The following is a 144,179-nucleotide window of genomic DNA, read 5'->3' on the forward strand; positions in this document are numbered from 1 at the left end:
AGAGAAATTTTTAAGGACTGCATACCCAGAATGGTTTTCCCAAGCAACCAAATCTCGAGGACGAGATTCATCCTAAGTGGGGGAGGTTTGTGACAGCCTGGATTTTGCCTTCTCTCTTTTTACCGGACTTGCCTTCTCTCTCTTTCTGGACTTGGTTTTCATCGTGGTTTTTGCCCTGATTTGATTTGGATTTTTGGATCAATTCAAATGGACTTGTCACTTGGGCATATCCTTCGCTTTCACCCAAGTGACCTATCTACCTTATTCCTCCCACAAATTCCCAAAATAATAAAATGAATATTTTTTCCTAAAAGGAAAATATTCATTTTTCTCTCTTAAGCTCATTTCAGAAGTTTGTGCTCCAAAGCAACCTCAATTTTTCTTGCTCAGAAAAATCTGAGATAATTCCTAAATATTCTTAGGATCATGGCACATCCTCCCATGCAAAAATATTGCATCACTTTTTGTAATATTTTTGCTGTAGAAAATCTTTTCACTTCTGGACCAAAAATGCACTTTGTACAGGAAGTGCATTTTTCCTTGAGCTTTTGGCCTTGAGATTTCTTGAGATTAAACACCTTCCTAAGAAACCCTAAACCCCATGAGATTAGCCCTAATGGCCTTCTAGAAGGTGGACAAACATGGCGACCAAGTTTCTGACCAGAAACTTGCCAGCTTGGTAGAGTCGCGTCTGGTCGGCCTGTGTATGATCCATCACCTCTCCTAGACGTAGCATTGCACGGTCGAGCTCGTAGACAAGGTTTGGCCGCTCCTGGCCATCGTTTTGGCCATGCCAGCTTGGTGACCGCGTGAGGACACGGCGCCTGGCAGCGTCTCGACGCGCTTTGGCTGGCGCTTTGCGTTCTTTTTCGCGTGTGTGCATGCAAGCGCTCGCCTCCGACTGCCGCAACGTGCCACAACCCTCGACCCATCACCCATGACCCCTCCCTGGCGCTCGCCGATGCCGGAGCCACCGCAGCAAGCCCGGTCAAGTCGCGGCCAAAACGGCACAGTCCGCGTTGTGCTTGTCCCCATCTCAAACCGCCTCATGTGCTCGTCCGCGAGCGTGGGCAAGCGCCGACGTTGACGATGCACCCTGTCCCCTCGCGTTGGAGCCTCTCATCGATGTTCGCCGCGTGTCCAGAGCGCTCCGGCGGCGACACGTCCCCCCCCCCTCTGCTCCGGCTATATAAAGCCACCCCACCTCCCTTGCTAGCCACGCACCACTCCACACCACCTCCACGAACACGTAGACGAGCAGAAGCCCGGTCGGGCAGGCCTCTGGCCGTCGCCCCGACCCGAGGACTCCGGCGATCCCCGCAGTCCAGCTGCCGCTCTCGAGGGCCTCTCAAGCTCAAGCAGTTGCTTGGGCAGGGCCTTGGTGGTCTGCTGGAGGTGCCTGGACCCTGCCAAGCCCTCGGAGCTGCCTCTAGCCACCGTCTTCGACCTCTCCGGCGAACCCCGTCCGCCATCGAAGCTTGTGAGCTCGACTGCGACCAGCTCTGTCCACCTTTCGCCAAGCCACGAGTACGGGCACGTGCGCCGCGAGCCCCGCTTCCGATCTATCCCTCTAGCCTAGCCCCAAACCCCCTCGTCGCCGGCACGAGCTCCGGCGAAGCACCGCCTCCCCTCTTATCTCGATCCCCTTCCCTCTCTCCTGACTGGTGGGGCCCAGTGTCAGCCTCACCACTCGCGCCCGAAGCGGTACGAGTGGAGGCGCACTCCCACTTTACGCCTTCGACGTCACCCCCCCCCCCCCCCCAGGATTTTTTATTTATTCAAATTTAATTCAGAAATTTTACTAAACTTTCACAAGCCACCATTTCTAAACCATAAGTCCAAATGAATAGATTCTTTTTGCATTGTCTTTGTTACAGAAAGCTCTAGCAGCACACCAAAAGGTGGATTTTTCCTTGCTGTCTAGAATTTCTGGTGATTTTCAGAATGTGTTTTGACATTTATTTTTGTGGTTTTAAAATATTTTCAGAAGGAGGATCTTGCCTTGAAGCTAACCAGGAGGAGTGTGACCCTCCTCTGCACTAAGGCAAGCCACAGCATCATTTGGATGGTGTTATTTCAATATCTATGATTTTCTACTTGAATATGAGTCTTTATTTGCATTTAAAATTTGATAAATTAATATGGTTAATTGCTAGTTGTTTTATGATGCTTGATATGCTTGTTTTAGCTTCTGGTTGAGTTCATAGAATTGTTTGGCTAAGTAGAGTAAGATTTTGCACTAGATATTTTGTTATGGAAAGTTATGGTAGCTATTTTTGCTAGTAATAGTTTTCAACTAAATGATGAACTAATAAAAATGTTGTTCGTAGATAAAAATGAGTTATAACCAGAGAAGTTTCTGATCTTAATATTGCAAGATAGTTATGTTGCTTGTTTTGATCCATGCTTAAGAGTTGCTTGCTCTGTGTGACGAGTAGTTGCATGATTTCCGGTATGATGCCATGTTAGTAATAAAAAGTTTTTCTGAAAGTCATTACTTGATTAAGTTCAACCTAAATATGATGTTGATCACATCATGGTGCCACTGAATCGGGTTTTTAATTCAGTGCGACCACATTTACCTAATGGGAAGGTCTTGATTCGGTCCTTTGTTGTGGCTCTCACCGATGCCTCCCGCGAGGGAAGGATATGGGCGTGCATACCCTGGCCCGGTAGGCAGACATAACCTTGTGTGCTCGTTTCGTTTTTATGGTACCTTGTCCCTGTTTGGGACCGTTTTGCCACGACGGTGGCCGTTGGTGTCTTTGGTAGACACGGGGCCACCCAAGACCTAGCCCTGAGAGGGAGATGGTCGGAGTGGCCGGGGAGAGTGCATGGCAAAGGGAGGGTTTCGTCGGAATACTTTGGTCCACCCGAATGGGAGTACGAGGCCAGGTATTCCGTACTGTGGGTAAAGTGTGCTACCTCTGCAGAGTGTATTTAATCTATCGATAGCCGTGCCCTCGATTATGGGCAAGACTCGGGAGTAAGTCACACCATGGATCAACTTTTATAATTAATCTTGCAAACTAGTAATTGTTGGGATGCATTGTTTCGTGGTGAACCTTGAACACTCAAGGTGTTCATGAGTGATTAGTTTCAGGTGTGACCCCGATGTGATCACCGTTTGGTTACGAGGTAACCGTCTGGTAAGCGAGTCCGTGTGACTCAGTGCGTTGTTTGGTTGCTTTGCATAGCTTTGCATTTGTAGTAATTTCTTGCATTAATTTAACTTGATTAATTAGCATGCTTTTTTTTGAATATATACTGTGAGGCAAAGCCCCACAGCCCTTTATTAAAGAAAGCACAACTGTACAAACAAATTACAGACTATATAAGGAAAAAAGAAAAGAGCCAAATGACGGAAAGGATGGCGACTCCCACCTCCCCACCGCCACCCTAACCCTAGCCACCCCACATCGCCGGCGATCCCCACATCTCTCCGTGGGTTTTGCCATCTGATCGGGTCATCTTTCCCGGCGTCTCTTCCTCTCGCCTCTGGTTGTCATCTTCCTCATGGCGGTTCACGCTGCGCTCTCCTTGGGATTGGATTTCTCCCCGGGGATGAAGTTGGCGTCTGAGATCCAACGCACCTTCAACAGATCGGTGCATCCATCTGAAGACACGGGCCATTTCATTATGGTCGTCTCTTTTGCACGACACACCTTCCGGCTAGATGAGGAAACTGTGGGGTTCGCTCTTGAAGCGGCCATCGGAGGATATTGCTCCCACCTCAAGGTATCTTTTCTTCACCATGGTGTCTACTCTTTCAACGTTTCTTGCAAGGAGGTGGGTTTTTTCATTCTGCACCAGCGGAGTTTTGTCTGCGATCAGTTCAAGTGTTTTTTCCACCTCTGGTGTCATGGAGGCCCGGATTGGCAGAAGGAATTCCGTCTTTGGCAATCTGAATGCCAAGAGGAATGGGTTTTAGTAAGCCCCTCTAAGAGGAGAGCTCGTATTGGTTTAGAGGCCATGAAATTTCCGCCGGCCAAGTCTTCTCTCCGTGCTCGCGCGGCCAGATCTCTTCCTCAGAAGCATGCTACGTTTGCTACGTTCATGCAGTACCCAGCGCGTAAGGGCTATAGCTATGGCCCGTCTACCGATGAGGTGGCCACGGTCCGAGCAGCGGGCTACCATGTCTCGTCTCATGAGGATGCGGATGATCTTTCCCCGGCGACCACCCCACCGCCGGCAAGGCTAGCGATTCAGTTTGGAACAATCCCGCCTTCCCCGGAGGGTTTATCTCCTGCCCGTTTAAACCCTGGAACTTCGGATGGCCGTTTAGTTTTCACATTGGAAGGTTTGGATTCTACCGTACCCGCTCAACCGCTTCTACCAGGCCATAATCCTCAGTTGGGCTCCAGGTGCAGCCCATATGTTTGTTAGATGACGAGAGTGGCAGCCCATCACCTATGGCCTCTAGGGCTTCGTCTCCTGAGGATATTATCCGAGACCTGCAAAGTTTTGATGTTATGATTGAAGAGATGGCTGCGAGCTATTGGGACTGTCAGAATTGCTTGGCTATGCGCCACACATCAGAGACATGCACGAATCCGGTCCGGTGCCGTAATTGTTTTCGTTCGGGACACGTTAAAAAAATTGCACCGGTAAGCCGCCTGACTTATCCATCTGGGTGCCTAAAGTCCCATCGCCGGGTTTTGGGAAGCGGGACCGAACAGAGGATTCTCCCCCTGCCTCTCCAGTTTCCCGAGACCAAACGCCTCCGGAGAAAACCCCATCTGCTTCTCCACCGCCACCATCGCCGCCGGACCGCCCACACGAGCACGCCCACGCTTCCCCCAGCTCTGGTCCGGCTCCTGCTCTGCAGCCCTCAATGGTGGTGTATGAGATTGACCCGCATCGCTTTATCCCTGTGGGCTTTGATATTGAAGATGGCGGAGCAGATTGTCTACCTCGCACCTTCTACACGCCGGCCGTCCCGCCGCCCCGAGCGCATGAGCAATACATGGTGGCCATTGTGGAGCCGATCCCGCCTCCAGAGCTAGTTGGGGTCCGTCGCCAGCAGGTTCTTGATTTTCTAGTTCAAGTGATGCATGTTCCAGTTCTTTCTGCTCAGACTTGGTATCAGGGAGTTGGTCTGTTTGAGATGGAAGATCCTGTTGTCCGAGGCTCTTTCACTTTGCATCCTCCGTTCCCCTTAGGGATTGATGATGATGGCAACGAGTTTTTGGTCCGTTTTATTCCGCATAATCAGGGTGAAGGTTTTCGTGCTATTCATGGTCAGCGGACGGGGTGGTTGATGTGCATCGGCATCCCTTTAGACTACCGGAATACGCAGTGCATTGCAGATATGGTTGGCTCTTTTGGGCAGTTTCATTACTGGAATAGTACTGACCGGCGCAAGGTTCGAGCTTTGGTCCGCGCCTCGTTCCCCGACAATGCGCTAGTTCCTCGTTCGGTCACCTTTCGGGAATTTGCCAATTGGGGCGACGTCATGGTTTCTTGGTCAGCTGGTTGCTATATCCTGTCAAGGGAATTCGCTGGTGCCATGATCCCAGCGGATGAGGACCCAATGCCTCTAAATGGGAACCCCCACCCGTTGCCTGGAGTTCAAGTGCCGCAGCCATTTGGGGCAATGCCCCCATACCCTGCTTTGGGATGGAACGCTGTTCCTCCGGGCCCTCCACAAGGGCAGAATGAGGGGGCGGGCTGGGCTGACAATGTGCCGCAAGGAGCAGGATGGGGCCCGTGGGAGGAGCAGGTTCAGCCTGACCATCAGCAGTAGCATCAAGAGGTCCAACCTGTCCAAGACCAGGATTCTATGATTCTGAACCCATCTGCGGATTCTTCTGACGATGAGGATATGGCTGAGGTCTAGCAGCCTCTACAAGCCCCACCACTTGTGCAGCTGGAGCCGATTCATCTTGGCTTGGTCCGGGTTTTTTATGGACCAGTTTTGCCGCCGGCCATGATCTGGGAGCGATCTTTCAAGACTTTGTTACCTGAATTCTTCATCAAGGATATACCAGCCTACCTCCCTAGTTCTTCTGCGCTGTTGCTACAAATCAAATTTGGGTCTGCAGATCTGCAAGCGAAGTATCAGCTTTTCTCTGCTCCGCCTGATGTCTCCGTCCCTGGACCCAGCTCCTCGGTGGTCATTGAGGAGTTGGCATCTGACGATCACTCGTGTTCCACTTACCAGGTTTCTCAAGAGGACTTTCAGTTTTCTTCGGTTACACCTTCTCCGCTGGGTAAGCGACCACGTCAGTCTGCACGCTCACGGTGCTCCATCACGCTTGTGGATCCAGCTCCCAACTTCTCCATTCGACGCATGACGCGCAGTGCTGCCAAGAGGACAGGCATGAAGCCCGTCTCTGCAATTTCTCCGAGGTCTGCCCCCCAGCGTCGCCCGAAGGCCAAGAAGCTTCGACTTGACGATGAGCCCAGCGTGCTCCCTCTCCCACCTCCGACGCCTATTTCGACGCTGCAGGCCATTGGAGTGGCTTTGGGCATCGATCCAGCCGAGTTATCAGTGGAGAAGCTTATGGCTTCTCCTAATCCTGCTGCAGAAGGTGATGGTCCACATGATGCTTGATGGCCCACGAAGATTCCTGGCGAGTTGGGCGCTTTTGCTTTTGCGCTCTTTTTTTGTTTTCAGTATCTGTCTGCAACAATTGGTTACTGTTATTGCAACATGTGGTCCGTTTATGTCCATGCTGTTAAGCAGCTGGATCTGCAACTATATCCCTGCGTTGTTTTTTATGGATAATTGCTATTTTCGCAACTGGAATGTGCTCTGTTGGAATGTGCGAGGGCTCAATTCTGAGGCTCGACAGCGTGATCTCCGTGCCAAGATTGAGGAGAGCAGATGTTCTGTTATTTGTCTGCAAGAAACTAAATGTGAGAGCTTCGATATCCGTACGCTTAGATCCTTTTGCCCTAGGCGGTTTGATCAATTTGTGTTCTCCCCTTCTGTTGGAGCCTCTGGTGGGATCCTCGTTGTTTGGAATTCCTCGATCTTTCATGGCCAGCTTGTGGATATTCAGAGGTTTGGTGTTGTCGTCTCTTTCCAGTCGTTACAGAATTCTGAAAAATGGACCCTAACCACTGTCTATGGGCCATGTGAGGGCCAGCCTAGGGATGATTTTGTTAGTTGGCTTTATCACTTACCAATTCCACCGGATGAAAATTGGCTCTTGTTGGGGGATTTCAATTTCATCAGATCTTTGGACAACCGAAACCTTCCGGGTGGTGATACCAATGATATCTTTCTATTCAACGAAATAATTGGTCACCTGGGACTTTTGGAGCTGCCCTTGAAGGGACGGAGCTTTACCTGGTCTAATATGCAGCAGAACCCCCTGTTTGAGCAACTCGACTGGTTCTTCACTACTGCTGATTGGATCTCACACTACCCAAACACCGTGGTTACCACACTAGCCAGAACTTCCTCTGACCACGTGCCTTGTGTGGTGTCCATTGACACTACCATTCCTGCGGCCAAGATTTTTCGGTTTGAAAATTTCTGGTTGGATATGCCGGGGTTCATGGATTGTGTCTCCAAGTCCTGGAATGCACCTGTTTTCTCTGATCTCTCTGCTTCAGCGGTTATCACAAGGAAATTTAAGCGACTGCGGTACGATTTGAAAATTTGGAGCAAAAAATTATCGTACATCAAAAAGCTTACTGTTGATTGTTCAAAGGTGATTCTGCACTTTGATTAGCTGGAGGAAGTGCGACCTTTAACACGGCCGGAATTCAACTTCCGGAAATGCGTGAAGTTACACTATGAACACCTGTTAAAACTTCACTACATATATTGGAAGCAGCGGTGCACTATTAGGTACATCAAGGTTGGTGAGGAGAATTCAAAAAAAATTCATGCCATGGCCTCTGAGCGTATGAGGAGAAACTCAATCTCCAGCCTCAAAACCAGCTCCATGCTTGATCCAGTGACTGATCATGCTCAGATGGCGGGAATCCCGTGGGCCTCTTTCAAATCTAGGATGGGCCGGGCCCAAGGGATCTCTATGGGCTTTGATTTGAATTATTTAATTCAACCCATCCCGGGGCTGGAGGAGTTATCCTTGCCTTTTTCTGATAAAGAAATACACAAAGTTTTGAAGGATTTACCGGCGGATCGAGCACCTGGCCCAGATGGCTTTAATGGGATGTTTGTCAAGCGCTGTTGGCCTATCATTGAGGGGGATTTCTTGAGGATGATTCGGGCTTTTTATGAGGGGAAACTCTCGTTGGAAAATATCAACTCCTCCCTCATTACGCTCATTCCCAAAATCATGTCACCAGAAGGGCCGGATGATTTCCGGCCAATTTCCCTCACCAACACATGTCTTAAATTCCTCACAAAATTACTGGCCAACAGATTGCAGCGGGTGATCCTCAAGTGCATCCACAAAAATCAATACGGGTTCCTCAAGGGCCGGTCGATTCAGGATTGTCTGGCCTGGAGCTTTGAGTATATTCATCAATGTAAGCAATCCAAGCGCCCAATTGTAATCCTTAAGTTGGACTTTGCTAAGGCCTTTGACACAGTTGAGCATGAGGTTATTCTTCAGATGTTGCAGCATAAAGGTTTTGATGCCAAATGGGTTCTTTGGGTTAAACAGCTGTTGTCTACAGGCTCGTCGTCTGTGCTGTTAAATGGCATTCCTGGAAAGCAATTCTTGTGTAAGTGTGGCGTCAGGCAGGGTGATCCACTCTCTCCTCTGTTGTTCGTCATCGCAGCCGACCTGTTGCAATCTGTGGTTAATCAAATGCTCGCGTCTGGCACACTTTCTTTGCCTCTTCAGACACATGACAGGGATTTTCCCATCATTCAATATGCGGATGATACGATCCTATTTCTTGCAGCTAAGGATGATGAGCTTGTGGCCCTCAAGAATATGCTGCTTACATTTCAACAATCCACTGGTTTAAAGGTCAACTTTGCTAAATCCTCAATGATCCCACTGAATATGCCTAATGAGGAGGCTGACAGACTTGCTGCTATTCTTGGTTGTAAAATTGGCCAACTTCCATTTACTTATCTTGGATTGCCATTGGGAACTACAAGGCCTAGGATCATTGACCTCATGCCCTTAGTTGACAGTCTTGAAAGGAGGTTAACTGCAAGCTCTTCTATGCTGAATCAAGGCTCTCGTTTGCAGCTTCTCACCTCTGTCTTGACCTCTCTGCCAATATACTTTTTGTGTACCCTCAATATCCCAGCGGGGATCATTAAGCAACTGGACAGGATCTTCAGGCAATGTCTTTGGAGGGGTAATAATGATGTTCCAAAACAGTCCCTGGCTGCTTGGGAGCTCGTTTGTAGGCCAAGAGATAAGGGTGGTTTAGGCATTATTAATCTGAACATTCAGAACCAAGGGCTGCTTCTCAAGCATCTGCATAAATTCTATAACAAGGTTGATGTTCCTTGGGTGACCCTCATATGGAATAGTTACTATGATCACGGGGTCCCACGGGCAACAGCTACTGTTGGATCTTTCTGGTGGAGAGATATTCTGAAGCTGCATGAGGCTTACACTGCTATTGCTTCAGTCCACATCAACATGGGTGATTCTGCCCTTTTCTGGACTAATTCCTGGCACATTGGGGGCTCTGCTAGACCCCTCTATTGGAGATTGCCAAGGTTGTTTTCTTTTGTCATTAATGACAGGATCTCTGTGAGGGAATTTCTCCAATCCCAGGATCTCTTCTCCATGTTTTATCTGCCTCTTTCTCAGGAAGCTGCTGCTGAGTTGCACACATTGGAAAATTGGATCATGCAGTTAGACAGAGACCCCACCATCCCTGATGTTTGGATATGGCCTGGTCAATCAGGAGGGTATACGGCAAAAAGTTTTTACAGGATCATGCACTCCCACTTGCCTACAATACAACCCTGCAAATGGCTTTGGCAAAGTAAATGCACCATGAAGATCAAGGTGTTTGGCTGGCTTTTGTTCTTTGATAGACTTAACACCAAGGATATGCTGGTTAGGAGACACTGGCGTTCGAATCAGGATGATAATCTTTGCCTCATCTGCAGTGAGTTGGCGTATGAGAATAGGATACATCTATTTTTTCGCTGCACTTTCAGCTGTAGAATCTGGAACTATTTGGGTATTGATTGGTCTGGAGGTTCAGATATCCTGCAATGTCTCCTGCATGCCAGGTCTAACTTTACACACCCTTTCTTCATTGAAGTCATACTCACAGTAGCCTAGAATATTTGGATCCGGCGAAATGGCAGAATTTTCAGAGCTGAGAGAGCTACTTTCAGTGCTTGGAAGTGTAATTTCATCCATGACATTTCCTTGCTTGCTCACAGGGTGAAGGATTGTAACAGGCCGAAACTTTTGGCTTGGATTGATTCTTTGTTGTAAAGTAAGTACAGTTAGTTAGCTAATAGGTAGACTCTTTCCCCTTTTGTTTTCCTTTCTTGTATATTTTGTTATACTTGTACAGTGGATCTTTTTTTTTAATAAAGGGCTGTGGGGCTTTGCCTCACAGTAAATATTCAAAAAAAAGAGTCTACCTATGGCTAAACATCCCTACCTGCTTTACAACAAAGAATCAACCCAAGCCAAGAGTTTTGGCTTAATACAATCCTTCACCCTATGAGCAAGCAAAGAAATATCATGGATGAATTTACACTTCCAAGCACTGAAAGTAGCTCTCTCAGCTCTGAAGGTTCTGCCATTTCTTAAAATCCAAATATTCCAGGTTGCAGTTAGCATAACTTCAAAGAAGAAAGGGTGCCTGAAGCTGGACCTAGCATGCATGATACATTGCAGAATATCTGAGCCTCCAGACCAATCAATGCCCAAGTAATTCCAGATTCTACAGCTGAAGGTGCAGTTAAAAAACAGATGGATTCTAACCTCATACACCAGCTCACTGCAAATGAGATAGAGATTGTCATCCTGGCTTGAGCGCCAGTGTCTCCTAACCAGCATATCCTTTGTGTTTAGTCTGTCAAAGAATAACAGCCACCCGAACACCTTGATCTTCATAGTGCACCTACTCTGCCACAGCCATTTGCAAGGTTGTATTGTAGGTAGGTGTGAGTGCATGATCGTGTAGAAACTTTTGGCAGTGTATCCTCCTGATTTACTAGGCCATATCCAAACATCAGGTATAGTGGGGTCTCTGTCTAACTGCATGATCCAACCTTCCAGCATGTGTAATTCAGCAGCAGCCTCATGAGAAAGAGGCAAGTGAAACATAGAGAAGAGATCCTGGGATTGAAGAAATTCCTGCACTGAGATCTTATCATTATTGACAAATGAAAACAACCTAGGCAATCTCCAACATAGGGGTCTAGCAGAGCCCCCAATGCACCAAGAATCTGTCCAGAACAGAGCAGAATCACCCATGTTGATATGAACTGAGGCAATAGCAGAATAAGCCTCATGCAGCTTCAGAACATCCCTCCACCAGAAAGATCTAGCTGTAGCTGTTGCCTGTGGAACCCCATGATCATAGTAGATGTTCCATATCAGGGTCACCCATGGAACATCAACCTTGTTATAGAATTTGTGAAGATGCTTGATAAGGAGTCCTTTATTCTGGATGTTCAGATTAATAACTCCTAAACCCCCTTTATCTTTTGGCCTGCAAACCAGCTCCCATGCAGCCAGAGACTGTTTTGGAGCATCACTATTACCCCTCCAAAGACATTGCCTGAAGATTCTGTCTAGCTGCTTAATGATCCCTGGTGGAATATTGAGGCTGCACAGAAAGTATATTGGCAGAGAGGTCAGGACAGAGGTAAGAAGCTGCAAACGAGAGCCTTGATTTAGCATGGAAGAGCTTGCAGTTAACCTCCTCTCAAGACTGTCAACTAGGGACATTAGGTCAATGATCCTTGGCCTTGTAGTTCCCAAAGGTAATCCAAGATAAGTAAATGGGAGCTGCCCAATTCTACAACCAAGAATAGTAGCAAGCCTAGCAGCCTCCTCATCAGACATATTCAATGGAATCATTGAAGATTTAGCAAAGTTGACCTTTAAACTTGTGGATTGTTGGAAGGTAAGCAGCATGTTCTTTAGGGCAACAAGCTCAACATCCTTAGCTGCAAGAAATAGAATCGTGTCATCCGCATATTGAATGATGGGAAACTCTCTGTCATGGGTTTGAATAGGCAAAGAGAGCGTGCCATGCTCCAGCATTTGGTTGACCACAGACTACAACAGATCGGCTGCGATGACAAACAACAGAGGTGATAGTGGATCACCCTGTCTGACCCCACACATGCACTTAAATTGTTTTCCAGGAATGCCATTTAACAGCACAGACGAAGAGCCTATGGACAACAATTGTTTAACCCAAAAAATCCATTTGGCATCAAACCCTTTATGCTGCAACATCTGAAGAATAACCTCATGCTCAACAGTGTCAAAGGCCTTAGCAAAATCCAACTTAAGAATTATGATTGGACGCTGGACTGCTTACATTGATGAATATACTCAAAACTCCAGGCCAGACAATCCTGAATTGACCTACCCTTAAGGAACCCATACTGATTTTTGTGGATACACCTAAGGATCACCTTCTGCAACTGGTTGGCCAACAACTTTGTTAGAAATTTAAGACAAGTGTTGGTGAGAGATATTGGCCGGAAATCATCGGGCCCTTCTGGTGAAAGGATCTTGGGTATAAGCGTAATGAGGGAGCCATTAATGTTTTCCAACGAAAGCTTCCCCTCATAAAAATCCCGAATCATCCTCAAGAAGTCCTTCTCAATTATAGGCCAACAGCGCTTGACAAACATCCCATTAAAACCATCCGGACCAGGTGCCCGATCCACCGGCAATTCCTTTAAAACTTTGTTAATTTCCTCATCAGAAAACGGCAAGGATAGCTCCTCCAGACCCGGGATGGGCTGAATTAATTGGTTCAAATCGAAGCCCATATTGATCCCTTGGGCCTGGCCCATCCTTGATTTGAACGAAGCCCAAAGAATTCCCGCCATCTGAGCGTGATCAGTCACAGGATCAAGCATGGAATTGGTCTTCAGACTGGAGATTGAATTCCTCCTCATACGCTCCGAGGCCATAGCATGAAAAAAATTTGAATTCTCCTCGCCAACCTTTATATACCGAATAGTGCACCTCTGTTTCCAATAAATATAGTGAATTTTCAACAGATGTTCATAGTGGAACTTCACAATTTCTGGAAATTGAATTCCGGCCTTGTTAATGGTCGCACTTCCTCCAGTTGATCAAAGTGTAGAATCACCTTTGAACAATCAACAGTAAGTTTTTTGATGTATGATAACTTTTTGCTCCAAATTTTCAAATCATACCGCAGCCGCTTAAATTTCCTTGTGATAACCGCAGAAGCAGAGAGATCAGAGAAAACTGGTGCATTCCAAGACTTGGTGACACAATCCATGAACCCTGGCATATCAAACCAAAAAATTTCAAACCGAAAAGTCTTGGGCGCAGGAATGGTAGTGTCAATGGACACCACACAAGGCATGTGATCCGAGGCAGTTCTGGCGAGTGGATTAACCACAGTGTTCGGATAATGTGAAATCCAATCAGCAGAAGTAAAGAACCAATCAAGTTGCTCGAGTAGGGGGTTTTGCTGCATATTAGACCAGGTGAAGCTATGGCCTTTCAAGGGCAGCTCCAAGAGACCAAGGTGACCAATTATTTCATTGAAGAGGAAAATATCATTAATATCACCACCCGGGAGGTTTCTGTTATCCAATGACCTGATGAAATTAAAGTCCCCCAACAATAGCCAATTTTCATCAGGAGGGATGTCTAGATGATATAGCCAACTAACGAAATCGTCCCTAGGCTGACCCTCACATGGCCCATATACAGAGGCTAAGGTCCATTTTTCGGAGTTCTGCAACGATTGGAAGGAGACCACAACACCAAATCTCTGTATATCAACAAGCTGGCCGTGAAAGATCGATGAATTCCAAATGACTAAAATCCCACCAGAGGCTCCAACAGAAGGCGAGAACGCGAATTGATCAAACCTCCTAGGGAAAAAGGATCTAATCATTTGAATATCAAAGTTCTCGCATTTAGTTTCCTGCAGACAAAGAACAGAACATCTGCTCTCCTCAATCTTCGCATGTAGGTCATGCTGCCTAGCCTCAGAATTCAGCCCACGCACGTTCCAACAGAGCACATTCCAATTTCGAAAATAACAATTATACATAAAAACAACGCTGGGAAGTAGTTGCAGGTCCAGCTGCATAACAGCGTGGACAAGATCATATCATAAGTGCCAATAGCAGTAACCAAGGATTTCAGACAGGCACACAAACAGAAAGTGCTAACATAAAACGGACACAAAAACAAAAGTGCCCAACTCTCCATCAAGCTTCTTGGGCCGTCAATCATCATGTGGACCATTGTTTTCTTCAGCAGGACGTGGAGAAGCCATAAGCTTCTTGACCGATAACTCAGACGGATCAATGCCCAGAGCCACTCCAATTGCCTGCATTGTTGGAATAGGCGTCGGGGTGGGAGAGGAAGCTGGCTGTGCTCATCGTCAAGACGAAGCTTCTTTGCCTTCGGGCGACGCAGGGGGGCAGACCTCGGAGGGATTGCAGAAACTGGCTTCATGCCCGTCCTTTTGGCAGAACTGCGCGTCATCCTTCTGGTGGAGAAGTCCAGAACTGGCTCCACAAGCGTGAGAGAACGCCTGGAGCGTGCAGACTGACGTGGTCGCTTGCCCAACGAAGTTGGAGAGACCGAAGTAAACTGAAAATCCTCCTGAGAAACCTGTGGCGGAGAATGTGGAACCTGGGAATTGGAGCACGAGAGATCATCAGATGTCAACTCTTCAATGACCACCGAAGAGCTGCTTCCAGGATCAGGGACACATTGTGTGGCAGTCAAGAGCAGAAATTTCTGTTGCAGATCAGCAGACTCAAATTTAACTTGCATCAACGTCTCAGAAAACCTAGGCAGACAAGCTGGTATATCCCTGATGAAAAATTCAGGCAATAAAGATTTGAAAGATCTCTCCCAGATCATTGCCGGCGGAAGAACTGGCCCATAAAAGACCCTGACCATTCCAAGGTGAATCGGATCCAACTACACTATCGGTGGCGCTTGCAGAGGCTGCTGGACGTCAACCATATCCTCATCATCAGAAGAGTCCACAGATGGGTTCAAAACCATAGAATTTTGGTCCTGGGCTGGTTGAACCTCTTCATGCTGCTGGTGATCAGGCTGAACCTGTTCCTCCCAAGGGCCCCATCCCGCTTCATGTTGCACGTTATCAGCCCATCCTGCCACATCATTATGTCCTTGATTAGGGCCCGGTGGAACTGCATTCCATCCAAGAGCAGGGTATGGAGGCATTGCCCAAAACGGTTGCGGCACCTCAACTCCAGGCAACGGGTGGGGATTCCCATTAAGAGGCATAGGATCTTCATCCGCTGGGATCATGGCACCAGCAAATTCCCCAGATAATATATAACAACCAACTGACCATGACACCATGACATCACCCCAATTGGCAAATTCCCAAAAGGTCGCTGAGCGAGGGACAAGCACATTATCAGGGAACGAGGCACGGACCAAAGATCTAACCTTACGCCTGTCAGTGCTATTCCAGTAGTGAAACTGTCCGAAGGAGCCAACCATATCAGCAATGCACTGAGTGTTTCTATAATCTAAAGGGATGCCGATGAACATCAACCACCCCGTCCGCTGGCCATGAATAGCACGAAAACCTTCACCCTGATTATGAGGGATAAAGCGGACAAAAAACTCATTGCCTTCATCATCGACCCCTAAAGGAAACGGCGGATGTAGAGTAAAAGAGCCCCGGACAACTGGATCTTCCATCTCGAACAAACCAACTCCTTGAAACCAAGTTTGAGCAGAAATAACCAGAACATGCATCACTTGAACTAGAAAATCAAGAACCTGCTGACGACGGACACCAACCAGCTCTGGGGGCGAGATCGGCTCCACAATGGCCACCATGTACTGCTCATGCGCTCGGGGTGGTGGAACGGCCGGCGTGTAGAAGGTGCGGGGCAGACGATCTGCTCTGCCATCTTCAATGTCGAAACCCACTGGGATGAAGCGATGCGGGTCAATCTCGTACACCGCCATTGGGGGCTGCGGAGCAGGAGCCGGACCGGAGCTGGAGGAAGCTTGGGTGTGTGAGGCAGGGCGGATAGGCGGCGATGGTGGCGGTGGAGAAGCAGAGGATGGGGTTTTCTCCGGAGTCGTTTGGTCTCGGAAAACTAGTGATAGTGCCTGTCATCGTGCTTATGTTTGTTGTGAGCTTGCAAGTACATTCAATGTACTGACGTGGCATGTCATGCCAGATTTCAGGCAAGTTGATTCGCATCGGAGCGCATCTCGTGTCTAGGCCGTGTCCACGTCGGTGTCCCTGTGCCATGGAGTTCCGCTACGTCGTTCTTCCGCTGCCGCGTAGTTTCGTGTGATCGAGGCCCCAACCATGTTCATTAAATAATGTACATATTGTCCAACAGCACCGTGTGTGCCGCTTGGCCTCGAATCTCGATGTAATATCAGACCTTTGTACCACGCTAGTATCAATAAAGCGGTTATTTCTGTACCATGTTGTGTGTATTGCCAGAAGACTCGATCTCTGGGCTGGCAATGCAGGGTAAACCGGTTGCTCTGAGCCGGGGTGCCACACACCCTGGGCGTGCCCCCTGCCTTGTGGGCCACCTGGAAACCCCCCGATGCCCATCTTCTGGTATAAGGTGTCTTTAGCCCTGGAAAAAATCAGAAGGAAGCTTTCGGGACGAAGCGCCGCCATCTCGAGGCGGAACCTGGGCAGAACCAATCTAGGGCTCCGGCGGAGCTGTTCTGCCGGGGAAACATCCCTCCAGGAAGGGAAATTGTCACCATCTTCATAACCATCGCTCCTCTCATCGGGAGGGGGTCAATCTCCATCAACATCTTCACCAGCACCATCTCCTCTCAAACCCTAGTTCATCTCTTGTATCCGATCTTTGTCTCAAAACCTCAGATTGATACCTGTGGGTCGCTAGTAGTGTTGATTACTCCTTGTAGTTGATGCTAGTTGGTTTATTCGGTGGAAGATTATATGTTTAGATCCTTTATGCATATTAATACCCCTCTGATTATGAACATGAATATGATTTGTGCGTAGTTACGTTTGTTCCTGAGGACATGGGAGAAGTCTTGTTATAAGTAGTCATGTGAATTTGGTATTCGTTCGATATTTTGATGAGATGTATGTTGTCTTTCCTCTAGTGGTGTTATGTGAACGTCGACTACATGACACTTCACCATTATTTGGGCCTAGGGGAAGGCATTGGTTAGTAATAAGTAGATGATGGGTTGCTAGAGTGACAAAAGCTTAAACCCTAGTTTATGCGTTGCTTCATAAGGGGCAGATTTGGATCCACATGTTTCATGCTATGGTTAGGTTTGCCTTAATTCTTCTTTCGTAGTTGCGGATGCTTGCAAGAGGGGTTAATCATAAGTGGGATGCTTGTCCAAGGAAGGGTAGTACCCAAGCACCGGTCCACCCACATATCAAATTATCAAAGTAACGAACGCGAATCATATGAGCATGATGAAAACTAGCTTGACGATAATTCCCATGTGTCCTCGGGAGCGCTTTCCTTTATATAAGAGTTTGTCCAGGCTTGTCCTTTGCTACAAAAAGGATTGGGCTACCTTGATGCACCTTGTTTACTTTTGTTACTTGTTCCCATTACGAATTACCTTATCATAAAACTATCTGTTACCCATAATTTCAGTGCTTGCAGAGAATACCTTACTGAAAATCGCTTGTCATTTCTGTCTGCTCCTTGTTGGGTTCGACACTCTTACTTATCGAAAGGACTATGATAGATCCCTATACTTGTGGGTCATCAAGACCCTTTTCTGGCGCCGTTGCCGCGGAGTGAAGCGCCTTTGGTAGGTGGAGTTTGGTAAGGAAAAAATTATATAGTGTGATGAAATTTACTGTCACTTGTTACTATGGAAAATAATCCTTTAAGGGGCTTGCTCGGGGTATCTTCACCCCGACCAGTAGAGCAAAGAGTTTCCCCTCAACCTACTGAACCTACTGAAAATGGTTATTTTGAAATTCCTTAGATGGAACATTACATCTCGATATGCACCTAATCTATGTGGATGAAGTTTGTGGATTATTTAAGCTTGGAGGTATGCCCAAGGATGTTATCAAGAAGAAGGTCTTCCCTTTATCTTTGAATGGAAAGGCATTGACATGGTTTAGGCTATGTGATGATATTGGATCATGGAACTACAACCGATTGAAATTGGAATTTCATCAGAAGTTTTATCCTATGCATCTGGTTCATCGTGATCGTAATTATATATATAATTTTTGGCCTCGCGAAGGAGAAAGTATCGCTCAAGCTTGGGGGAGGCTTAAGTAGTTATATTCATGCCCCAATCATGAGCTCTCAAGAGAAACTATTATTCAAAAAAATTATGCTCGGCTTTCTCTCAATAATCGCTCCATGCTCGATACTTCTTGTACTGGTTCCTTTATGATGAAGACTATTGAATTCAGATGGGATTTATTGGAAAGAATTAAATGCAACTCTGAAGATTGGGAACTCGACGAAGGTAAGGAGTCAGGTATAACACATAAGTTTGATTGTGTTAAATCTTTTATGGATACCGATGCTTTTCATGAATTTAGCACTAAATATGGACTTGACTCTGAGATAGTAGCTTCTTTCTGTGAATCATTTGCTACTAATGTTGATCTCCCTAAGGAGAAGTGGTTTACATATCATCCTCCCATTGAAGTAAAAGTAGTTAAACCTTTTAAAGTTGAAGAAAAGACTATCACTTATAATGTTGATCCTATTGTTCCTACCGCTTATATTGAGAAACCACCTTTCCCTCTTAGAATAAAGGATCATGCTAAAGCTTCAACTGTGGTTCGTAAGAGTAATGCTAGAACACCTACACCCCCTTAGCAAATTAAAGTTGAACCTAGTATTGCTATGGTTAAGGACCTCTTGGTTGATAATATTGATGGGCATGTTATTTACTTCTGCAATGAAGTTGCTAGAATTGCTAAACCCGATACTAAGGGTAAACATAGACCTGTTGTCGGCATGCCTGTTGTTTCTGTTAAAATAGGAGATCATTGTTATCATGGCTTATGTGATATGGGTGCTAGTGAGAGTGCAATACCTCATTCCTTATACAAAGAAATTATGCATGATATTGCACCTGCTGAGATAGAAGATATTGATGTTACAATTAAGCTTGCCAATAGAGATACTATTTCACCAGTTGGGATTGTTAGAGATGTTGAAGTCTTGTGTGGGAAAGTTAAATATCCTACTGATTTTCTTGTTCTTGGTTCCCCACAAGATGACTTTTGTCCCATTATATTTGATAGACCCTTCTTGAATACTATTAATGCTAGGATAGACTGCGAAAAGGATATTGTTACTGTTGGTTTAGGGGATATGTCTCAAGATTTTAATTTTGCTAAATTTCGTAGAGAACCCCATGATAAAGAATTGCCTAGTAAAGATGAAATTATTGGTCTTTCTTCTATTGTCATGCCTCCTAATGATCCTTTAGAACAATATTTGCTAGACCATGAAAATGATATGTTTATGAATGAAAGAAGGGAAATAGATTAAGTATTCTTTAAACAGGGAGCTATTTTGAAACACAACTTGCCTATGGAAATTCTAGGGGATCCTCCTCCACCCAAGGGTGGTCCCATGTTTGAGCTTAAACCATTACCTGATACTCTTAAATATGCTTATCTTGATGAGAAAAAGATATATCTTGTTATTATTAGTGCTAACCTTTCAGAGCAGGAAGAAGAGAAATTATTGAAAACTCTGAAGAAGCACCGTGCTGCTATTGGATATACTCTTGATGATCTTAAGGGCATTAGTCCCACTCTATGCCAGCACAAAATAAAATTGGAGAAAGACGCTAAACCGGTTGTTGATCACCAACGACGGTTAAATCCTAAGATGAAAGAAGTGGTAAGAAATGAAATACTAAAGCTTCTGGAGGCAGGTATAATTTATCCCATTGCTGATAGTCAGTGGGTAAGTCCTGTCCATTGTGTCCCTAAGAAGGGAGGTATATATTACTGTTGTTCCTAATGATAAAGATGAATTGATCCCACAAAGAATTGTTACAGGTTATAGAATGGTAATTGATTTTTGCAAATTAAATAAAGCTACTAGAAAAGATCATTACCCCTTACCTTTTATTGATCAAATGCTAGAAATATTATCCAAACATACACATTTTTGCTTTCTAGATGGTTATTCTGGTTTCTCTCAAATACCTGTGTCAAAAGAGGATCAGGATAAGACCACTTTTACTTGCCCTTTCGGTACCTTTGCTTATAGACATATGCCTTTTGGTTTATGTAATGCACCTGCTACCTTTCAAAGATGTATGACTGCTATATTCTCTGACTTTTGTGAAAAGATTGTTGAGGTTTTCATGGATGATTTCTCCGTGTATGGAACTTCCTTTGATGATTGCTTAAGCAACCTTGATCGAGTCTTGCAGAGATGTGAAGAAACTAATCTTGTCTTGAATTGGGAGAAGTGCCACTTTATGGTTAATGAGGGTATTTTCTTGGGGCATAAAATTTCTGAAAGAGGTATTGAAGTTGATAAAGCCAAAGTTGATGCTATTGAAAAGATGACGTGTCCTAAGGACATCAAAGGTATAAGAAGTTTCCTTGGTCATGCCGGTTTTTATAGGAGGTTCATTAAAGACTTCTCTAAAATTTCTAGGCCTCTGACTAATCTCTTACAAAAAGATGTCCCTTTTGTCTTTGATGATGATTGTGTAGAAGCATTTGAAATACTTAAGAAAGCCTTGATTTCTGCACCTATTGTTCAGCCACCTGATTGGAATTTACCCTTTGAAATTATGTGTGATGCTAGTGATTATGTTGTAGGTGCTGTTCTAGGACAAAGAGTTGATAAGAAATTAAATGTTATCCAATATGCTAGTAAAACTCTAGACAGTGCCCAGAGAAATTATGCTACTACTGAAAAGGAATTTTTAGCAGTTGTATTTGCTTGTGATAAGTTCAGACCTTATATTGTTGATTCTAAAGTAACTGTTCACACTGATCATGCTGCTATTAAATATCTTATGGAAAAGAAAGATGCTAAACCTAGACTTATTAGATGGGTTCTCTTTCTACAAGAATTTGATTTGCATATTATTGATAGAAAGGGAGCTGAGAACCCCGTTGCAGGCAACTTGTCTAGGTTAGAGAATGTTCTTGATGACCCACTACCTATTGATGATAGCTTTCCTGATGAACAATTAGCTATCATAAATGCTTCTCGTACTGCTCCATGGTATGCTGATTACACTAATTACATTATTGCTAAATTTATACCACCTAGTTTCACATACCAGCAAAAGAAAAAGTTTTTCTATGATTTAAGACATTACTTCTGGGATGACCCACACCTTTATAAAGGAGTAGATGGTGTTATTAGATGTTGTGTACCTGAGCATGAACAGGAACATATCCTACGCAAGTGTCACTCTGAGGCTTATGGAGGTGTCGGGGGGATGAACCCCAGGCAGGCAACGGAACCTGGATCCTTTTCATAAACAACGGGGCCAGCACTGCCCCTCAATCCGGCTCGCACTCGGCCGGGTTGCTCGACCCGGCCAAACTCTCCAACCCGGCCAGACTTCCCCAACAAGCCAGCTCCACCCTTGGCGTGCTCTCCAAACCCGGTCGAGGGTCAGCGGCCGTCCCATCCCGGCCGTACGATGGGACGAGTCTCCACCAACTGATGACCGAAGCCACAGTGCCCTGCACATGCCTCTGGTCAGCCAGGCGTGGCAACAGTGCCCCCACCTACTCGCTGACCAGGACCGGTGTGGCAATAGTGCAATCATCGTCACCCATGACACCAGCAAGCGGTGACCTGACGGAGCGTCCCTGTAGCCGAATCGACTCGGCCATGCCCTGACGATCGACAAGACGGTGCACGGTGCCCCTAGGCGCATGGGGCCCGCGCCCGAGGAACCCGGCGAGACCTGGCACCCGGCGGGTCCCAGCACCGGGTTCCCGGACACTGACAGCCCGGCCCTACGGCCTTGTAACATTACCCTTGTACCCCTGGGGGTTGACCTATAAAAACCCCCGGGAGCCCTCATGCATACGGGCAAGAATGCACTCACCCATCCACCCACTCACACATCTAGCAAGCAACACCCGAGGAGAGGGAGCTGCCTAAGCCTCGGCCAGCCTCCCTTCTTCTTCCATACAGCTCCAGGAGCAACTCTGTACTCATACGTATCAACTACACTCGGCAGGACTAGGGGTGTTATCTCTCCAGAGAGCCCCGAACCTGGGTATGTCTGGCGCCTCGCGCTCGCTCATGCCGACCTCTCCTCTGGAGCCCACCAGTGCCCTCGAGCCTCCTCCTATCTTTAGCCATCCCATGGCATCTGCCGTGCGCCCACCACGACAGTTGGCGCCCACCATGGGGTAGCTCGAGGTCCTGGCCGGGAGCATGCTCCAGACGGGGCTCCTCTCCGACTCCGACGAGCCCGTCACACTGGCGGACGACGTCATCGACGCACTCGTCGCCTCCTTCGCCACGCTGCGCATCTCCGATGCGCCTACGGCCGACGAGTACCCCAGCGAGGTACTTAGCTTTTCTGACTCCCCGCTCTCCATCAACGACGGCGCTCCCGCCGGAGCGATGGAACTCTGCGTGGAGGTTTTCGTCACCGACACCGGCGCCTCCTCCACGTCGAGCATGGCAAGGAAGGCCGCCGAAGCTAAGGCCGCAGCGACAGGGCCGCCTCGCCCAACCCGCTGTGCACCATGATGCAGAGCCTCCGCGTTCCCATCGGCACCGACATCGATGCCTTCAACATCGCTGAAGCCCGGACTCGTCTCAACGAGGATCGCCAGCGCCTGCTGGACGTCACCGAGACGCTTGCTGCCACGCAGCACCGTCTCGACTCCGCTCAGCTGGAGCGCAATGCCGCCTACGGCTTCACACTGGACGCGCCCGAGCCAAGCCGGGTCACCGATGTGCGGGCCCGGGGCGGCGCGATCGGGCGCGCCTTCGGCGCTCTCCCTCCCGTCTACGAGACTCCCGCGAAGAACATGTGCGCTGCCCAGGCGGCCGCGGTCGGCCTGGACCAGCTCGCGGGCAAGGAACTGCAGGACCGCCTCAAGAGGGTGAACGACCTCCTCGCTGCGGCCAACGCGCAGCAGGACCGCCTCAACCAGCTCGCCAGACTGGCCGGATCCGGCTCCGTCCGCGTCGCTGGGCCCAGCAACAACCAGCACATGACGTCTTCACCACCCGGCGAGGCGCACTCCGGTCGCACTCGGACCCAGCACAACCTCGCCTCGATGGGTGCCGGCGGCTTGGGCGACGAGCCGGCCTCGGAGGCCCGGCGCTGCCTCGACCCCCTGATCCAACCCGGCCGACGTCCGACTACGGTCGACCCGGCCCCCCGTGGCGCGGTCGCCGACCGTCTGGGCCCGTGCGCCATCGACGACACCGACGCTCGTCACCGCCTCGACCGACTCACCCTCTCCCAGGAGCTGGAGGAGACCGGCACGGTCGGGCCGGCATGTTTCGCACCACGCATCCGAGGTGAGCCATTCACTAAAGGGTTCACGCTCCCCCGCGACACCCCCAAGTACAACGGCACCGTGAAGCCAGAGGAGTGGCTCACCGACTACACCACCGCCATCGGCATCGCCCGCGGTAACCACCACCTCGCCGTGCGCTACGCGCCCCTCATGCTCCAGGGGTCTGCCCGCACCTGGTTGAATAGTCTGCCGGCTAGCAGCATCAACACGTGGGTCGACTTTGAGTAGACCTTTGCACGCAACTTCACCGGCACCTACAAATGACCCGGCCGCCCAGTCAGCTCGCCATGTGCGTGCAGGGGCCGGCGGAAACCGGCAGTGAGTACCTCGCGCGCTGGACCGAGCTCCGGAACAGCTGCGAAGGCGTCCACGAAGTCCAAGCGATCCAGTACTTCGTCAACGGGTGCCGAGACGGCACCCTCCTCAAGCATAAGCTCTTGCGCTCCAAGCCGGCCACCATGGCCGCGCTCATGGTGACGGCGTATAAGTACACCAACGCCGACTCCGCCATGAAGATCCAGGTGGCACTAGATGAAGCCGGCAAAGCAAAACTGGTTCCCTCTCCGAAGCCGGCCGGTGAAGGAGGCCGGCAGCAGCACAACCAGCAGAACAACAAGCGCAAGGCCGATCAACCGGCCCAGCGCTACGACAACCGACTCGTCTCGACCGCCGAGCAGGCGCCCGCGGCCGACCCGGCCGCCAAACGCCGGTAGACCGGCAAGACGACGTGGCAGCCCGCCATGAGCTTCGAGGAGATGCTCGACGCTCCCTGCAAGCACCACAGCGGCGCAAGGCCGACCACGCACACGCTCCGACAGTGCGCCATCACCAAGCGCATCGCGAGGGGCGACATCCCGCCGCCTCCGGCCCCGGCTCCGGGAGCAGGGTAGCCGCCTCCGCCTCCACCACCGCCACCGGCTGGCGGCGCGGTGCGCGACGACGCCTACCCGGCCCAGAACGGGACCTACATTGTCTTCACCAGCCTCGGCGACGACAAGCGCAGCAAACGCCTCCTTCGGCAGGAGGTGAACATCGTCATCCCGGCCAAGACGGAATACATGCATTGGTCGGAATGCCCGGTCACCTGGACCCGGGAGGACCACCCGGCTGTCATGCCGAACCCGGGTGGTTACGCTCTCGTCCTCGACCCCACCATCATCATGCCCTGGCGCACGTGCAAGTTCTCCCGGGTTCTCGTCGACGGCGACAGCAGCATCAACATCCTCTACCGCGACACCCTAACCAAGCTCGGCCTCGAGGCCAAAGACCTGGAGCCAACCCGGAAGATCTTCCACGGCATCGTTCCCGGCCTCTCCTGCTCTTTGATCGGCCTGATCCGGCTCGACGTCCTGTTCGGCGACAGCAGCCACTTCTGATGCGAGCCGATCTGGTTCGAGGTGGTGGACCTATCCAGCGCGTACCACGCACTGCTGGGCCGGCCCGCGCTCGCCAAGTTCATGGCGGTCCCCCACTACGCCTACTTGAAGATGAAGCTGCCGGGTCCAAAGGGCCTAATCACCATCACCAGTAACTACCGCAAATCCTTGGAGTGCGCCCGAGACGGCGCCAAACTAGCCGAGTCACTGGTCATAGCCGAGGAGCGGCGCCAACTCGACCGGATCATCGCCTCGGCCCAAGAGGCGTCGGCCTCACAGATCCTGGCTGAGGAGCCGGCCGATGAGGCCGCGTTCAAGCCCTCCAAGGAGACCAAGAAGGTGAAGCTGAACCCCGAAGACCCCAGCTGCAGCAAGTACGTTATCGTGGGCACCCGCCTCGACAGCAAATAGGGAGGCGAGCTCGTCAACTTCCTCCGTGAGAATCGGGATATCTTAGCATGGACCCCAAAGGACATGTCGGGTATCCCGAGGAAGTACGCCGAGCACAAACTCCACATCCGCAAGGACGCCAAGCCTGTCCGTCAACCCCTACGACGTTTTTCCGAAGAGAAGAGAAGGACCATCGGTGAAGAGGTCGCCAAGCTTTCGGCGTCTGGCTTCATCATGGAAGTGTTTCACCCCGAGTGGCTGGCCAACCCAGTCCTCGTCCTGAAGTAGAACAAGACCTGGCGCATGTGTATCGACTACACCAGCCTGAACAAGGCCTACCCCAAAGACCCGTTCGCCCTCCCGCGAATCGACCAAGTCATCGACTCCACTGCCAGGTGCGAGCTCCTGTCCTTCCTGGATGCTTACTCCGGCTATCATCAGATGAAGCTGGACCCGGCCGACGCCCTGAAGACGTCCTTCATCACGCCCTTTGGGGCGTATTGCTACATCAGCATGTCGTTCGGCTTGAAGAACGCCGGCGCCACTTTCCAGCGCTGCATGCAGAAATGCTTGCTGCCGCAACTTGGCCGCAACATCCACGTCTACGTGGACGACATCGTGGTGAAGACCAAGCAGCACCTCACGCTCCTAGACGATTTGAAGGAGACCTTTTCCAAACTGCGCGAGTACAAGGTCAAGCTCAACCCGGAAAAAATGCGTTTTTGACGTCCTGGCCAGAAAGCTACTCGGCTTCCTCGTCTCGGAGCGCGACATTGAGGCAAACCCGGAGAAGATCAAGGCCATCGAGCGCATGCGCAAGCCGGCTCGGCTGTGCGACGTCCAGAAATTCACCGGCTGCTTGGCCTCGGTCAACCGGTTTCTTAGTCGGCTGGGCGAGTGGGCCCTGCCCCTACATCAGCTGATGAAGAAGACGGCGCCGTTTGAGTGGAACGACCAGGCGGACGAAGCTTTCCGGGATCCCAAGCGCATGCTCTCCACCGCACCAGTCCTGACCGCACCGACCGAGAAGGAGCCGCTGTTGCTCTATATCGCCGCAACCTCGCGGTCGGTAAGAGCAGTGATGGTGGTCGAGCGACCAGAGAAGGACAAGGTCCAAGCCGTCCAATGTCCCGTCTACTACCTGAGCGAGGTGCTCTCCGCCTCGAAGCAAAACTACCAGCACTACCAGAAGATGTGTTACGGCATGTACTTCACCACAAAGAAGCTGAAGCAGTACTTCCAAGAGCATGTCGTCACCGTGGTCAGCACGGCCCCTCTCAGCGAAATCATCGGGTGTTGGGATGCCTCTGGCCGGGTCGCCAAGTGGGCGCTCGAGCTAGCCGGCCACACCATCCTCTACGAGCCTCGCACCACGATCAAGTCCCAGGCTTTGGCCGACTTCCTCGTCGACTGGACCGAGACCCAGTACCTGTCGCCGCCACCGGACTCGACGCACTGGCGCATGCACTTCGACGGCTCGAAGATGCGACTCGGCCTAGGGGTCGGCATCGTGCTGTCCTCCCCCAAGGGAACCCGACTCAAGTACGCACTGCAGATCCACTTTGCCGCCTCCAACAACGTCGCCGAGTATGAAGCCCTTGTGCACGGCCTCCGACTTGCCAAGGAACTCGGCATCCGGCGCATCCTGTGCTACGGCGACTCGGACCTGGTGGTGCAGCAATGCTCCGGCGAGTGGGACGCCCACGACTCCAACATGGCAAGCTACCGCTTCATCGTCCAAAAGCTATCCGGATTCTTCGCGGGCTGCGAGTTCCTCCACGTCCCGCGCGCAGAGAATGAGGCGGCCGACACGCTCGCCAAGATTGCCTTGTCCCGGCAGTCCATTCCGTCCGGCGTCTCCCTCGAGCATCGGCACAAGCCGTCCGTCAAGCCGTCTCCGGACTCCGAGTCCATCCACGTCCCAGCCGACCTGGCCGCGCCTCAACCCGGCCCGGGGACTGCTCCAGCTGACCCGTCCGTGCATCAACCCGGTCCGGGGACTGCTATAGCCGACCCGGCCACACCTCAACCCGGCCCAGGGGCTGCTGAACCAGGCTCGGGGGCTGCCGCCCCGGAACCCGCCGTGGTGGCCGTCTTCGCCGTGGTCACGGCACCATCCTGGGCCTTGCCCATCTCGGAGTTCCTGGAGAACGGGGTCCTCCCCATGGACGAGACCGAAGCTCGGCAAGTGCAGCGCCGAGCGTCCGCCTACATCATCATCAACAACAAGCTCGTCAAGCGCAGCTCCACAGGCGTTTTTCAGTGCTGCGTCGAGCGGGACAGGGGCATCGAGATCCTCCTCGACATACACCAGGGCGAGTGCGGGCACCACGCTGCCTCGCGTTCCCTGGTGGCCAAAGCTTTCCGCAACGGTTTCTACTAGCCCACGGCCCTCGAAGATGCGGAGTCACTCGTCCTCAAGTGTGAGGGATACCAGCGCTTCAGCAAGCGCAGCCACCAGCCGTCGCCTGGCCCTTCGCAGTCTGGGGACTCGACATGGTGGGGCCCTTCAAGACCGCTCGAGGCGGCATGACGCATCTGCTGGTGGCGGTGGACAAGTTCACCAAGTGGATCGAAGCAAGGCCGATCAAGAAGCTGGACGGGCCGACGGGCGTTCAATTCGTCAAGGACATTGCGGTACGCTACAGCATGCTGAATAGCATCATCACAGACAATGGCACCAACTTCGCCAAGGGCGCGCTCGCGCAGTACTGCTCCGTCTCCGGCATCCGCCTCGACCTGGCTTCCGTCGCACATTCGCAGTCCAACGGCCAGGTCGAGCGGGCTAACGGCCTCATCCTATCTGGCATCAAACCGCGACTCGTCAAGCCCCTCATCCGTTCACCCGGTAGTTGGCTTGATGAGTTGCCGGCCGTCCTCTGGAGTCTCCGCACCACGCCAAACAGGTCGACCGGGTTCACCCCTTTCTTCCTCGTCTATGGAGCAGAAGCCGTCATCCCGACCGACGTCGAGTTCGACTCACCGCGCGTCATGATGTACACGGAAGCCGAAGCAAAGGAAGCCCGCGAAGATGGCGTCGACCTACTCGAAGAAGCACGTCTCCTAGCGCTCAGTCGCTCAGCCATCTACCAGCAAGGCCTGAGGCATTACCACAACAAGAAGATCAAGCCCCTCGCTTTCCGAGAGGGAGACCTCATCCTCCGGCTCGTCCAAGAGCAGACTGACCAGCACAAACTGTCCTTCCCTTGGGAGGGCCCCTTCATCGTCAGCAAGGCCTTGTGCGACCGCAACGCGTACTACCTCATCGATGCCCGCAAGACAAACAAGCGCAAGAGGGACATCGCCGACGAAGAAACAACCCGGCCATGGAATGCAGAGCTCCTCCGCCCGTTTTACAGTTAGCCGTGTGCACGTATGTATCGGTGCCTTTTGTAATCATCTGAAAACTATTGGATCCCCGAGCGTCCCCTTTTGCGACCAAGATATTGTGTCTCCTACATTTGTGCATTACTTTACTCTTAAACCAACCCGGCCACCGGGTCGACTCGCTCGACCCGGGGGCTCGGGGGCTGGCCGGCTTGGCCACCCGCCGTTCCCCTTAGTGGCTCCTGACGCGTTGGATCGCCACGGCCTCTCACTTCGCCCTAAGCCGCAGAACCGGTTTTCGGCTGTTGGCTGGCAAGCACATGAGTTCGGTTCCCTTGAAAACGTGGACCGATCGGTCTCTAGCAATAAACAAAACCGAGGCTTCGTTGCCCTCATCGATCGGTTCGGTACTCGGTTTTGCACCAACAGACCAAAAAGCTGGCGGGTTGGGCTAGCCGGATGGGATAGCTGCTATACTTGTTTGTCTCGGCTGGGCTAAGAGATATGGTTTGTGTGAGCTATATAACAACACGTGTTATGCTCAAAGAAAAAAAAGGATAACAGGTTGTGAGCGAGACAGCACGCAACAACAAACAGCACCTAGGTTCTAAAAAAAGAAAGCAGGCGGGCATCCAGTACACGTGGCGAGAAGCATGGAGGGAACCTCGGGACAGCCGGCCAGCCTATGGCACTGTTTGCCACTCAATCACATTGACGTGCCATCAATTCATTTGATTTTTTTGCAGGGGTAATTGATGTTCGTTGGCTGGTAGCACAAAGCGTACAAATGGGAACTAATTTATGGAGACACGCGACACAGTTGGTGGCGGGCCTCGGTGCTTCGGTCAATTCGGTTGACCGACTGTGCAGAACGAAATCACCAAACAAAGTTCGGTTTCTCAGAATTGCTAACCGAGCATGGTACCGGACAATTCGGTTTCGGTCACTTCGGCTTCGGTTCGGGTTAAATCGGTTCGGTCGTTCAGTTTTCGGTTTATATGCCCACCCCTAATTACACCCAGTTAACCCCCAGTGGGTGGGTGGACCTGCTACCTAACAGAAATTTTTACTAAGTTAAAAATCAGGCGTTTCCGTCGCCGGATCGCGCCGCTCCCGGGTCCGCTGAGGTGTCGGTGTCCTCCTCCCCGACGTCCGCGTCGCGGTAGACGTCCGTCTCCTCGAAGCTGCCCTCCGGGTCGGCCAGAAGCAAGCCGCAGTCCTCAGCAAGCACGACTCCGCCGTCTTCCACCCGCTCCGGCCAGAACTCGTCGTGGAAGGCGAACCGATGATGTAGCTGCCCGAGCAGCAATCCGGCCGACCTCCACCTGCAGCTGGCTCTCCGAGCCGGCTCGCTGGCCCATCAACGCGTCCAGCGACAAGTCCGGATGACAAGACATCACGAACCTGAGCGCCATCTCGGCGCCAGCACGAGCGGCGGAAACCCGCCAGTCATGAAGCCGATCTAGCCCCGCCTCCAACCAGCGCGCCAGCCGCGTGAAGTTGTTTGGCGCGACGGAACCCGGCCTGAGGGCTGTCGTCATCGCCGCACCGGCCTCAAGACTCGCAGACGGGCCTCGGCGGCGGTCACGATCTCCGGGAAGGTCCAGGCCACCCGCGGGTCAGTCCCGGAGCCGACGATCCCTTGCGGGTCGCGCTGAAAGCGGACCGCCTCCTTCGCCAGTTGACGGGTCTCCGGGAAGGTCCCTGTCGAAAAGAAAAGCAAGTCAGAAGAAAGTCACTAAGGAAGAAAAGCCGGAGTCTCGATCCGGCAACAACAAAACCAAAGGAAAGCACTTACTGGAGAAAGACTCTTCCAGGTGCTGCGCTACGAGCAACGTACCGCGCCGCTCCCGGGCGATGGTGCGGTCACGCTCCTGGAGCGTCGTCTCCAGAACAGCGACCTTGGCAAGGGACGCCTTCAGCTCGGCGTCCTTGTCCTCGGCCGCCTTCACGGCCTCCTCGCGGCGCCGGGTCTCCTCCGCCGTGGCCACCAGCACCTTCAGGTGCTCCACCTCGGCCTGGAGCTGCCCCTTGTCATCGGCCAGCTTGCCGTGTTGCTGGTCTGCCTCGGCAAGGGCCTGCTACGCATCCACGACCTTGGCGGCCTCCGCCTTGAGGCGCTCCACCTCGGCCTCGAGGCGGCCCTTGTCGCCCGCTAGCTGCTCCTGCAGCCGGCTGGCTTTGTCGAGCGCCTGTCGGGTTCCCGTCGCCTCCGTCCTCGCCTTCTCCACCTCGGCTCCAAGCCAGCTGACGTCTGCAACAAGCCGGTCGTAGTGAAAACCGGCCCGAATCAGCCGGGTCCTCCAAGACAGCACCTCGGCTGCAGAAGAGAAACTCAGCAACAGAGTACTATTTTAAGATTCGACCCAACTGCTACGCAGTTGGCCCGAATCTCGGGGCTACACCCAGTGGGTGCGCTAGCGCACCCCCACTAGAAAAGAGCATGAAAGAAAAGTACCTGCCGCGGCGCGGAGCTCCTCCTCCTTGGAGACGAGCCTTTCCTTGAGACGCCGGTGTGTCTCGGGGAGCCGGTTGAAGACGCCGACCCGGTAGGAGTCCAGTTGCTGCAGAAAGCAACGATCAACGCAAGCCAGCAAGATAAGATTCGACCCAACTGCTACGCAGTTGGCCCAAATCTCGGGGGCTACACCCAGTGGGTGCGCTAGCGCGCCCCCACGAAGGAGAAGCAACGAAAAGAGAAAAGCAAAATGCAATGGAAAACTTACAAAGATGGCGCGCTCCAGCTCCTGCGTCGCCTCGACCTCTGCCTAGGCGAAGGCCTGGATCCGGTCCGTCCGCCCTCACAGGCGCCGAGTCACGGCGGCCATCGCCGCCTCCTCCTGGGTCGGAGGTCCGAAGGGGACCTCGCTGGTCCCGCTCCGCGACGACTGCGGCCCGGCAACCCGGTGTCCTCCGGGCCTGAGCACCAGGGCGTGCTCCCCGCCGGCCGCCTCCCCTGAGGCCGGCGCCTTCTCCAGCGCCCTCTCCGGCACCGACGCCGGCTCGGTGGGCGGAGTGGCTTGAGGCTCCACCACCGACGGCGCCTAGCTCGCGGACGTCCGGGACACCCCCTCCGACGCCGTCCGCGCCGCCTCCCCCAAGACGGCATCACCGCCGCCTCCATCGACCCCCGCCCGCTCGACCACGTCGGTCCGCGGCGGGGTGCCGTCCCCAACGACCACGACCTCCCAGTCAAGGTCTATCACGTCCGCACGGCCACCTTGGCCATGCTGCCCCTCCGATGACGGCACGAAGACCGTCGCCGCCACCACCGCCCCCGCCGGCATCTCCGGCCACGCCGGCTCTTCATCGGCTCGCGCCCACATCGCCGCGGTGCTAACCAAGGCCTGGATCGACGCCGCCTCCAACTCCGCCTCGGCCCAGTTTTGGTCCGCCAGGCCAGGCCCTCGGCGTCGGCCGGGTCCAGACCAAGGTCCGGATCCACCCGTGCCTCCTCCTCGTCCCGGTCGACGGTGCCAGACCGGCTCCTCCGGAACGCGGCGCCCTCAGCAGACGCAGCATCCGCTGCTGCCAGCGCTAGCGAGATCGGCGACCTGAAACCCAAGACAAAAGTAAGTACGCAAAGCCAAGCAGAGCCGCTCGGCCGTTCGGCTCGAACAAAAAGGGGAACTCACCCCGGCACCACCGGAACGATGGGCCTCGCCGCCCTCTCCTGCGGAGCGCCGCGCCTCCTCTTGACGGGCGGCTTCGCAACTCCGGCCGGGTCCGCCGCGCGCTTCGTGGTCAGGGCCCACGGCGCAACGCTGTCCTTCCCGTGCGGCCTCCTCGCCGCCGACGCCCCCCAGGACGACCCGGCTCTGGCCGCGCTGCCGCCTCCTCCACCCGGCGCTGCTACACCAACGGCTCACGTCAGCACCCCCAATGCCGTCCCGCCACCGGCAGCTCAAGAAGTAAAAACAAGACTCACACGCTCGGCGCCCTGCACCCGCATCAGCGGCCGCCGCCTCCCCTCCTCCATGGGCCTTGGGCTCCTCCAAGGCAACGCGCACCACCTGCGCCCACGCCCAGTCGTAAGGATGCCGGATGGCATTCAGAAGCACCTCTCGTGTCGTGTCAGGGCGAACCAGAACATAAGCAACAGCGAAATACGGAGACCAGGGACTCACCAACGGTGCCGGGTTCGTATGGCTATACGGGGCCTTCCCGAACTCCCAGTCAACCTGCAGATTGGCCTTGGAGATGTCGTTGAACCGGCGCGCGACCTGGTCCGCCGCCAGTCGCGTGTTCGCCATGCGGTTGGGGTCCTGGAGGCCGGTCATCTAACCGATGAGGTGGCTGCGCTGCTGCAGCGGCAACACTCGCCGGACGATGAAGGCGGTTATGAGGTCGGTGCCGGTGAGCTTGTCCCGCTCCTTCATCACCGACACCTGCTCACACAGGTTGAGCACCTCTTGCGACGGGTCCTTGGGGTAGTACCCCCAGTTCAGTTTCGCCCACGGCGGCAAGTTGATGAACGGCGGCAGGTTGATGCGGTCCGCGCCGAGGTTGCGGACGTAGAAGAAAGAATTCTGCCATTTCTTGGCAGAGTCCTCCAGCGGCATCCTCGGGCAGTCGGTGCCCGACCGCTTGATGATGACGGCGGCCCCGCACTCGGACATCTCCCCGGCCTTCGGCCCCTGCTGCTTCAAGGGGAAGAAGCGCACCCAGAGGTCGATCGAGGGCTCGACCCCCAGGTACCCCTCGCAGAGGGTGACGAAGCCCGACAGCTGCACGATGGCGCCGGCGCCGAGATGATGGGGCTGGAGCCCGAAGAACTCCAGGAAGTCGCGGAAGAAGCCGCTCGCAGGAAGCCCGAACCCGTGCTTGAAGTCCGGCAAGAAGACCACGCGCTCCGAGCCCTCGGGCTGCGGCTCCCGCTCGCCCTGCGGAAGGCGCGCCTCGACCTCCGCCGCCCCCGGCAGGCGCCTGGTGTCGTAGAGGTAGGCGATGTCGTCGAGGGTGACGATCGAACCCATCCACGATCCTGACGGTAGCGCCATCAACACAAGCACGGAAGAGAGAAGGAAGAAGATGGCAAGAGGGCTTTGTTCAAGGCAGCGGGCGTCGCAGCTAGCGGCGGTCAGAAGAAGCAGAGGAAGGATGAAGAGGCAGGGGAGCGCGAGCACGAATGATCTCCGCCGCTCCCTCCGCCCCCAATTTATAGGCCACGATTTGAAACGTGGGGAAGTGGGATCGTTTGCGCTCGCCCCTCCCACTTTCCCGCAATAAGTGCGCATGTACGCACACAGTAACTGCCTAGAGAATGGCAACCGACCCGCGGACGCCGCAATAAATCCACGCGCGTGGGCCGAGGGCATGCGGCGTCGGGCCCCAGGGCATCGCCCCGTCCTGTCACGTGCGTGGCCTGTCAGGCCCCTCCGGCTGCCAGGCGCCATGTGGCGGCCGCGCGAGGCCCAAAAGATTGCCCAAGATTCGTCGAACTCCTCGGTTTCCCGCCACGAGCGGGATGCCGCGATCTGGCTTCCGGAAGCCGGCACACAGTGGGTGTTGCCGGACCCGGCGGTCACCAAATTTGCCTCCGCAAGGGGGAAACTGCGAAGGCCCTCCCATCTGAAGACGGCGGACCTTCACAGCTTCGGGGACTACTGTCGGGGGAATGAACCCCAGGCAGGCAACGCAACCCGGATCCTTTTCAAAAACAACAGGGCCAGCACTGCCCCTCAATCCGGCTTGCACTCGGTGTGACACCCAAAAGTTTTATTTGGCTTTTTCAAACTTTTATTTGATTCGAGGGAGGTTATTTAAATTTTTCTTCTAAAGAACTCTGCCTCTCAAAAATTTCCTTTTGTGACAAGAATTTTGTTTGGTTTCATCCAAGACTTGGTCTTTGGTCTTGGAGGTTTTTCATCTCATGTTGGCTCAAATGTTTTTCATTTGGAAGAATTTTTTTTGAAAAACTTTTAAAATAGCCTATGGCATTTGGAGTGATCTTTTCCCCTTTCAAAAATCCACTCTTGCCATGACATGAGTGGAAACCACCTCCCAAAAGCCATTCCTCATCTTTGTGTCAAGCTATACTTCAAATCCAGCGAGTTGAACCACCAAAAAGGGATTTATTGACTGTTTCAATCGGACTGTGATTCTCACTCATCATCACGGCAAGACAATAAAAGTTACAGCTCAAGAGCGACCACGGTCACGGCAACCAAAGCTGAACAAAGTGGACATTTCAGAACTGAGAAAAGTTCCAGTGGTGTGTGAATTTCCCGACGTATTTCCAGAAGAACTACCAGGCATGCCACCAGACAGAGAGATAGAGTTCAGCATTGAACTAGCACCTGGCACCACCCCCATCTACAAGAAACCTTATAGAATGGCACCCTCAGAGTTGGTAGAATTGAAGAAGCAAATAAAAGAATTACTGGACAAAGGATTTATTCGAGCCAGCTCCTCACCATGGGGTTCGCCAGTATTATTCGCCAAGAAAAAGGATGGGACACTGAGATTGTGTATAGACTATCGAGCTCTCAATATGGTCACCATCAAAAACAAATATCCGATGCCACGGATAAATGATTTGTTTGACCAGCTCGCACAAGCCAAGGTGTTCTCAAAAATTGATTTGAGATCGGGGTATCATCAATTAAAAGTACGGACAGAAGATATCCCTAAGACAGCATTCACCTCCAGATACGGATTATATGAGTTCACAGTAATGCCGTTTGGACTGACGAATGCCCCCGCATATTTCGTCCACCTCATGAACAAAGTGTTTATGAAATTTATGGACAAATTTGTTGTGGTATTCATTGATGATATTCTGGTATACTCAAGGACACCAGAAGAACATGCCGAACATCTCAGAATTGTTTTGGGAGAATTAAGGAAACATCAATTGTACGCCAAATTTAGCAAGTGTGAATTTTGGCTAAGACAAGTTGGTTTTCTAGGCCATATATTGACCCAAGAAGGCGTGGCCGTAGACCCAGAAAAGGTCAAAGCCATACTTGACTGGAAACCACCAGCCGACGTAACAGATGTACGGAGTTTCCTAGGAATGGTTGGATATTACCGAAGATTTATTGAAGGATTCTCCACTGTGGCAAAACCAATGACACAGTTGCTCAAGAAAGACAAGAAATTTGTATGGACGGAAGCATGCGAGAAAAGCTTCCAAGAGCTCAAGAAGAAACTAACAACAGCACCGGTTTTGATTGTGCCAGACATACACAAGAGTTTTGAAGTGTTTTGTGACGCATCTCGGAAGGGCCTCGGGTGCGTATTGATGCAGGACGGCAAAGTTGTCGCGTATGCTTCCAGGCAACTACGGAAGCATGAGGAAAATTATCCAACTCATGACTTAGAGCTAGCAGCAGTCATCCATGCACTCAAAGAGTGGAGGCACTTTCTGTTGGGAAATCGTTGTGAAATATATACGGACCATAAGAGCCTTAAATATATTTTCACGCAACCAGAGCTAAATTTACGACAACGACGCTGGTTGGAATTGGTCAAGGACTATGATGTCGGCATTCACTACCATCCAGGGAAAGCAAATGTACTGGCAGATGCTCTTAGTCGGAACCCCAGCCCGGGCAGCGACAGTCCACAGAACATGAGGCCTGAGTTTCAGCAGGAGTTCGCTAGACTCAACATGGTGTTAGTCTCTGAGGGCAACGTATCAAATCTGGAGATACATCCCACCCTAATGGAACAAATTAAGAAGGCTCAGCATGGACATCCCAGCATCGAAGGTATAAAGAAGAAAATGAGCCTTGGCAAGGCTTCAGAGTTCATCATAGACAATGAAGGAATATTATGGTACGGGGACAGACTTTGCGTACCAAACATTGAGGAACTCAAGCAACAAATCCTAACCAAAAGCCACACCGCCCCATATTCGATACACCCTGGAGGAACCAAAATGTACAAAGACATTCAGGAAAGATTTTGGTGGCACGGTATGAAAAGGGATATAGCCGCATTCATTGCTTGTTGCGATTCATGTCAGCGCATAAAAGCCGAGCATCAAAAGCCAGCAGGGCTACTACAGCCAAACAGGATACCTAAGTGGAAATGGGATGAAATTGGAATGGACTTCATCGTCGGACTACCTCGATCACAACGCGGAAATGATGCCATATGGGTCATCACAGATAGGCTAACCAAGGTAGCACATTTCATTCCCGTGAAGATGACCTACTCCACTCAAAGGCTAGCCAAGCTTTATCTCTCCCGTATAGTTTGTCTGCATGGAGTCCCAAAGACTATAATATCCGACCGAGGCACTCAATTTGTCTCTAAATTTTGGGATCACTTACAACAAGCTCTGGGCACGCAACTAGCATTCAGTACAGCGTACCACCCTCAGACTGATGGAAAAACGGAACGCGTGAACCAAATCCTAGAGGACATGCTGAGAGCCTGTGTGATCACCTATGGATCCAGTTGGGAAGAGAGTTTGCCGTATGCTGAGTTTGCTTACAACAACAGTTACCAGACCAGCCTACAAATGGCACCTTTTGAAGCATTGTACGGGCGGAGATGTCGTACCCCACTAAATTGGTCAGAAACAGGTGACAGTTGTATCTTCGGCCCAGACATGCTCAAGGAAGCCGAGGAGAAAGTTAAACAGATCAGGGACAGACTCAAGACAGCTCAGAGCCGACAGAAGAGCTATTACGATCGAAAACATCGTGAGGTCAGCTTTGAACCCGGTGATTACGTATACCTACGAGTGTCTCCTATGCGAGGCCTGCAACGGTTCAAAATTAAGGGGAAGCTAGCCCCGAGATTTATTGGACCCTTCTGTATAGTTGCACGAAGAGGCACAGTAGCCTACCAGCTAGACCTACCCAAAGAGCTGTCAGACGTCCACGACGTGTTCCACGTCTCACAGTTGAGGAAATATGTGAGCAACCCAGAGAAGCATGTATCTCATGAGAGCATTGATGTGCAACCAGACCTCACCTACAGAGAGCGGCCAGTAAAGATATTGGAAGAGTCTGAAAGGAGAACCCGCCAGAAAACAACAAAATTCTTCAAGGTTCAGTGGAGCAATCACACCGAGGATGAAGCAACATGGGAGAGAGAGGATTTTCTTCAGGTAGAGTACCCACATCTATTTGAGGATCAGCTGAAATCTCGGGGACGAGATTTTTCCTAAGGGGGTAGGTGTTGTGACACCCAAAAGTTTTATTTGGCTTTTTCGAACTTTTATTTGATTCAAGGGAGGTTATTTAAATTTTTCTTCTAAAGAACTCTCCCTCTCAAAAATTTCCTTTTGTGACAAGAATTTTGTTTGGTTTCATCCAAGACTTGGTCTTTGGTCTTGGAGGTTTTTCATCTCATGTTGGCTCAAATGTTTTTCATTTGGAAGAATTTTTTTTGAAAATCTTTTAAAATAGCCTATGGCATTTGGAGTGATCTTTTCCCCTTTCAAAAATCCACTCTTGCCATGACATGAGTGGAAACCACCTCCCAAAAGCCATTCCTCATCTTTGTGTCAAGCTATACTTCAAATCCAGCAAGTTGAACCTCCCCATAATTTCTCTTCCATTTATTTCTTATCAAAAATAATTTCTTCCCTCTACTTTGGCTCTTGGAGATTTACAAAGGAACTACCTTTTCTCCTTTGAGTTTTGCCTCCAAACCTTTTTCCCTGGCTAGTCCTTAGATCCCTTAACCAAGATCCATGATGATCCACTGGTCTCCAGTTCAAAGATTTCAAATTGTGCTTGCTGCAAGTTTGGACCATATTTGCCAAATTTGATGAGATTCAATTGTTTTCTCCTCCTAAAAATCTGAGAAAATTCAGGCAGCCTCTGGATGCATTGAGAGGTCACCTCACCAAGTCCCAGCTCCAGAAAAAAATTTCTTCATGCCAAATCATTTCGTCGAACACCTGAAGGGCACTGTTACTGTCAATGTTCAGAAGTTTAGTAAACAGTTTCAGTGAGCACTGTCGTTTTCTTCAGAACCTGTTCTCGATCTCGCCAGTGGCTGCGGTGGCGCCGTGCGCCCTGTGCTTCCTTCTTATCCCTGCGCCGCATGATCGCCTGGAGGTTTGCGGGCGTCCGCGACGAGCAGGAGGAGGTGCGCCACCCCGTGAGCGACGGCAGCAGCGGCCTTTGCGGCTGCCAGAGAGAGGCGCAGCGTGGACGGCACCGTCCAGCGCCGCCCAAGCCACCAGAGGCCACCGCGTGGCCATCCACTCACCCGTGCTCGCTGCAGTCAGTCGTCGTGAACTGGTAGGCGCGGAGCGCGCTCTCTGCCGCCGACGTGCCCGTACGGCCATCCCGTCGAGGATCAGCGCATTACGCCTAGCCCAACCGAGGTTTAGCGGGGGAACGGCACCAGTGATCCTCCCTGATGGTGCCTAGCCTCCTAAATCCCCTGCCCAACCTCTGCCTCGCCGTAATCGCTCGCCGGAGCTACCCCGTTCACGGCCACCCCCTCGGATCGCCTATAAAAGGGGGGCCCCAAGCTCGAACTCGAACCCACACCACCTCTGCACACCACCAATACCACGCCAAGCCACTGGGAGAGCCCCGAGGGAGCCTTCTTCCCCAACTCCAGCCGCCTCGACCCGCCACGGGATCCAGCTCGATTCACCCCCGTGCGTGCACCCCTACCCCTCAGCTCTTGCCAGTAACCTCCTAGTACACCCACTCTTCTGACCCGCGCGTCAATTTGGAGTTTGCAGCATCCACCGGAGTACTCCACCATCGCCCGAACCACCGTCCGCCGGAGAAAGTGTCGCCGTCGACGTGGTGCTCTCCGACGGCCAAGTCCACCACCCACTGACGCGGAAGAACACCCTGAACCTATTGGTACCCTCCGATCTCTCTGCCTCGCCATGGTTCAACACCGGCGACCACTGCAGCCTTCGGGCGCCGGCGAGCGTCGTTGGAGTTTAAACCTGACGGGTGGGAACCCCCCCCCCCCCCCCCCCCCGTCAGCCTCTCTTCTTTTCCCCCTTCGAACCATTTTCTGGTAGCGCCTTCGGGCAAAATGCGTTTTCTCTTTGGGCTGGCGCATTTCCTACCGAACCGTTTTCTGGTTTCTCAAACAAGTCCCTGGTTCTTTTCTGTTTCATCACAGATCAGTCCTTGGACCAAAACCCTTATATCTTTTTAATGAAAGATGATTTTTGATTGATTCTTTTTCTGTCAGTCTTGTATTTTTGTCTAGTTTTTTATAGTATTTATTTGGAAAAAATTTGGAACAATTTTTATGTACGCGACGATTTTCACGTTAGTGTACGGTTTCGTTATACCGTAGGTTCCGGAGGAGGTGACGGAGCCGCGAACTTCACCGAGCTAGACTCCGACTTCTCCGAACCAGGCAAGCATGTTTGAACCTTTGATATGATAGGTGTTTTGCATGTTTGCTTGAATGGTTTATGCATGGCATGTGAGCATCGGTGAGTATTACGTTGCATGCAAGGCAACTAATCCTGTGTCTCGAAGTGACTGTGATCTTCGATGAGAGATGACCTGATCATGTGGTGACATGAAAGGTAGTAAGATGGTATTGTTGTAGCATGCCAGTCTTACGTCATCCGATAAACTCCGACGTTAACGTGGACTGAGCCACGTTACCGTTCTTCCCTTTTCGTGCTGCCACATGTTTTCTGCAAAGAATACGGTTTAGTAAGTTGTTAACCTCTTTCCTTGTACACACCAAATAGAGGGGCCGGGATGAGGGTTCCATGGCCCTGGATTAAAGCCAGTCATCCGGTCAGGGGGCATGGGTGTTTCCGGTTGGGACCGAGAGGGGGGCACCCCTTAGAGCACGCGTATATAATTTTGATCCCATGCTACGCGAGGTTGTAGCCTCCCCGTCTCAAAGTTTTTCTTGAACGTTGCCGAGGGTGATTCCTGGCATCGGAATGTTGAATGGGTGTGTACTGGTTAGATGTGTTTCTCCTAAAACACCGTAAACGGAACTAGTCCCTTGTGACTACTGAAATCCGTTGGCTGTGGTTAAATAGTACAAACTCTGCAGAGTCAAATCCTTCCGAGTCATCGTGTCCATGGTCAAGGACCATGGCCAGTATATCCATATCTATGTCAGTCCTCGTGGTAAATCCCCGGTGAATAAGCTTGAGTGGTAAACCCGGTTGAATCGTTATTCATGTGGATGGACTAACCTTTTATTTATCTCGTACCTGAATATTCCCTTGCGATGATTTAAATTCATGAGCTACTGAAATATTAAGTTATGAAATATAAGCCCTTTGTGTGATGTCGCTCAGACGTCCAACTGTGGCACTCTTGTCATTTATTTTCAATATAAGCCCTTTATGTGATGTCGCTTAGACGTCCGACTGTGGCACTCTTGTCATTTACTTTCAATATAAGCCCTTTATGTGACATCGCTCAGACGTCCGACTGTGGCACGCCCGTTACTTACTTTTGATATAAGCCCTTTACGTGATGTCGCTCAGACGTCCGACTGTGGCATACACTGTTATTTACTTTCCATTATAAGCCCTTTATGAGGTGTCGCCTTGACGCCTGACTGCGGCATTGTTATTTCATTTGTATCCTTTCGAGGAGTCATTCAGACACTCGATTGGCCTTCAGTACTACACTGGGATTTCGGGAGGACTACCGCCTGACTTCCCTTTTATTTTCCCCATGCATTGCTATCTCATTCTCTGAGTGCGCTTTGTTAATCTGTTCATATGCATCATGTTTACATTTGTTATATCTTATGTCCGAACTGTCTTGCGAGTACTTTCATAGTACTCACCTGGCTTGTTGATTTGGCCAGATGTTGATGAAGGCGATCTCATGGATGAAGAGTTTGATAGTGAGTCCGACGCCTAGAGGAAACCCAGTCAGTCCCGTGCGATCCTGGATATTGGTCACTTGTATTATATACGCTTCCGCCAACCACAATAAGTATCCTCGAGCCTCACTCCGACGCTCGAAGAGCTGTTAGATTCAGGAGTCATGTCACCCACTTCACTATGACATATCCACCACCGCTTTTATTGTGAGTCAGTAGTTATGCCACCCTATCCGCCTTTATGTGTAATATTGGCGCATTTGTAATAAATTGTTGAGCAATCTCCGCTCAACCTTGTATTATATTTAGTACTCCTGGTTTTTCTTCTGTGATCAAGAAATTGTCTACCAGTGAGGAGAATTCTTCTCTACTGGTCCGTAAAAGGGATCGGTTTCTTAATAAATATTTTTATTGGAAAACCGGTCGTGACACTCGGCCGGGTCGCTCGACCCGGCCAAGTCCCTCGACCCGGCCAAACTCTCCAACCCGGCCAGACTTCCCTAACAAGCCAGCTCCACCCTTGGCGTGCTCTCCAAACCCGGCCGAGGGTCAGCGGCCGTCCCATCCCGGCCGTACGATGGGACGAGTCTCCACCAACTGATGACCGAAGCCACAGTGCCCTACCCATGCCTCTGGTCAGCCAGGCGTGGCAACAGTGCCCCCCACATACTCGCTGACCAGGGCCGGCGTGGCAACAGTGCAATCATCGTCACCCATGACGCCAAGAAGCGGTGACCTGACGGAGCACCCCTGTAGCCGACTCGACTCGGCCACTCCCTGACGATCGACAAGACGGCGCACGGTGCCCCTAGGCGCATGGGGCCCGCGCCCGAGGAACCCGGCGAGACCTGGCACCCGGCGGGTCCCAGCACCGGGTTCCCGGACACTGACAGCCCGGCCCTACAGCCTTGTAACATTACCCTTGTACCCCTGGGGGGTTGACCTATAAAAACCCCCGGGAGCCCTCATGCATACGGGCAAGAATGCACTCACCCATCCACCCACTCACACATCTAGCAAGCAACACCCGAGGAGAGGGAGTTGCCTAAGCCTCGGCCAGCCTCCCTTCTTCCTCCATACAGCTCCAGGAGCAACTCTGTACTCATACGTATCAACTACACTCGGCAGGACTAGGGGTGTTATCTCTCCGGAGAGCCCCGAACCTGGGTATGTCTGGCGCCTCGCGCTCGCTCATGCCGACCTCGCCTCTGGAGCCCATCAGTGCCCTCGAGCCTCCTCCTATCTTTTGCCATCCCATGGCATCTGCCGTGTGCCCACCACGACAGGAGGACACCACGCTGGAGATAGAACTGTACATAAGGTATTGTAATCCAGTTTTTATTGGCCTACTCTCTTCAAAGATGCTCGTAAGTTTGTCTTGTCCTGCGATGAATGTCAAAGAATTGGTAATATTAGTAGACGTCAAGAAATGCCTATGAACTATTCACTTGTTATTGAACCAGTTGATGTTTGGGGCTTTGATTATATGAGACCGTTTCCTTCCTCTAATGGGTATACACATATTTTAGTTGCTGCTGATTACGTTACTAAGTGGGTAGAAGCTATTCCAACTAGTAGTGCTGATCATAACACCTCTATTAAGATGCTTAAAGAAGTTATTTTTCCGAGGTTTGGAGTCCCTAGATACTTAATGACTGATGGTGGTTCACATTTTATTGATGGTGCTTTTCGCAAAATGCTTGCTAAGTATGATGTTAATCATAGAATTGCATCTCCATACCACCCACAGTCTAGTGGTCAAGTAGAACTGAGTAATAGAGAGATTAAATTAATTTTGCAAAAGACTGTTAATAGATCTAGAAAGAATTGGTCCAAGAAACTTGATGATGCATTATGGGCCTATAGAACTGCATATAAAAATCCTATGGGTATGTCTCCGTGTAAAATGGTTTATGGAAAAGCATGTCACTTACCTCTCGAACTAGAACATCAGGTATATTGGGCCATTAAAGAGCTCAATTATGATTTCAAACTTGCCGGTGAGAAGAGACTATTTGACATTAGCTCACTTGATGAGTGGAGAACCCAGGCATATGAGAATGCCAAACTGTTTAAAGAAAAAGTTAAAAGATGGCATGGAAAAAGGATACAAAAGCGTGAGTTTAATGTAGGTGATTATGTTTTGTTATACAACTCTCGTTTAAGATATTTTGCAGGAAAACTTCTCTCCAAATGGGAAGGTCCTTATGTTATCGAGGAGGTCTACCGTTCCGGTGCCATAAAAATCAACAACTTCGAAGGTACAAATCCAAAGGTGGTGAACGGTCAAAGAATCAAACATTATATCTCAGGTAATCCCATAAATGTTGAAACTAATGTTGTTGAAAAACCGTAACCCCGGAGGAGTACATAAGGGACACTTTCCAGAACGTTTCAGACTCCAAAAAGGAATAGGTATGTGGTATGGTAAGTAAACCAACTCCAAAACAGTTCTAATAGCAATTTTTCTCCGTTTTGGAATATTTAAGAAAATAGGAAAATAAGAAGTAGTCCGGGAAGGACACGAGGCATCCACGAGGGTGGAGGGCGCGCCCTACCCCCCTGGGCGCCCCCCTGCCTCGTGGACACCTCGTGTGCCCTCCGGACTCCGTTTTCTTACACGATACATCTTTTGGTCGGTAAAAAATTCATTATATAATCTCCCGAAGGTTTTGACCACCATATCACGCAAATATCTCCTGTTTTTGTTCCTAGCTGTTTTCTGCCAGAGTTTTCAAGGTCAGGCATCATGTCGTCCCCCTCCTCCAACAACGCGGGCGACGATGCTTGTCTAATGAAGATAGAGATGAAGCGGGAAGAAATCCGGGAAACCAAGGAAGGTTACAAGATCAAGGAGGTCGCGAGGGAGCAAGTTCCGACAGTAGAAGAAGAAGGCTTCTCTCAACCTTACTATAATCATCTCACCCCAAATGAGATTGAAGCTTTCAAGATGATTGAGTTAGCTCGCATACGAAATAAGTATCTCACACATGAAAATCTTTTGTTGCAAGAGCATATCACCGCACTCAAGGGCATTATCCGCAAGTTGGAGGATCTCCTACGCTCGATGTGCGACACTCCATCATCACCACCCCTGAAGAAAGAGACATAATCACATGGGTATGGGCACTACCCTTGGCAACTGCCAAGCTTGGGGGAGGTGCCCCGGTATCGTATCACCATCACACTTCTATCTTTACCATTTTTCTTAGTTCGATCCTTTTGGTAATATCTTGATCTAGTAGAATAAAGTTTTAGTATGATCTAGTTTTGAGTTTTGCTTTATGATTCCTCTATGTAATCGAGTCCGTGAGAATAAAGATTAGTTTTGAGTCGAGGGCTTTGCTATCTTGCTATGATCTTGAGGGAATAAAAGAAAGAATAAAAAGAAATAAAAAGATCATATTGACCTTATGGAGAGTAATGACCTCACATACAAAGAGTATGATGAATAAAGGTTGTTGAGAGTTGACAAACATAGTTTTGGTCATCGTTGCAATTAATAGGAAGTAATAAAGAAAGAGAGGTTCTCACATATAAATATACTATCTTGGACATCTTCTATGATTGTGAGCACTCATTAAAATATGACATGCTAAAAAGTTGATGTTGGACAAGGAAGACAACGTAATGGGTTATGTTTTCTCATATCCGAAATAAATTATATTGTCATGGATCATCCAACATGTTGAGCTTGCCTTTCCCCCTCATGCTAGCCAAATTCTTTGCACCAAGTAGAGATACTACTTGTGCTTCCAAATATCCTTAAACCCAGTTTTGCCATGAGAGTCCACCATATTTACCTATGGATTGAGTAAGATCCTTCAAGTAAGTTGTCATTGTTGCAAGCAATAAAAATTGCTCCCTAAATATGTATGATCTATTATGGCGGAGAAAATAAGCTTTATACGAGCTTGTGATATGGAAGAAATAAAAGCGACGGACTGCATAATAAAGGTCCCTATCACAAGTGGCAATATAAAGTGATGTTCTTTTACATTAAGATTTTGTGCATCCAACCATCAAAGCACATGACAACCTCTGCTTCCCTCTGCGAAGGGCCTATCTTTTATTTTTGTCGTATACCTTACAAGAGTCATGGTGATCTTCACCTTTCCTTTTTACACTTTATCCTTTGGCAAGCACTATGTGTTGGAATATATATCCAATTGGATGTGAGTTTTCATAAAGCATTATTGTTGACGTTACCCTTGAGGTAAAAGGTTGGGAGGCAAAATTATAAGCCCCTATCTTTCTCTGTGTCCGATTAAAACTTCATACCCATAAGTATTGCGTGAGTGTTAGCAATTGTGAAAGACTAAATGATAGTTGAGTATGTGGACTTGCAGAAAAGCTCTTATATTGACTCTTTCCTATGTTATGATAAATTGCAATTGCTTCAATGACTGAGATTATAGTTTGTTAGTTTTCAATGAAGTTTCTGATTCATACTTTACACTGTGAATAGATTGTTACTTCAGCATAAGAAATCATATGACAATATATATATGTTGTTGTTTGAAGAATGATCATGATGCCCTCATGTCCGTATTTTATTTTATCGACACCTCTATCTCTAAACATGTGGACATATTTTTCGATATCGGCTTCCGCTTGAGGACAAGCGAGGTCTAAGCTTGGGGGAGTTGATACGTCCATTTTGCATCATGCTTTTATATCGATATTTATTGCATTATGGGCTGTTATTACACATTATGTCACAATACTTATGCCTTTTCTCTCTTATTTTACAAGGTTTACATGAAGAGGGAGAATGCCGGCGGCTGGAATTCTGGGCTGGAAAAGGAGCAAATATTAGAGACCTATTCTGCACAACTCCAAAAGTCCTGAAACTCCACGAAAGTCAGTTTTGGAATATATTAAAAATATTGGGCGAAGGAAGCACCAGAGGGGGGCCACACCCTGTCCACGAGGGTGGAGGGCGCGCCCTACCCCCCTGGGCGCGCCCCCCTGCCTCGTGGGCCACCTGGAAGCCCCCCGATGCCCATCTTCTGGTATAAGGTGTCTTTCGCCCTCGAAAAAATCAGAAGGAAGCTTTCGGGACGAAGCGCCGCCGTTTCGAGGCGGAACCTGGGCAGAACCAATCTAGGGCTCCAGCGGAGCTGTTCTGCCGGGGAAACATCCCTCCGGGAGGGGGAAAACGTCACCATCGATCCTCTCATCGGGAGGGGGTCAATCTCCATCAACATCTTCACCAGCATCATCTCCTCTCAAAGCCTAGTTCATCTCTTGTATCCAATCTTTGTCTCAAAACCTCAGATTGGTACTTGTGGGTTGCTAGTAGTGTTGATTACTCCTTGTAGTTGATGCTAGTTGGTTTATTCGGTGGAAGATTATATGTTCAGATCCTTTATGCATATTAATACCCTCTGATTATGAACATGAATATGATTTGTGAGTAGTTACGTTTGTTCCTGAGGACATGGGAGAAGTCTTGTTATAAGTAGTCATGTGAATTTGGTATTCGTTCGATATTTTGATGAGATGTATGTTGTCTTTCCTCTAGTGGTGTTATGTGAACGTCGACTACATGACACTTCACCATTATTTGGGCCTAGGGGAAGGCATTGTGAAGTAATAAGTAGATGATGGGTTGCTAGAGTGACAGAAGCTTAAACCCTAGTTTATGCGTTGCTTCGTAAGGGGCTGATTTGGATCCACATGTTTCATGCTATGGTTAGGTTTACCTTAATTCTTCTTTCGTAGTTGCGGATGCTTGCGAGAGGGGTTAATCTTAAGTGGGATGCTTGTCAAAGGAAGGGCAGTACCCAAGCACTAGTCCACCCACATATAAAATTATCAAAGTAACGAACGCGAATCATATGAGCATGATGAAAACTAGCTTGACGATAATTCCCATGTGTCCTCGGGAGCGCTTTCCTTTATATAAGAGTTTGTCTAGGCTTGTCCTTTGCTACAAAAAGGATTGGGCTACCTTGCTGCACCTTGTTTACTTTTGTTACTTGTTACCCGTTACGAATTACCTTATCATAAAACTATCTGTTACCGATAATTTCAGTGCTTGCAGAGAATACCTTACTGAAAACCGCTTGTCATTTCCTTCTGCTCCTCGTTGGGTTCGACATCTTACTTATCAAAAGGACTACGATAGATCCCCTATACTTGTGGGTCATCAGCCACCTTTATGCAAAACAAGTTGCATGTTTGTCGGTGGAACCGGTCTCATGAACGTGGTCATGTAAGGTTGGTCTGGGACGCTTCATACAACAATACCGCCGAAACAAAATAAGACATTGGTGGTAAGCAGTATGACGATAACCACCCACAACCCTTTGTGTTCTACTCGTGCATATCATCTACGCATAGACTTGGCTCGGATGCCACTGTTGGAAAACGTAGCATGCAATTTCAAAAAAATTCCTACATCCACGCAAGATCTATCTAGGAGATGCATAGCAACAAGAGGGGGAGAGTGTGTCCATGTACCCTCGTAGACCGAAAGCAGAAGCGTTTCACAACGCGGTTGATGTAGTCAAACTTCTTCTCGTTTCGACCGATCAAGCACCGAACGTACGACACCTCCGAGTTCTGCACACGTTCAGCTTGATGACGTCCCTCGAACTCTTTATCCAGTAAAGTGTCGAGGGAGAGTTCCTTCAACACGACGGCGTGGTGACGGTGATGGTGAAGTGATCCGCGTAGGGCTTCGCCTAAGCACTACGAAGATATGACCGGAGGCGTAAACTGTGGAGGGGAGGGGGGCGCACACGGCTAACAATTGTTGGTGTGTGTTCTAGCGGTGCCCCCCTCATATATATAGGTTGGAGGGGAGGAGAGGCAGCCAAGGGGGCGCCCCAAGTAGGAGGAATCCTACTTGGGCACCTCCCAATTCGGCCTCCCCCCTTTCCTATTCCTATTCGGAATAGGAAGGGAAGAGGTGGAAGGGGGAATCCCATTCCCTTTTTCCTTTCCTCCTTCCCCTTTCCTTCTCCAATTTGGCCAGCCCATATGGGGGGCCGCACCAGCCCCTTTGTGGCTGGTGTGTTTCCCCTCTTGGCCCATAAGGCCCATATCTTTTGCCGGGGGTGCCCGGAACCCCTTCCGGTGACCCAATAAGTACTCGGTGCTTCCCGGAACACTTCCGGTGTCTGAATAACATCGTCCTATATATCAATCTTTACCTCTCGACCATTTCGAGACTCCTCTTCATGTCTGTGATCTCATCTGGGACTCCGAACAACATTCGGTCACCAAATCACATAACTCATATAATAACAAATCATCATCGAACGTTAAGCGTGCGGACCCTATGGGTTCGAGAACTATGTAGACATGACCGAGACACCTCTCCGGTCAATAACCAATAATGGAACCTGGATGCTCATATTGGCTCCCACATATTCTACGAAGATCTTTATCGGTCAAATCGTAATGACAACATATGTTATTCCATTTGTCATCAGTATGTTACTTGCCCGAGATTCGATCATCGGTATCTTCATACCTAGTTCAATCTTGTTACCGGCAAGTCTCTTTACTCGTTCCGTAATGCATCATCCCGCAACAAACTCATTAGTCACATTGCTTGCAAGGCTTATTATGATGTGCATTACCGAGAGGGCCCAGAGATACCTCTCCGATACTCGGAGTGACAAATCCTAATCTCGATCTATGCCAACCCAACAAACACCTTTGGAGATACCTGTAGAGCATCTTTATAATCACCCAGTTACGTTGTGACGTTTGATAGCACACAAGGTATTCCTCCGGTATCCGGGAGTTGCATAATCTCATAGTCAAAGGAATATGTATAAGTCATGAAGAAAGCAATAGCAATAAAACTTAACGAACATTATGCTAAGCTAACGGATGGGTCTTGTCCATCACATCATTCTCCTAATGATGTGATCCCGTTCATCAAATGATAACACATGTCTATGGTTAGGAAACTTAACCATCTTTGATTAACGAGCTATTCTAGTAGAGGCTTACTAGGGACACGCTGTTTTGTCTATGTATCCACACATGTATCAAGTTTCCAGTTAATACAATTCTAGCATGAATAATAAATGTTTATCATGATATAAGGAAATATAAAATAACAACTTTATTATTGCCTCCAGGGCATATTTCCTTCACTAGTATGAACTCGTATGAATTAGTACGAAGTAGTATGAACTGCCATGCTTATATACCTCTATTCCCCATTCCCCTCTTCGCCGTGGATCGAATCTACCGCTGGATCGAACGCGAAGAAGTAGTGCATGACGAACAAAAAAGTGCTTACCGCCATTGCCGCGGGCTAGGTGATGATCCGCTCGCCGGTGATGGAGTCCGATGGTCTTCTTGCTCTCCTCCGATCCGCTGCCGGTGAGAGTTGGGAGAGTGGGGGAGAGTGGGGAGAGGGAGCGGTGAGGGGCGGTGAGGCTAATAATTGTCGGCGCTTCGGGAAGCAACGCGGCTTCTCGAGCGTGGTCGCGCGCGTGCAACCGCCGCTGCCCACGTGCACCGCTTCCCCCCCCCCCCTAGAGAAACTGCCGATTCGAGCGTTCCCGGGGAGCCAGGCCCATGAGTGCTTTAAACATCGTGCCATGCAGGCCCAATAGTAAAAGCAGGCAACCAATCGGCCCGTTTGCGTCCCGCGCGAGCCAGGCCGGGCCTCATGCAGGCAACCAAACACGCCCGTTGTTTCACTCTCACGCGCTCACTTCGTTGCGTTCACTGATTTTGGGGAGCTCCTATACGACGCTTTAAGCGCCAGATCAGGGAACTGGCGCCCAATGCTGCACCTGGTAGGCCAGCCTAGGAACACGAGGTTTTGAGGTCACATCGTTCAGATGTGGTGCACGTTGCCTAACCACTGGAGCTACTAGGACAAGGTGAATGATTGCAGCGTGAAATATATAAGAACAAACTGCAAGCACGCTATTTATTGCACATACATTTTAATAATAACGTGAATTTTATAGAAAAAATGTGAACAACATTTGAAATTTCACAGATTTATAAAAACCATGAATTAGAAAAAAGTTAATGTATTCAAAAAAGTTTACAAATTAGAAAATGTTCATTGATTTTGAAAAAAAGTTCACAAAAATTTGAAAAATGTTGATTGATTTTGAAAAAAAGTTCATCGATTTTGGAAAAAAGTTTGTCGATTTTTAAAACATCACAATTGAAAAAAAATGGTTATGGATTTTGTAAAAAGGTTCATGATTTCGAAAAAATGTTCACATAATCAGAAAAGGTTCATGGCTTTTGCAAAAAATATTTTAGAAAATTTAGTTGAATTTGAAAACAAAATCATCAATTTTGAAAATAGTTCATCTGAATATGAAAAATTTGGGAAAAATTTCATCGATTTGACAAAAAGTTCATCAAATTTGAAAAAGTTCATCGAATTTCAAAATAAGTTCATTGATTTGAAGAAAAATTTCACGTATTTGCAAACAATTCATTGACCCCAGAAGAAGGAAAAAGGGAAAAAATAGAAAACTAAAGGGGAAAACTAAAAAAAGGAAAAAGGAAAAAGAAAGAATAAAAGAAAGAAAAGGTTCTAATACACATTAATGGGCGTGTGAAGCACCAAATAGGATTCACCCTGCTTTTGGCCTGTTTCTATTCCTTTTACTGCGTGCCCGTTATCTGGTCATGGGGAGGAGGAGGGGTTCGGCTCTTTTTTGCTTTCTGTTCGCTTGTTTATGGGCCTGCAAGAGAGTTGAATAGTTCGTCCACCAACCCGTATAAACAACCCAATTGCTTAAAATGCAGTTGCGTGCATGATTGTCTCGAGTTCACGCGAGCAAGCCGTCCAATGATGATGAATGGCTCTGCGTCAAGTGGAACGGTTCAAGCGAGTCGACACACGTGGCAATGTTGATGCCTCCCACGTGCGCGTAGTGGTGGGCCTGAACAGTAATTTCACACAAAAACCACCCCTTCGACGCCCACTCTGTTCAAAATTTTGATGGTAAAAGTGGACGGCCCTAGATGCGGCAAAACATGGAGCCACCGGTGGATGTGACGGCGGGGGTGGGGCGTTGGCGCAGAGGCCGGAAGTAGGCGGCGGATGTGATGGCGAAGAGGGCGTGGTAATTGTTGTGGGAAAGAATGGTATGTGCTCCACGGACGGGGTGAACCAATGAAGGACGACGGAAGTGTCGTGGACACGCAATGAGTCCAAATTTAAGTCGGAAATGGGTCTAAACGAACAAAAAACAGATGCCCATCCGTTTGCGTCGGCGCTTTGGACCGCATTTTCTGTCTGCTCAAATCAAAATGAACGCGACCAGACGAAATAGGTCGACGCCGTAGAGTTGGCCTTACCGGTCATGTATGTGAACAACTACCGGTGTATACTATTCAAAAATGGGAGCGGCTAGATGTCAGTCGATTGAAAACAGAATTTGGTTCAGTCGACTGACCAAAAACTGCTTCAATCGTTCTCGCGATCAAATTAAGTTCCGAGCGTACAGAGTGGGCCAGCTGCTTAGCAGGCCCATTAGCAAGGAATCAATGTAATAGGCCCATTAACAAAAGTTTCCCAACATTGATTGCTTGGGCCATGTGCGTGTGTCCTGTAACATCTCAAGACTCTACATGCCACACAATAGACAAATGTAGCGAGCAAGCACATAGACTACCGGGCTTTGCACATGATAGGTCCCATATATTCCAAATTTTCAATGCTTTGAGGCTTTTAGACGGTCATCTTTTTCATTCCAACAGTTAGACTTCAAAGATCCATGGAAAAAAAGTTAGACCTTCAGAGTTACTAAGATGTGTTGCATACAAAAAAATTCAACACACGTGCTACATACATTATCTAAAAAAGTGTGCTACTGCAACATATAACTTACTAACATGTACATCAACAAAATGCCCAGAACTTTCAAATGGAGAAAATATTAAATTAGTTCCTAAGGAAACTACGTCGTTCTGCACATGCACTGCAAACTCACGAGGAGGTGTGCACTATTAACCCAATAACCAAAGGAAGAAAAAGGTCAGTCATGTGAAATTTTAATACTTGGGCTGGTGTTGCCTTCAATAAATGAAGCAAAAAAGGTTTCTAAGAAACAATAAATTTGTGGTATTTCTATTACCCTTCAAGAAGAAAAATATATACACAAATTTAAACAAATAATGATTTTGTCCATACAATTTACACAGAAATTGTGCTTTTTGCAATATGCAAAAATACACATATAATAGTGAAATATTCGCAATAACAAAATTTCCTAAGAAAGAATGAATTAGTGGCCTTGAGTTACAATTAACTAAGAAATAAAATAACAAAAACTAAATGAAAAATTAAATAATGAAGTTTTTCTACGAAAGAATGAATTAAAGGCTTTGGTATTACACTTTAAGAAGAAATAAAATAAAATAAAAAATAATAAAGTTTTCTGAGAAAGAATGAATTAGTGACATTGGTATTAACACTTAAGAAGAAAGAAGAAAATAAAAAAAGAGAAATTTGCACACAATTTACACAGAAATTGCACTTTTTATAATACGCAAGATAATTATATAATAGAAGAATTCTCACTAGAAAGAAATTTTCCTAAGAAGTAATGAATTAGAGACATTGGTATTACCAATAAAGAATAAATAAAATGAAACAAAAACTAAATCAAAAACAAAATAATGAAGCTTTGTAAGAAATAATGAATTATTGGTTTTGGTATTACCCTTTGAGAAGAAAGAAAAGAAGTAACTACCTAAGCGAAATCACAAAATCAAAAATAGTAATATTTTTCTAAGAAACAATGCATTAACTGACATTAGTATTAACCTTAAAGATGAAGAAAATGCAGATGAAATAATGACACACAATTTACATTGAAATTGCATTTTTTTATAATATGAAAGAGTAAGCATACAAAAGTGGAATTTTCATTAAAAAATGTTTGCTAAGATGGAATGAATGAATTATGTACACATTACCCTTAGAGAAGAAAGTAAATTTAACAAAAAGCAAAAGAAAATAAAAACAATGAAGTTTTCTAAAAAATAATTAATGACATTGCTATTACACTTTAGGAAGAAAGAAAATAAAAAACAAATAGTGATGAAAATCGCACACAATTTACACATAAATTATGATTTTTTTCTAACATGCAAGAATAAGCATATAATAGTGAAATATTTGCAATAAAGGAAATTTCATAATAAGAATGAATTAGCGGCACTTGTGTTACAATTAAATAAGAAATAAAATAAAACCAATACTAAATGAAAATAAAAATAATGAAGTTTTTCTAAGAAAGAATGAGTTAGAAGTCTTAGTAATAACCTTTAGGAAGACAATAAATAAAAATAAAACTAAATCAAAATCAAAATAATGAAGTTTTCTAAGAAATAATGAATTAGTGACATTGGTATTACCCTTGAAGCCTTGTTCGGTTAAACTTCTCCTGGAGGGGATTGGAGAGGTTTGGAAGGGATTGAGTGAGATTTTGACTTGTATGGGATATAATCCGCCCCAATCCACTTCAAACCCCTTCAATTTTGTTGCAACCGAACAGCCCAAACCCCGCCGTGGGTTTCGCCCCGGCCGGGGTCGAATCCCGGTCTGGCTTATAACAGCCTTCGGTTAGACCCGGTCTGGATTAATCCCTTCTAAACCCCGTGGAAACCGCCGGGAAATGACCCACGCGTCCCACCTCGTGGAAGCAAACCCCGTCTCTCTCGCAAAACGGTACGCTCTCTCTCGCCCCGACCGGCGACGACGCCGGAGAGCGGAGAAGGAGGGACAGCAGCAGCGCTACTGGAGGAGACCGCGGCGGCGCCGTACCTCCCCCCCCCCCCCCCCCCCCCCTCCCTCTCCCTCTCTCCTGTCCAAGCAGCGCCACCACATCTAGTCGCTGCGGCGCGAGCTCGGCGGCGACGGGAAGCAGCTGCGGCGGGAGCTGTGGCGACTGGAGCAACCCATCGCCGGCATCACTCTCCCACGACGGTGGGCTAGTAAGCCCTTCCTCCTCTTCTTGACCCCCTTCTCATCCCCTTTATTCCTAGGGTTCATAGATTCTTGATTTGAGAAAATTGGTGATACGGGGTGATTTTTGACTTCCTTCGATGATGCAAAAGCAGTTGTGCTTTGAGTTGGTTGCTGTGGTATCTGTGATGCTACCTTTGATGTCCTTGACATGTCTAATTGAAGGAGCTGACTGTTAAAAAAAATTGAATGAGCTGTGTGTTTTTCTCAGGCGAATTGGGTTAGTCATGGGTTCCCAGGGGCATTGCTCCATGTTGCTCGATTAGTCACTGTCTGTTGCATGCTCAACCAGCTGTTTAGTGTCTGTTTTCCTTTTTTTTAGAGGAATTAGGGGTATGAACTGATTGAATAGGCCAATGTGCATGCACCAAAAGATTCAACCTTTCTTTTTCTTGTTCAAGCTTTGATTTGAACTATTTTACAGGAGAGATTATTTGCTTCACTTGAACATCAAGTATTGTTCGTATCAAAATAAGGGTGTCTTTGAACTCTATAAATTATTGGGAAGATACTAGACATATTTACACATATTATTAGACTGATAGATGGGTGGGTTCCTTGGACAAGCAACTAATGAACAAGACTTGTATTCAGATTTTTCAGTTCTGTCTATTTATTTATTTATTTTCCTCAAACGCCCCTAAGACGGGGCTGCCACCTCGTCTTGCAGCATGACTTCATCGAGGGCGGCGCCGTTACCACTCGATGAGCTCTTCCTCTGTTTCGTGCTCCTCAATTTTTATTTTTCTTCATGCTCCGGTCCTCAGTTTCTTGGGTTCTTCTTGCTCTGGTTCGCAGTTTCTTTATCATATCCAGCAACCAATATCATTAGACAATAGGCCTTTTTGGTAAAGTTCCAGAGCTCGATAACAAGACTTTTCAAATCTAAAAAATGTTATGTATACCCTATATTTTTGCCATGTGATTCAGAGTATCAATGATTGTGCCCAGATTGCACTATTATTCTCGCTTTGCATTGCTTAGCTAGTTGTTCAAAAATTCATTTTTCTTCTTAGCATTGACCAAGAGAAATGAAAGATAAAAAGAACAATTTCTAAGCTAACAAGGAGAGAAAATAGGTTACCGTTGCATTCTTTCAACTTCCAGTTACTTTCTTTCATCTAACTTACTGCAGATCAACGGTTCTTTCTTTTATGTGAGAAGTCCATGACATGCTTATTTACCATGTTTACTTGTGCTGATGTCTAAATTATTCATTGCAATTATACTTATGATGTACTGCTAGCAATCTTTAATGCTGTATCTATGCAGGAATGAAGAGCTCATGTATAAGTGGCCATGTTTGTGGAGGAATTCATGGCCGACATCACCAACAATGAACGGACACGTCCTCTCAAGTTTTGCTAGAAACCACTTTTGGACGCCGATAGGACAGTGATTGAGGCGCTGCGCTCTAACTTGACACCGTGGGGTCGTCTTCGACTTAAAATCTGATGAAGCATGAGCGTTTGGTGTCGTTGTGGCGGCTGCTAGCAAGTGCGCAAGCAGATAAGTCAGCCACGACTCTTCCGTTGATCAGTCGAATCTGGTGTGATTGATGAACTCTAAATCCAGCCTGTGTTTTTGCTTGATGAAACAACGCATATATATTGTATGATCTGATGCTATTGTTAACTGCTACTGTGATGAGCTAGATTTGACAGTTTAGTTAGCTGCTACTGTGTTGAGCTAGTGTCTTATAGTTTCACTGCATTTTGTAGTGAGAAGTGTTGCTTATGGGAGGGAGTAACCGAACAGAATTTAAGACGAAGGGATTTGTGGGGAAGGTGTTGGCAGGGATTGGGTGACATGAGCGGATTCACCCAATCCCTGCAGAGGTTGGTTCCTCACAGGGAAGGAAACCCCAACAACCGAACGAAGCCTTAAGAAGAAAGGAAACAAAAAAATAAGAAATTTGCACATAATTTATGCAAAGATTGCATTTTTTATAATATGCAAGATTAAGTATATAATAGTAGAATTCTCACAAAAAAGAAAGTTTACTAAGAAGGAATGAATTAGTGACATTGGTATTACCATTAAAAAAAGAAAATGAAACAAATACTAAATCAAAAACTAAATAATGAAGTTTTGTAAGAAAAAATGAATTAGTGGTTTTGGTATTACTCTTCAGAAAAATATGAAATAACTACTAAAACAAAATCAAAATAATGAAGTTTTCTAAGTAAGAATTAATTAGTTGCATTGATATTACCCTTTAAGAATAAGGAATTATAAATTAATCAAACAATAACAAAATTTACACACAATATGTACAAGAAATTGTGCTTTCAATAATATGCAAGAATGTGCATATGGTAGTGGAATTTTCACAGAAAATACAATTATAATGAAACTTCACTATTTTAGTAGTATGTAAGAAATAAGCACATAATAGTGCGTTTTTCACAAAATTACACTTTATACACATATTATAAATTACTACGTGTGTATATATTTTATATTCACCCAACATCCAAAATATACCCATAAAAACCGACAAAAAACAGAAGCAAAAACGCACACAAATAACCTAATAAGAAAACACGTAAGACTTCAGCCCAACAAGAAATTTACTGACCCAAGATAGGCGTCAATAAAAAACGTCCAGCCCAATAAAGCACACACAACAGGAAAAAAAGCAAGTAGCACACATCTTGAAGCCGCAATCAACGGTTAAAAAATCGACTGATCCAAAAGTTAAAACTGAGCTGACATGTAGCTAAAGTGTAAAAAAATTCACACTGTCCTATTTATTTTTTGGGATTTTATGACCTCGGTTCCTCCTGCGACACACCGACTACCGCTGCCGTCGATGGTTTTAGGACGAAAGAAAACGATTCCTTCGATGTGTACCCTCGTACAAAACAATGGAAGAAGGACAACCAAGTACTTGGTGCGTCGATTCCGATGAATGCAATGCACCGCCACGTATATAAATGGACTCCCGTGCTAAGAAGTTAGAACTATTCGGTCGTCAACATGGCATCGCTTCTACTCCTAGTGAGTAGCTCATGGCTCCTCTTCTGCTCTCTCTTCCTTACTCCGGTTGCCGCCGATCAGCGGACGTCGTACATCGTCCACATGGACAAGTCCGCCATGCCGCAAGCGCTCTCCAACCACCGTGAGTGGTACTCCACCGTGCTAGCGTCTCTAGCAGCAGCAGCAGTCGACTCACCGGGAGCTGCTAGCGGCGACCAGCCGCGGCTCGTCTACACCTATGACGATGCGCTCCACGGCTTCGCGGCCACCCTCTCGGCCTCCGAGCTCCGAGCCCTGAGCCGCGCGCCAGGCTTCGTCTCGGCCTACCCGGACCGCCGCTCTGACATCACTCACGACACCACCCACTCCACGGAGTTCCTCCACCTCAGCCCGTTCGGTGGGCTGTGGCCTGCAGCCAAGCTCGGCGAGGACGTCATTATCGGCATGATCGACACCGGAGTGTGGCCGGAGAGCGCGAGCTTCAACGACGCCGGCATGTCCCCCGTGCCGTCCCGGTGGCGCGGCACGTGCGAGCCGGGTGTGGCGTTCCCCGCCTCCCTGTGCAACCGGAAGCTCATCGGAGCGCGCTACTTCAACAGGGGTTTGGTCGCCGCGAACCCCGGCATCAAGATCAGCATGAACTCCACGCGCGACACCATAGGCCACGGCACGCACACATCGTCGACAGCCGGGGGAAGCCCCGTGCCGGGCGCGTCCTTCTTCGGGTACGGGCTCGGCACGGCCCGTGGAGTTGCCCCGCGTGCTCATGTTGCCATGTACAAGGTCATCTGGCATGAGGGCCGGTATGCGTCTGACGTGCTAGCCGGCATGGACGCGGCCATCGCGGACGGCGTTGATGTCATCTCCATCTCAATGGGTTTCGACGGCGTGCCGCTGTACGAGGACCCGGTGGCCATAGCTGCTTTCGCCGCAATGGAGCACGGTATCCTCGTGTCGGCTTCGGCGGGTAACGACGGCCCACGCCCCGGCAGTTTGCACAATGGCATCCCATGGCTGCTCACAGTCGCGGCTGGCACGGTGGACCGGATAATGTTCTCTGGCACCGTGTCATATGGCAACGCGACGCTAACCACCATAACAGGCTTGACGAACTATCCGGCGAACGCTTGGGTGGTGGGCACGAAGCTGGTGTACGACGACACCATCTCGGCGTGCAACTCGTCGGCGTCAATGGCAAACGTAACGAAGAGCATAGTCGTGTGTCGTGACACCGGGTATGCCACTGAGCAGCTGAACACCGCGAACGAGGCCGGCGTCGCCGGTGCCATCTTCATCACGGACGTCAAGACTTTTGATGACACCATGCCGCTCCCAGCCATTTTCATCAGCTCGAAAGACGCACCGGCGCTGCTGAGCTACATCAACTCCACCATGACCCCAACGGCGACAATGAAGTTCCAGCAGACGATCCTCGGCACGCGGCCGGCGCCGGTGGTCGCCGTGTACTCTTCTCGAGGCCCGTCCCAGAGTTACCCCGGCGTGCTCAAGCCGGACATACTAGCGCCGGGGGACAGAATACTCGCGTCGTGGGCGCCCGTATCTCCACTGGGGCTGATCGGCCAGACCTCGCTGGGCAGCGACTTCCTGGTGGCGTCCGGGACGTCCATGGCGTGCCCGCACGCCAGCGGCGTGGCAGCATTATTGCGGGCGGCGCACCCGGACTGGAGCCCTGCCATGATCAAGTCGGCGATAATGACCACCGCGACCACCAACGACAACACGTTCCACCCGATCACCGACGCCGGCGCCGGCTTCGACGGCAACGACAACGGCACCACGGCGAGCCCGCTGGCCATGGGTTCCGGCCAAGTCAGCCCCAACTCGGCCATGGACCCGGGGCTGGTGTACGACGCCGGGCCCAAGGACTTCGTCGAGCTGCTCTGCTCCGCGAACTATACCAACGCCCAGATCGCGGCGATCACGAGGTCGTCGACGGCGTATAACTGCTCCTTCTCGTCCAACGACGTGAACTACCCGTCGTTCGTGGCGAGCTTCGGCTTCAACGCCACCAGCGGGGAGATGCGGTTCAGCAGGACGGTGACCAGCGTCGGATTAGGTCCGGCGACGTACCACGCCTCATGGGTTTCGCCGAGCAACGTGGCCGTGGCCGTGACGCCGGCGACGCTGGAGTTCAGCGGGGCAGGGCAGAAGCTCTCGTTCGAGGTAGACATCAAGCTCACCGCGCCTACTCCCGGAGGCAAGGCCGCCTACGGGGCCGTGGTGTGGACCGACACCAGCGGCAAGTACCGCGTGAGGACACCCTACGTTATCCTTTGATTGAGAGACCTTTTACGGTGCATCAAATATATTTGGACCGTTCATTTTATGTGATTGGAGGGTCCAGATGAGGCAATACTACGGTAGATTTCTGGTAGTATATTGAGTAGTTAAGGGCATTTTAGGTAGTTAACTTTTTATCAATCAATCAGGCAGGTTCACACAAGCAGGTCTCCTAGTGGTACGAACTGAACGTCGGCGCTGGCACCGCTGCTTCCCGCGTTCTCGTCCGTTGTCATCTAAGGTGAGCCGCAGTCGAAGTCAATGTCAATCATATCGCCGGACACCTCGGGCACCGGCTAGAGGCCGCACGCTTGCCCGCCTTCTACGTCCATCCTCTCGATAAGGCACAATGCTTCCATGCAAAACTGTTCCCGCTCGTTGCCGTTGCCAATGTCTAGCCGGCCAAGAAGGGCCTCCATCTCGCCGGCAAACTCCATGAGCTCGGTCGTCAGGCAGAAGCCGACGAGGCTGAACCGCTGAACGGGTGCCTGGAGACGCCGTCGTAGCAGGTTTCATCGGATTCATCATGGCACGACACGACGGCCTTCGTCAGTTCCTCGAGAGGCGGTGACGGGCAGAGCTCCGCACGGGTGGGATCGAAGATGGGATGGGAACGCGGGTACAGCAGGTTCTCCTCCAACGCCGATCTCCTCGTCTCACTTCTGCTACTCCGACGAGTTCCTGCCGGACGGCTCGGGACAACGAGCCACCTTGACGGGAGCTGACCTATGCCCTTGCCTGCGAGCGCCTCCGGGACGACCAGCCGCCTCGACGGGAGGTGCCCGATGCTCCTGACCTACGAGCACGGGGGGGCAGCGTGTTGTGTTTCAACCACGCCGGCAAGACCTCGTCGCCGCGGTGGCTCTCCCGTAGAGCCACTTCGGTAGCCCAAGGGAGCAGCGACGATGTGGGCGGCAGACTCACCCGCTAATGGCTCCACCCAAGGGGGTTCACGGAGTGCACCGAGGCGTCGCTCCCCTAGCACACGAACACGTAGTCCGCCTGGCACGCACGCGCCGCCTTGCTCGCCATCATACTGTCCGCCGCCTTCCCAAAGCTACTGATCAACTGAAAATCAAAGTGGCAAGCCGCACCACGCATCATAGGAAACTAGATTCTATTTCGTGTCGCTTTATTATGCAAGCACTTGGCTGCAGTGGCTCCGGTCGGAGGTCCGCCGCCGGCATGAAGATTTTGCGGCGGCATGGTGTCGGGAGTAGCGGAAGAATGGGTCGGCGTGGATGGGATGAGAATAACTAATTAGTTAGATCAATTAGGATTTATTAAATAGAAAAAGACAAATCTATCTTTATGTAGAATTACCAATATATCCTAGAGTTTAAATTTTACCGATCCATATTAACCGTTAGATCAACTAAATACTATAAAAACTCTCTTGATTTGATGCTCGCGTTGGTTCTTCCCTTTCTAGTGGCGTTCGAAGATACTCTCAAATCTTTGTCGGAATAACCATGAGGCAAATACGTTATCATTTTGATATGTGGAGTATTGTGATTTGTGTTCACTTCTCATAGATATCCCGATTTAGCACAGTACGATGTTCTATAGGACGGTTACTCTGTTCCCTGCCCATCATTGAGATAACCATGGGGCAAATCATCAAACCCCTAGTAAAGTGCGGAGAATAATCTATACCCCCCTCGAACAGTATATAGAAGAAATTTTCATGCAACCTTGCCGCTAGCTGAAATTTCATGTAACAATAGTCCTAATTTTTATTGTTGTGACCCACCTTTGTTTTACAGAACAGGAAATCCAAAAACTATTTAGACAAAACCCTACATGGTACTCACCAGAGCTGCCTTCTCTTATGTTTCCTCATGTTCTATTGTACGAACTCCTAGCCCCTCGAGGAAATATGAAATCCTTATCCCAGCCATCTTCTAGCAAGCCCAAACCAAGAGATGATATTACAAGAGCACAAAATAAATCCATGCATTCGGTGTGAGCTATATACCTAATTGGACATCCCAACTGTTATGTACATTCTACAACTGTACATTACAACACAACTCCCCACACTTACAAGTATCATGAAGGGCGGATTCCATTCACATAGATGTCACTCCGTTGGTCTTGCACGTCTTTCGATTCAGTCTGCCTGGAAGCTTTTGCAGGGAGCGTCTTGTTGCTGTTATCGTCGCCCTCGTATGGCAGCACGATCACAGGGGCAGCGTGTATTGACTCCCACCGTTCCTTCACAAAGCTTATGAACGCCGCCACCATTTCTCTCCGGAACTCTAGCTCCCTTGTGAAGAGATCAAGGGTAGAGACGGCAAGAATGTATCTGAAAGGAACCACGAGAAGAACAGCAGAGGATGCTAGAAGAATGAGAGCAACCTGAGTTGTAACCTGTCAAACAGATCAAGGACACTTATATCAACATACCTATGAGCTGGTTTTTACTTGCCTTTTGGTCAATATTACTTGAGCACTAATAAAACTTATTCGAGCGTACCTCAGGTTGGCCTGCTAAAAAGATTGTGCGCATCTTCAGAAGAGAGACATTGAGGTGCTGCAGAGAATTTTCGACCGAGGCCATTGCCTCTTTGAGAGCTACGATCTTCTGGATTGTGTTGGAAGGTGGTTGATCCCTTATTGTCACTTTGCCAAAAGATCTACCCAGCCGGCCTTGTTCTCTCAGCCCTTTCAGGGCAAGCATGGAAAGGGCCATCGCCATCAAGGTAAACGGAAATATATAAAAGAGCATGTTCCTACAAATCATAATAAAAGCCTCGGATGTTACAACAATGCCTATGTGCCTAGTTATATAATATTGGATGTCAACGATCCATATAGTTGGAAAAATAAATAACAAACAGGCAAAGGAACCAGAAAATGGTACGGCATGACTCGTGAGCATGCCATGCTAATTCTTTGGACTAGATTTTGAACCATATAAATCTAAATATCCAATTGCCTGAAATCTAGTTCCACCTGCAGTGGTGTACTTCGAAAATTGTCTATAGGACAATGTGCCAACTAGCACAAAATTCTTTAAAGATATTGAAATGAAAGGACCATCTATTACCTTCTACTCCCTCCGTTCCTAAGTATATGACCTTTTGATAGTTATTTAGGAACGGAGGGAGTAGAACCCCATAATCGAACAATTATGCAAAGATGATATGCAACTTTGTCACGGTATCATCCTATAGTATGCCAATACGGTAAACTGGTAAAATATTTTGCAATTCGCCTTACTGTATAAAAGTGCTTTGTTGTGCATTCTTTTGCATCCCTATCTCCTAGGACTACAATTTAAACCAGCTCTGACAACAAAATGTAAAATGTGATCACTGCTTGACCAGGAAAATCATCTCCTACCACAGACCTCTCCTGACCTCTTCCAAAGGCACACACAAAATCCTCAGTAACTCAAAATTCAACTCATTAGAGCAAACTGGCTTACCTGAAAATAACGGTATAAACTAACAGTAGAAAACAAATGGTTGAACGGGGATTCTCCCAGCGTTGAAGTTTCTTGAATTTTTGAGCCATTATTGCGAAGGGAAGTACAAGTTCCTGACCCAGAAAATAAGAGGTGTTACAATGATTTACCATGATAAACATATACTGAGACATGGATTTGCTGGCCAGGATGCAGAGCTTGCTTTCTCAATGAAAATTAACACGCTATTTGTCCACTATATTTGAGGAAAGAAGGAATCCGATTTTGAAAATAAGCATAGAATTGGACCTACGTACTAGGCAACCACATATAACATATCTACTAGATATATCATAGTAAGTAGCTTGACTGGAGAAACCATTTTACCTTGAAGAGGTCAATATTGCTTGGAATACCTTCAACCGTAGCAGCAACAATCGTAGCATGTGTCTTGTCAACTACTTTGCTCTTTTCTTTACAGATAACCATCGCCTTCTCTACAAGATTTTTATCAGCTACAACTAAGGATTTACTTAATATTACACCATGCTTGACTGAAGAGCCTCTCCAAAAACTGACTGAATGGCTTGATGCCCAGCTTGGAGACGTCATCCACTTGCCTAAGTACACACTACCGTCTATGTCGAAAACCTGTGAGCGACCACTAGATGAGCCTTCTGAATGTTTATGCCTTTGAAGTGATCTTTCATTTGCCACTTTCGAGTTTGTAATCAGTGACCCACCCCAGAACCTCACTGCTAGGGTCTGAAGAACAACATCACCAAAAGGTGCACCTGATAGGTAGGAGAACTGTACTAACTTAGCTGGGTCCTCGTGTAATCTACGTATGAATTGCAGAGACTGAAGCCTTGCAATACTGTTTGTTGCACTACTAACAGCTCTTTTCTTGCCTCTGCGGGCACCATATACATGATGAATGGTTGGATCATCATCGCTTGGTCCATATTCACGAATGAACTTATAAACAGAAATAATTTCATTGATGAACGCAAGCCATACATCTCGTCTCATCTCTCCACCAAAATCAACAAACTCTAATGTCCACTCATTTGACCTGTAAACAATTAATGAGTTAGCATGAGATCACTGTAGCTGTGTTTTATGACTAAGATCAAATAGCACGGACGATATGCTTCTATGTCTACAGTACAAGTGTGCAGCCATAAAGCCATATATGATATTCCCTCCGTTCCAAAATAGATGACTCAACTTTATACTAACTTTAATACAAAGTTAGTACAAAATTGGGTCATCTATTTTGGAACGGAGGGAGTAGATGCAAGTGAAGTGCTTAAGATGATTGCTCTCCTAGGGAAATGCTAACAAATAATGCATTGAGTCATGGAAACTAGTAATAGGACCTCCCGAGTAATGTGGTGCTTCTCACTGGATTAACGAATTACATGTAACATGTTTGCCATACATACACATTTTACAACTTATGAACACTAGGAATGGTCAGGCAGGTTAAATAGCTAATATTATGTACTGTTATGCTTGCACCCAAACAACCTGGCAGTAATCAACGACCTGGGTGTTCTCCTATCAAATTGCAGATAGCAGTGAAAAAACATGTGCACACAGGAAATGGACATCCTAGGGAGTTATCGGTCATACTTACACTGAACCAGATGAAACAGATACAGCAGAGTCAAATAACCTGGACCCAAATGGTCCAACCTTTGCTTTTTCAATCTTTGAATTATGATCTGTAAGGTCAAGCCTCAATGGTTTCTTCATACCTGCCAGTCCAATGGCCTGCCAATATCAATGCAAAAGTGAAGTCGTCAGGCCAAAGGTCAATCATAGTTTGTGAAGTTTCAAAATGGCATTCAGCAGATTTGTTACGCAGGACAAAGAAACATGAATGCCATGACTGAAAAAACTTTGCCTTTCTTCTTCTTCTTCTTCTTCTTCTTCTTCTTCTTCTTCTTCTTCTTCTTCTTCTTCTTCTTCTTATATATGAACTATATATATAGCCGATCCCAACATAGGGGGGGGGGGGGGGGGGGGGGGGGACTCCGCCTATGTCGTCTCAACATAGCCGGTCCCAAGCCCGGGTAAAGGAGAGTTGTGATAGGCTTGGCGAGCCAACGTAAAAACTCAGCCACTCTTATGGAGATGAAACCCAAAAGATTTTCGTTGGGGCATAACCCTCTCAACGACGCGCCACATCGGAACCCGGGTGTGGTGTCAAATGGGCAAGGGTCGGGCCGTCACCCCCCTGGTGGCGCGCCGTATCTTGATCTGGATACGGTGGCAAGTGAGCGAGGATCGGGTCGTCACATCCTTAGTGGCGCGCTACATCGGCGCCCGGATGTAGTGGAAAATGAGCAAGGGTCTTCGCATTTGACTTGGCGAGTGTAAAGGGTAAGGAAGCTAGCCGAGCCTAGGAGAATTCGCTTAGGTAGCTGGAACGTAGGATCTCTGACAGGGAAGCTTCGGGAGCTAGTTGATGCAGTGGTGAGGTGAGGTGTTGATAGCTAGAACGAAGTGGTGGAAGCTCAAGGGGGAGGTAGCTCAGGCGTTCAAGGAGAGGGTCATTAAGGAGGGCCCTTGGGAGGAAGGAGGGGATGCAGACAATGTGTGGATGAAGATGACGACTTGCATTCGTAAGGTGGCCTCGGAGGAGTTTGGAGTGTCCAGGGGAGAGAGAAGCGAGGATAAGGATATCTGGTGGTGGAATGATGATGTCCAGAAGGCGATTAAAGAGAAGAAAGATTGTTTCAGACGCCTACACCTAGATAGGAATGCAGACAACATAGAGAAGTACAAGATGGCGAAGAAGGCCGCAAAGCGAGCTGTCAGTGAAGCAAGGGGCTGGGCGTATGAGGACCTCTACCAACGGTTAGGCACGAAAAGGCGAAAGGGACATCTATAAGATGGCCAAGATCCAAGAGAGGAAGACGAGGGGTATTGGCCAGTCAAATGCATCAAGGACGGAGCAGACCAACTCCTGGTGAAGGACAAGGAGATTAAGCATAGATGGCGGGAGTACTTTGACAAGCTGTTCAATGGGGAGAATGAGAGTTCTACCATTGAATTGGACGACTCCTTTGATGAGACCAGCACACATTTTGTGCGGCGAATCCAGGAGTCTGAGGTCAAGGAGGCTTTAAAAAGGATGAAAGGAGGCAAGGCGATGGGCCCTGATTGTATCCCCATTGGGGTGTGGAAAGGCCTCAGGGACATAGCGATAGTATGGCTAACCAAGCTTTTCAACCTCATTTTTCGGGCAAACAAGATACCAGAACAATGGAGATGGAGTATATTAGTACCAATCTTCAAGAACAAGGGGGATGTTCAGAGTTGTACTAATTACCGTGGAATTAAGCTAACGAGCCATACAATGAAGCTATGGGAGAGTCATTGAGCACCGCTTAAGAATGACAAGCGTGTCCAAAATCAGTTTGGTTTCATGCCTGGGAGGTCGACCATGGAAGCCATCTTCTTGGTACGACAACTTATGGAGAGATACAAGGAGCAAAAGAAGGACTTGCATAGTGTTCATTGACCTGGAGAAGGCCTATGATAAGATACCGCGGAATGTTATGTGGTGGGCCTTGTAGAAACACAAAGTCCCAGCAAAGTACATTTACCCTCATCAAGGACATGTAAGGTAATGTTGTGACAAGTGTTCGAACAAGTGATGTCGACACTGATGACTTTCCGATTAAGATAGGATTGCATCAGGGGTCAGCTTTGAGCCCTTACTTTTTGCCTTGGTGATGGATGAGGTCACAAGGGATATACAAGGAGATATCCCATGGTGTATGCTCTTTGCGGATGATGTGGTGCTAGTTGACATAGTCGGACGAGGGTAAATAGAAAGTTAAGAGTTATGGAGACAAACCATGGAATCGAAAGGGTTTAGGCTTAGTAGAACTAAAACCGAGTATATGATGTGCGGTTTTAGTACTACTAGGTGTGAGGAGGAGGTTAGCCTTGATGGGCAGGTGGTGCCTCAGAAGGACACCTTTCAGTATTTGGGGTCAATGCTGCAGGAGGATGGGTGTCGTGGAATTGTCACGGCAGATGTCCTCGAGCTAGGACTTAGTCGTGGAGCCATCGCAGTTAGGAAGCTTGAAAGGGTTAATGCGGGACAAGGAACACGAGGGTTTATACTGGTTCGGCCCCTTACGGTGAAGGTAAAAGCCTACGTCCAGTCAAGGTGGTATTGATTAGGGTTACGATCACCAGGGAGCTAAAACTGCTATGCCCGGCTCTCGATGAGATTGTTCTTGTCCCTAAACCGCTGCCGGGTCGTCCCTTTATATAGGGAGGCTGACGCCCAGCAGCTCTCAGAGTCCCGGCCGGCTCATAAGAGTGTCCGGCTCAGACTCTCAACTATGCTTGCCTTACACTACAAGTTCTACCATAATAATGATTGCAACTACGAGCCTTAAGCCATATCCGGGTCTTAAGCCCATCTCTGGCCCATCGTCTTCAAGCTTGGCGCCGGGCTTCTGGTAATGACCATTAGAGTAACCCGGCCCCTCCTGGCGGGTGACTCTTAAGGTCTATATCCACAACATTAGGCCCCAGATTGATTTGAGCCGGCTCATGTCAATCTTCAATTCTTTCGACAGAAAAAATCTCCGGCTTACCATTTGTGTGAAGGCCATAACCCAGCGTGACGTCATCCTCTGGACTCCGGATAATCCACCGTGACGTCATCTTCCATTAAGCCCGTTTTTTACTCCACCAGATCCGCAACGGATCTTTGCTTTTACTGTCATCCCGAAAATCGAGGCGTTTCGTGAGGAGATAACCACGCCGTGGACTCCTTGATCCTCCCGCCCACTCATGAGCCCGCCCTTATAAATAGGCCGGCCCGACGGGCTTCTCTGCCACCCTTCTTCCTCCTCGCGCCACTGCCTCTCTACCTGAGCTCGCACTCTGCCGCCGTCGCCTCGCCTCCGGTCTTCGTCAACCTTGGCCGCTGCATCACCCTGACTCGGACCAGACAAACGGCGGCGACCCCCGCACCCTTTCAGCACCGGTAAGTCCTCACTACCCCGTAGAACAGATCTGCAGTAGGGTTCATCCGTGTTCGTCCGTGTTCGTCGCCATTGCCACAAACTCCGGTAGTTTTCTTTCTTACTGCTCCTTTTGATCTTAAATCTGCATAGAACTAGTGCGGCGGTTGTTTGGTACCCATTTTACACGCAAGCAGCTCTCTTTTTACTGCATAGGAACTTTGTTCGAGCCCAAGAACTCCCTCACTTCTGTTTCTAGGTCTAGAAATTGTTTTCTTTTACCCGACCATTTTGATCCAAAAAAGTTACTGCAATATGTGAAACCTGTTTTACCACACTTAGTAAAAAACTGCAATCATTGAATCTTGGCGGTTTATAATTCCGGTTTAAAAAAACCGCGCGCCGTAGAACCTTCCGGCTTAAAGAAAACCATGCTTCGTAGAATCCTCCGGCTTAGCTGTGATAAAGCCGTAGATAATTAATTTATTCTGAATGCCCCTGCGGCTTAAATAACCCGCTGTACTTAGGTATATACCATTAGTCCCCTTCATAAGCCGCCACCTTAGATTTTAACTGTAGATCTCCTCCGGCTTATAATTAACCCGGACGTTTTTCCTTTTTGTCATAGACTGCCGACTTTCACCATGCCTCCCAAAGCTCCCATTACTTGCAACTGGATGAGGTCCAATGTCACCAATGAGACCCTAGCAGATTTTGTCAAGTCCGGATATCTGCCCAAGAAAGACATCATGTCCTACCGTGCCCCTGACCCGTCAGAAGAGAGACCACAGCCAAAGGACGGGGAGGTAGTGATTTTTGCGGATCATATGAGCCGGGGCTTCGCACCGCCCGGCTCAAAGTTTTTTAGGGACGTGCTAAACTTCTTCGACTTGCGACCTCAAGACATTGGACCCAACTCAGTGTCCAACATCTGCAACTTCCAAGTCTTCTGCGAGGTTTACCTTGGAGAAGAACCTAGTCTGCTGCTCTTCAGAGAGCTTTTTTACTTAAACCGCCAGAATGAGTGCGCCAATGGGCCAAGTCTGGAGTTAGGTGGTATCTCCATCCAGCGGCGTAGGGACTGCCTTTTCCCTTACGCAGAGCCGCCGAGCCACCCAAAGGACTGGAACATGACTTGGTTCTACTGCCAAGATACGTCCCCGGCTGATGAAAGTCCGCTGCCCGGCTTTCGCCCAACACGTCTGGAGCCGACTCACCCACTGTCAGACAAGCTGACTCAAGCAGAGCGCCAGCCCCTGCTCCCTACTATCAACAAGATCAAAGCTCTCCTGGGCAATGGTCTGAACGGAATCGACCTGGTCCGGGTCTGGATCTCATGGTGGGTGATCCCATTGAGCCGCCGCCCCGGCTTAATGTGTGAGTACACAGGACGAAAGGATGACCCTCAGAGACACAGCCGCAATGATCTTCCTGAAGACGTTGCAGAGGAGATGACCAAGGCTCTTTTAAACGAGAGCCTGGCAGACTGCGGAAGGACCGGGTTAGCCCCCTTCTGCAAGACCAACCCAGCCCCAGCGGTAAGCCGCCAATCTGAACATCCTATCTTCTATTGTATATAACTTTCATCTGAATCGTTTGAAGAAATCATCATTGTATTTTTCAGGTTGACGACAAATTCTGGCGGGTCAAGTATGACCATGAGGCGGCCAAGAAGGCCAGAAAGCCGCCCCTCGCAGGAAAGGAAGCAGGCCTACCGCCTCCGAGCTGATGCAATTAAGCAACAGCTCCAAGTCAGAGGTAACCCCTGAGCCTTTAAGCCCTTGCGATATTCACTGTTTGTTGCTGTCCGCCTTATTAATACTTGCTCATTGACAGGATGACACCGGCGCAAGTAACCCGGTGGTTGAAGAGGTAATGTCACTTTCCTCCGACTCGGAGCCCTTGCCACAGCTGAAAGTCCAAAGGGTAACCCGGAAAGTAAGCTTTTCACATCCTTTAGCTTATCAAGACCCTCAATTTATTTTGAAGCGACAGGTTCATGAAAGCCGGCGTCACACCCGGACCGACAAGGACACCGACCTCTCCGCCGGGTTACCCGACGCAACAAGGAAGCGCCGAACTGAGGTTATTTCCCACTTGTACCCTTTTCATCCGTTGGCGGGTGTTATCCGTCAGCCACTCAATTCTTCTGACTCCAATTATCAGGAGACCTCCCCCTCTTCGGGCGACTCTATGCAGTCGAGTCTTCCGACTTTCAAGACCGCGCCCGGGTAATGACAACCATCTCAAATTATACTTGTCTGTACTTACTCTCTTTATGCTTAACGTTTCTGTCCTTTCAGCGCCCAGGCAAAGCTCACCAAGAGAGCGAAGAAGACCAAGTCAGCCGGAGTGCCGGGTTTACCTGAACCGGAAGTGACGGCTCAAGAACCGCCAGCTGCCTCCGCCCCCGAAGCCACCATTCCAACCAACAAGGCACCTGAGGCCGCTGCCCCAACTACCAAAGCAACTACAGAAGCTTCTGTTAACCCGGAGGCCTCCAGCTCGGCTCCACCAGCAGACGACCCGGACGTGGTAATCACCCGGACGGAGTTCGTTGAGCCGAGGAGACCTACCGTGCTGGCCAAGTGCTCCGCTAAGGGGGAGTTGCTGCAGCCCCACCGGGTGAACCTGGACCTCTCCGACTACACCAACCTGAGCGTTGGAGAGCTCGTCTCTGGCTACATCAGCCAAGTGCACAAGAGCCGGGACACAGAGGTTGCCATGGTGAACCAGATTCAACAGAAATCTGAGGTATCATTCTGCTGTCCTCTTACTTACTGCATAGTTACCTTTACCATGCCAGCCCCCAAGTCGACGACTTATGATTGAATATGTTGTAGACTTAGGTTCCGGCTTACTCAATTGAGCCGGCAGTTTGTAGATAGACACGTTCAATATGCATTAGCCCCCAAGTGCCAAATGTCTTTGCTTGGAAAACGCTTGGGACTTATATAGTAACTGTTAATAACCCGGAAATGTACGCAGGCTGTTAGCAAGAAGCTAGAGGCGGACCTTGCGGATCTCAAGAACCGGCTAAAGACGCAAGAGATGGAGACCCAGAAGGCAAACGCCAAGTTTGTATCCAGCATCGCCGCTCAAGAGAAGCTGAAGACAGAATTTGATGCTGAGCGGAAAGCCTGGGCCGAAGAGAAGGTCGCACTGGTGACCCGGACTGAACAGGCGGAGAAGGCTCTCTCCGAGAAGACCGCCGAGCTCTCCGGCCTAAAGCGCCAGGTTTCCCAGATGGTGGCCGCCATCTTTGGTAAGTCGCCTCACCGGCTTTCATCAAGTTTAGAATGTTTATATCTCATGATTCATCCTTGTCGCCGGCTTATCTGATTCTGTTAAACAGGTCCCAGAAGTGCCAACCTCAACCAGAGCGTGGTCACCAAGCTAAAGGCCGTGTATACCCTGGTGGAGCAGCTCTACACCGGGTCACAGCGTGCCTTAGCTGTGGTGGCCCTATCCAACGAGGTGCCGACTCACCTGGCAGAAGTCCTGCGCCGGCTCGCCGTTCTGCCTCAGCGGATCCAAGAGCTGCGACGGGCCTCTGCGAGAGCCGGAGCGATCGCCGCGCTGAGCCGGGCCAAGGCATTCCTGCCGGAGTTAGACCCGGCGGACATCGCCCTTGGCTATCCAAGCCTGAAGGAAGACGGCTCAGCTTTCGATCAGAAGGACTTCGCAGCTTGCGTGAAGGCCGTACGCCCAGTGGCCACCCTTATCGGGAACGACACAGATCTGACCAAGTACCAGCCGGGCTACGATGCGGAGAATCAGAGGATTCCAACCCCTCGCTATGAAGCCCTCAACTTGATCCCTCCGGCTCGTCGGCACACTTTCGCCCCGGAGATTGACCCGGCCGGGTTAATTGACGAGGAAGCCCAATTCGAAGCTCTCCGCGGCATCGACTGGAAGTCATCAACTTTCCAGGTCTTGGGATCAGCCGGAGGAGAAGATAGGAACGTAATAGAGTAGGTGCAACAGTTCATCTCTGTCGTGCCATCGTGCACGTATTGAATGCTAAAGTCTTTTGAAGTTCTCTCTTTGATATTTCTCCGGGTCATAATCAATCCTTTGTTTTTCTTAACCTCAAAAGAGGTGCCTTTAATTATCCTGCATAAAAGGGCAAATCACAAAACTCGAGGCGTCTTACCGTCCTGAGAATCATAAATTTTAGATAACCCGGAATATGAATCGAAAAGGACTTGTCTTCAATAATATCCTGAATACAGCCGTAAGAACACGCTGAACGGCCTGCAAGCATACTTCCGGTTTAGATAATCCGGATGAGAAAGTTGGTACCGCCACTCCGGTTTACCTGCCTTATAACACCCATTGCGTTCAGCAATACTGTAAACCAAGGTTAAGCCGGCAAAGTGAGACCCGGCTGTACACACCTTGACATAATCAAAGAAAACTTGTGATAAAGCAGAAGAACTTAGGGGCTTCCGGTTCGAATATGACCAGAGACCCGGCCAAAGGGGTTAAGCTAAGATTCGGATACGATCATATAGCCCCCAGTGGGTGTGGCGATGCCAATCAAGAGGGTACCGCCAGCTATGTTCTCTTTGGTTCGAATACGACCCATGTTTGAATAGGAAGCCCCCAAGTGATTTTAAGAATTGTTTAACGACGCTGATTCGAATACGATCCACGTCGATTCTCAGAGGGGTTAAACTATGATTCAAATATGACCAAAGGTAACCTCCCAATGAGCTCGGCACTTTGCCAATCAAATGGGTATCGACAGCTATGTTCTCTTTTGTTCGAGTACGACCCATGTTTAAACAGGAAGCCCCCAAGTGACTTTACTGCTTACGGCTAGATTCGAATACGATCATAAGCCGGATCCTCTTTTAAGTCATCATGTAATCTTGCAATAAAAATAACACGTGCATATTTGGAGGAGAAAAAAGGACAGAGGTCCTGCTTTATTGCTTATCATAATATATACATGGCTGAGAGAAATATGTACACCACGAGAGCCAGTGGCTCAAGTGTAGTAAGGCCGAAGCTGAGCTATATTCCACGGCCGACGGGTCTCTTCCTCCGACTTACGTGAATCTTTGTGCTCCCGAATGTCAATGAGGTAATATGACCCGTTGTGCAAGTTCTTGCTGACCACAAAGGGCCCTTCCCAAGGCGGGGATAACTTGTGTGCATCTGTTTGATCCTGGATGAGCCGGAGCACGAGATCGCCTTCCTGGAAGACCCGGGATTTAACCCGGCGGCTATGATAACGGCGCAGGTCTTGCTGGTAAATCGCTGAACGAGCTGCTGCCACATCACGCTGTTCGTCCAACAAGTCAAGAGCATCTTGGCGCGCCTGTTCATTATCCGCCTCAACGTAAGCCGCCACTCGAGGTGAGTCATGACGGATGTCACTGGAGAGGACTGCTTCTGCTCCATAAACCATGAAGAAAGGCGTGAAGCCTGTAGACCTGTTAGGAGTAGTGTTGATGCTCCATAACACGGAGGGCAACTCCTCCACCCAACAACCCGGTGTCCGTTGCAAAGGGACCAAAAGCCGGGGCTTGATACCTTTCAGAATCTCCTGATTAGCTCTCTCAGCTTGACCGTTGGATTGAGGATGAGCCACTGAGGAAACATCAAGTCGGATATGCTCGCGTAGACAAAACTCTTCCATGGCGCCTTTGGAGAGATTGGTGCCATTGTCAGTTATAATGCTGTGCGGAAAGCCAAAGCGGAAAATCACCTTTTTCATAAACTGAACCGCCGTGACTGCATCGCACTTGCTAACTGGCTCAGCTTCCACCCACTTTGTGAATTTGTCAACTGCCACCAAGAGGTGGGTCTTCTTATCCTTGGACCTTTTAAAAGGCCAACCATATCAAGCCCCCAGACCGCAAAGGGCCAAGTGATTGGGATCATCCTCAGCTCCTGAGCCGGCACATGAGCCTGTCGTGAGAATCTTTGGCAACCATCACATTTACTGACCAAGTCCTCTGCATCAGCATGAGCCGTCAACCAATAAAAACCATGACGAAAAGCCTTGGCCACAAGGGACTTTGAGCCGGCGTGATAGCCACAATCCCCTTCATGGATCTCACGCAAGATCTCTTGACCTTCCTCAGGGGAGACACAACGCTGAAATGCTCCTGTAACACTGCGATGATGCAACTCGCCATCGATAACGATCATTGACTTAGCCCGCCGGGTTATTTGCCTGGCCAAAGTTTCATCCTCAGGCAACTCGCCCCGGGTCATATAAGCCAGATATGGCATTGTCCAGTCTGGTATGATATGAAGAGCCGCCACCAGTCGTGCCTCCGGGTCAGGGATAGCCAAGTCTTCCTCCGTAGGCAACTTAACCGAAGGGCTATACAGGACGTCCAGGAAAGTGTTAGGCGGTACCGGCTTTCGCTGAGAGCCTAGCCGGCTTAGAGCATCAGCCGCCTCGTTCTTCCTGCGATCAATGTGCTCTACTTGGTAGCCCTGAAAGTGCCCAGCAATGGCATCAACTTCGCGGCGATAAGCCGCCATGAGAGGGTCCTTAGAGTCCCACTTGCCTGATACTTGTTGAGCCACCAAGTCTGAGTCACCGAAGCACCTTACCCGGCTCAAGCTCATCTCCTTAGCCATCCGAAGACCGTGGAGCAAGGCCTCGTACTCAGCCGCATTGTTAGTGCAAGAAAACATCAACTGTAGCACATAATGGAACTTGTCACCTTTAGGGGAAGCCAATACAACGCCAGCCCCGAGCCCTCCAACTGCCTGGACCCATCGAAGTGAATAGTCCAATACGTGTTATCCGGCTTTTGCTCGGGCACTTGTGACTCTGTCCAATCATTGATGAAATCCACCAAGGCCTGAGATTTAACAGCAGTGCGTGGCACATATTACCATGAGGTCCAAGTTCTATAGCCCACTTAGCAATTCTCCCTGTGGCCTCTCTGTTTTGAATGATATCACCAAGAGGGGCAGAACTGACCACAGTGATGGGATGACCCTGAAAATAATGCTTAAGTTTCCGGCTCGCCATGAACACACCATACACAAGCTTCTGCCAATGCGGGTACCGCTGCTTGGACTCAATGAGCACTTCGCTGACATAATAAACCGGCCACTGAACCGGATGCTCCTTACCCTCCTCCTTGCGCTCCACCACAATAGCCACACTGACGGCTCGTGCGTTTGCCGCCACATACAGTAATAAGGGCTCCTTATCAACCGGAGCAGCAAGGACTGGGGGCTTTGCCAGCTGCTTCTTCAAATCCTCAAAAGCGGTATTAGCTGCATTCCAGACAAAGTTATCAGTTTTCTTCATCAACTGATACAATGGCATGGCCTTCTCACCCAAACGGCTTATAAACCGGCTTAAAGCAGCGATGCGACCCGCCAAACGCTGAACGTCATTTATACACGCCGGCTTAGCCAGGGAGGTGATGGCCTTGATCTTCTCCGGGTTAGCCTCAATGCCTCTATCAGAAACCAAAAACCCTAAGAGCTTGCCTGCAGGGACACCAAATACACACTTGGCCGGGTTAAGCATCATCTTATAGACCCGGAGGTTATCAAAAGTTTCCCTTAAATTATCTATCAGGGTTTCCTCTTTTATGGATTTAACCACAATATCGTCCACATAAGCGTAAACATTGCGCCCAATCTGTTTATGAAGACAGTTCTGTACACAACGCTGCTAAGTCGCCTGTGCACACTTGAGTCCAAAGGGCATAGACACATAGCAGAAGGCTCCAAAAGGAGTGATGAACGCCGTCTTCTCCTGATCCTTAACTGCCATCTTAATCTGATGATAACCGGAATAAGCATCCAAGAAACTTAAGCGTGCACAACCTGCCGTAGCATCAATGATTTGATCAATACGGGGGAGGGCAAAAGGATCAGCCGGACACGCCTTGTTTAAGTCCGTGTAGTCCACACACATCCGCCAAGTGCCGTTCTTCTTGAGTACGAGCACCGGGTTAGCTAACCACTCTGGATGAAAGACTTCAACGATAAACCCGGCCGCCAAGAGCCGGGCCACCTCTTCACCAATAGCTTTCCGCCTCTCTTCATTAAACCGCCGAAGGAACTGCCTGACCGGCTTAAATTTCGGATCAACATTGAGAGTATGCTCAGCGAGTTCTCTAGGTACACCTGGCATGTCAGAAGGTTTCCATGCGAAGATGTCCCTATTCTCACGGATGAACTCGATGAGCGCGCTTTCCTATTTTGGATCCAGATTTGCACTGATGCTAAACTGCTGAGATGAGTCACCTGGAACAAAATCAACAAGTTTAGTTTCATCAGCCGATTTAAATTTCATTGCCAGCTCTTGTTCTGTAGTTGGCTTTTTCAGAGAGGTCATATCTGTTGGGTCAACATTGTCTTTGTAAAACTTCAACTCCTCTGTAGCACAAACAGATTCTGCATAAGCCGCATCGCCTTCCTCACACTCCAGAGCCACTTTCCGGCTGCCGTGAACCGTAATGGTCCCATTATGACCCGGCATCTTGAGATGTAAGTACACATAACACGGCCGTGCCATGAACTTGGCGTAAGCCGGCCGTCCAAATATAGCATGGTATGGACTTCTTATCTTGACCACCTCAAAGGTCAATTTCTCCATCCTGTAGTTGTACTCATCACCAAAGGCCACTTCCAATTCGATCTTGCTGACTGGATAAGCCGACTTACCAGGTACCACACCATGGAAGATAGTGTTTGACTGGCTGAGGTTCTTATCAACCAACCCCATACGGCGAAAAGTCTCATAATAGAGGATGTTGATGCTGCTGCCTCCATCCATGAGCACCTTCGTGAACTTATATCCTCCCACTTGAGGAGCCACTACTAAGGCCAAGTGGCCCGGGTTATCCACCCGGGGAGGGTGATCCTCCCTACTCCACACTATAGGCTGCTCAGACCACCGCAAGTATCATGGGACCGCCGGCTCAACAGCATCCACTGCCCTCTTATGAAGCTTCTGATCTCACTTACACAGACTGGTGGTAAACACATGATACTGTCCACCGCTAAGCTGCTTTGGATTGGTCTGATAACCCCCTGCTGCTGTTGATGACCCTGGCCAGACTGCTGATTAAAGCCCCCTTGACCGTTCTGAGGACCGGAATTGGAGCCGCCGCCTGGGCCATGAAAGCCGCCGCCGCCTGAGCCGCCGCCCGGGCCATTGTAATTCTTAAAGGCCTTCATGATCGCACAATCCTTCCACAGATGAGTCGCTGGCTTCTCTCTAGAGCCATGCCTTGGACAAGGTTCATTCAACAGCTGCTCCAGCGTCGGACCTGACCCGCCGCCTCGGAAGGGGGCCTCCCCTTGCGTCGCTGGTTATTACCTTGTGAGCTGGCGTTGGCTACAACTCTAGGCTGCCATCGGCCTTGCGCTTGCCTCCTCCTTGGTTCCCCGGGTTAAACTGAGGACCCTTGCCATTGCCGTTCTTCTTTCCCTTCCCTGTCCTTTCATCATCTAAAGGGGGATCCTTGGTACCATCAGAATCGGCGTACTTGACAAGAGCTGCCATTAGTGTACCCATATCACTGCAGTCGCGCTTAAGCCGCCCGAGTTTCATCTTCAGGGGCACAAAACGACAATTCTGCTCCAGCATTAAAACCGCTGAGCCGGCATCCATCTTGTCTGACGAGTGTATGATCTCCTTAACCCGGCGAACCCAATATGTCGTAGACTCACCCTCCTGCTGCTTACAGTTAGTCAAATCCACAATTGACATAGACTGTCTACAGGTATCTTTGAAGTTTTGGATGAACCGGGCTTTCAGCTCAGCCCAAGACCCAATGGAATTCGGTGGTAGCCCTTTCAACCAAGTGCGGGCAGTCCCATCTAACATCATGATGAAATACTTAGCCATGGCCGCCTCACTGACCTCCAGCAGCTCCATAGCCATCTCATAACTCTCGATCCAGGCTGCGGGTTATAAGTCAGCTGTGTAATTAGGCACCTTCCTAGGGCCCTTGAAGTCCTTAGGCAGACGTTCATTACGGATAGCTGGCACTAAACAAGGGACAACCCCGGTCCTGGTAGGGATACCCACGTCGACGGAAGTCGTCGGATAAGCCGGAGGGGTCTGATAAGCCGTCAATTGAGGCACTTGCTCCGCCTCTTGCCGCGCTCTGTCCTGGTCTGCTGCGTGAAAGGCTCCATTGTGAGCCAGGCCGTGGCCAGGGGACGGGTCATGGCGTCGGACGTTACTTGAGCCGGTTGTTGAGACCATGTGCCGGCTGTAACTTGGGCTCTGGCCTGGACGAGGGGTCGAGTGGATTCTGTCCCGGCTGTAGGAGTACGCCTCTTGCTGCGCCAGTGCTGTCTGAAGGAGTTCCCTGACCCGGCGGGTTTCAATAGCCGTCGGAGAGTCGCCGTCAACTGGGAGAGCCGCCAGTCGTGCTGCCGCAGCGACCATGTTCTCCAGCGGGTTATTATAATGACCCGGGGGTATTGGCACATACTGAGGCGGGGCAGGGGGCACCTGAGGAGGCCCCATCACTCGTGGCTGAATAAGGGGTCCAGACCCGGGCGCTATGACCCCTGGCGGGTTACTAGACCCTGCACCTGGCGTGTTGAAGAGGTTGCGTGGATCGTAAACCGGAGGGAGTCGAGATTGGGTCTTTTGATGCCTCCTTCTCATGACCTCATTGGCCGCGTTCTGATCCATCGTGAGTTGGAAGGGCTGCGCCTGGATCAGCTGAGTTTGGGCATCGAGAGTCGCCCTCTCCGCAGCCAGCCTGATCCCTTCCGCTGCAAGATCCTATTTAGCTTTCACTAGATCCAATCTTAACTGTGCCACCTCCGCATCGTGCTGAGCTTGATCTGCCGGGTCAACCGTGGCGGTTAACAGGGCCGTCATCTTGTCCGTGAGATCCATCAGCACCTGAGCCGGAGAAGGCACCGGGTTTCCCGCTCCAGCAGCGGGGTTCTGAATAGGCTGCGCACCGGTCATAAAGACCCCAACCTGACTTGGCGGCTCAAACGGGTCCGGAATACTGTCACCATCGGAATAACCCATGAGCCTGCCATCTTGAAGTTGATACAACGAGTTTGACTCATCGGTGGCCGACTCGCCGTCAGAGCCGGCGGCCGTCTCATCACCAGATCCAGATCGATCAGAGAATCCTCCGTGGATACACCCCACAAAAGCATGCCTTAAGGCAGGCCGGGCCCGGGCGGGTCGCGCACGCTGGGCCGTCTCGATGAGATCGGCGCAGTGATCCGGCTCAGGGCCCGGCTCACCAATCTTGCCGATGAAAACATGAATTCCGCCGAAGGGGACCCGGTACCCGTACTCAATTGAGCCGGCGTCGGGGCCCCAGTTTGCATCGTCGATGTAGAGCTTGCCGCGACGACTCTTGGTCATCCGGCCCACAGCGTATCTCTTGAGCCCTTCGAAGCTGCCCTTCAAGAACTCAAATCCACCGTGCGCTGGCCCCACGGTGGGCGCCAACTGTCGTGGAATTGTCACGGCAGATGTCCTCGAGCTAGGACTTAGTCGTGGAGCCATCGCAGCTAGGAAGCTTGAAGGGGTTAATGCGGGACAAGGAACACGAGGGTTTATACTGGTTCGGCCCCTTACGGTGAAGGTAAAAGCCTACGTCCAGTCAAGGTGGTATTGATTAGGGTTACGATCACCAGGGAGCTAAAACTGCTATGCCCGGCTCTCGATGAGATTGTTCTTGTCCCTAAACCGCTGCCGGGTCGTCCCTTTATATAGGGAGGCTGACGCCCAGCAGCTCTCAGAGTCCCGGCCGGCTCATAAGAGTGTCCGGCTCGGACTCTCAACTATGCTTGCCTTACACTACAAGTTCTACCATAATAATGATTGCAACTACGAGCCTTAAGCCATATCCGGGTCTTAAGCCCATCTCTGGCCCATCGTCTTCAAGCTTGGCGCCGGGCTTCTGGTAATGACCATTAGAGTAACCCGGCCCCTCCTGGCGGGTGACTCTAAGGTCTATATCCTCAACAATGGGGGTATTGATAAAGATGTGAACCATCGAATCAAAGCCGGATGGATGAAGTGGCGCCAAGCTTCTGGTATTCTCTGTGACAAGAGAGTGCCACAAAAGCTTAAAGGCAAGTTCTACAGGACGGCGGTTCGACCTGCAATGTTGTATGGCACTGAGTGTTGGCCGACTAAAAGGCGACATGTTCAACAGTTAGGTGTGGCTGAGATGCGTATGTTGAGATGGATGTGTGGCCACACGAGGAAGGATTGAGTCCGGAATGATGATATACGAGATAGAGTTGGGGTAGCACCAACTGAAGAGAAGCTTGTCCAACATCGTCTAAGATGGTTTGTGCATATTTAGCGCAGGCCTCCAGGAGCTCCAGTGCATAGCGGACGGCTAAAGCGTGCGGACAATGTCAAGAGAGGTCGGGGTAGACCGAATTTGACATGGGAGGAGTCCGTTAAGAGAGACCTAAAGGATTGGAGTATCACCAAAGAACTAGCTATGGACAGGGGTGCGTGGAAGCTTGCTATCCATGTGCCAGAGCCATGAGTTGGTCGCGAGATCTTATGGGTTTCACCTCTAGCCTACCCCAACTTGTTTGGGACTAAAGGCTTTGTTGTGGTTGTGTGTGTGGGGGGGGGGGGGGGGGTTGAAATTGTACTTATGAACAATTTATCCATGTTCATGGATATGAACATTGCAGGGGCCTTTCAGCAGGTGAGATCATTTTGTTTATGATCGCTTGGTCTGTCATACTGCTGTCTAAAACTTCTCTAATATATATAATGCAGCTATCCTGCATGGTTTCGCTTTAGAAAAAAGCTCGAAGTTCAAACATTACTGCAGAAATACTAACAAATAGCATGCCCTACTATTTTTTATAATATAACCTTTAAATCATGAAAATGCTTGCCATGTATTAGGATAGCAACAATAAATATGTATGTCTTCAAATATAGTTTTCTTTCTCCAAACAAGTACCGGACGTTTTGAGTAGGAATCCATACCTCAAAATAGAGTGCCTTGTTGGTCAAGGTTAAGTGTCCGGGCCATGCAGTATTCTGCTCCCATTTTAGAACAGGCCTCTTTCTACTAGAGCCTATGCACAGAACTTGCTCATCAGACAGAAAATTATCTCCAATCTTATGTGTTTGCCTCCCATGATGAACCCTTGTACAATGCACATTGTAACACATTAATTAATACAGAACATCCAAATATTTAATGCATACTCAGCATGACCATATGACAGAGATATGAAATAGTGAACTATATTAGCGGTTCAAATTGGCGAACAAAAGCTCACGATATGGGCCCATGTCTTACAAAATTTAAGCAAGACTGATATTTCTAGAATACTAGTCATCAACGCCTACCAATCATGTGGTTGAACAAATATCTGTAGTATAGATCAAATGAAAGAGGTATAGCACACTAGAAGCCTAAAGTAAAGTTAAAAATACACTTCCTGCAACTTGAGACTTAAGCAGAGATATATACTCAGTTGAAATCTGCTACATGTTTGTTGTCCACAGAGGCAGTCTTACTTCAAAAGTTCACCAAGGTATGTTGTCCAAAGATCCAATGACAGTCCCTTTTCAGCGCCAACAAGGGCCCTAAAGAGATGATGAGCTGTTGAAGCATCAGCAACACCTGCCACAGCAGGAGCAATTCGGACAAAGGCATCTTCTTCAACAAGTCTTCCCTACCATATAAAAAATATCAAACTCAGAAAACTTGCCATGGTGGTGCATGAAATAAAATCGTATCCGGATAAAAAATTGGGGTCCCGTTCACAACGAAACAATTTTGAGAATACAGTAGAATCAAAACTACCAGTATAGAGTAGTTATCTAGTGAAGAGTGTGGATCATTGTCTTCATCATATGGATCATTCCATGCAAGCATAGTCACAAAGATAAGCCTTTGAAATGCAAGCTCCTGCAGACATTTAAAGTAGAAGTATTAGCCAAAGTAGAACTGGCTAAACAAAACAAATGCAGCAAGCCTGCAGTAATGTTTTGTGCTCCTGCCAAACAATTGGAGCATTATTTTACACTTCAATACACATTGATGCTGAATTAGCAACTAATTTACCCTCAGACTTGGATGAAAATCGGAGTTATCTCTTGACAAGTACCGGAAGCAGCAATATTCAACTAGACTTCGAGCATCATTGTGGACATGTTCATGAGCAAGCGCTTTGAAGATCCTCTGCACCTGCCTCCCAGTCAACCCATTCAACCTAACAAAAAGCCTCATGAGAAGCGTGAATGTAAACTGAGATAGCAAATTACCAGGAACTCCTGTAAACAACTCACTTTTGTCGTACACTATTTAAAATGGCTCAACTGAACTTTCAAACTATTTATGTCCATTTCTCATTAGCTAATCAGTATCCTACATGAAACACGAGACCACTATCCAGAAACAACACCTGAACCCAAGTTTTATCTGTACATTGCATCTCTACGATGGAAGTTGCGCTAGCATAAAAGCCAAGGAGAAGATAATCCATGCTCCCAGTACAGGTTCAATAAGAAAATATTGCAGGTGTCTATCGCAATCTACCAACTGATTCTAGTCCAGCATAACACTAGACAGTACCTACCGAGTTAGACCACACCGATTTCAAGGGATCCAGTAACTTTCAAACTGCTAGAAACTTTTAAGGATACTACAGACCTAACAGGCATAGCCCACCTGTCCAGGTATAACGATGAATGTCCCGGACTCCCTGTTATGAAGTTGCACTGGTCCCTGTTCACAGTTGTGTGGCTGCCATGTGGGCTATGCTTGTCAGTTCAGTTGTGTGACACTAGAATATTGCTTCGAAGCTACACCAAGCGAACAGCCCCACATGTTGGTTAGGCGGATAGGTCCCCTTCCATGTTTCAGGATCCTAGCGTTCACAGAAACACTCCATGCAGGCGAACGCAAAATAGCATTTTACATCTGTAAGGAAGTAGGAGTCTAGTTGGCAAATAATTAGCACAGCATGAATTAGCATGTCAACACAGGAAACATTGTAAAGTATTACCAAAAGGTAAATAAAAAAACTCATAGCCAGAGATACGCGTGCATGCGGCCATCAGAATTTGGTAATCATTTGCCCCCCACTCCCCCAAAAAAACGAACACAATGAGGACAAAACGGTCTCATTGACTTCATTGCTACTCTCTCCGGATTCCAGCTCTAGCGTTTACACCCATACATTCTCTTCTTTGTCACGTTTTCTCATCCGAAACAAGAAGGAAAGTGCAACACCTAGAACCAATTAACTTTTCACACCAATGTTTTACTTCTTTTTTATGCTCTAGCGACTTGGTGAGCTCACACCCACCTTCTCCACTAGTAAATGAAATATAAGACAACACCTTTCTCATCCATACAAAACATTCCTCCTCCTCCCTCTCCAAGCACGTTTACGATGCCCAAGCGCGGAAAGAGATACGGTACAGGCGATGAACCCATGGTAGATGATGGAGGTGGTGGTGACTGCAATGACACGAACAAGAAGGGGTCCATCGCCAACAAACTAACGCTGCAATCCATGATCTATATCTCATGAATGGTGACGAGGATGAGGCTGAGTCTCAACTAACTCAAGTGGATGGGAGCAGGACTAGTGGGTCGTCCAAGCAGACTGTCCGCCAGTGTACTGGAGCTGGGGGCATTGACATCTCACCTCATCAACAACAGAAGCTGTGGCCAAAGGACCGGTCGGGCATGTGGTGGAAGCAGTGCAGCAGCCCTGGCTACCCAGAGGCCAAATTCTGCAGCCATTTCCGGATGGGTTGGGACACTTTTGACATGATATGTGATGCACTGGGCTCCGCCATCGCCAAGGAGGATACCTCGCTCCGCCCCTCCATCCCTGTGCGCCAACGTGTTGCCGTCGGAATCTGGCGCCTCGCCACCGGTGAGCCCCTCTGCATCATCTCTGGCCGCTTTGGTATTGGCCTTTCTACATGCCACAAGATCGTCCTTGAGGTCTGCACCGCCATCCGCCAAAGGCTCATGCCCCGCTTTCTTCGGCGGCCTGACCAGGCCGCCATCTTCAAGGGCAGCTTTAAGGCCATCTCCAGCATGCCAGACGTCGTTTGTGTCATCTATACAACCCACATCCCAATCATCGAACCGCAAATGTGGGCCAGCAAGTACTACAACCCTAGTCACGCAAAGCGCAACAAGAAGCCCTCCTACTCCACCACCCTCCAGGGGGTCGTCGACCATAATGGCATTTTCAGTGATGTATGCATCGGTTGGCCTGGAAGCATGAATGATGATGAGGTCCTCAGCAATTCACTTCTGCAGCAGCATGGCTGCAATGGCATGATGATTGGCTCATGGGTGGTCGGCGGCTCTAGCTACCCACTGATGGACTGGATTCTCGTCCCATACACACACCAAAACCTGACAAGGGAACAACAAGCGTTCAACAAGAAGGTCGCGAAGCTACGGCACGTGTCCATGGATGCCTTTGCATGACTGAAGGAACGATGGACGTGCCTGCAAAAGCACGCACATATGAAGATCTCGGATCTCCCTACCATGATCGGCGCATGTTGTGTGCTGCACAATATATGTCAGGTGAAAGGGGAAGAGATGGGCCCAGAGCTACAGTGTGACATCATTGACGACGAGACAGTGCCAAAGAACCTTGTGCATTCTGAGAGCGCCAGCAAGGCGAGAGACAAGATCACTCACAACCTCTTCCATAGTGGGCTGGGCGACACCAAGTTTTGATCCACATTCTCAATTTGTCATCATAGTCATCACTGACCATTAGTTTGATCAATTTACCGATCCTTCCTTTCTTATTTAATTTGGTTGATTTGCATTGGAATCAATCCATTAAGGATCCCCAATTTATTGTTACTTGCTCACAGACCTGGGAGAGGAATTTGATGGGGTAGCTGAGATTCCCAAGACATCATATGCAAAATTAAACAAGGGAAGCAAACGTCTTCCAGTTATTCTTTCTACTGGTTTGGTTAGTTACTTAGTTTGCATCGATTTGGTCAGAGAAATTTCTGCTTCCTATGCTATGCGTGTTTCATCCCATTGTACTCCAGAAAATTCTCGTTCCTTATTTGCCGCAGCAATGCAAGACCAAACTTGGTTAAAGGGTTTCTATTTTGTAGTATTGAATTTATCCACTGAAAGCCTCCTTGGAACACCGCAACTTCACAGGAATTAGAAGGAAAAAATCCCCAAGTCCCAGAGAAGACTTAATATTCTTGCAACATCTACACTACAATTCCAGATGATTCTAACCACTACCTAAGATGATCCTATCTATTACAGCACATGGTTCAGAGTAGGCCTAATATGATATCACCAACAAGCGTCCTGTCAATTGAGTCCAAGAGAAACGCAGTTTGTGGCTTTATTAATCGTTTAACATTATGATAGTTAGGAAACGAACTGGTAGTCACTTTATTAACAGAATGAATCTGGCCATTTATTATTCTACATCTACGACAGATTAACCCGAAGGGCAGAGCAAGTGCAAGGTCGCTTGACACACCTAGCAAACTGCTCGATGGCGACAATGGCGTCCACGGAGAGCCAGCCGCGGCCGACCCGCCGCTCCAGGGTGATCTCCGGCACCGCGACGAGCGGCTCCTCCTCCACCTCCTCCTTCCGCTGCTTCTTCCTCCCATCGGCCTCCTCCTTGCGCTTCCCCCGCTCCCGCGCCGCCTGCGTGACGTCCACCACCGCGCCCCGCGCCCGGGAGAACCACGAACGCACCCGCTCCTGCACCGCATCTGCGAAACAGCAAGCCCGCAGCGATCAGAGAGAGCACGGGGCACGACCTATCGGGGGCTTCAGGGAGGGCGCCCACCGGTGTCGACATCGGGGAGCTTCCACTGGGAGCGGACGGCGAGGACGGGCGCGGTCGCGCGGCGGCGGCGGCGGCCGGGGAGGCGGGAGCGAGGGAGCGGCAGGAAGCGAGGGGGCTGGAGCTGGAGCTGGAGCATGGCGGCGGTGGTGGTGGGGTCAGTGGGCTAGTGGGCGGGAGCGGGGCGTCGTGGACCCTCAGTGGATTCCATTGGAGAGGGCCGTGTCTGGGTTGTTTACGTTTTCTCTTCGATGCAGGCGGCAGCAGTTTGGGGGGAGTAGTGGAGCGGAGCGGAGCGCGACGAAGACGACGCTTCTAGCAGGAGAGAGACCGGGAAGAGATGGCCGGCCGTGTGGTGCGTGGACCCCACCCAGGAGGTGGGAACTGGGCAGACGGCCCGGCCGCCTGCCGGGTGAGGTTTGGTTCTGGCGAGAATGGGTTATCCGCAGTGCTGACTCCGATGCTGTGGCGTGCCGCTCCACCCGCTCGCAACTCCAAAGCTTGACCCATTTCTTCCGGTTTGGACGCGTCGACATAAAAAAAAACGATTTCAGTATTGCTGTTTGCTTGACCCATTTCAGCCCAAATTTAGACTGGATTTGTGTCCTCGCGGACACACAGTGGACACCCGTGGCATCCTCTCCTGGCCCGCCTATCGGTGGCACACGGGCCATTTTCCCCCGCACGTCACAATCACCCCGGCCTCTTTGCTCTCATCGTCGCTGCCCAGCTTTTGACATCTTCGCCACCGCCGCACCCACCGACTGCATCGCCGCCACCACAGCCACAGGCGTCCACTCTGTCAGCGTTGTGGCCGCTTCTTGCCTCCAACGGAGCAGTACAAGGGCCGCCTACCCAGGGTTGCCAGCAGCCCTAGGCATACTACCGCTACCTTTACCGTCACCGCCAGAGGACGCGGGGTTCGACAGCCCTGCTGCCTGAACATGCCAAGGACGGGACCCTTCATCGGCCACGACTCGTCCACGCTCGCCTCTGTCCCCGCCCACAAGGTGTTCGGTTGTTTACCCGGACGAGCCGTCCGCTACTGTCTACGGGGATACGGAGTCATCACTCCGAAGGATCATAACAGATAGCTCGGATGAGTTTTTTTTTACAATAACATCATATGTTCATCATCTTCTTCTGATGATGATGATGTTTGTTGCTACTTTTATCGTCAGTGGGCACATTCGTGGCATGGACCATTGTTTAGGGGAATGATCCCGAGCCATGCTTCTGGGTTGACTCATAACAGAGAAAACGGTCATGTCCTACTCTACAACTATTATTTCGATCTCACAGAACCACTATTCTCTGCCAAGCTTTCCTGGCGACGCTTCCGTATGGCGAGATCATTATTCAACCGTATTCATGAGGGACTGATGAGGTATGATGATTACTTCAAGTGCAAGTATGATGCCCTTGAAAAGATTGGTTTCTCCTCTTACCAGAAATGTATTGCGGTCGTTCGGATGCTTGCAAACGGAGTTCCCAATGATCTTGTTGATGAGTACGCACGCATGAGTGAGTCCATGATATCTACTACACAACTTTATTCTTGTAGACTCGTGTTGGGCCTTCAAGCGCAGAGTTTTATAGGATAGTAGCATTTTTCCCTCAAGTGGATGACATAAGGTTTATCAATCCGTGGGAAGCGTAGGATGAAGATGGTCTCTCTCAAATAGCCCTGCAACCAAATAACAGAGAGTCACTTGTGTCCCCAACACACCAAATACAATGGTAAATTATATAGGTGCACTAGTTCGGCGAAGAGATGGTGATAAAAGTGTAATATGGATAGTAGATATTGATTTTTGTAATAGGAACAATAAAAAACAGTAAGGTAGCAATTGATAAAACATAGCACAAACGGTATTGCAATGCTTGAAAATGAGGCCTAGGGTCCGTACTTTCGCTAGTGCAATCTCTCAACAATGCTAATATAATTGGATCACATAACCATCCCTCAACATGCGATGAAGAATCATCCCAAAGTTCTTATCTAGCGGAGAACATAAGAAGAAATTGTTTGTAGCTATTCTTTCCGATCGATCTATCCAAGAGTTCATACTAAAATAACACCAAGTTATTCTTTCTGATCGATCTATCAAGAGTTCGTACTAAAATAACACCAAAGCAAATTCAGATTCATAATACTCAATCCAACACAAAGAACCTCAAAGAGTGCCCGAAGATTTCTACCGGAGAAACAAAAGATGAGAACGTGCATCAACCCCTATGCATAGATTACCCCGATGTCACCTCGGGAATCCGCGAGTTGAGTGCCAAAACATATCTCAAGTGAATCAATATAATACCCCATTGTCACCACGGGTATTCATATGCAAGACGTATATCAAGTGCTCTCAAATCCATAAAAGTATTCAATCCGATAAAACGAAATCTCAAAGGAAAAACTCAATTCATCACAATAAGATAAAGAGAGGAAAACACCATATGATCCGACTATATTAACAAAGCCCGTGATACATCAAGATCGTGACATCTCAAGAACACGAGAGAGAGAGAGAGAGAGAGAGAGAGAGAGAGAGAGATTAAACACATAGCTACTGGTACAAACCCTCAGCCCCGATGGTGGACTACTCCCTCCTCATCATGGGGCCTGCCGAGATGATGAAGATGGCCACCGGTGATGATCTCCCCCTCCGGCGGAGTGCCAGAACGGGGTCTAGATTGGTTTTTCATGGCTACAAAGGCTTGCGGCGGCGGAACTTCTGATCTAGGGTTACCCTCGGGGGTTTTCTTCTCATATTTAGCCCTCTGCTTCTTGACAAGTTGTTCAACCTGATGACACTCCTGGAGATCATGGCCCTTGGTCCGCTGGATCTTGCAGTACGGCCCATCACCTTTTCCAGCCTTCTCGGCAGCCGTGGCTTCCTGGCAATCAGTGCACGCAACAACTTGTCGGGAACCTCGGTCTTGGCCTTCTTGCCAGTACTAGGCATGCCCGATTTTTCAATGGTCATCACTGCCTTATCCATGCGCCTTTTATTGCACTTCTTGTTCTTCTTCTGACTAGTGGCCTCGCCATCATCCTCTGAGTTGATGTCGACGCCATCCTCTTCTCCGGGGAGCCGTCTCCCCTCCTCTACTTGAGCACACTTATCCACTAGAGTGTAAAGCTCCTTCACAGTCTTGGGCAATCGAACATTCATCTTGGAACGTATTCGACGATTGCGCACGTTGGACTGGAACGCAACTATCACAACTGCCGGGTGGATGTCTGGAATGTTCCTATGTACTTGGCTGAACCTCTGCATGTACTTCCGCAGAGTCTCTCCTTCCTTCTGCGGGAGGAGCTGCAAGTCGCTGGGCCGTCCTGGTTCTTGATGGTCGCCCGTGAAGGCGCAAACAAACTCGTGGCACAGGTCGGTCTTCAAGGAAATATGCCCTAGAGGCAATAATAAAGTTGTTATTTATATTTCCTTATATCATGATAAATGTTTATTATTCATGCTAGAATTGTAAACCGGAAACTTGATACATGTGTGAATACATAGACAAAACAAAGTGTCCCTAGTATGCCTCTACTTGACTAGCTCGTTAATCAAAGATGGTTAAGTTTCCTGACCATAGACATGTGTTGTCATTTGATGAACGGGATCACATCATTAGAAGAATGATGTGATGGACAAGACCCATCCGTTAGCTTAGCATAATGATCGTTAAGTTTTATTGCTATTGGTTTCTTCATGACTTATACATATTCCTTTGACTATGAGATTATGCAACTCCCGAATACCGGAGGAACACCTTGTGTGCTATCAAACGTCACAACGTAACTGGGTGATTATAAAGATGCTCTACAGGTGTCTCCGAAGGTGTTTGTTGAGTTGACATAGATCAAGATTAGGATTTGTCACCCTGTGTATCGGAGAGGTATCTCTGGGCCCTCTCGGTAATGCACATCACTATAAGCCTTGCAAGTAATGTGACTAATGAGTTAGTTACGGGATGATGCATTACGGAACGAGTAAAGAGACTTGCCGGTAACGAGATTGAACTAGGTATGATGATACTGACGATCGAATCTCGGGCAAGTAACATACCGATGACAAAGGGAATAACGTATGTTGTTATTGCGGTTTGACCGATAAAGATCTTCATAGAATATGTAGGAACCAATATGAGCATCCAGGTTCCGCTATTGGTTATTGACCGGAGATGTGTCTCGGTCATGTCTACATAGTTCTCGAACCCGTAGGGTCCGCATGCTTAACGTTCGATGACAATTTGTATTATGAGTTATGTGTTTTGGTGACCGAAGATTATTCGGAGTCCCGGATGAGATCACGGACATGACGAGGAGTCTCGAAATAGTCGAGAGGTAAAGATTGATATATTGGATGATAGTATTTGGACACCAGAATGGTTTCGGGACGTTTCAGATATTTATCGAAGTACCGAGGGGTTACCGGAACGCCCCCCCCCCCCCCCCCCGCGGAAAGTAATGGGCCTACATGGGCCATAGGGGAGAGGGGAGGCAGCCCACAAGGGGTGGCCGCCGCCCCCTCCCATAGGGAGTCCGAATTGGACTAGGGGAGGGGGCGCGCCCCCCTTTCCTTCTCCTCTTCCCTCTCCCTTCCCTCTTTCCCCTCCATGAGAAGGAAAAAAGGGGGGCGAATCCTACTAGGAGTGGAGTCCTAGTAGGACCCCCCCTAGGCGCGCCCCTTGGTGGCCAGCCTCCTCCTCCCCTCCTTTATATACGGGGGCAAAGGGGCACCCCAAGACACAACAGTTATCCTCTTAGCCGTGTGCGGTGCCCCCCTCCACAGTTTACTCCTCCGGTCATAGCATCTTAGTGCTTTGGCGAAGCCCTGCGCGGATCACATCACCATCACCGTCACCACGTCGTCGTGCTGACGAAACTCTCCCTCGACCCTCTGCTGGATTAAGAGGTCGAGGGAGGTCATCGAGTTGAACGTGTGCTGAACTCGAAGGTACCGTACGACTACATCAACCACGTTAACCTAACGCTTCCGCTTTTGGTCTATGAGGGTACGTGGACACACTCTCCCCCTCTCATTGCTATGCATCTCCTAGATAGATCTTGCGTGATCGTAGGAATTTTTTTGAAATTGCATGCTACGTTCCCCAACAGTGGCATCCAAGCCAGGTCTATGTGTAGATGATTTGCACGAGTAGAACACAAAGAGTTGTGGGCGATAATAGTCATACTGCTTACCACCAACGTCTTATTTTGATTCGGCGGTATTGTTGGATGAAGCGGCCCGGACCAACCTTTCATGACCATGTTCATGAGACCGGTTCCATCGACAAACATGCAACTTGTTTTGCATAAAGGTGCCTGGCGGGTGTCTGTTTCTCCAACTTTAGTTGAATCGAGTTTGACTACGGCCGGTCCTTGTTGAAGGTTAAAACAGCACACTTAACGAAAAATCGTTGTGGTTTTGATGCGTAGGTAAGATCGGTTCTTGCTAGAACCCCGTAGCAGCCACGTAAAACTTGCAACAACAATGTAGAGGACGTCTAATTTGTTTTTGCAGGGCATGTTGTGATGTGATATGGTCAAGACATGATGTGATATAAGTTATTGTATGAGATGATCATGTTCTGTAAAAGTTATCGGCAACTGGCAGGAGCATTATGGTTGTCGATTTATTGTATGAAATACAATCGCCATGTAATTGCTTTACTTTATCACTAAGCGGTAGCGATAGTTGTAGAAGCAATAGTTGGCGAGACGACAACGACGCTACGATGGAGATCAAGGTGTCAAGCCGGTGACGATGGAGATCATGACGGTGCTTTGGAGATGGAGATCAAAGGCACAAGATGAGGATGGTCATATCATGTCACATATTTTGATTGCATTGTATGTTTATCTTTTATGCATCTTATTTTGCTTAGTACGACGGTAGCATTATAAGATGATACCTTACTAAAATTTCAAGGTATAAGTGTTCTCCCTGAGTATGCACCGTTGCGACAGTTCATCGTGCCGAGACCACGTGATGATCGGGTATGATAAGCTCTACGTTCACATACAACGGGTGCAAGACAATTTTGCACGTGCGGAATACTCGGGTTAAACTTGACGAGCCTAGCATGTACAGACATGGCCTCGGAACACTGAGACCGAAAGGTCGAACTTGAATCATGTAGTAGATATGATCAACATAGAGATGTTCACCATTGAAAACTACTCCATCTCACGTGATGATTGGACATGGTTTAGTTGATATGGATCACGTGATCATTTAGATGACTCGGGGGATGTCTATCTAAGTGGGAGTTCTTAAGTAATATGATTAATTGAACTTTAATTTATCATGAACTTAGTCCTGATAGTTTTTGCATATCTATGTTGTTGTAGATCAATCGCCTGTGCTACTGTTCCCTTGAATTTTAATGCGTTCCTAGAGAAAGCTAAGTTGAAAGATGATGGTAGCAACTACACGGACTGGGTCCGTAACTTGAGGATTATCATCATTGTTGCACAGAAGAATTACGTCCTGGAAGCACCGCTAGGTGCAAGGCCTGCTGCAGGAGCAACTCCGGATGTTATGAACGTCTAGCAAGCTAAATCTGATGATTACTCGATAGTTCAGTGTGCCATGCTTTACGGCTTAGAATCGGGACTTCAAAGCCGTTTTGAACGTCATGGAGCATATGAGATATTCCAGGAGTTGAAGTTAATATTTCAAGCAAATGCCCGAGTTGAGAGATATGAAGTCTCCAACAAGTTCTATAGCTGCAAAATGGAGGAGAACAATTCTGTCAGTGAACACATACTCAGAATGTCTGGGTACCATAACCACTTGACTCAGCTGGGAGTAAATCTCCCGGATGATAGTGTCATTGACAGAGTTCTTCAATCACTGCCACCAAGCTATAAAGGCTTCATGATGAACTATAATATGCAAGGGATGGAAAAGACAATTCCTGAGCTCTTCGCGATGCTTATGGCTACGGAGGTAGAAATCAAGAAGGAGCATCAAGTGTTGATGGTTATCAAGACCACTAGTTTCAAGAAAAAGGGCAAAGGAAAGAAGGGGAACTTCAAGAAGAATAGCAAGCAAGTTGCTGCTCCCGGGAAGAAGCCCAAGTCTGGACCTAAGCCTGAAACTGGGTGCTTCTACTGCAAAGGGACTGGTCACTGGAAGCGGAACTACCCCAAGTATTTTGTGGATAAGAAGGATGGCAAAGTGAAAGGTATATTTGATATACATGTTATTGATGTGTACCTTACAAATGCTCGTAGTAGCGTCTGGTTATTTGATACTGGTTCTGTTGCTCATATTTGCAACTCGAAACAGGGGCTACGGATTAAACGAAGGTTGGCTAAGGCGAGGTGACGATGCACGTCGGAAATGGTTCCAAGGTTGATGTGATCGCCGTCGGCACGCTACCTCTACATCTACCTTCGGGATTAGTTTTAGATCTAAATAATTGTTATTTGGTGCCAGCATTAAGCATGAACATTACATCTGGATCTTGTTTGATGCGAGACGGTTATTCATTTAAATCAGAGAATAATGGTTGTTCTATTTATATGAGTAATATCTTTTATGGTCATGCACCCTTGATGAGTGGTCTATTTTTGTTGAATCTCGATCATAGTGATACACATATTCATAATATTGATGCCAAAAGATGCAAAGTTAATAATGATAGTGCAACTTATTTGTGGCAGTGTCGTTTAGGTCATATTGGTGTAAAGCGCATGAAGAAACTCCATGCTGATGGGCTGTTGGAATCACTTGATTATGAATCACTTGATGCTTGCGAACAATGCCTCATGGGCAAGATGACTAAGACTCCATTCTCCGGAACAATGGAGCGAGCCACTGACTTATTGGAAATAATACATACTGATGTATGCGGTCCGATGAGTGTTGAGGCTCACGGCGGGTATCGTTATTTTCTGACCTTCACAGATGATTTAAGCAGATATGGATATATCTACTTAATGAAACATAAGTCTAAAACATTTGAAAAGTTTAAAGAATTTCAGAGTAAAGTAGAAAATCATCGTAACAAGAAAATAAAGTTTCTACGATCTGATCGTGGAGGTGAATATTTGGGTTACGAGTTTGGTCTTCATTTGAAACAATGTGGAATAGTTTCGCAACTCACGCCACCTGGAACACCACAGCGTAATGGTGTGTCCGAACGTCGTAACCGTACTTTATTAGATATGGTGCGATCTATGATGTCTCTTACCGATTTACCACTATCGTTTTGGGGTTATGCTTTAGAGACGGCTGCATTCACGTTAAATAGGGCACCATTTAAATCCATTGAGACGACACCATATGAACTGTAGTTTAGCAAGAAACCTAAGCTGTCGTTTCTTAAAGTTTGGGGTTGCGATGCTTATGTGAAAACGCTTCAAGCTGATAAGCTCGAACCCAAATCAGAGAAGTGCGTCTTCATAGGATACCCAAAAGAAACTGTTGGGTACACCTTCTATCATAGATCCAAAGGCAAGATTTTTGTTGCTAAGAATGGATCCTTTCTAGAGAAGGAGTTTCTCTCGACAGAAGTGAGTGGGAGGAAAGTAGAACTTGATGAGGTAGTTGTACCTTCTCTCGAATTGGAAAGTGGTTCAGCACAGAAATCAGTTCCAGTGATGCCTACACCAATTAGTGAAGAATCTAATGATGATGATCATGAAACTTCAGATCAAGTTACTACCGAACCTCGTAGGTCAACCAGAGTACGTTCGGCACCAGAGTGGTACGGTAATCATGTTCTGGAAGTCATGTAACTAGACCATGACGAACCTACAAACTATGAGGAATTGATGATGAGCCCAGATTCCGCAAAATGGCTTGAGGCCATGAAATCTGAGATGGGATCCATGTATGGGAACAAAGTATGGACTTTGATTGACTTGCCCGATGATCGGCAACCATAGAAAACAAATGGATCTTCAAGAAGAAGACTGACGCTGATGCTAATGTTACTGTCTACAAAGCTCGACTTGCTGCGAAAGGTTTTCGACAAGTTCAAGGAGTTGACTACGATGAGACCTTCTCACCCGTAGCGATGCTTAAGTCTATCCGAATCATGTTAGAAATTGCCGCATTTTATGATTATGAAATTTGGCAAGTGGATGTCAAAACTGCATTCCTTAATGGTTTTCTTAAAGAAGAGTTGTATATGATGCAACCAGAAGGTTTTGTCGATCCTAAAGGTGCTAACAAAGTGTGCAAGCTCCAGCGATCCATTTATGGACTGGTGCAAGCCTCCCGGAGTTGGAATATACGCTTTGATAGTGTGATCAAAGCACATGGTTTTATACAGACTTTTCGAGAAGCATGTATTTACAAGAAAGTGAGTGGGAGCTCTGTAGCATTTATAATATTATATGTGGATGACATATTGTTGATTGGAAATGATATAGAATTTCTGGATAGCATAAAAGGATACTTGTATAAGAATTTTTCAATGAAAGACCTCGGTGAAGCTGCTTATATATTGGGCATCAAGATCTATAGAGATAGATCAAGACGCTTGATAGGACTTTCACAAAGCACATACCTTGACAAAGTTTTGAAAAAGTTCAAAATGGATCAAGCAAAGAAAGGGTTCTTGCCTGTGTTACAAGGTGTGAAGTTGAGTCAGACTCAATGCCCGACCACTGCAAAAGATAGAGAGAAAATGAAAGATGTTCCCTATGCTTCAACCATAGGCTCTATCATGTATGCAATGCTGTGTACCAGACCTGATGTGTGTCTTGCTATTAGCCTAGCAGGGAGGTACCAAAGTAATCCAGGAGTGGATCACTGGACAGCGGTCAAGAACATCCTGAAATACCTGAAAAGGACTAAGGATATGTTTCTTGTTTATGGAGGTGACAAAGAGCTAGTCGTAAATGGTTACGTCGATGCTAGCTTTGACACTGATCTGGATGACTCTAAGTCACAAACCGGATACGTATTTATATTGAGTGGTGGAGCTGTCAGTTGGTGTAGTTCCAAGCAGAGCATCGTGGCGGGATCTACGTGTGAAGCGGAGTACATAGCTGCTTCGGAAGCAGCAATGGAGGAGTCTGGATGAAGGAGTTCATATCCGATCTAGGTGTAATACCTAGTGCATCGGGTCCAATGAAAGTCTTTTGTGACAATACTGGAGCAATTGCCTTAGCGAAGGAATCCAGATTTCACAAGAGAACCAAACACATCAAGAGACGCTTCAACTCCATCCGCGATCAAGTCAAGGAGGGAGATATAGAGATTTGCAAAATACATACGGATCTGAATGTTGCAGACCCGTTGACTAAGCCTCTTTGAAAGATCGTGGATGTCGCCTAGAGGGGGGTGAATAGGCTTTTAAAATAATTACGGTTTAGGCTTGAACAAATGCGGAATAAACCTAGCGGTTAATTTGTGAAGCACAAAACCTAAAACAACTAGGCTCACCTATGTGCACCAACAACTTATGCTAAGCAAGATAAACAACTAAGTGATAGCAAGATATATGACAAGAACAATATGGCTATCACAAAGTAAAGTGCATAAGTAAAGGGCTCGGGTAAGAGATAACCGAGGCACGCGGAGACGACGATGTATCCCGAAGTTCACACCCTTGCGGATGCTAATCTCCGTTTGGAGCGGTGTGGAGGCACAATGCTCCCCAAGAAGCCACTAGGGCCACCGTAATCTCCTCACGCCTTCGCACAATGCAAGATGCCGTGATTCCACTAAGGGACCCTTGAGGGCGGTCACCGAACCCGTACAAATGGCAACCCTTGGGGGCGGTCACCGAACCCGTACACTTTGGCAACCCTTGGGGGCGGTCACCAGTACCCGTCAAATTGCTCGGGGCGATCTCCACAACCTAATTGGAGACCCCGACGCTTGCCCGGAGCTTTACACCACAATGATTGAGCTCCTAACACCACCAACCGTCTAGGGCGCCCAAGCACCCAAGAGGAACAAGCTCAAGGGTACCAAGCACCCAAGAGTAATAAGCTTCTCAACTTGTAACTTCCACGTATCATCATGGAGAACTCAAACCAATGCACCAAATGCAATGGCAAGGGCACACGGAGTGCCCAAGTCCTTCTCTCTCAAATCCCACCGAAGCAACTAATGCTAGGGAGGAAAATGAGAGGAAGAACAAGAAGGAGAACACCAAGAACTCCAAGATCTATATCCAAGGGCTTCCCCTCACATAGAGGAGAAAGTGATTGGTGGAAATGTGGATCTAGATCTTGTTGGAAATATGCCCTAGAGGCAATAATAAAATGGTTATTATTGTATTTCCTTGTTCATGATAATTGTCTATTGTTCATGCTATAATTGTATTAACTGGAAACCGTAATACATGTGTGAATACATAGACCACAACATGTCCCTAGTAAGCCTCTAGTTAACTAGCTCGTTGATCAATAGGTGGTTATGGTTTCCTGACCATGGACATTGGATGTCATTGATAACAGGATCACATCATTAGGAGAATGATGTGATGGACAAGACCCAATCCTAAGCATAACACAAGATCGTGTAGTTCGTTTGCTAAGAGCTTTTCTAATGTCAAGTATCATTTCCTTAGACCATGAGATTGTGCAACTCCCGGATACCGTAGGAATGCTTTGGGTGTACCAAACGTCACAACGTAACTGGGTGGCTATAAAGGTGCACTACAGGTATCTCCGAAAGTGTCTGTTGGGTTGGCACGAATCGAGACTCGGATTTGTCACTCCGTATGACGGAGAGGTATCTCTGGGCCCACTCGGTAATGCATCATCATAATGAGCTCAATGTGACTAATGAGTTAGCCACGGGATCATGCGTTACAGAACGAGTAAAGAGACTTGCCGGTAACGAGATTGAATGAGGTATTGGGATAGCGACGATCGAATCTCGGGCAAGTAACATACCGATAGACAAAGGGAATTGTATACGGGATTGATTGAATCCCAGACATCGTGGTTCATCCGATGAGATCATCGTGGAACATGTGGGAGCCAATATGGGTATCCAGATCCCGCTATTGGTTATTGGCCGGAGAGGTGTCTCGGTCATGTCTGCATGGTTCCCGAACCCGTAGGGTCTACACACTTAAGGTTCGGTGACGCTAGAGTTGTTATGGGAAATAGTATGTGGTTACCGAAGGTTGTTCAGAGTCCCGGATGAGATCCCGGACGTGACGAGGAACTCCGGAGTGGTCCGGAGGTGAAGATCGATATATTGGACGAAGGGTATTGGAGTCCGGAATTGTTCTGGGAGTACCGGGTGACGACCAGTGTGACCGAAAGGTGTTTCGGAGGCCCCGGCAAGCGTTGGGGGGCCTTATGGGCCAAGGGGAGGGGGCACACCAGCCCACTAAGGTGTTGTGCGCCCCTCCCAACCCCTCTCATGTAACGTGGAGAGGTGGGGGCACCTCCCCTAGGGCAGCCACCCCTCCCGGCTTGGGGGGCAAGTTTCCTAGGGGTGGGGGCGCCCAAACCCATCTAGGGTTTCCCCTGTGGCCGCCGCCCCTCCCCTAGGGAACCCTAGGGCGCTTCCTCCACCCCTCCCCCCTATATATAGTGAGGGAGAGAGAGGGCAGCCGCACCCCTGGCCTGGCGCAGCCCTCTCTTCCTCCAACTCCTCCTCCTCCTCCGTAGTGCTTGGCGAAGCTCTGCCGGAGAACCACGAGCTCCATTGCCACCATGCCATCGTGCTGCTGGAGTTCTCCCTCAACTTCTCCTCTCCCCTTGCTGGATCAAGAAGGAGGAGACGTCCCCGGGCTGTATGTGTGTTGAACGCGGAGGCGCCATCCGTTCGGCGCTAGATCGGATCTTCCGCGATTTGAATCGCCGCGAGTACGACTCCATCAACCGCGTTCTTGTAACGCTTCCGCTTAGCGATCTTCAAGGGTATGAAGATGCACTCCCTCTCTCTCGTTGCTAGCATCTCCTAGATTGATCTTGGTGACACGTAGGAAAATTTTGAATTATTACTACGTTCCCCAACAGTGGCATCATGAGCTAGGTCTATGCGTAGATTCTATGCACGAGTAGAACACAAAGTAGTTGTGGGCGATGATTTGTTCAATTTGCTTGCCGTTACTAGTCTTATCTTGATTCGGCGGCATTGTGGGATGAAGCGGCCCGGACCGACCTTACACATACACTTACGTGAGACAGGTTCCACCGACTGACATGCACTTGATGCATAAGGTGGCTAGCGGGTGTCTGTCTCTCCCACTTTAGTCGGATCGGATTCGATGAAGAGGGTCCTTATGAAGGGTAAATAGCAATTGGCATATCACTGTTGTGGCTTTTGCGTAGGTAAGAAACGTTCTTGCTAGAAACCCATAGCAGCCACGTAAAACATGCAACAACAATTAGAGGACGTCTAACTTGTTTTTGCAGGGTATGCTATGTGATGTGATATGGCCAAAAGGATGTGATGAATTATATATATGTGATGTATGAGATTGATCATGTTCTTGTAATAGGAATCACGACTTGCATGTCGATGAGTATGACAACCGGCAGGAGCCATAGGAGTTGTCTTAATTTATTAATGACCTGCGTGTCAATGAAAAACGTCATGTAATTACTTTACTTTATTGCTAACCGTTAGCCATAGTAGTAGAAGTAATAGTTGGCGAGACAACTTCATGAAGACACGATGATGGAGATCATGGTGTCATGCCGGTGACGAAGGTGATCATGCCGCGCCTCGAAGATGGAGATCAAAAGGCGCAAGATGATATTGGCCATATCATGTCACTTTATGATTTGCATGTGATGTTTGTCATGTTTACATCTTATTTGCTTAGAACGACGGTAGCATAAATAAGATGATCCCTCACTAAAATTTCAAGAGATGTGTTCCCCCTAACTATGCACCATTGCGAAGGTTCGTTGTTTCGAAGCACCACGTGATGATCGGGTGTGATAGATTCTAACGTTCGCATACAACGGGCGTAAGCCAGATTTACACATGCAAAACACTTAGGTTGACTTGACGAGCGTAGCATGTACAGACATGGCCTCGGAACACAAGAGACCGAAAGGTCAAACATGAGTCGTATAGTAGATACGATCAACATGGAGATGTTCACCGATGATGACTAGTCCGTCTCACGTGATGATCGGACACGGCCTAGTTGACTCGGATCATGTATCACTTAGATGACTAGAGGGATGTCTATCTGAGTGGGAGTTCATTAAATAATTTGATTAGATGAACTTAATTATCATGAACATAGTCAAAAGGTCTTTGCAAATTATGTCGTAGCTTACGCTTTAGTTCTACTAAGATATGTTCCTAGAGAAAATTTAGTTGAAAGTTGATAGTAGCAATTATGCGGACTGGGTCCGTAAACTGAGGATTGTCCTCATTGCTGCACAGAAGGCTTATGTCCTTAATGCACCGCTCGGTGTGCTGAACCTCGAGCGTCGTTTGTGGATGTTGCGAACATCTGACATACACGTTTTGATGACTACGTGATAGTTCAGTGCGTAATGTTAAACGGTTTAGAATTGAGGCACCGAAGACATTTTGAAACGTCGCGGAACATATGAGATGTTTCAAGAGCTGAAATTGGGATTTTAGGCTCGTGCCCACGTCAAGAGGTGTGAGACCTCCGACAAGTTTCTTAAGCCTGCAAACTAAGGGAGAAAACCTCAATCGTTGAGCATGTGCTCAGATTGTCTGAGTACTACAATCGCTTGAATCGAGTGGGAGTTGTCTTCCAGATGAGATAGTGATGGTTCTCCAAAGTCACTGCCACCAAGCTATTAGAGCTTCGTGATGAACTATAACATATCAGGGATAGACATGATGATCCTTGAGCAACTCGCGATGTTTGACACCGCGAAAGTAAAAATCAAGTAAGATCATCAATTGTTGATGGTTAGTAAAACCACTAGTTTCAAGAAGGGCAAGGGAAAGAAGGGATACTTCATGAAACGGCAAATCAGTTGCTGCTCTAGTGAAGAAACCCAAGGTTGAACCCAAACCCGAGACTAAGTGCTTCTGTAATGAGGGGAACGGTCACTGAAGCAGAACTACCCTAGATACTTGGTAGATGAGAAGGCAGGCAAGGTCGACAGAAGTATCTTGGATATACATTACATTAATGTGTACTTTACTAGTACTCCTAGTAGCACCAGGGTATTAGATACCGGTTCGGTTGCTAAGTGTTGGTAACTCGAAATAAAAAGCTACGGAATAAACGGAGACCAGCTAAATGTGAGATGACGATATGTGTTGGAAGTGTATCCAAGGTTGATGTGATCAAGCATCGCATGCTCCCTCTACCATCGAGATTGGTGTTAAACCTAAATAATTGTTATTTGGTGTTTGCGTTGAGCATAGACATGATTGGATTATGTTTATCGCAATACGGTTATTCATTTAAGGAGAATAATGGTTACTCTGTTTATTTGAATAATACCTTCAATGGTCTTGCACCTAAAATGAATGGTTTATTGAATCTCGATCGTAGTGATACACATGTTCATGCCAAAAGATATAAAATAGTAATGATAGTACCACATACTTGTGGCACTGCCATTTGAGTCATATTGGTATAAAACGCGTGAAGAAGCTCCATGTTGATGGATCTTTGGACTCACTCGTTTTTGAAAAGATTGAGACATGCGAACCATGTCTATTGGTAGATATGCATGAAGAAACTCCATACAGATGAATCGTTTGGACTCGCTTGATTTTAAATCACTTGAGACATGCAAATCATACCACATGGGCAAGATGACTAAAAGGCCTCGTTTTCAGTAAGATGAAACAAGAGAGCAACTTGTTGGAAGCAATACATTTGATGTGTGCAGTCCAATGAGTGCTGAGGCACGCAGTGGATATCGTTATGTTCTTACTTCACAGATGATTTGAGTAGATGCTGAGAATATTTACTTGATGAAACACAAGTCTGAATTATTGAAAGGTTCAAGTAATTTCAGAGTGAAGTTGAAGATCATCGTGACAAGAGGATAAAATGTCTATGATGTGATCATAGAGATGAATATCTGAGTTACAAGTTCGGCACACAATTAAGACATTGTGGAAATTGTTTCACAACTAATACCGCCTGGAACACCATAGTGTGATGGTGTGTCCGAACATCATAACTGCACCCTATTGGATATGGTGCATACCATGATGTTTCTTATCGAATTACCACTATCGTTTATGGGTTAGGCATTAGAGACAACCGCATTCACTTTAAATAGGGCACCACGAAATTCCGTTGAGACGACACCGTATGAACTATGGTTTAGAGAAACCTAAGCTGTCGTTTCTTAAAAGTTTGGGGCTGCGACGCTTATGTGAAAAAGTTTCAGGCTGATAAGCTCGAACCCAAAACGGATAAATGCATCTTCATAGAATACCCAAAACAATTGGGTATACCTCCTATTTCAGATCCGGAAGCAAAAGTGATTGTTTCTAGAAACGGGTCCTTTCTCGAGGAAAAGTTTCTCTCGAAAGAATTGAGTGGGAGGATGGTGGAGACTTGATGAGGTTATTGAACCGTCACTTCAACTAGTGTGTAGCAGGGCACAGGAAGTTGTTCCTGTGGCACCTACACCAACTGAAGTGGAAGCTTATGATAGTGATCATGAAACTTCGGATCAAGTCACTACCAAACCTCATAGGTCGACAAGGATGCGTACTACTTCAGAGTGGTACGTAATCCTGTCTTGGAAGTCATGTTGCTAAACAACAATGAACCTACGAGCTATGGAGAAACGATGGTGGGCTCGGATTCCGAGAATGGCTCAAGGCCATAAAATCTGAGAGAGGATCCATGTATAAAACCAAAGTATAGACTTTGGAAAAACTACTTGATGGTCGTAAGGCTGTTGGGTGCAGATGGATTTTAAAAGGAAGACGGACAATGATGGTAAGTGTCACCATTAAGAAAGCTCGACTTGTCATTAAGATGTTTTCCGACAAGTTCAAGGAGTTGACTACGATGAGACTTTCTCACTCGTAGCGATGCTAAGAGTCTGTTGGAATTATATTAGCAGTTACTGCATTATTTATGAAATATTGCAGATGGGATGTCAAAACATTGTTTCCTCGACGATTTTCTTGAGGAAAGGTTGTATGTGATACAACCAGAAGGTTTTGTCAATCCTGAAAGATGCTAACAAGTATGCAAAGCTCCAGCAATCCTTCTAAGGACTGGGGTAAGCATCTCGGAGTTGGAATGTACGCTTTGATGAGATGATCAAAGATTTTGGGTTTATACAAAGTTTATGAGAAACTTGTATTTCCAAAGAAGTGAGTGGGAGCACTATAGAATTTTTGATGAGTATATGTTGTTAACATATTGTTGATCAGAAATGATGTAGAATTTCTAGAAAGCATACAAGGTTATTTGAAAAGTGTTTTTCAATGGAAAACCTGGATTAAGCTACTTGAACATTGAGCATCAAGATCTATAAGGATAGATCAAAAACGCTTAATAGTACTTTCAAATGAATACATACCATGACAAGATTTTGAAGGAGTTCAAAATAGATCAGCAAAGAAGGAGTTCTTGGCTGTGTTACAAGGTGTGAGTATTGAGTAAGACTCAAGACCTGACCACGGCAGAAGAGAGAGAAAGGACGAAGGTCGTCCCCTATGCTTTAGACGTAGGCTCTATAGTATGCTATGCTATGTACCGCACCTGAAGTGTGCCTTGCCATGAATTAGTCAAGGGGTACAAGAGTGATCCAGGAATGGATCACATGACAGCGGTCGAACTTATCCTTAGTAACTAGTGGACTAAGGAATTTTCTCGATTATGGAGGTGGTAAAAGAGTTCGTCGTAAAGGGTTACGTCGATGCAAACTTTGACACTAATCCGGATGACTCTGAGTAGTAAACCGGATTCGTATAGTAGAGCAGTTATTTGGAATAGCTCCAAGTAGCGCGTGGTAGCTGCATCTACAAGATGACATGGAGATTTGTAAAGCACACACGGATCTGAAAGGTTCAGACCCGTTGACTAATAACCTCTCTCACAAGCGAGATATGAACAAACCCCATGGGTGTTGGATTCATTACAATCACATAGTGATGTGAACTAGATTATTGACTCTAGTGCAAGTGGGAGACTGTTGGAAATATGCCCTAGAGGCAATAATAAAATGGTTATTATTGTATTTCCTTATTCATGATAATTGTCTATTGTTCATGCTATAATTGTATTAACTGGAAACCGTAATACATGTGTGAATACATAGACCACAACAAGTCCCTAGTAAGCCTCTAGTTAACTAGCTCGTTGATCAATAGATGGCTATGGTTTCCTGACCATGGACATTGGATGTCATTGATAACGGGATCACATCATTAGGAGAATGATGTGATGGACAAGACCCAATCCTAAGCATAACACAAGATCGTGTAGTTCGTTTGCTAAGAGCTTTTCTAATGTCAAGTATCATTTCCTTAGACCATGAGATTGTGCAACTCCCGGATACCGTAGGAATGCTTTGGGTGTACCAAACGTCACAACGTAACTGGGTGGCTATAAAGGTGCACTACAGGTATCTCCGAAAGTGTCTGTTGGGTTGGCACGAGTCGAGACTGGGATTTGTCACTCCGTATGACGGAGAGGTATCTTTGGGCCCACTCGGTAATGCATCATCATAATGAGCTCAATGTGACTAATGAGTTAGCCACGGGATCATGCGTTACAGAACGAGTAAAGAGACTTGCCGGTAACGAGATTGAACGAGGTATTGGGAAAGCGACGATCGAATCTCGGGCAAGTAACATACCGATAGACAAAGGGAATTGTATACGGGATTGATTGAATCCCCGACATCGTGGTTCATCCGATGAGATCATTGTGGAACATGTGGGAGCCAATATGGGTATCCAGATCCCGCTATTGGTTATTGGCCGGAGAGGTGTCTCGGTCATGTCTGCATGGTTCCCGAACCCGTAGGGTCTACACACTTAAGGTTCGGTGACGCTAGAGTTGTTATGGGAAATAGTATGTGGTTACCGAAGGTTGTTCGGAGTCCCGGATGAGATCCCGGACGTGACGAGGAAATCCGGAGTGGTCCGGAGGTGAAGATCGATATATTGGACGAAGGGTATTGGAGTCCGGAATTGTTCTGGGAGTACCGGGTGACGACCAGCGTGACCGAAAGGTGTTTCGGAGGCCCCGGCAAGCGTTGGGGGGCCTTATGGGCCAAGGGGAGGGGGCACACCAGCCCACAGGGGCTGTGCGCCCCTCCCAACCCCTCTCACGTAACGTGGAGAGGTGGGGGCGCCTCCCCTAGGGCAGCCACCCCTCCCGGCTTGGGGGGCAAGTTTCCTAGGGGTGGGGGCGCCCAAACCCATCTAGGGTTTCCCCTGTGGCCGCCGCCCCTCCCCTAGGGAACCCTAGGGCGCCTCCTCCACCCCCCTTCCCCCTATATATAGTGAGGGAGAGAGAGGGCAGCCGCACCCCTGGCCTGGCGCAGCCCTCTCCTCCTCCAACTCCTGCTCCTCCTCCGTAGTGCTTGGCGAAGCTCTGCCAGAGAACCACGAGCTCCATTGCCACCACGCCGTCGTGCTGCTGGAGTTCTCCCTCAACTTCTCCTCTCCCCTTGCTGGATCAAGAAGGAGGAGACGTCCCCGGGCTGTACGTGTGTTGAATGCGGAGGCACCGTCCGTTCAGCGCTAGATCGGATCTTCCGCGATTTGAATCGCCGCGAGTACGACTCCATCAACCGCGTTCTTGTAACGCTTCCGCTTAGTGATCTTCAAGGGTATGACGATGCACTCCCTCTCTCTCTCGTTGCTAGCATCTCCTAGATTGATCTTGGTGACACGTAGGAAAATTTTGAATTATTACTACGTTCCCCAACAGATCTCCTCTCTCTTTTCCCTCAAAAACTAGCAAGAATCCATGGAGGGATTGAGAGATAGCAAGCTCGAAGAAGGTCAACAATGGGGGAAGAACACGAGCTCAAAGGATAAGGTTCATTGGGGAAGAAGACCCCCTTTTATAGGTGGGGAAAAAACCAACCATTATGCTCACAGCCCGCACAGAGCGGTACTATCGCTCGATCTCACGGTACTACCGCTAGGGGTAGCGGTACTACCTCAAAGGGTAGCAGTACTAATGCTTGCGAGCGGTACTAAAAAAATACATCCGTGCCTACCACCGCTGGACTTGTGACGAGATTTTGGTCCGGAGTGGAAGTAGCCACGGTAGTACTACTCCAAGCGGCAGTACCGCTCCGAAGAGCGGAAGTAAAAAAAAATTACATCCCCTCCAAGCGGTAGTACCGCTCCCACGAGCGGTAGTACCGCTTCAGCTTTTATAAGGACACCAAAACTGACACAACTTCTGCAAACGGACTCCGAATTCAACGAAACCAAGTTTGTTGGAAAGCTAGCGACAAGGGCTAACATAATCTTGATAGAAATAACAATAAGAAGCAAATTATAAAAGGCCCATAAGAAAATGGTGAGAACCCTTCCTCGAATAAGACCGATAAAACCTCCAACACCGAAAACGCAATAGAAGAAGCATGTGAACTCCGTTTTCGATGAACTAGAGCTTGTCAAGAAGATGACCATAAGCTCCAAATCTCACAAAGAGAAACAAACAAGACCAAGAAAGATGATGCAAGGATGCAATGGTTTGAGCTCTCTACGAATGATACGATCAAGCTACTCATTGAGAGCCCCCCTTGATAGTACGGCAATCGATCCTATAACCCGGTCTCCCAACTACCACCATGAGACCGGTAAAATAGAAGACCTATCAAGGGAAAACCTTTGCCCTTGCACAAAGTCCATGAAGGAAATATGCCCTAGAGGCAATAATAAAGTTGTTATTTATATTTCCTTATATTATGATAAATGTTTATTATACATGCTAGAATTGTATTAACTGGAAACATAATACATGTGTGAATACATAGACAAACATAGTGTCACTAGTATGCCTCTACTTGACTAGCTCGTTGATCAAAGATGGTTAAGTTTCCTAACCATAGACATGAGTTGTCATTTGATAAACGGGATCAAATCATTAGGAGAATGATGTGATTGACTTGACCCATTCTGTTAGCTTAGGACTTGATCGTTTTAGTTTACTGCTATTGCTTTCTTCATGACTTATACATGTTCCTATGACTATGAGATTATGCAACTCCCAATTACCGGAAGAACACTTTGTGTGCTACCAAACATCACAACGTAACTGGGTGATTATAAAGGTGCTCTACAGGTGTCTCCGATGGTACTTGTTGAGTTGGCATAGATCAAGAAGAGGATTTGTCACTCCGATTGTCGGAGAGGTATCTCTGGGCCCTCTCGGTAATGCACATCACTATAAGCCTTGCAAGCAATGTGACTAATGAGTTAGTTACTGGATGACGCACTACGGAACGAGTAAAGAGACTTGCCGGTAACGAGATTGAGCTAGGTATTAAGATACCGACGATCGAATCTCGGGCAAGTAACATACCGATGACAAAGGGAACAACGTATGTTGTTATGCGGTTTGACCGATAAAGATCTTCGTAGAATATGTAGGAACCAATATGAGCATCCAGGTTCCGCTATTGGTTATTGACCGGAAACGTGTCTCAGTCATGTCTACATAGTTCTCGAACCCGTAGGGTCCGCACGCTTAACGTTCGGTGACGATTTGTATTATGAGTTTATGTGTTTTGATGTACCAAAGGTAGTTTCGGAGTCCCGGATGAGATCGGGGACATTACGAGGAGTCTCGAAATGGTCGAGACGTAAAGATCGATATATTGGACGACTATATTCGGACATCAGAAAGGTTCCGAGTGATTCGGATATTTTTCGGAGTACTGGAGAGTTACGGGAATTCCTATTGGGCCTTAATGGGCCATACGGGAAAGGAGAGAAAGGCCTCAAAGGGTGGCCGCACCCCTTGAAGGAAATATGCCCTAGAGGCAATAATAAAGTTATTACTTATTTCCTCATATCATGATAAATGTTTATTATTCATGCTATAATTGTATTAACCGGAAACATAATACATGTGTGAATACATAGACAAACATAGTGTCACTAGTATGCCTCTACTCGACTAGCTCGTTAATAGAAGATGGTTAAGTTTCTTAGCCATGGACATGAGTTGTCATTTGATTAACGGGATCACATCATTAGGAGAATGATGTGATTGACTTGACCCATTCCGTTAGCTTAGCACTTGATCGTTTACTAGTTGCTATTGCTTTCTTCATGACTTATACATGTTCCTATTACTATGAGATTATGCAACTCCCGTTTACCGGAGGAACACTTTGTGTGCTACCAAACGTCACAACGTAACTGTGTGATTATAAAGGTGCTCTACAGGTGTCTCCGAAGGTACTTGTTGGGTTGGCGTATTTCGAGATTAGGATTTGTCACTCCGATTGTCGGAGAGGTATCTCTCGGCCCTCTCGGTAATGCACATCACTATAAGCCTTGCAAGCATTGTGACTAATAAGTTAGTTGTGAGATGATGTATTACGGAACAAGTGAAGAGACTTGCTGGTAACGAGATTGAACTAGGTATTGAGATACCGACGATCGAATCTCGGGCAAGTAACATACCGATGACAAAGGGAACAACGTATGTTGTTATGCGGTTTGACCGATAAAGATCTTCGTAGAATATGTAGGAGCCAATATGACCATCCAGGTTCCGCTATTGTTTATTGACCGGACACGTGTCTCGGTCATGTCTACATAGTTCTCGAACCCGTAGGGTCTGCACGCTTAAAGTTAGATGACGATCGGTATTATGAGTTTTGTGTTTTGATGTACCGAAGGTAGTTCGGAGTCCCGGATATGATCACGGACATGACGAGGAGTCTCGAAATGGTCGAGACATAAATATTGATATATTGGAGTCCTATACTTGGATATCGGAAGTGTTCCGGGTGAAATCGGGATTTTACCGGAGTACCGGGGGTTACCGGAACCCCCCGGGGAAGTAATGGGCCTATTGGGACTTAGTGGAGAAGAGAGAGGGCAGCCAGGAGGTGGCACGCGGCCCCCCTTGCCCCAGTCCGAATTGGACAAGGGAAGGGGGCGACGACCCCCCCTCTCCTTCCTTCTCTCCACCTCCTCCTTCCCCCTTCTCCTACTTCTACTAGGAAAGGAGGAGTCCTACTCCCGGTGGGAGTAGGACTCCCCCCTTGGCGCACCCTCCCTGGTCGGCCGCCTCTCCCCCCTTGCTCCTTTATATACGGGGGTAGGGGGGCACCTCTAGACACAACAATTGATCTCTTGATCTCTTAGCCGTGTGCGGTGCCCCCCTCCACCATATTCCACCTCGATCATATCGTAGCGGTGCTTAGGCGAAGCCCTGCGTCGGTAGCATCATCATCACCGTCACCATGCCGTCGTGCTGACGGAACTCTCCCGTGAAGCTCTGCTGGATCGGAGTTCGCGGGACGTCATCGAGTTGAACGTGTGCTGAACTCGGAGGTGCCGTACGTTCGGTACTTGGATCGGTCGAATCATGAAGACGTACGACTACATCAACCGCGTTGTGCTAACGCTTCCGCTTTCGGTCTACGAGGCTACGTGGACAACACTCTCGCCTCTCGTTGCTATGCATCACCATGATCCTGTGTGTGCATAGGAATTTTTTTGAAATTACTACGTTCCCCAACAGTGGCATCCGAGCCAGGTTTTATGCGTAGATGTTATATGCATGAGTAGAACACAAGTGAGTTGTGGGCGATACAAGTCATACTGCTTACCAGCATGTCATACTTTGGTTCGGCGGTATTGTTGGATGAAGCGGCCCGGACCGACATGACGCGTACGCTTACGCGAGACTGGTTCTACCGACGTGCTTTGCACACAGGTGGCTGGCGGGTGTCAGTTTCTCCAACTTTAGTTGAACCGAGTGTGGCTACGCCCGGTCCTTGAGAAGGTTAAAACAGCACCAACTTGACGAACTATCGTTGTGGTTTTGATGCGTAGGTAAGGACGGTTCTTGCTCAGCCCGTAGCAGCCACGTAAAACTTGCAACAACAAAGTAGAGGAGGTCTAGCTTGTTTTTGCAGGGCATGTTGTGATGTGATATGGTCAAGGCATGATACTATGTTTTATTGTATGAGATGATCATGTTTTGTAACCGAGTTATCGGCAGCTGGCAGGAGCCATATGGTTGTCGCTTTATTGTATGCAATGCAATCGCCCTGTAATGCTTTACTTAATCACTAAGCGGTAGCGATAGTCGTAGAAGCAATAGTTGGCGAGACGACAACAATGCTACGATGGAGATCAAGGTGTCGCGCCGGTGATGATGGTGATCATGACGGTGCTTCGGAGATGGAGATCACAAGCACAAGATGATGATGGCCATATCATATCACTTATATTGATTGCATGTGATGTTTATCCTTTATGCAGCTTATTCTGCTTTGATTGACGGTAGCATTATAAGATGATCTCTCACTAAATTTCAAGATAAAATTGTTCTCCCTGAGTATGCATCGTTGCCAAAGTTCGGCGTGCCGAGACACCACGTGATGATCGGGTGTGATAAGCTCTACGTTCATCTACAACGGGTGCAAGCCAGTTTTGCACACGCAGAATACTCGGGTTAAACTTGACGAGCCTAGCATATGCAGATATGGCCTCGGAACACTGAGACCGAAAGGTCGAGCGTGAATCATATAGTAGATATGATCAACATAGTGATGTTCACCATTGAAAACTACTCCATCTCACGTGATGATCGGACATGGTTTAGTTGATTTGGATCACGTGATCACTTAGATAATCAGAGGGATATCTATCTAAGTGCTATCTAAGTGGGAGTTCTTAAATAATTTGATTAATTGAACTTAAATTTATCTTGAACTTAGTACCTGATAGTATTTTGCTTGTCTATGTTGTATGTAGATAGATGGCCCGTGCTGTTGTTCTGTTAAATTTTAATGTGTTCCTTGAGAAAGCAAAGTTGAAAGATGATGGTAGCAATTACACGGACTGGGTCCGTAACTTGAGGATTATCCTCATTGCTGCACAGAAGAATTACGTCCTGGAAGCATCACTAGGTGTACCACCTGCGCTAGCAACTGCAGACATTGTGAATGCCTGGCAGTCGCGTGTTGATGACTACTCGATAGTTCAGTGTGCCATGCTTTACGGCTTAGAACCGGGACTTCAACGACGTTTTGAACGTCATGGAGCATACGAGATGTTCCAGGAGTTGAAGTTAATATTTCAAGCAAATGCCCGGATTGAGAGATATGAAGTCTCCAATAAGTTCTCCAGCTGCAAGATGGAGGAGAATAGTTCTGTCAGTGAGCATATACTCAGAATGTCTGGGTACTGCAATCACTTGACTCAACTGGGAGTTAATCTTCCGGATGATAGTGTCATTGACAGAATTCTTCAATCGCTGCCACCAAGCTACAAGAGCTTCGTGATGAACTATAATATGCAAGGGATGGATAAGACAATTCCCGAGCTCTTCGCAATGCTAAAGTCTGCGGAGGTAGAAATCAAGAAGGAGCATCAAGTGTTGATGGTCAATAAGACCACCAGTTTCAAGAAAAAAGGTAAAGGGAAGAAGAAGGGGAACTTCAAGAAGAACAGCAAACAAGTTGCTGGCCAAGAGAAGAAACCCAAGTCTGGACCTAAGCCTGAGACTGAGTGCTTCTACTCCAAGCAGACTGGTCACTGGAAGCGGAACTGCCCCAAGTATTTGGCGGATAAGAAGGATGGCAAGGTGAACAAAGGTATATGTGATATACATGTTATTGATGTGTACCTTACCAGAGCTCGCAGTAGCACCTGGGTATTTGATACTGGTTCTGTTGCTAATATCTGCAACTCGAAACAGGGACTATGGATTAAGCGAAGACTGGCTAAGGACGAGGTGACGATGCGCGTGGGAAATGGTTCCAAAGTCGATGTGATCACCGTCGGCACGCTACCTCTACATCTACCTTCGGGATTAGTTTTAGACCTGAATAATTGTTATTTGGTGCCAGCGCTGGGCATGAACATTATATCTGGATCTTGTTTGATGCGAGACGGTTATTCATTTAAATATGAGAATAATGGTTGTTCTATTTATATGAGTAATATCTTTTATGGTCATGCACCCTTGAAGAGTGGTCTATTTTTGTTGAATCTTGAAAGTAGTGATACACATATTCATAATGTTGAAGCCAAAAGATGCAGAGTTGATAATGATAGTGCAACTTATTTGTGGCACTGCCGTTTGGTTCATATTGGTGTAAAGCGCATGAAGAAACTCCATACTGATGGACTTTTGGAATCACTTGATTATGAATCACTTGGTACTTGCGAACCGTGCCTCATGGGCAAGATGACTAAAACGCCGTTCTCCGGAACTATGGAGCGAGCAACTGATTTGTTCGAGATCATACATACTGATGCATGTGGTCCAATGAATATTGAGGCTCGCAGCGGGTATCGTTATTTTCTCACCTCCACATATGATTTAAGCAGATATGGGTATATCTACTTAATGAAACATAAGTCTGAAACATTTGAAAAGTTCAAAGAATTTCAGAGTGAAGTTGAAAATCATCATAACAAGAAAATAGAGTTTCTACAATCTGATCGTGGAGGAGAATATTTGAGTTACGAGTTTGGTCTACATTTGAAACAATGTGGAATAGTTTCGCAACTCACGCCCCCCGGAACACCACAGCGTAATGGTGTGTCCGATCGTCGTAATCGTACTTTACTAGATATGGTGCGATCTATGATGTCTCTTACTGATTTACCGCTATCGTTTTGGGGTTATGCTCTAGAGACAACTGCATTCACGTTAAATAGGGCACCATCAAAATCCGTTGAGACGACACCTTATGAACTGTGGTTTGGCAAGAAACCAAAGTTGTCGTTTCTTAAAGTTTGGGGCTGCGATGCTTATGTGAAAAAGCTTCAACCTGATAAGCTCGAGCCCAAATCGGAGAAATGTGTCTTCATAGGATGCCCAAAGGAAACTGTTGGGTACACCTTCTATCGTAGATCCGAAGGCAAAACATTCGTTGCTAAAAATGGATCCTTTCTAGAGAAGGAGTTTCTCTCGAAAGAAGTGAGTGGGAGGAAAGTAGAACTTGATGAGGTAACAATATGTGCTCCCTTATTGGAAAGTAGTTCATCACAGAAACCGGTTCCTGTGACACCTACACCAATTAGTGAGGAAGCTAATGATATCAATCATGAAACTTCAGATCAAGTTACTACTGAACCTCGTAGGTCAACCAGAGTAAGATCCGCACCAGAGTGGTACGGTAATCCTATTCTGGAGGTCATGTTACTTGACCAAGGAGAACCTACGAACTATGAAGAAGCGATGGTGAGCCCAGATTCCGCAAAATGGCTTGAGGCCATGAAATCTGAGATGGGATCCATGTATGAGAACAAAGTGTGGACTTTGGTTGACTTGCCCGATGATCGGCAAGCCATTGAGAATAAATGGATCTTCTAGAAGAAGACTGCCGCTGACGGTAATGTTACTGTCTATAAAGCTCGACTTGTTGCAAAAGGTTTTCGACAAGTTCAAGGGGTTGACTACGATGAGACTTTCTCACCCGTAGCGATGCTTAACTCTGTCCGAATCATGTTAGCAATTGCTGCATTTTATGATTATGAAATTTGGCAAATGGATGTCAAAACTGCATTCCTGAATGGATTTCTGGAAGAAGAGTTGTATATGATGCAACCAGAAGGTTTTGTCGATCCAAAGGGAGCTAACAAAGTGTGCAAGCTCCAGCGATCCATTTATGGACTGGTGCAAGCCTCTCGGAGTTGGAATAAACATTTTGATAGTGTGGTCAAAGCATATGGTTTTATACAGACTTTTGGAGAAGCCTGTATTTACAAGAAAGTGAGTGGGAGCTCTGTAGCATTTCTGATATTATATGTGGATGACATATTGTTGATTGGAAATGATATAGAATTTCTGGATAGCATAAAAGGATACTTGAATAAAACTTTTTCAATGAAAGACCTCGGTGAAGCTTCTTACATATTAGGCATCAAGATCTATAGAGATAGATCAAGACGCTTGATAGGACTTTCACAAAGCACATACCTTGACAAAGTTTTGAAAAAGTTCAAAATGGATCAAGCAAAGAAAGGGTTCTTGCCTGTGTTACAAGGTGTGAAGTTGAGTCAGACTCAATGCCCGACCATTGCAAAAGACAGAGAGAAAATGAAAGATGTTCCCTATGCTTCAGCCATAGGCTCTATCATGTATGCAATGCTGTGTACCAGACCTGATGTGTGTCTTGCTATTAGCCTAGCAGGGAGGTACCAAAGTAATCCAGGAGTGGATCACTGGACAGCGGTCAAGAACATCCTGAAATACCTGAAAAGGACTAAGGATATGTTTCTCATTTATGGAGGTGACAAAGAGCTAGTCGTAAATGGTTACGTCGATGCAAGCTTTGGCACTGATCCGGACGATTCTAAATCGCAAACCGGATACGTGTTTACATTGAACGGTGGAGCTGTCAGTTGGTGCAGTTCTAAACAAAGCGTCGTGGCGGGATCTACGTGTGAAGCGGAGTACATAGCTGCTTCGGAAGCAGCAAATGAAGGAGTCTGGATGAAGGAGTTCATATCCGATCTAGGTGTCATACCTAGTGCATCGGGTCCAATGAAAATCTTTTGTGACAATACTGGTGCAATTGCCTTGGCAAAGGAATCCATATTTCACAAGAGAACCAAGCACATCAAGAGACGCTTCAATTCCATCCGGGACCAAGTCCATGTGGGAGACATAGAGATTTGCAAGATACATACGGATCTGAATGTTGCAGACCCGTTGACTAATCCTCTTCCACGAGCAAAACATGATCAACACCAAAACTCCATGGGTGTTAGAATCATTATTATGTAATCTAGATTATTGACTCTAGTGCAAGTGGGAGACTGAAGGAAATATGCCCTAGAGGAAATAATAAAGTTATTATTTATTTCCTCATATCATGATAAATGTTTATTATTCATGCTAGAATTGTATTAACTGGAAACATAATACATGTGTGAATACATAGACAAACATAGTGTCACTAGTATGCCTCTACTTGACTAGCTCGTTAATCGAAGATGGTTAAGTTTCCTAGCCATGGACATGAGTTGTCATTTGATTAACGGGATCACATCATTAGGAGAATGATGTGATTGACTTGACCCATTCCGTTAGCTTAGCACTTGATCGTGTACTATGTTGCTATTGCTTTCTTCATGACTTATACCTGTTCCTATGACTATGAGATTATGCAACTCCCGTTTACCAGAGGAACACTTTGTGTGCTACCAAACGTCACAACGTAACTGGGTGATTATAAAGGTGCTCTACAGGTGTCTCCAAAGGTACTTGTTGGGTTGGCGTATTTCGAGATTAGGATTTGTCACTCCGATTGTCGGAGAGGTATCTCTCGGCCCTCTCGGTAATGCACATCACTATAAGCCTTGCAAGCATTGTGACTAATGAGTTAGTTGCGAGATGATGTATTACGGAACTAGTAAAGAGACTTGCTGGTAACGAGATTGAACTAGGTATTGAGATACCGACGATCGAATCTCGGGCAAGTAACATACCGATGACAAAGGGAACAACATATGTTGTTATGCGGTTTGACCGATAAAGGTCTTCGTAGAATATGTAGGAGCCAATATGAGCATCCAGGTTCCTCTATTGGTTATTGACCGGAGACGTGTCTCGGTCATGTCTACATAGTTCTCGAACCCGTAGGGTCCGCACGCTTAAAGTTAGATGACGATCGGTATTATGAGTTTTGTGTTTTGATGTACCGAAGGTAGTTCGGAGTCCCGGATATGATCACGGACATGACGAGGAGTCTCGAAATGGTCGAGACATAAAGATTGATATATTGGAAGCCTATATTTGGATATCGAAAGTGTTCCGGGTGAAATCGGGATTTTACCGGAGTACCGGGGGTTACCGGAACCCCCCCCCGGGGAAGTAATGGGCCTATTGGGCCTTAGTGGAGAAGAGAGAGGGCAGCCAGGAGATGGCGCGCTGCCCCCTTGCCCTAGTCCGAATTGGACAAGGGAAGGGGGCGGCGGCCCCCCTGTCCTTCCTTCTCTCCACCTCCTCCTTCCCCCTTCTCCTACTCCTACTAGGAAAGGAGGAGTCCTACTCCCGGTGGGAGTAGGACTCCCCCCTTGGCGCGCCCTCCCTGGCCGGCCGCCTCTCCCCCCTTGCTCCTTTATATACGGGGGCAGGGGCACCTCTAGACACAACAATTGATCTCTTGATCTCTTAGCCGTGTGCGGTGCCCCCTCCACCATATTCCACCTCGATCATATCGTAGCGGTGCTTAGGCGAAGCCCTGCGTCGGTAGCATCATCATCACCGTCACCACGCCGTTGTGTTGACGGAACTCTCCCATGAATCTCTGCTGGATCGGAGTTTGCGGGACGTCATCGAGATGAACGTGTGCTGAACTCGGAGGTGCCGTACGTTCGGTAGTTGGATCGGTCGGATCATGAAGACGTACGACTACATCAACCGCGTTGTGCTAACGCTTCCGCTTTCGGTCTACGAGGGTACGTGGACAACACTCTCCCCTCTCGTTGCTATGCATCACCATGATCCTGTGTGTGCGTAGGATTTTTTTTGAAATTACTACGTTCCCCAACACCCCTCCCCATGGACTGGTCCGAATTGGACTAGGGAGGGGGGCGCCCCCTTCCTTCCTTCTCCTTCTCCCTTCCCTTTTTCCTATTCCATGTGGGAGGTGGAATCCTACTAGGACTAGGGAGTCCTAGTAGGACTCCACACTTGGGCGCGCCCTATGAGGGTCGGCCTCCTCCTCCCTCCATCCTTTATATACATGGCGAGGGGGCTCCCCATAGACACAACAATTGATCATTGATCTCTTAGCCGTGTGCGGTGCCCCCCTCCACCATAATCCACCTCGGTCATATCGTAGCAGAGCTTAGGCGAAGCCCTGCGGCGGTAGCTTCATCAACATCGTCACCACGCCGTCGTGCTGACGTAACTCTCCCTGGAGCTCTACTGGATCATGAGTTCGCGGGACGTCACCAAGCTGAACGTGTGCTGAACGCGGAGGTGCTGTATGTTCGGTACTGAGGATCAGTCGATCGTGAAGACGTACGACTACATCAACCGCGTTGTCATAACGCTTTCGCTTAACGGTCTACGAGGGTATGTAGACGACACTCACCCCTATCGTTGCTATGCATCACCATGATCTTGCGTGTGCGTAGGAATTTTTTTGAAATTACTACGTTCCCCAACAGTGGCATCCGAGCCAGGTTTATGCGTAGATGTTATATGCACGAGTAGAACACAAGTGAGTTGTGGGCGATACAAGTCATACTGCTTACCAGCATGTCATACTTTGGTTCGGCGGTATTGTTGGATGAAGCGGCCCGGACCGACATTACACGTACGTTTACGCGAGACTGGTTCTACCGACGTGCTTTGCACACAGGTGGCTGGCAGGTGTCAGTTTCTCCAACTTTAGTTGAACCGAGTGTGGCTATGCCCGGTCCTTGTGAAGGTTAAAACAACACTAACTTGACGAAATATCATTGTGGTTTTGATGCGTAGGTAAGGACGGTTCTTGCTCAACCCGTAGCAGCCTCGTAAAACTTGCAACAACAAAGTAGAGAACGTCTAACTTGTTTTTGCAGGGCATGTTGTGATGTGATATGGTCAAGACATGATGCTATATTTTATTGTATGAGATGATCATGTTTTGTAACAGAGTTATCGGCAACTGGCAGGAGCCATATGGTTGTCGCTTTATTGTATGCAATGCAATAGCCCTGTAATTGCTTTACTTTATCACTAAACGGTAGCGATAGTCGTAGAAGAAATAGTTGGCGAGACGACAGCGATGCTACGATGGAGATCAAGGTGTCGCGCCGATGACGATGGTGATAATGATGGTGCTTTGGAGATGGAGATCAAAGGCACAAGATGATGATGGCCATATCATATCACTTATATTGATTGCATGTGATGTTTATCTTTTATGCATCTTATTTTGCTTAGATCGACGGTAGCATTATAAGATGATCTCTCACTAAAAATTTCAAAGTACAAGTGTTCTCCCTGAGTATGCACCGTTGCCAAAGTTCGTCGTGCCGAGACACCACGTGATGATCGGGTGTGATAAGCTCAACGTTCTTATACATTGAGTGCAAGCCAGTTTTGCACACGCAGAATACTCGGGTTAAACTTGACGAGCCTAGCATATGCAGATATGGCCTCGGAACACCGGAGACCGAAAGGTCGAGCGTGAATCATATAGAAGATATGATCAACATAGTGATGTTCACCATTGAAAACTACTCCATCTCACGTGATGATCGGACATGGTTTAGTTGATATGGATCACGTGATCACTTAGATGATTAGAGGGATGTCTATCTAAGTGGGAGTTCTTAAGTAATATGATTAATTGAACTTTAATTTATCATGAACTTAGTCCTGGTAGTATTAGCATATCTATGTTGTAGATCAATAGCTCGCGTTTTAGCTCCCCTGTTTTATTTTTGATATGTTCCTAGAGAAAACTAAGTTGAAAGATGTTAGTAGCAATGATGCGGATTGGATCCGTGATCTGAGGATTATCCTCATTGCTGCACATAAGAATTATGTCCTTGATGCACCGCTAGGTGATAGACCGGTTGCAGGAGCAAATGCAGACGTTATGAACGTTTGGCAAGCTCGATATGATGACTACTTGATAGTTTAGTGCACCATGCTTTACGGCTTAGAATCGGGGCTTCAAAGACGTTTTTGAAACGCCACGAAGCATATGAGATGTTCCAAGAGTTGAAATTAGTATTTCAGACTCATGTCCATGTCGAAAGGTATGAGACCTTTGACAAGTACTTTGCCTACAAGATGGAGGAGAATAGCTCAGCTAGTGAGCATGTGCTCAGAATGTCTGAGTACTACAATCACTTGAATCAAGAGGGAGTTAATCTTCCAGATAAGATAGTGATTGACAGAGTTCTCTAGTCACTATCACCAAGTTACTAGAACTTCGTGATGAACTATAATATGCAAGGGATAACGGAAACGATTCCCAAGCTCTTCGTGATGCTGAAATCAACGAAGGTAGAAATCAAGAAAAGCATCAAGTGTTGATGGTTGACAAGACCACTAGTTTCAAGAAAAAGGGCAAAGGGAAGAAGGGGAACTTCAAGAAGAACGGCAAGTAAGTTGCTGCTCAAGTGAAGAAGCCCAAGTCTGGACCTAAGCCTGAGACTAAGTGCTTCTACTGCAAAGGGACTGGTCACTGGAAGCGGAACTACCCCAACTATTTGGCGGATAAGAAGGATGGCAAAGTGAACAAAGGTATATTGGATATACATATTATTGATGTGTACTTTACTAGTGTTTATAGCAACCCCTCGGCATTTGATACTGGTTCAGTTGCTAAAGAGTAGTAACTCGAAACGGGAGTTGCAGAATGAACAGAAACTAGTTAAGGGCGAGGTGACGATGTGTGTTGGAAGTAGTTCCAAGATTGATATGATCATCGCACACTCCCTATACCTTCGGGATTAGTGTTGAACCTAAATAAGTGTTATTTGGTGTTCGTGTTGAGCATGAATATGATTTGATCATGTTTATTGCAATACGGTTATTCATTTAAGTTAGAGAATAATTGTTGTTCTGTTTACATGAATAATACTTTCTATGGTCATACACCCAATGAAAATGGTTTGTTGGATCTCGATCGTAGTGATACGCATATTCATAATATTGAAGCCAAAAGATGCAAATTTAATAATGATAGTGCAACTTATTTGTGGCACTGCCGTTTAGATCATATTGGTGTAAAGCGCATGAAGAAACTCCATGTTGATGGGATTTTGGAATCACTTGATTATGAATCACTTGATGCTTGCGAACCATGCCTTATGGGCAAGATGACTAAGACTCCGTTCTCTACAACAATGGAGCGAGCAACTGACTTACTGGAAATAATACATACTGATGTATGCGATCCGATGAGTGTTGAGGCTCGCGGCGGGTATCGTTATTTTCCGACCTTCACAGATGATTTGAGCAGATATGGGTATATCTACTTAATGAAACATAAGTCTGAAACATTTGAAAAGTTCAAAGAATTTCAGAGTGAAGTGGAAAATCATTGTAACAAGAAAATAAAGTTTCTACGATCTGATCATGGAGGAGAATATTTGAGTTACGAGTTTGGTCTTCATTTGAAACAATGCGGAATAGTTTCGCAACTCACGCCACCTGGAACACCACAGCGTAATGGTGTATTTGAACATCGTAACCGTACTTTATAAGATATGGTGCAATCTATGATGTCTCTTACCGATTTACCACTATCGTTTTGGGGCTATGCATTAGAGACAGCTGCATTCATGTTAAATAGGGCACCATCTAAATCCGTTGAGACGACACAATATGAACTGTGGTTTGGCAAGAAACCAAAGTTGTCATTTCTTAAAGTTTAGGGTTGCGATGCTTATGTGAAAAAGTTTCATCCTGATAAGCTCAAACCCAAAATCGGAGAAATGTGTCTTCATAGGATACCCAAAGGAGACAGTTGGGTACACCTTCTATCACAGATCCGAAGGCAAGACATTCGTTGCTAAGAATGGATCCTTTCTAGAGAAGGAGTTTCTCTCGAAAGAAGTGAGTGGGAGGAAAGTAGAACTTGATGAGGTAACTGTACCTGCTCCCTTATTGGAAAGTAGTTCATCACATAAATCTGTTCATGTGACTCCTACACCAATTAGTGAGGAAGCTAATGATGATGATCATGTAACTTCAGATCAAGTTACTACCGAACCTCGTAGGTCAACGAGAGTGAGATCCGCACCAGAGTGGTACGGTAATCATGTTCTGGAGGTCATGTTACTTGACTATGACGAACCTATGAACTATGAGGAAGCGATGATGAGCCCAGATTCCGCCAAATGGCTTGAGGCTCTGAAATCTGAGATGGGATCCATGTATGAGAACAAGGTGTGGACTTTGGTTGACTTGCCCGATGATCGACAAGCCATAGAAATAAATGGATCTTCAAGAGGAAGATGGACGCTGATAGTTGTGTTACTATCTACAAAGCTAGACTTGTCGAAAAAAGGTTTTTGACAAAGTTTAAGGTGTTGACTACGATGAGATTTTCTAACTCGTAGCGATGCTTAAGTCTGTCCGAATCATGTTAGCAAATTGCCACATTTTATGAAATCTGGCAAATGGATGTCAAAACTACATTCCTTAATGGATTTCTTAAAGAAGAGTTGTATATGATGCAACCAGAAGGTTTTGTCGATCCTAAAGGTGCTAACAAAATGTGCAAGCTCCAGCGATCCATCTATGGACTGGTGCAAGCATCTCGGAGTTGGAATATACACTTTGATGAGTTGATCAAAGCATATAGTTTTATACAGACTTGCGGTGAAGCCTGTATTTACAAGAAAGTGAGTGGGAGCAGTACAACATTTCTGATAAGTATATGTGAATGACATATTGTTGATCGGAAATAATGTAGAATTTTCTGGAGAGCATAAAGGAGTATTTGAAAGGAGTTTTTTAAAGAAAGACCTCGGTGAAGCTGCTTACATATTGAGCATCAAGATCTATAGAGATAGATCAAGACGCTTGATAAGTTTTTTTTCAATGAGTACATACCTTGACAAGGTTTTGAAGTAGTTCAAAATGGAACAGTCAAAGAAAGAGTTCTTGCCTATGTTACAAGGTGTGAAATTGAGTAAGACTCAAAACCCGACCACGGCAGAAGATAGAAAGAGAATGAAAGTCATTCCCTATGCCTCAGCCATAGGTTCTATAAAGTATGCCATGCTATGTATCAGATCTATTGTATACCCTACACTGAGTTTGGCAAGGGAGTACAATAGTGATCTAGGAGTAGATCACTGAACATCGGTCAAAATTATCCTTAGTGGAATAAGGATATGTTTCTCGATTATGGAGGTGACAAAAGGTTCTTTGTAAAGGGTTACGTCGATGCAAGTTATGACACTGATCCAGATGACCCTAAGTCTCAATCTGGATACATATTGAAAGTGGGAGCAATTAGCTAAAGTAGCTCCGTGCAGAGCATTGTAGAGATAGAAATTTGCAAAATACATACGGATCTGAATTTGGCAGACCCGTTGACTAAACTTCTCTCACAAGTAAAACATGATCACACCTTAGTACTCTTTGGGTGTTAATCACATGGCGATGTGAACTAGATTACTGACTCTAGTAAACCCTTTGAGTGTTGGTCACATGGTGATGTGAACTATTGGTGTTAAATCACATGGCGATGTGAACTAGATTACTGACTCTAGTAAATCCTTTGAGTGTTGGTCACATGGTGATGTGAACTATTGGTGTTAAATCACATGGCGATGTGAACTAGATTATTGACTCTAGTGCAAGTGGGAGACTGAAGGAAATATGCCCAAGAGGCAATAATAAAGTTGTTATATATATTTCCTTATATCATGATAAATGTTTATTATTCATGCTAGAATTGTATTAACTAGAAACATAATACATGTGTGAATACATAGACAAACAGAGTGTCACTAGTATGCCTCTACTTGACTAGCTCGTTGATCAAAGATGGTTAAGTTTCCTAACCATAGACATGAGTTGTCATTTGATAAACGGGATCACATCATTAGGAGAATGATGTGATTGACTTGACCCATTCCGTTAGCTTAGCACTTGATCGTTTTAGTTTACTGCTATTGCTTTCTTCATGACTTATACATGTTCCTATGACTATGAGATTATGCAACTCCCGATTACCGGAAGAACACTTTGTGTGCTACCAAACGTCACAACGTAACTGGGTGATTATAAAGGTGCTCTACAGGTGTCTCTGATGGTACTTGTTGAGTTGGCATAGATCAAGAATAGGATTTGTCACTCCGATTGTCGGAGAGGTATCTCTGGGCCCTCCCGGTAATGCACATCACTATAAGCCTTGCAAGCAATGTGACTAATGAGTTAGTTATGGGATGATGCACTACGGAACGAGTAAAGAGACTTGCCGGTAACGAGATTGAGCTAGGTATTAAGATACCGATGATCGAATCTCGGGCAAGTAACATACCGATGACAAAGGGAATAATGTATGTTGTTATGCGGTTTGACCGATAAAGATCTACGTAGAATATGTAGGAACCAATATGAGCATCTAGGTTCCGCTATTGGTTATTGACCGGAAACGTGTCTCGGTCATGTCTACATAGTTCTTGAACCCATAGGGTCCGCACGCTTAAGGTTCGGTGACGATTTGTATTATGAGTTTATGTGTTTTGATGTACCGAAGGTAGTTCGGAGTCCCGGATGAGATCGGGGACATGAAGAGGAATCTCGAAATGGTCGATACGTAAAGAACGATATATTGGACGACTCTATTCGGCATCGGAAAGGTTCCGAGTGATTCGGGTATTTTTCGGAGTGCTGGAGAGTTACGGGAATTCGTATTGGGCCTTAATGGGCCATACGGGAAAGGAGAGAAAGGCCTCAAAGGGTGGACGCACCCCTCCCCATGGACTGGTCCGAATTGGACTAGGGAGGGGGGGCGCCCCCTTCCTTCCTTCTCCTTCTCCCTTCCCTTTTTCCTATTCCATGTGGGAGGTGGAATCCTACTAGGACTAGGGAGTCCTAGTAGGACTCCACACTTGGGCGCGCCCTATGAGGGCCGGCCTCCTCCTCCCTTCATCCTTTATATACGTGGCCAGGGGGCACCCCATAGACACAACAATTGATCATTGATCTCTTAGCCGTGTGCGGTGCCCCCCTCCACCATAATCCACCTCGGTCATATCGTAGCGGTGCTTAGGCGAAGCCCTACGACGATAGCTTCATGAACATCGTCACCACGCCGTCGTGCTGACGAAACTCTCCCTCGAGCTCTACTGGATCCTGAGTTCGCGGGATGTCACCGAGCTGAACGTGTGCTGAACGCGGAGGTGCCGTACGTTCGGTATTGAGGATCGGTCAATGGTGAAGACGTACGACTACATCAACCGCGTTGTCATAACGCTTCCGCTTAACGGTCTACGAGGGTATGTAGACGACACTCTCCCCTCTCGTTGCTATGCATCACCATGATCTTGCGTGTGCGTAGGAATTTTTTTGAAATTACTATGTTCCCCAACAGTCCACTTGAGCTATATGATGATGATCTTGACTCCCTCAAGTTGGACCACCTTTCTTGATTGCATTGGCTCGATGAAGACTAGATGATTGCTCCCCTACAGTCCACTATGGGTGAGCCACTCTTCGGCACATCTTCACAAGTCCATTGTCACCACAATGGACGGCAAGCTTCAAGCGCTTGATCTCTTCGTGATGCATCACTTGAACTTGCACACCGCAACCTAACCCCACAAAGAACTCTCACGAAGACCACGGGTTAGTACACAAAGCATAATTGACAATGCTTACCATACCATGAGATCACTTGATCCCTCTCGGTACATCTTCTACGCTTTGTGTGTTGATCAACTTGATTCACTCTTTGACTTAGTCTTGATCAACCGCTCACAAGACCAATCTTTGGGTAATTCCTTGAATAACACCTTGGTCGACACAAACTCTCCTTGAAACCAACACATGTACTCCAAGAAAAGCCTATGGACAAAACCTTCAAATATAACTCAAGGCAACCATTAGTCCATAGAGATTGGCATAAATTACCAAAACCAAACATGGGGGCACCACATGTTCTTTCACTCTTCCATGAGCAAAACATGATCAGCACCAAGACTCCATGGGTGTTAGAATCATTACAATGTAATCTAGATTATTGACTCTAGTGCAAGTGGGAGACTGAAGGAAATATGCCTTAGAGGCAATAATAAAGTTGTTATTTATATTTCCTTATATCATGATAAATGTTTATTATTCATGCTAGAATTGTATTAAACCGGAAACTTGATACATGTGTGAATACATGGACAAAACAAAGTGTCCCTAGTATGCCTCTACTTGACTAGCTCATTAATCAAAGATGGTTAAGTTTCCTAACCATAGACATGTGTTGTCATTTGATGAACGGGATCACATCATTAGAAGAATGATGTGATGGACAAGACCCATCCGTTAGCTTAGCATAATGATCGTTAAGTTTTATTGCTATTGCTTTCTTCCCGACTTATACACATTCCTTTGACTATGAGATTATGCAACTCTCGAATACCGGAGGAACACCTTGTGTGCTATCAAACATCCCAACGTAACTGGGTGATTATAAAGATGCTCTACAGGTGTCTCCGAAGGTGTTTGTTGAGTTGGCATAGATCCAAATTAGGATTTGTCACTCTATGTATCAGAGAGGTATCTCTGGGCCCTCTCGGTAATGCACATCACTATAAGCCTAGCAAGCAATGTGACTAATGAGTTAGTTACGGGATGATGCGTTACGGAACGAGTAAAGAGACTTGCCGGTAACGAGATTGAACTAGGTATGATGATACCGACGATCGAATCTTGGGCAAGTAACATACCGATGACAAAGGGAATAACGTATGTTGTTATTGCGATTTGACCGATAAAGATCTTCGTAGAATATGTAGGAACCAATATGAGCATCCAGGTTCCGCTATTGGTTATTGACTAGAGATGTGTCTCGGTCATGTCTACATAGTTCTCGAACCCGTAGGGTCCGCACGCTTAACGTTCGATGACGATTTGTATTATGAGTTATGTGTTTTGGTGACCGAAGATTGTTGGGAGTCCCGGATGAGATCACGGACATGACGAGGAGTCTTGAAATAGTCGATAGGTAAAGATTGATATATTGGACGGTAGTATTTGGATAATGGAATGGTTTCGGGACATTTCGGATATTTATCGGAGTACCGAGGGGTTACCGGAACCCCTCGGGGAAAGTAATGGGCCTACATGGGCCATAAGGGAGAGGGGAGGCAGCCCACAAGGGGTGGTCGCACCCCCCTCCCATAGGGAGTCCGAATTAGACTAGGGGAGGGGGCGCGCCCCCCTTTCCTTCTCCTCTTCCCTCTCCCTTCCCTCTTTCCCCTCCATGAGAAGGAAAAGGGGGGGGGGGGCGAATCCTACCAGGAGTGGAGTGCTAGTAGGACTCCGCCCCCTCCTTGGCACGCCCCTTGGTGGCCGGCCTCCTCCTCCCCTCCTTTATATACGGGGGCAAAGGGGCACCCCAAGACACAACAGTTATTCTCTTAGCCATGTGCGGTGCCCCCTCCACAGTTTACTCCTCCGGTCATTGCGTCGTAGTGCTTAGGCGAAGCCCTGCGCGGATCACATCACCATCACCGTCACCACGCCGTCGTGCTGACAAAACTCTCCCTCGACCCTTTGCTGGATCAAGAGTTCGAGGAATGTCATCGAGCTGAACGTGTGCTGAACTCGGAGGTGTCGTACGTTCGGTACTAGATCGGTTGGATCGTGAAGACGTTCGACTATAGCAGCCGCGTTAACCTAACGCTTCCGCTTGCGGTCTATGAGGGTACGTGGACACTCTCTCCCCCTCTCGTTGCTATGCATCTCCTAGACAGATCTTGCGTGATTGTAGGAAATTTTTTGAAATTGCATGCTACGTTCCCCAACAAGCCCAGGTCGAAATGGAGTTCTCTGGCAGGTGCATCAGCCAAGACCTCACATTTGGCTTGAGTGCCAAAGGGAAGTAGTTGGCGAACACCTTCTTGTCTCTTCCCCCGATAGCTTGAACAGCGATGGTGTAGATGCCCAAGAACTCTGCCGGGTTTAGTCTCCCATCATACTTCTCTGGTATTTCTAGCTTGAACATGCGAGTGGATGGCCAACGGACTTGCCGCAACTCTCGGGTGAAGGCGGGGCACCCAGACTCGAAAGGCAGGTACCCACCTTCGCCGAGCGCGGGCTCGTCGACGTTGGGGCCATCACGCCTATCGGACTGGTGGTGGGTGTCGCGGCGTCGCCCGATGGTGACACGCGCGCCTTCCCTTTGCCTGTCCTCTAGGACTCGCCGTTGGCCTTGATGCGCTCGAGGGTCGGACGATGCCATCGAGACGTGGTCGAGCTCTTGGTCATGTGGCTCCCGCGCTGGCTGCCGTGGAGGGTATTGCACCGTGGGGGTGGCTCCTTCCGCACGGCTAGCAGCGTGCGCCGTTATCGTCGCCTGGGGAGGCCGTGGCGGGCCAGCTTGCTGCGATCCTCCCGCCTTGGCGAAACCAATCAGGCTCTGAATGGTGGCTCTCCACTCATCCATCTGATCTGTTGCCGGCGGAAATCTCAACAGCAGCTGGGCCCGCGCCATGGCCTCCGAAGCGGTGCTTGGCATGGATGATGATGTAGATCGTAACGTCGCCCGGCTCCTGACGGTGCCGGTAGTGGCCGCGCCTTGCTGTCGTCGTCATGAGCGAGCCGTCTGGATGGCGTGGTGACGAGGTGGAGGCGCTCGAGGATCAGCGGCTCCGTTTGGCGCATTGGCTGGGTCAACTCGTTCCGGGGTGGCACATTGGCTGGGTCAACTCATTCCGGGGGTGGCGCATGCGGTCGCACCCGCAGCGGGAGCGGCCGGAGAGTTGCGATTCGCCCCAGAGCGAGTGCCGCCGATGCGGCTGTGCCCTTCGGCCGGGTGGAGAGGTGCTGAAGGAATGATCTCTGCACCCGTACCTCGTGGAGCGTGGTTGCTAGGATGCTGTTGGTGCTGTCCTTCTCTGGTGCCTCCCGCTCCCGTTTCGGTCGTAGGTGTCGGTGTCAAAACCGGCGGATCTTGGGTAGGGGGTCCCGAACTGTGCGTCTAAGGTTGATGGTAACAGGAGACAGGGGACACGATGTTTACCCAGGTTAGGGCCCTCTCTATGGAGGTAATACCCTACTTCCTGCTTGATTGATCTTGATGGATATGAGTATTACAAGAGTTGATCTACCACGAGATCGTAATGGCTAAACCCTAGAAGTCTAGCCTGTATGACTATGGTAATGAATATGTGTGCTTTTCGGACTAAGTCCTCCGGTTTATATAGACACCGGGAGGATCTAGGGTTACACACGGTCGGTTACAAAGGAAAAGAATCTACATATTTGGTCGCCAAGCTTGCCTTCCACGCCAAGGAGAGTCCCATCCGGACATGGGTGCAGTCTTCGGTCTTCGTATCTTCACAGCCCATCAGTCCGGCCCATGGCTAACAGGCCGGACGTCCGAGGACCCCTTAGTCCAGGACTCCCTCAGTAGCCCCTGAACCTGGCTTCAATGACGAGGAGTCCGGCGCGCAAATTTGTCTTCGGCATTGCAAGGCGGGTTCCCTTCTTTCCGAACTCCAAGATAGTCTCTAGACGTGATGATTGTATCCGGACCTGTAACACACACCACACACAACCGCAGAGAGAATATAATATTTCACGAGTCCAATCCGCTGACAACTTTTTACAACGTGACATCATGCCTGCCCGGTCATAACTTCAGACCATTTTGTTCTGTCGTTCCATGTTTCGAGACGCGGTTGCCATCGGCATGTCTTGTCGAAGCAGAGATCGTGTCCCCTTATTGCGGGATTCTCATCAATATGGGTGTGGGTAACCCAACCGTGCCATTTACACAGCCCTTGGGAACAGGCGAGTTTTAGGGCGAGTGGGGAGGTGCTTGACATTCGCGGCCTTTATAAAGGGATAAGGATTCGTCCTCATTCGCCTACGCCTTCTACTTCCTCTACCCATCCATCCTTGAGCTCTAGCGCCCAAGCTCTAGCCTTCCCCGCCCGAGAAAGCGCTCCAACCATGTCCGGATCCGGAGCCGGAGGCAAGTGGATGGCCTCCTCCGTGAAGAAGAGAGATATCAAGGAACTCCGAGAGGCCGGATACCTGGCCAAGGAGATCGTTCACCGACTCCCGGCCAAAGGGCAGATCATCCCTACCCCCGAGCCTCATGAGAGGGTGGTGTTCCTCGCGGATTTCGTCCGCGGGCTGGGATTCCCTCTCCACTCGTTTGTCCGCAGACTGATGTTTTACTATGGGCTAGACTTCCATGATCTAACCCCAAACTTTATCCTCAACATCTCGACATTTATAGTCCTGTGTGAGGCCTTTCTCCGCGTCCCACCTCACTTTGGCCTGTGGCTGAAGACCTTCAATGTGAAGCCGAAGGTGGTGAGCGGTCAACAAGCAGAGTGAGGAGGTGCCATGGTGGGCTAGATGCCCAATGTCACCTGGCTCGAAGGCTCCTTTGTGGAGACGGAGAAGGCGTGGCGGTCGGGGTGGTTCTACATCACCGAGCCGCGCGATACCAACTGGGCGGCGGCCCCCGAATTCCGATCCGGAGTTCTGATGCGGCTCACCTCCTGGCAAGAGAAGGGCCTAACATAGGGTTCTTCGAACAAGCTGACTGGGCTCCAGACGTGCGTCTAGAACATGATAACTAAGAAGATCAAACTTGTGAACGTGATCCAGGTTATGCTTATTCGCCGGATCCTTCTGTGCCAACGCCGTACCTGCTATTTGTGGGAGTTTGATCCGGCCAAGCACCAGACGCTGCTAGAGCTCTTCGGCACGACGCACGAAGACATCTGGAAAGTGCTATTCAAGGCCGGCAAGACACCACCGCCTAAGACCGAGGATCATGGGCTTAGCTTAAAGCGCCAGGCTAATTCGGTAAGCTCTTTCATGTTTTCAAGGTATTGCCTTTACTGGCATATTTTGAGGAAAGAGCCTAAGCCTTCCTATCAATTTCTTTTAGGCCCGGACCAACATAGCAGGGCGGATTAATTGTCCAGCTCCGCTACCCGAAGATGAAGAGACCCCACTCCTGACGAAGATGTTGTTTCCGGCACCTTATGATGTGCCAGAGAAGAAGGCCAAGAAGACAACCAAAGGGACCAGGAGTGGCCTTTGCCAAAAGGGTGCTTCGGACATGTCACCCGAAGACGAGACTGACTCTTCGGCCGCCAAAGACGACAGCGAGGAGGAAGAAGAAAGCGGCTCCCCCCTGAGGGGGAAAGGAAGAAAAGGGGGACCGCCACCAGTCTGGAGGCGAAGGCGCCCAAGAGGAGGAAGGGCTCCCCAGCGGATAACTCCGCGTGGGATGTCGATAGCAGTCCGGAGCGAATGCCCTAGACCAAGCCTCGGGCCGCCTCGTAAGTACCCCAAATCTTATGCACATCAGATGCCTGGCCTTTCCGCTTTGTAATATTAATAAGTTTAAATTGTGCCATTGCAGTCCAGCCCGCGATAGCTCCCCGCGATCCTCAACAGAGGGTTCGCTAGACTCAAAGGAGATGGCTAGCATGTCCCCGCCGCCCGCTCACTCTGTCTCGCCCAAGGGTGATGACGAGGTGGTGTCCCAAAGGACCTTCCCAGACCGAGGGGAGGTTTCGGAGATCGTCAGGGTGGTGCCCCAGGATGACTCCTCGGCCGCCGGACACATGGGGGGAAAAGCCCCCATGGGGACTGTTGATGAGGGCCAAGTTCCATTCGGCCCTCAGCCGGATACCATTCTGGAGACCTACACGGCTCCGGAGTTCAGCGAACGACCTTCCCCGAAAGGAGGAGGTGTGCCTATTCCGCCGGTGACCTCTGTCCAACCAGAGGCACCGGATAATCTGCTGGAAGCGCTGCGAGGCGCCTCCATTGTGGATGAACACCGTGCCCTTATGGGTACGGTGATCGAAAAGGTTCAGTCCGCCAAAAGCGGACTGACCGAGGCCTGCACTAGCCTTTTAACAGGCTTTGAGGTAATAATAGTAGAAAGAATGTCACGGTGTAGACAGTAGCCCCTGATGCTCTGTTCGATGTTCGGAAAGAAAAAGCCGAACAGAGGATCAAAACAATTTTTGCAGGAGTCTAACATAAGATGTCTATGTGAATAAGCAGGCGTCGCTGCTGGCTGCTGCCGCTCATACTGCGGAGGTCTCCGGCCTAAAGCAGAGCCTTGAGCGAGCCAACGAAGAGCTCGGCCTCGTAAAGAAGCAGCTGGGGGACAGCCAAGGTATGCAATAACCTACGCGTATATTTTAGGAAGAATGAATGTTTCGTGCGGACTAAAGCGTCATGAACTTTGGTAGGGGCCATGACCGAGGTGGCGGCCCTCAAGAAGGCGTTAGCCGAGGCCAAGGACAAAGCGGCCAAGGAGCACGCCGCACGCGAGAAGCACGAGGCCCGGGTCGGCGAGGTCCAGCAAGAGCTCCAGGATGCTGTCAAGAAGTACGAGTCATTAGAGCGCGATTCTAAGACGCAAGCGTCCGAACTTGCGAAGGCCCGCCAGAGCGCACGAGATGCCCGAGCCAAAGCCCAGAGCGCCCTCCAGAAAATCCAGGCGGCCAAGAAGATCGCGGCGGGTAAGGCTTTCATTATGCAAAGCAAGTCTGTGAAGGAAGCGTTCCTTTTACTTACCCGAATTTGGAGCTCTCCAGGGGCGTTTACGGATTTGCCGTGCAGCATATCAGATGCTGCCGAGTTCTATCGAGCCGAAGAAGGGAGTTCTTCGGAGAAACTGTTATGGTCTCAATACCTCGGACCAGACCATCCGGTGCCCTTCAGCGACCAGCTGAAACAGCTGGTCGAGCTGCACAAGGCGGCCGAGCTAGCCATGAAGGACCTAATAGTCCGTCTATGGCCTGCCGAGCCTATGCCCAGCAGCTACTTCAGACTTGTGAAGCGGCTTGTTAGTGCATGCCCGCGGCTTGAAGTCATAAAGCGGTCGGTCTGCCTTGAAGGTGCACGGATGGCCTTCGCCCGCGTCAAGATGCACTGGGTGAAGATGGATGCCAAGAAGTTAATGACCAAAGGGCCGCCTGAGGGCAAGGAGCACCGCCGACCCGAGCTATATTTTGATGGTGTCCTGGAGGGATCCCGCCTTGTGGCGGAGCAATGTGCGAAGGATGTTATATTCCCATGAAAACATTCATGTTATCCTGTCTTGTAACCATGAAACAAGGTCGTTATGTAATATAATGCTTGTGACTCTTAAAATTTACCTCCTGTGCGGCCGTTTATGTAATCTGAGGGTTAACCAGTCGTCGGCTTCTGCCCCCACGTAGATACTACGGGGGTGTTCGGGATAAATCTAAACACTCTTTACTCCACATTCTGGTCCTTAAAGGAGGTGTTTAGCGCAACGAACAAGGCAATCGGACTATATGGCTTTTATCGCCCTCACGTAGCCATAGGGGTTTGACAATAAGAATCTTTGGCGAAGCCCCTGGTATTTGGAAGACTGAGCTAGGGGCGCTATACACGCCTGATCGGATAAAAACCGATTCCTCGCATAAAGCGGAAAAAATCTCTAAGGATTTGAAACCTCTCGAACAGCTGACCAGCTCTCGCTGCATCATGACAGTCAGTTTTTGGCTTCCTCTACTGAGGTGCTCGTCCGGAGGAACCGGGACACAATTGCAGTAGTTCTCCCTTTACTACCCTAGCCGATATAGCGGAACGTAAGGTAGTAAGCACAGGAGCCGGGCAACCCAACTATTGACCAAAGACATGATTCGGAGCCGATGCATATAATGCTATAAGTTCGGGGTGCCAAACCGTACTATAAAAAGTGTTCGGACTTTATTGCCGTACTGCAGGGCGTGATGAAGCCCCTGGCGAAGTGATACGTACCAGAGTGTACGGGTTCAATGAGTAATAAATACAAAGGCAAGGAGAAAATCAAGTAATAAGCTGATGCTACCATTTATTTACCATTGTAATGTGATTAATACGTCGAGGCGTACTTGTACAAGAAATGCGATAAGCAAGTAAGGCTATTTAACATGCCATGACCGAGAGCGAGCTGCGTGTGGGTATGTAAAACAGGTATAGCAATCGTTAGCAGAGACCACCTGGGGGTTCCCTTGTACGCCAAAGCTCCTTGCTTCCTTGGTGTGTTTCATCCTTTGACAGGGCCAATAGTCCGGCCGTCGAAGAAGGCTTATGTAAAAGAAAATCTGAAAAAGGAAAAAGGAAATAGTGGAAGTATACGTGTGTACGGGATCGGTCAAGCCGAACTATGGATCACAAACTGTCTATGCCTCCGTCGATGCCCATGGAATTTCGAGTACGTAATTATGTATGCGTGGTACGAATGCCACTACTTGATCAGGGCTGGGACGGAGGCTGAATTGCAAATCGAGCTCTTGACGAGCCGAGATGTCCTGTTGCAGCATAGTTCGGACTCTTTTAACGGTGTCCAGGGGCTCGGCAGCCGAATTACGGTTCTGCTTGAAAAGGCCGCTCTGTACTTCTGCTGCTAGGGCGGCGGTGTGCTCCTCTGTACGGAGGGAGCGTTCCGTGTTTCCGTTGACCGTTATAACGACGCGTGGACCGGGCATCTTGAGCTTAAGATAAGCATAGTGAGGTACCGTATTGAATCGAGAAAATGCGGTTCGTCCAAGCAGTGCATGATAGCCACTGCGAAAGGGGACGATATCGAAGATTAATTCCTCGCTTCAGAAGTTGTCCGGAGATCCAAAGACTACCTCTAATGTGATTGAGCCTGTACAGCGGGCCTCTACACCTGGTATGACTCCTTTAAAGGTAGTCTTTGTGGGTTTGATCCGTGATGGGTTAATGCCCATTTTACGCACTGTATCATGATAGAGCAGATTGAGGCTGCTGCCACCGTCCATGAGGACTCGCGTTAGGTGGAATCCATCAATGATTGGGTCCAGGACTAGTGCGGCTGATCCGCCATGCCGGATAGTGGTCGGATGATCCCGACGATCAAAAGTGATCGGGCACGATGACCATGGGTTGAATTTTGGTGCGACTGGCTCTATCGCATAAATGTCCCTTAGTGCGCGCTTGCGCTCCCTTTTGGGGATGTGTGTAGCATATATCATGTTCACCGTTTTGACCTGAGGGGGAAACTTCTTCTGTCCCCCTGTGTTTGTCTGCCGGGGTTCCTCGTCATCGTCCTCGCTCCGCGATCCTTTTTCCTTGGTCTCGGCATTTAACTTGCCAGCTTGCTTAAAAACCCAGCAATCTCTGTTGGTATGGTTGGCTGGCTTCTCTGGGGTGCCATGGATTTGGCACGGACGGTCGAGTATGCGGTCCAAGCCGGATGGTCCCTGATTGTTCCTTATATATGGCTTTTTCCGCTGACCGGACTTGGAGCCGCTGAATCCGGCGTTGACGGTAGTGTCATCGGTGTTGTCGCCATTGCTTCGGCGTTTGTGCCTGCTGCATCGGAGCTTGCCGTTGCTGTTCCTGACCTCAGAGGGGCCTGCCTCGCTGGCTGTGTTTTTGCTACGAGCCAGCCAACTATCCTCACCCGCGCAAAAGCAGGTCATGAGTGTCGTGAGGGCTGCCATGGATTTTGGCCTTTCTTGGCCGAGGTGGCGGGCAAGCCACTTGTCACGGATGCTGTGTTTAAAGGCCGCTAGGGCTTCGGTGTCCGGACAGTCAACGATCTGGTTCTTTTTAGTTAGGAATCTAGTCCAGAATTTCCTGCTGACTCTCCAGGCTATTGGACTATGTGACTTAAGTCATCGGCATCTGGTGGCCGGACATATGTTCCTTGGAAGTTGTCAAGAAAGGCTTCCTCCAAGTCCTCCCAGCTGCCGATGGAATTTTCAGGCAGGCTGTTTAACCAGTGCCGAGCTGGCCCTTTGAGCTTTAGTGGGAGGTATTTGATAGCATGGAGGTCATCTCCGCGGGCCATGTGAATGTGGAGAATAAAATCCTCGATCCATACCGCGGGATCGGTTGTTCTGTCGTATGATTCAATATTGACAGGTTTGAACCCTTCGGGGAACTCATGGTCCATTACTTCATCAGTGAAGCACAGAGGGTGTGCGGCGCCTCTATATCGAGCCGCGTCGTGACGTAGCTCCGATGGAGTCCGTCTATGGTTATCGGCCCTGGCGTGACTAGGTTTGCCATGTCCGAATAGGTAGCCGTCGTCGCGTGTCAAAGCACGTCCTCGCGATCCGTAGATCGATCTTGTATGTCCTGCTCTACTGTCGAAGTCTTGCCGAAGGTCATATGTATAGCCCCGAGTTGTCTTATCCTTGCCTTTGCGGCGAGGTGGAACAGTCTGTTTTTCGGCTCGGGTTGCCGTTTTATCCCGGCCGCGCGGTGGCCGATCGTCCGCATTGCGTGATGTGGTGCGGGCTCTGGCGTCTCATCATCGAACTGAGGTAGCAATTTGCGCTTCAGGTAACTTTTGGCTGGGCGTTTAAGGCCGTATTCCTCTGCTGCCAAGACATAGGTCCATCTGTCATTCAGCAAGTCTTGATCAGCTTGAAGCTGCTGCTGCTTCTTTTTCAGGCTCCTCGCAGTGCCTATTAGCTGGCGCTTAAAGCACTCCTGCTCCAGAGGCTCCTCAGGCACGATGAAGTCGTTGTTGCCGAGGCTTGCCTCCTCCTCGGAGGGCGGATGGTAACTACCATCCTCCGAGTCTTCTTCCATTGCCTGTTCATCAGGTCTGACTTGCCCGTCTTCCCGATGGTCTTGTTCGGCAGTTTGTTCATCGGGTTCTTCTGTGTCTTCGGTACCATCCGGAGTGCTATCGTCTCATGTGCCGGTGTTGTTGTCCCGGATACGACGGGATTTAGAGCGGCAGCTGACGCCGGCGCTTTGGTTGTGTTTTAGGAGGGTCCTCCTTTGTGGGGTTTTCCTTGTCCTCGCCACTATTATTTTTCGGCGTATCTACCATGTAGACGTCGTATGAGGAAGTGGTCGTCCATCGTCCGGTGAACGGCGGGTTTTGGGCCTCCTCGTCTCCGGCATCGTCGTCCATACCGTCGATGTCTCCGGAGTCATAGTCAAGCGCGTCGGTTAAATCTTCGACAGTGGCTACGAAATGGGTGGTGGGTGGGAAGCGAAATTCTCCTTCATCATCAACCTCTAGTTCGAACCGGACATAATTCGGCTGTGAGTCCTCCGCCAAGGACAAGTTTTTTTAACGAGTTCAGCAGATCGCCCAAGGGCGAGTGCTGGAAGATGTCTGCGGCACTAAACTCAAAAATCGACAAGCAATCAAGTTCGGCATCCGCGGACTCACGCGGTTCGGAACTTATACCCGGAGAAGAGTCCGGAGCTCTTGTGACGCGAGTATTGTGTGAGGTTAAGTTCATGTGTGGCTCCAGCGCCGGGGAGTTTGTGGCCTCCGTGGTGGGGTCGAGCCTCCGATCCTGGGATGCCGCAGTGTGTTCTGGATCTAAAGCCAGAGGGGTTACATGAGCTATCTCCTGGATGCGGTCTGACGACAGATTTAAGTCGTGTCCGTCAAGGTGACCAGGAGCGGTCGCCGCAGTCTCGAATCCGGCGAAGATCAAATCTCCACGGATGTCCGCAACATAATTCAAGCTCCCAAATCTGACTTGATGGCCAGGGGCGTAGCTATCGATCTGCTCGAGGTGGCCAAACGAGTTGGCCCGCAGTACAAGCCGCCGAACACGAAGATCTGTCCAGGGAGGAAGGTTCCTCCTTGGATAGCGGCATTGTTAACGATTGAAGGGGGCATCGAACCTTTTGGGGACGGCACAATGGAACTCTCAATGAAAGCACCAATGTCGGTGTCAAAACCGGTGGCTCTCGGGTAGGGGGTCCCGAACTGTGCATCTAAGGTCGATGGTAACAGGAGACAGGGGACACGATGTTTACCCAGGTTCGGGCCCTCTCTATGGAGGTAATACCCTACTTCCTGCTTGATTGATCTTGATGGATATGAGTATTACAAGAGTTGATCTACCATGAGATCGTAATGGCTAAACCCTAGAAGTCTAGCCTGTATGACTATGGTAATGAATATGTGTGCTTTCCGGGCTAAGTCCTCTGGTTTATATAGACACCGGGAGGATCTAGGGTTACACACGGTCGGTTACAAAGGAAAAGAATCTACATATTTGGTCGCCAAGCTTGCCTTCCACGCCAAGGAGAGTCCCATCCGGACACGGGTGCAGTCTTCGGTCTTCGTATCTTCACAGCCCATCAGTCCGGCCCATGGCTAACAGGCCGGACGTCCGAGGACCCCTTAGTCCAGGACTCCCTCAGCAGGGGAGGTGGTGATGACTCCGCCTGCGCCGACCATGTCCCCCATGCGTCCCCGTAGCCCGCACGGCGTCGGTGGTCGCGTGCGGCAGGGCCTTCGAGGTGGATGGGTGGGCTACGGCATCGGGCTTCTTCTTTGTGGCACCCTGGCTCAGAGCAACCGGTTTACCTTGCATTGCCAGCCCAGAGACCATGTACAACATCTTGGTACAGAAAGCAACCGCTTTATTGATACTAGCGGAACATAGTTCATATTACAACAAGTTGCGAGGCCAAGCGGCACACACGGTGCGGCTGAACAATATGTACATTATTAAGTGAACATAAAGGGGCCTCGATCACAACAACTGTGCGGCAGCGGAACGACGACGAAGCGGGACTCCATAGCACAGGGACACCGATGTGGACACGATCTAGACACGGACAGCACTCCGTTCCCATGAGACTTTCCTGAAATCTGGCATGACACGCCAGGTCAGTACATTGAATGTACTTGCAAGCTCACAACAAGCATCAACATAATGACAAACAATATCATGATATTAAGCAAATTGTCATCAATGCATAATCACACTAGGGATGCAGTGAATAAGATCTATGCCTCAAGTCTCTCGGACTTGCTTACCAAACGGGTTACCTCGTAACTAAATGGTGATCTTTCTCGGATCACAAACGGACCAACAACTTGGTCGTCAAATGGATTACCTCGTAACCAAACGGTGATCTTTCTCGGATCACAAACAAACCAACAACTTGGTCTCCATCATCAATATGGTTTCTCAACCATTCTCTTTCCAACAGTGCCAGGTTATTAACTTTAGTGCATGATTATTTAAACTTTGACCCATGGTGGGACCTACTTCCGAGTTGTGTCTGTAACTGTGGACTCGGCTATCGATAGATTAAATACACTCTGCAGAGATAGCGCACTGTACCCACACCACAGAATCCATGTCCTCGCACTCCCATTCGGGTGGACCAACGACATTCCGACGAAAACCCTCCATTGCCATGACACTCTCCCGGCCACTCCGACTCACTCCCCACTGGGCTAAGTCCTGGGTGGCCCCGTGTCTACCAAAGACACCAACGGCCACCGTCGTGCCAAAACATAAACGGTCCCAAACGGGGACAAGGTACCATAACAACAACGAGCACACAAGGTTATGTCTGCTTACCGGGCCAGGGTCGCACGCCCATAACCTTCCCTCATTGGAGGCACCGACCAGAGGCATGACAACGGACCGAATAAAGGCCATCCCATAAAGGCAAATGTGGTTGCATGGGGAAAAACTCGATTTAGTGGCACCATGACTCGATCAACGATATGTTCAAGTTGACTTATTATCAGGTTCAACTTAAAGTAAAAATAACCGGTGTCATGATATGCCATGAAAATGCAACCTTACCACATGCATCACATACCATCGAAAATAAATGGGTCAACCTCATCAAGTACTAATCATAATCATCAACAACTCATATCACTTCTCTGGTTATTATTATTTCAGCAAACTAAACCATGATATTAACTTAATATAAATCATTTTCTCAATTAAGAAAATATTAACCAAACTAAATCTTTTTCATAGTCATTTTATTCTTCATAACCAAACATTACTTCTACTGACTTAAACTAACTTGGTTAGCTACAAACTACTGTAAACTAAACATATCAAACTAACAAAGCATTCAACATAATATATATATATATTTATTTAAGTGATTTAAATGTTGGAAATATGCCCTAGAGGCAATAATAAATTGGTTATTATTATATTTCCTTGTTCATGATAATCGTTTATTATCCATGCTAGAATTGTATTGATAGGAAACTTAGATACATGTGTGGATACATAGACAACACCATGTCCCTAGTAAGCCTCTAGTTGACTAGCTCGTTGATCAATAGATGGTTACGGTTTCCTGACCATGGACATTGGATGTCGTTGATAACGGGATCACATCATTAGGAGAATGATGTGATGGACAAGACCCAATCCTAAGCCTAGCACAAGATCGTGTAGTTCGTTTGCTCAGAGCTTTTCTAATGTCAAGTATCATTTCCTTAGACCATGAGATTGTGCAACTCCCGGATACCGTAGGAATGCTTTGGGTGTACCAAACGTCACAACGTAACTGGGTGGCTATAAAGGTACACTACAGGTATCTCCGAAAGTGTCTGTTGGGTTGGCACGAATCGAGACTGGGATTTGTCACTCCGTGTAAACGGAGAGGTACCTCTGGGCCCACTCGGTAGGACATCATCATAATGTGCACAATGTGACCAAGGAGTTGATCACGGGATGATGTGAGTTACGGAACGAGTAAAGAGACTTGCCGGTAACGAGATTGAACAAGGTATCGGGATACCGACGATCGAATCTCGGGCAAGTAACATACCGGTAGACAAAGGGAATTGTATACGGGATTGATTGAATCCTCAACATCGTGGTTCATCCGATGAGATCATCGAGGAGCATGTGGGAGCCAACATGGGTATCCAGATCCCGCTGTTGGTTATTGACCGGAGAGTCGTCTCGGTCATGTCTGCGTGTCTCCCGAACCCGTAGGGTCTACACACTTAAGGTTCGGTGACGCTAGGGTTGTAGAGATATTAGTATGCGGTAACCCGAAAGTTGTTCGAAGTCCCGGATGAGATCCCGGATGTCACGAGGAGTTCCGGAATGGTCTGGAGGTAAAGATTTATATATGGGAAGTCTTGTTTTGGTCGCCGGAAAAGTTTCGCACTTTATCGGTATTGTACCGGGAGTGCCGAAAGGGGTCCGGGGGTCCACCAAGGGGGTCCACCAGCCCCGGGGGGCCACATGGGCTGTAGGGGGTGCGCCTTGGCCTATATGGGCCAAGGACACCAGCCCCAAGAGGCCCATGCGCCAAGAGATAAGATAAACGGAGAGTCCTAAAGGGGGAAGGCACCTCCGAGGTGCCTTGGGGAGGAAGGACTCCTCCCTGGCCGCACCCTTCCTTGGAGGAAGGGCCAAGGCTGCGCCCCCCTCTCCCTTGGCCCTATATATAGTGGGGGGATGGAGGGCAGCAGCAATCCAAGCCCCTGGCGCCTCCCTCTCCCTCCCGTGACACCTCTCGCTCCCGTTAGTGCTTGGCGAAGCCCTACCAGGATCCCCGCTACTTCCACCACCACGCCGTCGTGCTGCTAGATCTCCATCAACCTCTCCTCCCCCTTGCTGGATCAAGGAGGAGACGTCGCTGCTCCGTACGTGTGTTGAACGCGGAGGTGCCGTCCGTTCGGCGCTAGGATCATCGGTGATTTGGATCACGACGAGTACGACTCCATCAACCCCGTTCTCTTGAACGCTTCCGCTCGCGAGCTACAAGGGTATGTAGATGCACTCCCCTTCCCCTCGTTGCTAGATTACTCCATAGATTGATCTTGGTGATGCGTAGAAAATTTTGAATTTCTGCTACGTTCCCCAACATTAAATGCATGGACTAAATCATTTATTCAAGTTGGAAAATCACAAATATTGCAATGGCACCATGAAAATGTTGTTGTGGCTTGCCTTAGTGCAGATAAGGTTCACACTCCTCCTAGTGATCCTCAAGACAAGCTTCACCTTCTGAAAAACAATTAAAAACATAGAAAGAAAACATCAAGAAACACTCTGAAATTCACCAGAAAATCTAGAGAGCAGAGAAAAATCTCATTTTTGGTGAGCTGCTAGATCTTTTCGTTAAGAACACAATGCAAAAAGAATCACTTCATTTGGACTTATGGTTTAAGAGTTGTGGCTGTTTGAAGTTCTCTGGATAAATTTGAATTGAATTTAAATAAAAACAGAAACTGGGGGGTGACGTCGAAGACGTAAACCTGCGGGGCGCCACCACTTATACCACTTTGGGCGCTGCCTGACTGGCTGACAGCGGGCCCCGCTGGTCAGGTGTGAGGGGGAGAGAGGGGGAAACAGAGCACGGTGAGGCTCCGCCGGAGCACACGTTGGCGAGAGGAGGGCTCCTTGGCCAGATCCAGAGGGATAGAACGCGAGAGGAGATCGAGGCGCACCTGACCATACCCGTAGAATAGCTAGGGGTGGTCGGACGGCGTCGGAACAAGCCTCTCCAGCGGCGGCAGAGAGCAGAGGTCGCCGGAGTTGGGGACGACGACGACGAGAGGCTGCACCAGTGGCTCCAACCGGGTCGGACGGCACCAGTGAAGCACTACGAAGGCTCTGGAAGAGTGGCCCGAGCTTGGGAGGGGCTGGAACAGTGGGGCGAACCGCAGGGATCGCCGACGAGCTCGAGCTCGGGGACGGCGGCCCGAGGCCTGCCCGGCCGGGCTGCGGCTTCCTACTGCTTTGTGGAGTGTGTGAGGTGAGTTGGTGATGCTCGAGAGGGCTGGGGAGGGATGCATTTATAGGCGAGCGAGGCGAGGGGATCGGGCTCCGCCGGAGGACACTTGGACACGGTGATAACCCACAAGTCTAGGGGATCACAACAGTTTTCGAGGGTAGAGTATTCAACCCAAATTTATTGATTCGACACAAGGGGAGCCAAAGAATTTTCTCAAGTATTAGCAGTTGAGTTGTCAATTCAACCACACTTGGACAACTTAATATCTGCAGCATAGTATTTAGTAGCAAAGTAGTATGGAAGTAACGGTAACGGTGGCAAAAGTAACAGTAGCAGCTTTGTAGTGATTGTAACAGTGGCAACGGAAAAGTAACTAAGCAGAGATCAATATGTGAAAAGCTCGTAGGCATTGGATCAGTGAGGGATAATTATGTCGGATGCGATCATGCATGCAACAGTTATAACATAGGGTGACACATAACTAGCTCCAATTCATCAATGTAATGTAGGCATGTATTCCGAATATAGTCATACGTGCTTATGGAAAAGAACTTGCATGCCATCTTTTGTCCTACCCTCCCGTGGCAGCGGGGTCCTATTGGAAACTAAGGGATATTAAGGCCTCCTTTTAATAGAGTAACGGACCAAAGCCTTAACACATAGTGAATACATGAACTCCTCAACTATGATCATCACCGGGAGTGGTCCCGATTATTGTCACTTCGGGGTGCCGGATCATAACACATAGTAGGTGACTAATGACTTGCAAGATAGGATCAAGAACTCGCATATATTCATGAAAACATAATAGGTTCAGATCTGAAATCATGGCACTCGGGCCCTAGTGACAAGCATTAAGCATAGCAAAGTCATAGCAACATCAATCTCAGAACATAGTGGATACTAGGGATCAAACCCTAACAAAACTAACTCGATTACATGATAAATCTCATCCAACCCATCACCGTCCAGCAAGCCTACAATGGAATTACTCACGCACGGCGGTGAGCATCATGAAATTGGTGATGGAGGATGGTTGATGATGACGACGGTGACGGATTCCCCTCTCGGAAGCCCCGAACGGACTCCAGATCAGCCCTCCCGAGAGAGTTTAGGGCTTGGCGATGGCTCCATATCATAAAACGCGATGAATCCTTCTCTCTATTTTTTTCTCCCCGGACGTGAATATATGGAGTTGGAGTTGAGGTCGGTGGAGCACCAGGGGGCCCACGAGGCAGGGGGCGCGCCCCCACCCTTGTGGACAGGGTGTGGGCCCCCTGGCCTTGATTCTTTTGCCAGTATTTTTTATTAATTCCAAAAATATTCTCCGTGAAGTTTCAGGACATTCTGAGAACTTTTATTTCTGCACAAAGGTAACACCATGGCAATTCTGCTAAAAATAGTATCAGTCCGGGTTAGTTCCATTCAAATCATGCAAGTTAGAGTCCAAAACAAGGGCAAAAGTGTTTGGAAAAGTAGATACGATGGAGACGTATCAACTCCCCCAAGCTTAAACCTTTGCTTGTCCTCAAGCAATTCAGTTGACAAACTGAAAGTGATAAAGAAAAACTTTTACAAACTCTGTTTGCTCTTGTTGTTGTAAATATGTAAAGCCAGCATTCAAGTTTTCAGCAAAGATTATGAACTAACCATATTCACAATAACACTTAGGTCTCAAGTTTACTCATATCAATGGCATAATCAACTAGCGAGCAATAATAATAAATCTCGGATGACAACACTTTCTCAAAACAATCATAATATGATATAACAAGATGGTATCTCGCTGGCCCTTTCTGAGACCGCAAAACATAAATGCGGAGCACCTCTGAAGATCAAAGACTGACTAAACATTGTAATTCATGGTAAAAGAGATCCAGTCATAGTCATACTCAATATAAATTAATAGTAATGGATGCAAATGACAGCGGTGCTCTCCAACTGGTGCTTTTTAATAAGAGGATGATGACTCAACATAAAAGTAAATAGATAGGCCCTTCGCAGAGGGAAGCAGGGATTTGTAGAGGTGCCAGAGCTCGATTTTTGAAATAGAGATAAATAATATTTTGAGTGGCATGCTGTCATTGTCAACATAACAACCGAGAGATCTCGATGTCTTCCATGCTACACACATTATAGGCGGTTCCCAAACAGAATGGTAAAGTTTTTTATACTCCCCTCCACCAACAAACATCAATCCATGGCTTGTCCGAAACAACGGGTGCCTCCAACTAACAACAGTCCTGGGGGAGTTTTGTTTGCAATTATTTTGATTTGATTTGCTTAGAGCATGGGACTGGGCATCCCGGTGACCAGCCATTTTCTCGTGAATGAGGAGCGGAGTCCACTCCTCTTGAGAATAACCCGCCTAGCATGGAAGATACAGACAGCCCTAGTTGATACATGAGCTATTCAAGCATACAAAACAGAATTTCATTTGAAGGTTTAGAGTTTAGCACATACAAATTTACTTGGAACGGCGGGTAGATACCGCATATAGGAAGGTATTGGGGACTCATATGGAATAACTTTGGTGTTTATGGAAGTGGATGCACAAGCAGTATTCCCGCTTAGTACAAGTGAAGGCTAGAAAAAGACTGGGAAGCGACCAACTAGAGAGCGACAACAGTCATGAACATGCATTAAAATTAATAAACTTTGAGTGCAAGCATGAGTAGGATATAATCCACCATGAACATAAATATCGTGGAGGCTATGTTGATTTTGTTTCAACTACATGTGTGAACATGTGCCAAGTCAAGCCACTTGAATCGTTCAAAGGAGGATACCACCCTATCATACCACATCACAACCATTTTAATAGCATGTTGGCACGCAAGGTAAACCATTATAAACTCCTAGCTAATTAAGCATGGCATAAGCAACTATAATCTCTAATTGTCATTGCAAACATGTTTCATGCATAATAGGCTGAATCAGGAACGATGAAATAATCATATTTTAAAAAAAAGAGGTCGAGTTCATACCAGCTTCTCTCATCTAAATTAGTCCATCATATATCGTCATTGCTGCCTTTCACTTGCACGACCGAACGGTGTGGATAATAATAA

At 48.2% G+C, this 144,179-nt stretch overlaps 3 protein-coding genes and 1 long non-coding RNA gene across 4 annotated transcripts; 3 read left to right on the plus strand and 1 right to left on the minus strand.

Annotated features, from left to right (window-relative positions):
- Positions 1 to 25,034: 25,034 nt before the first annotated feature.
- On the plus strand, positions 25,035 to 27,726 carry LOC141043049 (uncharacterized). The gene is made up of 4 exons (XM_073511966.1): positions 25,035 to 25,327; positions 26,229 to 26,493; positions 26,566 to 26,885; positions 27,066 to 27,726. The coding sequence occupies exons 1-4, from the start codon at positions 25,035 to 25,037 to the stop codon at positions 27,724 to 27,726; spliced, it is 1,539 nt and encodes a 512-aa protein (XP_073368067.1).
- Positions 27,727 to 54,170: 26,444 nt separating this feature from the next.
- Positions 54,171 to 56,083, plus strand: LOC120976870 (uncharacterized). The gene is made up of 2 exons (XR_005773469.3): positions 54,171 to 54,380; positions 55,684 to 56,083. It is a non-coding gene; the product is annotated as an uncharacterized lncRNA (long non-coding RNA).
- A 1,310-nt stretch (positions 56,084 to 57,393) lies between these two features.
- LOC109741189 (subtilisin-like protease SBT3) lies at positions 57,394 to 59,691 on the plus strand. Its single transcript, XM_073495957.1, has 3 exons — positions 57,394 to 58,336; positions 58,418 to 59,339; positions 59,508 to 59,691. Exons 1-3 carry the CDS (start codon positions 57,394 to 57,396, stop codon positions 59,689 to 59,691), a joined length of 2,049 nt encoding a protein of 682 aa, XP_073352058.1.
- A 1,714-nt stretch (positions 59,692 to 61,405) lies between these two features.
- LOC109741187 (uncharacterized) lies at positions 61,406 to 86,383 on the minus strand. Its single transcript, XM_020300256.4, has 11 exons — positions 85,903 to 86,383; positions 85,585 to 85,825; positions 82,149 to 82,296; positions 81,888 to 81,992; positions 81,599 to 81,756; positions 81,059 to 81,221; positions 64,749 to 64,885; positions 63,494 to 64,181; positions 63,128 to 63,240; positions 62,174 to 62,429; positions 61,406 to 62,067 (listed from the first exon to the last, which is right to left on the minus strand). Exons 1-11 carry the CDS (start codon positions 86,036 to 86,038, stop codon positions 61,747 to 61,749), a joined length of 2,466 nt encoding a protein of 821 aa, XP_020155845.1. The 5' UTR covers positions 86,039 to 86,383; the 3' UTR covers positions 61,406 to 61,746.
- Positions 86,384 to 144,179: the final 57,796 nt, after the last annotated feature.

This window comes from Aegilops tauschii, chromosome 3, assembly GCF_002575655.3.
Source record: "Aegilops tauschii subsp. strangulata cultivar AL8/78 chromosome 3, Aet v6.0, whole genome shotgun sequence".
NCBI classification, from domain to species: domain Eukaryota; kingdom Viridiplantae; phylum Streptophyta; class Magnoliopsida; order Poales; family Poaceae; genus Aegilops; species Aegilops tauschii.

Excerpts from the sequence above, each read along its gene's own strand:
- LOC109741189 (XM_073495957.1), top strand. The coding sequence starts at position 57,394 with ATGGCATCGCTTCTACTCCTAGTGAGTAGCTCATGGCTCCTCTTCTGC. Across the intron at positions 58,337-58,417 it reads TTTCGCCGCAATGGAGCACG|TCGCGGCTGGCACGGTGGAC; the intron begins GTATCCTCGTGT and ends GGCTGCTCACAG. Across the intron at positions 59,340-59,507 it reads CAGATCGCGGCGATCACGAG|CAACGTGGCCGTGGCCGTGA; the intron begins GTCGTCGACGGC and ends GGTTTCGCCGAG.
- LOC141043049 (XM_073511966.1), top strand. The coding sequence starts at position 25,035 with ATGGCGGTCCCCCACTACGCCTACTTGAAGATGAAGCTGCCGGGTCCA. Across the intron at positions 25,328-26,228 it reads GAAGACCCCAGCTGCAGCAA|TCGGCTGGGCGAGTGGGCCC; the intron begins GTACGTTATCGT and ends CCGGTTTCTTAG. Across the intron at positions 26,886-27,065 it reads CCCAAGGGAACCCGACTCAA|CTACCGCTTCATCGTCCAAA; the intron begins GTACGCACTGCA and ends CAACATGGCAAG.
- LOC109741187 (XM_020300256.4), bottom strand. The coding sequence starts at position 86,038 with ATGCTCCAGCTCCAGCTCCAGCCCCCTCGCTTCCTGCCGCTCCCTCGC. Across the intron at positions 81,222-81,598 it reads TACCTTGGTGAACTTTTGAA|GGTTCATCATGGGAGGCAAA; the intron begins GTAAGACTGCCT and ends GCATTGTACAAG. Across the intron at positions 62,430-63,127 it reads GTTTATACCGTTATTTTCAG|GAACATGCTCTTTTATATAT; the intron begins GTAAGCCAGTTT and ends TATGATTTGTAG.